The sequence below is a fragment of the Miscanthus floridulus genome, chromosome 16 (genome assembly GCF_019320115.1).
Source record: "Miscanthus floridulus cultivar M001 chromosome 16, ASM1932011v1, whole genome shotgun sequence".
In the NCBI taxonomy this organism is placed as follows: domain Eukaryota; kingdom Viridiplantae; phylum Streptophyta; class Magnoliopsida; order Poales; family Poaceae; genus Miscanthus; species Miscanthus floridulus.
Window position 1 is genome coordinate 147,390 of NC_089595.1, and position 106,579 is coordinate 253,968.

General features: G+C 46.5%; 3 protein-coding genes and 1 pseudogene across 3 annotated transcripts; 3 read left to right on the forward strand and 1 right to left on the reverse strand.

Moving 5' to 3' along the window:
- Positions 1–25,463: 25,463 nt before the first annotated feature.
- On the reverse strand, positions 25,464–29,053 carry LOC136513764 (uncharacterized). The gene is made up of 3 exons (XM_066507735.1): positions 28,632–29,053; positions 27,620–28,526; positions 25,464–26,633 (listed from the first exon to the last, which is right to left on the reverse strand). The coding sequence occupies exons 1-3, from the start codon at positions 28,679–28,681 to the stop codon at positions 25,464–25,466; spliced, it is 2,127 nt and encodes a 708-aa protein (XP_066363832.1). The 5' UTR covers positions 28,682–29,053.
- A 340-nt stretch (positions 29,054–29,393) lies between these two features.
- Positions 29,394–32,464, forward strand: LOC136512153 (serine/threonine protein phosphatase 2A 57 kDa regulatory subunit B' kappa isoform-like). The gene is made up of 2 exons (XM_066506138.1): positions 29,394–30,959; positions 31,912–32,464. The coding sequence occupies exons 1-2, from the start codon at positions 29,880–29,882 to the stop codon at positions 32,278–32,280; spliced, it is 1,449 nt and encodes a 482-aa protein (XP_066362235.1). The 5' UTR covers positions 29,394–29,879; the 3' UTR covers positions 32,281–32,464.
- An 18,684-nt stretch (positions 32,465–51,148) lies between these two features.
- Positions 51,149–57,634, forward strand: LOC136513553 (gibberellin 3-beta-dioxygenase 2-like). The gene is made up of 3 exons (XM_066507533.1): positions 51,149–51,645; positions 56,587–56,641; positions 57,584–57,634. The coding sequence occupies exons 1-3, from the start codon at positions 51,149–51,151 to the stop codon at positions 57,632–57,634; spliced, it is 603 nt and encodes a 200-aa protein (XP_066363630.1).
- Positions 57,635–83,376: 25,742 nt separating this feature from the next.
- Positions 83,377–89,689, forward strand: LOC136513709 (UDP-glycosyltransferase 73E1-like; annotated as a pseudogene).
- Positions 89,690–106,579: the final 16,890 nt, after the last annotated feature.

Consider the following 106,579-nt stretch of genomic DNA (forward strand, 5'->3'; position numbering starts at 1 on the left):
GGGCCGGAGTTGGAAGCGGGTGCCATTCCTCCTCGGCCAGGCCTTTCGGTCGGAGATTGGATCATCCTTCTGGCCTGTCGTCTAGGTATTTGGGCCAGCCCATGAGTAGTGTGTTGCTTGCAACGTTGTCTGTTGGTCCGAGCCTTTGTTGTGAAGCCGGTCCACGAGGGACCCCGGGTTTATGAACCCGACAGGAGCCCCCGAGCCCCCGGGCGATTCGAGTAGAATTGTCTGGGGGATTTTTGTCTTGACGGCAGGTGCGCGTGAGCGCACCCGCGGGTGTTGCCCCCGATCCCCCAGGCGATTTGGGCAGAATTGCCTGGGGGGTTTCGTGTTGCCTACGGGGGAAGTTTTCGTTTTGTCAGCGGGTGTAGCCTCCGAGCCCCCGGGCGATTCAGGCAGAATCGTATGGGGGTTTCGTTAGCGGGCGTGTGCGTGTGTATTTTAGTCGAGATAGAGTCGGTGGTTAGTTTTGGGATCGGGCGAAGTGGAGCTCTTGGATCCTGGCTTCGGTGCGCGCCGTGGGATCGGGCGAGTCAGAGTCATGGATCCTAGCGTCGGTGCAGCCCACGCAGCCGAGACAGTTAGTTTAGGGATCGAATGAGACAGAGCTTGCGGGTCCTGGCATCGGTGCGCGCCGTGGGATCGGGCGAGTCAGAGTCGTGGATCTTGGCCTCGGTGCAGCCCACGTAGCCGAGGTAGTTAGTTAGTTAGTTTAGGGATCGAGCGAGGCGGAGCTCGCGGATCCTGGCCTCGGTGCAGCCGCGCAGCCGAGGCAGTTAGTTTTAGGGATCGGGCGAGACAGAGCTCGTGGATCCTAGCCTCGGTGCAGCCCGCGCAACTGAGGCAATTAGTTTTAGGGATCTTGAGCCCCCGAGCCCCCATTGGGCTTGGTAGGGGTCGGTTTGAGTTTTGTGCGTTACCCCATCCTCGGTTTCTCATAACTGGAGGGGCTGAGCTTTGTCGCTTGCCTCGATCGCTCGAGCTCGAGTGACGCACTTGTTGAGCTCGCTAACAGGTATGATCGAGTGGAATCTGGGTCCGTCTTTCATGACAGGGTCGGCATAGTCCCTCTTGTGATATTCCACTGCTCCTTTACCTATAACCCGGCAGATGTCTGGGTCATTCTGGAGACCGACCCGGGTGGCTTGCTGGCCTCCCCTCGATGGAGATTCTGTGGGTTTGGTGATAGGTTTAGGATCGAACGAGAAGGTTGAGATGACCCTGTCTATTTTGGGGTAGACTGGGTGAGGGCCACACGAGGCTCATCTGCATTTTTCTCCCCTGGCTCTGTTCGATGCGAGGTGGCCTCGAGCCCTTCGTGGGCCGGACCTTTGAACCCCGGTCGGTTGTTGCTCATGTTGAATGAGGCAACTGCCGCTTCGTGACACAACATGAAGCGTTGTGATGCATTTCGCCGCATGTGCGATGCCTTAGTTCCCGAGCCCCCTGGGCAATTCAGGGCCCTGAATCGTCCAGGGGGCACGGGCGTATGGAATGAATGCGTGTACGAATATATGAATGATTATATAAAGAAATAGCGAGGGTCAGGTAGTGTTACCTTGATGACTCGAGTGACTGGGGTTTGAAGAGGCTCCAATCGGAAATGTCCGACCGGGACCCATGCTCGTCGTTCATGACAGAGTTCGGCATGGCCCACATGGGGCAGTCCCTTTGCTCCTTACCTGTCTCTCAGCGTTTTTCCTGAGCCGTTCGATCGACTTAGGATGCCCGATGGTCTCTCCCGATAGAGATCCTTGTTGGTTTGGGATTTTCCAAGTCCCTGCCTAGGGAAGGCAGGAGAGCTGCCTACGCGTGGTGGCGCTTTAGGTTCTTGTGCCCGACGTGCGGTAGTGGTGGGACCATACCCAGGCCACTGTCCCTATCTGATCAAGCATCATTCCATCAGGCTGGGCAGCGTCTCATCGGTTAGGGCACATCCCATCGTATCCCATCTAGCATTAAATGGGGAAGGGAGAGGGTTTTTCGCCCGTCGTTTGCACCTTCGCCGATCGACGTGCCTTCCCCAACTGCTGCGCCCTTTTTCCTTAAGTAGGAGAAGGCTTTTCGCTCCTGTTCCTTTGCCTATTCTCATATGTCTGCCTCTTCTCATCTTCCTTCTTACCGAGAGCGTTTGAGAACCGTGGCTGTTCCTAGGAGAGAAAAGGGAGAGAGCAAGGGAGAGGAGAAAACTTACAAATTCATTCAAGCACCCAGAGTGAAATGTTAGGGCTAGAGGTTATCCACTATGAGGGAGTCGGTGCTGGAGGCCTTCAGCCGTGAAGGGGTTTCTACCGTCGAAGGGGGTGGCGCACTAGAGGGCTCTCGGGAGGGAGGATTTCCCGCAACCTCAGCCCGGCGAGGTGGTTTCCTTCCTCGCCTTCCATAAGCGCGGGTTAGGATACCCATGTACTGGTTCCTAGCACGGGCTCCTCAATGAGTGGGGTCTGGAGCTGCAGCACCTCAATCCGATGGGGGTGCTGCATATCGCCGGCTTAGTCACCGTCTACTGAGGCCTTCCTGGGATGGAAGCGCACGTGACTTCTTCCGATGGCTGTTCTTGGGCGAACTTTGCCGGTGGGCAATCCGCCTGAGGCCACGCCGGTGGGGGGCTTTGCCTTGCAGAGAAAACCAAGCGTGGGAGGCTCATATCCCTCGTACATCCCCTACAACTCAACCAGGGGTGGCATGGGGAGTGGTTCTATATTAGGAACCTGGTGGAGGCACCGTTCCCGATGTTCACCGGTGGAAGTCTGGAGAGGCGGGAAAGTTGGTCGTGGGCCCTTCCTATTGGGAGAAGAAGAAGGTGGAGATCATCGAGGTGGAGCTCCAGAAGCTCGTGCGGCACGACCTTGATGGGGTGCGGGTGTTCCACACCCTCTACCACCATCGGGTTGCTCCATTGGTGGAAAGGGCATGGCCGATGTGGAAGTATGGTGGCCAGTTGGACCCAGATCGTGCGTCGCTGGAGGAGCTATCGAACGACAAGGTCTAGAGTTGCCTCGACCGGGTGCTGCAGTTGAAGCCCAAAGAGAAGGTCGATGGAAAGCCCGGACCTCTTAATGCCTCGGTGGTGTCCAAAATGGTATGCTCTCCTCCCTTTACTCCGTGTTCTTTTCCCCTTTGCTTTCCTGCTTTTTTGATTTTGAGTCGCCTGTTTTGTAGGGACTTGATGCCTACAAGTCCCAGCCGCACCTTCCGAAGGGGATGGAGGGCACGGCTCGGTAGGCCACCTAGAAGGAGGCGGCAGATGCCAAGAAGAAGAAGAAAGCCAAGGTGGCTTGGCGGAAGTATGAGAAGGAGAAGGAGATCGCCCGACGTGTGAAGGCTGGGGAAAATAGGAGCGACGTCGAGTCGGAGGACCCCACAGAAGTGGGGGATGACATGATTTTCTCCAAGGAGGAGGAAAGCCGAGAGGTCATTGTGACCTCGGCGGAGCGTCGTGATCCTACGGTCGTGTCCGTTGGTGGTGAGCTAGACGCGGAGAGGCGTGACGATGTTCCCATGCCAAGGAAGCGTGCTGTGAGCGTGGACGCCGTCGGTGAACGGAAGGCAAAGCGGATGCGGTCACCGCACCCTTCGGTGGCGTCGCTGGTCTCGTCCCCACCTACCGCGGGCATGGCCGAGCAAGCCAGGCGGTCCGAGGAGCGGGCTTGTACCCGTGCATCACCGGGGCCAGTGCCAGCGCGCGACTCACGGTGGGAGGATGCCCCGCCTGCTGGTCCGATCGGAGTGCCCCAAGCCGAAGGCCATGGTGACTCGTGGGCCGGGTAGGAGTCGGTTGGGTCGAATCCGCCCCCGGCTGAAGTGAGGGGGCGCGGGTCATAGCTCAGGAGCGGTCCTCGCCCTGCGGGTCCGTTGATGTCGGGTCTTGGTTTTAGAGTCGTAATGCTTACATCCCGGTACGTCTTTCTTTGTTTCTTTTCGATCTTGCTGTTGAGTCTTTTTGGAGTATGACTGACTTGTGCTTTTTGACAGCGGCCGAACGCTAATGGGGTTGAGCATCGCCCCAACTCCTATACAAGAGGTTTGGAGGCCCACCTTGCAGCGCACCGTGGCGAGTGGGGGGTGAGAGTAGGGTGGTGGCAGTGAGTCCTTCCCATCTGGGGATGGTGCTCCTTGGGTGGTTGCTAGCACGGCAGCAGCGGTGGCGACGGTGTTGGCGGTGATCCTGGTGGTGACGGTGGAGGCTACGTCGGAGGTGTCCCTCATGGCCCCTCCTCCATTGGCTGCGGTGGAAGAGGAGAGGGAGACCGGGCTTCCTGCCTCACCAGGCGGAGGGCTGCACGGCTCACCTTCCTGGTCAGCGCTGGTGGTGTCAGGGGGAGATGCGGTTGGGCCAGAACCAGAACATCTGCCGGTGGCCCACGAAGACGAGGTGGTGGAGATCTCCTCTAATGATGAAGCAGATGACGTTGTGGAACTACCGCACCGTTGTGGGAGCTGGCGGTGGTTCGGTCGGAGGCTGGACCCTCCAGCGGGCTAGAGGAGACTGACCTAGTGTGGCCCTGTCCTGAGGACCCAATGAAGGTCTGGTTCATCCTTCAAGATTCATAGGAGTGCCAGTTCTAGGACATCGTCGGGGGGAGAGGACTTGCCATGGAGTCCAATCTTGCCAAGCTATCGGTGAAGCTTGAGGATGCCTAGGAGCAGGTTAAGTCTGTCCAGTGGTTGGTCAAGGTCGAACTGCAGCACGCCGTGGAGGTGAATTTCCCACGCTTGTCCTTGACCCCTTGGTCTCTCGTTGGTTGCCTCAGCATGTTTGCCTTTTGTTTTTATAGGGTCTGCAGGAGATGTCGTGCCGCAAGTCCCATTTCCTCCAGATGGAGCACGCCTGGATGGCCAAGCTTGAGCGTCAACTAGAGTCCGCCTGCCGTGAGTCCTAGGACCGGGTGGCGGAGGTGACCAAGGCGCGGATGGCAGAGCAGCTTGCGGCGGAGCGAGCGACCGCCGCTGAGCGGTGGCTTGAGGCAGCGAAGGCCCGTCAGGCGGAGACTGAGGCAGAGCTACAGAAGTCCCTGGTAGACACCGAGGTGGCGGTCCAAAAATCCCTAGAGGCCCTAGAGTCAGAGCGGAATGCCTTGGAGTTAGAGCGGAATGCCCTGGCGTCGGAGCAAAAGGCCCAGCCGGAGGTAGACCAGGAAGTGCTCGCGCTTCGGGTCCGGGTGATGTGGACGGATGTGGCGAACGCCCGGCTACGCGAGCAGGTGACCCAGCAGGCGGAGGGGCTCTCTGTCCTTGAGAACACCCACCTTGGTAAGTACCTTTTCTGTTTTCGACATGTTGGTTTCTTCCTTTAGCTTGATTCTGAGCTTGTTGTCCTTTCTCTAGAGCTAGGTGGAAAGGTGGAGTCGTTGGAGCGGGACCTGGAGATGGCCAAGGCGACGACTGGCCAGAATGCAGAGGCGCTGGCCAAGTCCCTTGAAGAGCGACATGCTCTTGAGCGAGAACTTGACCAGATACACAATGTTGCCTAGCTCATTTTCTCGGAGGTCTTGGGGTTGGCGTCAAGTACCAGTGTGCCCGCCATCCGGCTGGCAGAGGTTTTGGATGAGGTCTGGGCCCTCATTACACACGAGCTGTTCTATGGAGTGTCGGGGGTGTTGACTTCGGTGGCAACATACCACCCGGACCTGGACTTCACCACCATCTACAATGGGTATACCGATGGCTTGAGCACGGAGGACATCCAATCACTCGGGGAGAGCTGCTGCCGCATGCAAAGTTGGTGGCAGAGCAAGTCTCCGCGCAGTGGGTGATGGATGCCCACCGTGCGGACCTGGCCGATGGCGTGTGTCAAGAGGACATCGCCCATCCTACAGACAGAGTGGAGCCCGGGTCGGAGATGAACATCGCCCCACTTCCGACGGAGCCGAATGTCATCCCGCCAGAGAGCGAGCAGTCCGTGCCCTTGCCGGTCACGCCGACAGCCGATGTCACTGGGGAGCCACAGTAGAATTTCTAGAGTAGAAGTAGTGTAGTAGATGTAAAAAGTTAAGTTCATGGGGGAGCCTCCGTGCAAACGTTTTTTTGTGTACTTAATGAATCAATTTCATTTTTTGTGATGGAATCACTCCATTTGGGGAAGCTTGTCCCATTCATTCCTTGGTTTTACCTTAACATAATTTTGTTTTTTATTCTTTCTTTTTTGCACTTGCCCATTCATCCCGTAGGCTGTAACTTTAGGAGCCCGGGCGTGGCCTACGAGGCTCAGCTGCTCGTAAGCGTAGGTAGAGGCGGGGGTGTGATCAGTCGGAATATTTGAAGCAAAGCTACGTAAGGTAAATTAAAGGAACGAACTACCCTTTCGTTCGGGTAGGAAGGAGTTTTACCATATGATAATAAACAAAAAGAGAGGTGGTAGTGCACCCTCGTGGGGCCCCTGAGTGACCCAGGCCGAAAGTGTCCGGGTCGGGGCACTTTTATAGGAGCAAACGTTAAGTAAGCAATGGTAAGACTGAATTTTAGGGGAAGAAACGACATAGCTGTTCTAAGTGTTGGTGAGAACATTGTCGTTGTTGTCCTTCAGTCGGTAGGTGTCCGGTCAGATCACCTCAACCTTCAGTCGTCTGGAATCCTTGCCCGCTGCACCCCCTTTCCTAGCCGCTGCTTCTTCGCCTTTTTCTTCCTTTGGCTCGCCGGCCTGTCGCAGAAGGCGCTTGAGGAGCTCGCAGTCCTTGTAGAGGTGTTTGATGGGGTAGGTGTGGTTGGTGCACAGGCTCTCCATGAGCTCATTGAAGTGGTCTGAAAGACCCTGCTGGGGCTACTTGCCCATGAGATCAGTCGTGGTGACCAACGCGGAGTTGGCCGGTCGGCGGCGATCTTTTTTGTTCTTTTTGCCCTCTACGTGGAGGGGCCCTCGTCCTGATCGTCGCGCTTGGCCTTGCCTTTGCCTCGGCCTCCGTTGAGGCATTGCGGGATTAGTGCTCTCTGGATGCGTTGGGCAAAGGCCTGTGGTCCCGGGCTATCCGGGCTGAGACTCCGATCGTCCGGCCAGTGACCGCGCCTAGGGTGTGTTTTACCACTCCTCGTGATGGTCCGACTAGGGTCTGTGTCGCTTGCCATTACTGTCGCTCGATGGATGCCATCATCCTACTAGGACTGACGCCGGTCACTGATGATGCTATGAGCGTCTTGGTTTGACCCGAGCCGCTCGTGTACAGGTGGTCGGTGTGGAGCGAACGCTAGGTCAGACCGGGACACAGATGTAGCCTCCTGTGCCATGGTCGGTGGTTGTAGCAGTGAGCAGGTGGAGTGATTCATTTGGTGTGTCCCCACTCCCCTAGTGGGGAGAGAGGCCGTGAGTCGGTGTTGTGATGCGGAGCTCTCTGCCTATTGAACGGCGATGGTCTCCACCAGTGCCTGGAGGTTCTGGTGGATCGCCTATTCCTAGGGGTCGTTAGGCTCGGGAAGGCCGCGCAAAAGCATTGCCGTAGCGGCGATGTTCTGATCGGCCTAAGCAAACCATGGGGGATTGTCCCCCCCCCCCGTCCATGGTGTTGCGCTGGACCCGACAGGTGTGACCCCGGGCGCCGCTCGCCGGTTTATGCGCACGAGGCGCAGTGTGGTGCGCCGAGCGTGCTGGTGCAGGCGGCGGCTGGTTCAGCCACTGTTGTCGTAGCTCCTCGCCGTGCTCCCGTGTGAGCGTGGGGGTCTCCACATGAGGGTTCGGAGGGGTGTGAGTCTGCAAGGACTCCGCTACCACCGGTGGCTGTCCCGGAGCGTTCGCCATAGTGCACTCCCAGGACGGACGGTGGCTAGGCGCCACATCGCCGATGCTAGAGCTGTCACTCTCAACATCGTCATCCATGAGGTCGAGGAAATAGGTGGGAGCATAGCACACCATCCCCATGAATTCGAACATGAGAGGGGGCGGCACCGGCATCCTTCGGAGCCCCTAGGCATACGCATCCACGGGGGACGTGAGGCCGTAGGGGAACCAGTCGCATGGCGGTCGTGGCGGGGACAACGGGGTTCCTCCAGATAATTGGTGGAAGATAGAGAATAGCAAGTAAATAACAACATTCACATTACTCACAGCGGGGTTTGAGCAGAGAGTTTGCTCGGAATGAAGCACAGATGCCTCGTCGTTGAAGTCGTCGTGCATCCCAGAGCCGATGGAGGGCGCCCCTCCACCGGGCGCTGGAATGAGTGCTTCCTCACGGAGGTGTAGTACACCGAGCCGATCAGCGACGAAGTCTAGGCTTCCAAAGAGGAAGGCCTTGGATGGCTCAAAGATGGGTGGAACCCACATCCCAATAGGTGGGAGTACGGGAAACTCCAGTGAGCCGAAGCGAGTCGTATCGCTTGAGCCCACCATGGCAAAGGTGGTAGAAAAGTGGGTCATCCAATGACCAAAAGTGTTGAACGTACAACGTCTTCCCCACGGACGGCGCCAACTGTCGGTGCAAAAAGTGACCAACACGTAAATATTTATAGTTTTATCGTACATTGTGATCGAAGGTGGCCTAGAACTCAATGACACATGTGAAAGCTCTAGTTTGGTTTTGGTGAATTGATGAAACCCTAAGTGCTAACCTAGTTTATCAAGTGATCATGAGATAGGTAGCACACTCCAAGTGGTGAAGCAAATGAAGATCATAGCATGATAAAGATGATGGCATGGTGATGATCAAGTGCTTCGACTTGGAAAGAAGAAAGAGAAAAACAAAAAGCTCAAGGCAAAGGTATAAATTGTAGGAGCCATTTTATTTTGGTGATCAAGACACTTAGAGAGTGTGATCACATTTAGGTTTGATAGCCGTACTATTAAGAGGGGTGAAACTCATATCGGAATACGGTTATCAAAGTGCCACTAGATGCTCTAACTCATTGCATATGCATTTAGGATCTAGTGGAGAGCTAACATCCTTGAAAATGTTTGTGAAAATACGCTAACACATGTGCACAAGGTGATACACTTTGTGGTTGGCACATTTGATCAAGGGTGGTGAAGTTTATGTGCAAGAGTAAGAAACTCCACCGGCGGAGTGTCCGCCCGTAGAGTGCAGACAGTCCGACGGTGCCACCGGCGCCCTAGACAGAAAAGACGGAGGTCACTATAAGTGACCGGACGCTGGTCTCGATTGGACCGGCACGTCCGGTCAGTGGCAGCAGAGGACGTGCGTTTCGGTCTCATGACCAGACACTGGGTCGCTCAGCAACCGGACACTGGCAGGGTGCATCTGGTCAGTGCTGACGTACGCTGACGTAGGGCGTACAGAGGTAACACTATGTGATCGGACGCTGGCTGTGTCCGGTCAAGCATGACCGGACGCATCCGGTCGAGAAAAATCGTGTTTGGAACCTTACTGGAAACGACCGGACGCTAAGGTCTAGCGTCCGGTCACTTTCTAACTGACGCGTCCGGTCAGCAGACGATCGTTGAAATCTAACGGACAGTATTTGAAGCAGGGGACATGTGGCACGAATCACGTGACCGGACACTGAGGAGCAGCGTCCGGTCAGTTGGACCGGAGCATCCGGTCACCCCGATCAGTACCCAGTGAAGGGGTACAACGGCTCTATTTCATGGGGGCTTCTATTTAAGCCCCATGGCTGGTTTAAGCTCACTCTCTTGGCCATTTGCATTGACATAGCAACCTTGTGAGCTTAGACAAAGCCCTCCCACTCATCTCCATCATTGATTCATCATCATAGTGAGATTGGGAGTGATCCAAGTGCATTGCTTGAGTGATTGCGTCTAGAGGCACTTGGTGTTCGTGTTTCGCTGTGGATTTTGCTTGTTACTCTTGGTGGTTGCCGCCACCTAGATGGCTTGGAGCAGCGAGGATCGTCGAGCGGAGGTGGTGATTGTCTCCGGCTCCGATCGTGGTGATTGTGAGGGGTTCTTGACCTTTCCTCGGCGGAGCGCCAAAAGGTACTCTAGTGGATTGCTCGTGGCTTGTGTGATCCTCATCTTGTGTTGGTTGTGCGGCACTCTATGGAGGGTTTGGCGTGTGAAGCCAATTAGCGCGTGAACCTCTAAGTGAGTGAATCGCCACAACGAGGAGTAGCTTGCCGGCAAGCAAGTGAACCTCAGTAAAAAATCATTGTGTTCATCATTTGATTCCGATGTGATTGGTCTACATTGTAATTCTCTCTTGTGATTGATTGGCTCCTTCCCCTACACGACGGTATAACCTTCTTGATCACTCTCCTTACATCACCGCAAACTAGTTGTCAAGCTCTTTAGTGTAACTAGTTGTGAGAGCTTGTTTGCTTGATTGGTGTAGCTCTTTAGTTAGTCTTTAAGAGCACACTAACATAGGGTAGTGTCTTTGCTATTGTGTGGATAGACACTATCTAAACTAGAATTGTGGTAGGTGTCTTGCATTTTGAGTAGGCTAGCGCAACACTCGCTTCGCCTCATAATTGTCTAACCATTTTGTTAAGTGTTGTTGTAAAAATTTTATTAGGCTATTCACCCCCCTCCTCTAGCCATTAGGACCTTTCAAGTGGTATCAGAGCCGAGGTCACCGTTATTTGAGGCTTAACAACCTTCGGTGTTAAAATGGCTCAAATCAACAACACCAAGAAGCCACCCCAATTTGATGGCTCAAATTATTCTTATTGGAAGTCAAAGATGACCACACATATCAAGTCAATCAATAGAAAGGTGTGAAAGGTGGTAGAAACCAAAATTGAGATTGAGGATCTAGAAAATCCCACCGCCGCCGAAGAAGTGCTTCTCCAAAATAATGATATTGCTCTAAGTGCCATTCATGATGCAATTGATGTGAGAACATTTGAGCAAATCAAGAATATTGAGATGACTCATGAAGCTTGGAAGAAATTGGAAGAATCATTTGAGGGCACTCAAGCCGTGAAGGGTGCAAAGGCATATATTCTCAAAGAGAAGTTTGCAAGCTTCAAGATGAAGGAAGATGAGAGTGTGTCAGACATGTTCCATCGGATGGAAGTGATTGTCAATGATCTCAAAGCACTTGGTGAGAAGATAGAGGACAAGGACTTCTCCAATAAGTTCTTGAGATGTTTGCCCGCAAGATTTGGCATGTTGGTCACCTTACTAGTGAGGACCAGTTTGAACACAATGACACCAAACCAAATCTTGGGAGATATCATGACCGATGATGCTTATAGAGATGATGATGAGAAGGAAGAAAAGAGGGAGAAGAAAGATGAGAAGAAGGATGACAAGAAGAAGAGTATGGCATTCAAAGCCACATCATCAAAGGGCAAAGCTAAGCAAGAGACATCAAGTGAAGAAGATGAATCTTGGGATGATGATGATGATGAGAAGATGGCTCTCTTTGTCAAAAGATTTAGCAAGTTCATGGTGAAGAAGGGCTACCATGCAAGAAGAAAGAAATCTTCATTCAAGAACAAAGAAGAGTCAAGAAGGTGCTTCAAGTGTGGAAGCAAAGATCATCTTGTTGCTCAATGCCCATACAATAGCGACAATGATAATGACAACAAGAAGAACAAGAAGAAGGACAAGAAGGAAAAGAAAGAGAAGAAGGACAAGATGGCATTCAAGAAGAAGAAGGGTGGTTCATATGTAGTCACTTGGGATAGTGATGCTTCCTCAAGTGATGATGATGATGATAGTGATGATAACAAGACCACCAAGAAGAAGGTTCTTGCAAGCATTGCTATCAATGAGAAGCCTTCTCTCTTCGAATCTTCATCATGCTTCATGGCTAAGGCCACTAAGGTACAATCTTATGATGATGAAAGTGATGAAGAACATGTTGATGATAATGAACATGAAAATGAAAATGATAGTGATAGTGATGATGATGAACCTACTAAGGACGAATTATTTGACATGCTAGAAGATGCTAAAGAACACTTTGACATTAAGAGAAGGAAATGCAAGAGCTTGAATAAGGAGGTAAAAGCCCTTAAGCAAGCCCTTGATGAGCTCAAAGCAACTCATGAGAAGCTAGAGGAAGCCCATGAGAAGCTTGGCAAAGCTCACAAAAATCTTGAAAAAGCTCATTCTTCTTTGCTTAGAGAGCAAAATAAAAAGAAGCATGTTGAAACTTGCAATGTAGGTTTAACTTGTGATATAATTGATGAATCACTATCTATGCCTATCATTATTGCTCCTACTAACCCTTCTTGTAGTACATCCACTTCTACCTCATCTAGTAGTGATGGTCTCACTTGTGATGCCTCACTAGTGGTTGAGAATGAGAACCTCAAGAAGGAGGTCACTAAGCTCACTCACACCTTAGCTAAAGCTTATGGTGGTGAGGACCGCTTGCTTATGTGCTTGGGTAGCCAAAGAGCATCTCTCTATAAAGAGGGATTGGGCTATACCCCCAAGAAAGGCAAAGTGGCCTTTGCTCCTCACAAGACTAGTTTTGTGAAGAACAACGGTCAGTTTTGCACTAGTTGCAAGCAAGTGGGCCACAAAGAGCAAGAATGCAAAAACAAGAGCAAAAATGCTAATGTATCCTCCATTAAGCTTGATTCATGCTATATGCTTACTAAGGGTACAAATGGTGTGAAGGCTAAGTTCATTGGCAAATCATAGATGGGCTCAAAGAAGAAAGCCATTTGGGTGCCAAAGAGCTTGGTTACTAACCTTCAAGGACCTAAGCAAGTTTGTGTACCTAAAAAGAATTGATCTTTTTTTGTAGGTCAATTACAAAGCTAGAGGAAGGCATTGGGTTCTTGATAGTGGGTGCACTCAACACATGACCGGTGATGCAAGAATGTTCAACTCAATCAACACCAATGGCAATGATGGTTATGATAGTATCACATTTGGTGACAATGGCAAAGGCAAGGTCAAAGGACTTGGTAAGATTGCAATATCCAATGACATGAGCATATCCAATGTGTTGCTAGTAGAGAGCTTGAACTTCAATTTGCTATTCGTGGCTCAATTGTGTGATCTTGGATTTAAATGCATATTTGGAGTAGATGATGTAGAGATCATAAGTGTAGATGGCTCTAACTTGATCTTCAAAGGTTTTAGATATGAGAATCTATACTTGGTTGATTTCAATGCTAGTGAAGCTAGATTATCTACATGCTTGTTCACTAAGTCTAGTATGGGTTGGTTATGGCATAGAAGGCTTGGTCATGTTGGAATGAAACAATTGAATAGATTGGTTAAGCATGACTTGGTTAGAGGCTTGAAAGATGTTGTGTTTGAAAAGGATAAGCTTTGTAGCTCTTGTCAAGCCGGAAAATAAGTTGGAAACACCCATCCTAAGAAAAGCATGATGAGCACTAGTAATGCATTTGAGTTATTGCACATGGATTTGTTTGGGCCAACACAATACACTAGTATCGGTGGAAATAAATATGGCTTTGTGATAGTGGATGACTACACTAGATACACATGGGTATTCTTTCTAGTGGACAAAAGTGATATGTTTGTAACAATCAAGTCTTTTGTCAAGGGCATTCACAATGAGTTTGAAACAACCATCAAGAGAGTTAGGAGTGACAATGGTAGTGAGTTCAAGAACACTAGAATTGATGAGTTGTGTGATGAATTTGGAATTAGACATCAATTCTCGGCCAAGTACACACCTCAATCAAATGGCCTTGTTGAGAGGAAAAATAGAACACTCATTGATATGGCAAGGTCTATGCTTAGTGAGTACAATGTGAGTCAATCTTTTTGGGCCAAAGCTATCAACACGGCTTGCTATTGTAGCAACCGTCTCTATTGTCACAAATTGAAAGAGAAGACACCATATGAGCTCTTGAATGGTAGAAAGCCCAATATTGCATATTTTCAGGTCTTTGGTTGCAAATGCTATATCTTGAAGAAAGGCATAAGATTGGGCAAGTTTGACAAGAAATGTGATGAAGGATTCCTACTTGGCTATTCCACTACAAGCAAAGCATATAGAGTATGGAATTTGGATAGTGGTACTCTTGAGGAAGTTCATGATGTTGAATTTGATGAAACCAAGGGTTCACAAGTAGAGAATGAAAACTTGGAAGATGTTAGAGGCATTCATCTTTCAAATGCCATGAAGAACATGGATATTGGTGAATTGAGGCCTAGGCAAGTAAATGATGATGAAGATGATCAAGTGCAAGTACTCTCTAACTCAAATGAGCAAGATGATACAAATCAAGCTAGTGCAAGTGACTCTCATGATATTGATCAAGATCAAGTGGCTAGTACATCATCTCAACCCAATGATCTAGCAAGTGCAAGCAATCAAGTTCCATTGCTCCAACAAACAAGTATTGCAAGAGATCATCCTTTGGATACAATCATTGGTGATATTTCAAGAGGTGTGCAAACAAGATCAAGATTGGTATCATTTTGTGAACACTTCTCATTTGTGTCATCAATTGAACCAAAGAAGATAGATGAAGCCTTGAGGGATGTTGATTGGGTGAATGCTATGCATGAAGAATTGAATAACTTCATAAGAAATCAAGTATGGGAATTGGTAGAAAGACCAAAGAGACACAATGTGATTAGAACCAAATGGGTGTTTAGAAACAAGCAAGATCAAGATGGGATAGTTGTAAGGAACAAAGCAAGATTGGTAGCACAAGGCTATACACAAGTTGAGGGTCTTGACTTTGGAGAAACATATGCCCCGGTTGCTAGATTGGAAGCAATTAGAATCTTGCTAGCCTATGCTTGTGCCCACAACATCAAGCTCTATCAAATGGATGTTAAGAGAGCATTTCTCAATGGCTACATCAATGAAGAAGTATATGTTGAGCAACCTCCGGTTTTGAGGATAACAAGAAGCCCAACCATGTGTACAAGTTGAAGAAGGCTTTGTATGGTTTGAAGCAAGCACCTAGAGCATGGTATGAGAGATTGAGGGATTTCCTACTCTCTAAAGGGTTCACAATGGGCAAGGTTGACACCACTCTTTTCATCAAGAAGATTAGAAAAGATCTATTTGTGTTGCAAATCTATATTGATGATATCATATTTGGATCAACCAATCAAGACTTTTGTGATAAGTTTGGAAAGATGATGGCTAATGAGTTTGAGATGTCCATGATTGGAGAATTGAGTTACTTCCTTGGTCTTCAAATCAAGCAATTGAAACATGGTACATTTGTAAGTCAAGGAAAGTACATCAAGGATATGGTCAAGAAGTTTGGCATGAGTGATAGCAAAGTCATTAGCACACCAATAGGAACCAATGGCAACTTGGATAGTGATGCAAGTGGAAATATGGTGGATCAAAAATTGTATCGGTCTATGATTGGAAGCCTACTCTATGTGACCGCATCAAGGCCGGATGTCATGTTTAGTGTATGCATGTGTGCAAGATTTCAAGCCTCACCAAGAGAAAGTCATTTGAAGGCTACTAAGAGAATATTGAGGTACTTGAAGCATACACAAAATGTTGGTTTGTGATATCCCAAAGGAGCAAAGTTTGAGTTAGTTGGTTATTCTAACTCGGATTATGCGGGATGCAAGGTTGAAAGGAAGAGCACCTCGGGCACATGTCAATTGTTGGGAAGATCACTTGTTTCATGGTCATCAAAGAAGCAAAATAGTATTGCATTATCAACCACCGAAGCCGAATACATATCCACCTGTAGTTGTTGTGCACAAGTACTTTGGATGAAGGCCACTTTGAGTGACTTTGGAATCAAGTTTAAGAAAGTGCCATTGCTATGTGACAATGAGAGTGCAATCAAGTTAACCAACAATCCGGTGCAACATGCAAGAACAAAGCACATTGATGTCCGCCACCATTTCATAAGAGATCACCAACAAAAAGGAGACATATGCATTGAGAGTGTGGGCACCGAAGATCAACTTACCAACATATTCACCAAGCCATTGGATGAGAAAAGGTTTTGCAAGCTAAGAAATGAGTTGAACATATTGGACTTCTCAAATATGTGTTGATGCACCCCCACTTATATGACATGCCTCTCCTTCGAGCAATCCAAGGTAAAAGTTGATTGGCATGACATACATCTTTGCTAAGGACATGATTAGTGCATCTAGTCACATTTTCAATTTTATTAGGACCTTTCAAGTGGTTCTATTTTATTAGGCTCATTCATGAAAATCAAATGATTTTGATGTCTATATGGTATCACTATTGCTTCTATGCTTATTTTGATCTAGTGGTAGCATATGACATGTTTGTGGGCTTGTAAACCTAGTGTTTAATCTAGAAAATGAGCTCTAAGTGTTTAAGTCAACATGGTACAAGATAACCCTTATTTGGAGGTGTGAAGAAGCTTGTCCTTGGATCAAACCGAGTTAAATATCTTTGGCAAATGATCTAGTTTGAACCAAATTTGGGAAAATGATCCTCACCCCATTGATTGACATTGATAATCTTAACCTATCTATATTTTGAACCTTTGTGGTCGTTGATGACAAAGGGGGAGAGAAACAAAGATATTAGTACATGGGGAGAAAAACGAAGATATTAGTGTACTAAGATAGTGAAAAGACAACAAAGGGGGAGAACTTCACATAGGGGGAGAGATATGACAAAGAAAAGGAATCAATTAAAATTTTGAGCACACAAGTAGGGGGAGAAAGCTCATGAACTTGTATGGCGCATTTGAATGTGTATTTCATATATTTATTTGCATAACACAAGTTTTGAATTTGCATAACACAAGTAGGACATCTAATGATTTCATTTCCAAAGTGTTGTTTCCAAGTGGTATCAAGCTAACTATGGTGCTAAGGATGGTATAATGGTGCACTCCGATTGGTATCACGCTTCAAAGGTTCATCTTTTATACCTTAGTATCATTTGGTAGACACTGTCTCCTATACTTCCTATCTAATCATATGTGCAAGCTATAATCCAAACTCTTAGCACATATGTAGGGGGAGCAATTGCTACTATTTGGGGTTCATGAAACTTGTCCATATCCTTTTACACATGGTAAATATGCTTGGACAAGCAACATGGATTCAATTAAATTTTAATTCATACCTTTGTATAAGGGTTGTCATCAATTACCAAAAAGGGGGAGATTGAAAGCTCTAGTTTGGTTTTGGTGAATTGATGAAACCCTAAGTGCTAACCTAGTTTATCAAGTGATCATGAGATAAGTAGCACACTCCAAGTGGTGAAGCAAATGAAGATCATAGCATGATAAAGATGATGGCATGGTGATGATCAAGTGCTTTGACTTGGAAAGAAGAAAGAGAAAAACAAAAAGCTCAAGGCAAATGTATAAATTGTAGGAGCCATTTTGTTTTGGTGATCAAGACACTTAGAGAGTGTGATCACATTTAGGTTTGATAGCCGTACTATTAAGAGGGGTGAAACTCGTATCGGAATGCGGTTATCAAAGTGCCACTAGATACTCTAACTCATTGTATATGCATTTAGGATCTAGTGGAGAGCTAACATCCTTGAAAATGTTTGTGAAAATACGCTAACACATGTGCACAAGGTGATACACTTGGTGGTTGGCACATTTGATCAAGGGTGGTGAAGTTTAGGTGCAAGGGTAAGAAACTCCACCGGCGGAGTGTCCACCCGTAGAGTGCAGACAGTCCAACGGTGCCACCGGCGCCCTAGATAGAAAAGACGGAGGTCACTGTAAGTGATCGGACGCTGGTCTTGGTTGGACCGACGCATCTAGTCAATGGCAGCAGAGGACGTGCGTTTCGATCTCATGACCGGATGCTGGGTCGCTCAGTGACCGGACGCTGGCAGGGTGCGTCCGGTCAGTGCTGACATACGTTGACGTAGGGCGTACAAAGGTAACACTGTGTGACCGGACACTGGCTGTGTCCGATCAAGCATGACCGGACGCGTCCGGTCGGGAAAAATCGCGTTTGGAACCTTACTGGAAACGACCGGACGCTAAGGTCCAGCGTCCGGTCACTTTCTAACTGACGCCTCCGGTCAGCAGACGACCGTTGAAATCTGACGAACAGTATTTGAAGCAGGGGACACGTGGCGCGAATCACTTGACCGGACGCTGAGGAGCAGCGTCCGGTCAGTTGGACCGAAGCGTCCGGTCACCCCGATCAGTACCCAGTGAAGGGGTACAATGGCTCTATTTCGTGGGGGCTTCTATTTAAACCCCATGGCTGGTTCAAGCTCACTCTCTTGGCCATTTGCATTGACATAGCAACCTTGTGAGCTTAGCCAAAGCCCTCCCACTCATCTCCATCATTGATTAATCATCATAGTGAGATTGGGAGTGATCCAAGTGCATTGCTTGAGTGATTGCATCTAGAGGCACTTGGTGTTCGTGTTTCGCTGTGGATTTTGCTTGTTACTCTTGGTGGTTGCCGCCACCTAGACAACTTGGAGCAGCAAGGATCGTCGAGCAGAGGTGGTGATTGTCTCCGGCTCCGATCGTGGTGATTGTGAGGGGTTCTTGACCTTTCCTCGGCGGAGCGCCAAAAGGTACTCTAGTGGATTGCTCATGGCTTGTGTGATCCTCATCTTGTATTGGTTGTGTGGCACCCTATTGAGGGTTTGGCGTGTGAAGCCAATTAGTGCGTGAACCTCTAAGTGAGTGAATCACCACAACGAGGAGTAGCTTGCTGGCAAGCAAGTAAACCTCGGTAAAAAATCATTGTGTTCATCATTTGATTCCGATGTGATTGGTCTACATTGTAATTCTCTCTTGTGATTGATTGGCTCCTTCCTCTACACGACGGTATAACCTTCTTGATCACTCTCCTTACATCATCGCAAACTAGTTGTCAAGCTCTTTAGTGTAACTAGTTGTGAGAGCTTGTTTGCTTGGTTGGTATAGCTCTTTAGTTAGTCTTTGAGAGCACACTAACATAGGGTAGTGTCTTTGCTATTGTGTGGATAGACACTTTCTAAACTAGAATTGTGGTAGGTGGCTTGCATTTTGAGTAGACTAGCGCAACACTCGCTTCGCCTCATAATTGTCTAACCGTTTTGTTAAGTGTTGTTGTAGAAATTTTATTAGGCTATTCACCCCCCCTCTAGCCATTAGGACCTTTCAACATGGTTTATACTGGTTCAGGCAACGTGCCCTACGTCCAGTTTGAGTCGGTCGATGACTTTATTCCTGAGCCTAGGTGCTCGAAGTTTGCAGTGGGGTTACAAACGAGAAGGAGAAAGATGGGGTGTACAAGAGGTCCGGTCGGACTCCGGTCGAAAGGGCTGAGAGTGACAGGAGCCCCGCTATGAGCGAAGTGTTCGAGTGTGTGCTTATGGTTTGAACCTAGCGGTTCTGTTGTTGTGTACTAGAGAACTTGATCGATCTAAATGAACTTATCTGTTGGAAGAGAGCGCATCCCCTTTTATAGATGAAGGGAATGGCCTTACAAGTGAGAGGGAGAGAGTATGTTCGCTGCTAAGTCTTGCTGCCCATGCGGCGGGTACAAGATGATGGTAGGCACCCACAATATTGTTGAATGTCAGATGCACGTGAGAGGTTGCTTCATTTTCATCAGGTATGATAGATCTCGGTACCTGCTATACTGTTGATGCCTAGAGGCATGCAGGGGGTTTTACCATGTTCGCCTGGCATGGTAAATGCCAGTGCCCACAACACTATCGATGCCTTAGAGGCACGTGGGGGGAGCCTTACCGTATTTGTCTGGTATGGGAGTTGATGGTGTCCACAACACTGTAGTGAAAATATTGGCGCCTACAACACTGGTTGTGTTCTGTCATGCTAGGGAGGTCGCATGGTACTATCCTACAGGTGTACAGGGTACGGTCTTTGGTATTGCGGTTGACTTGAATGTGCTGCCTTACTTTCTCCGTATGTTTCCTGGTCCTTACCGAGCGGGCATCCCCTGTCGGTTGGTTCCAGTCGGCTCTGATTGCGCTAGTTGGAGAGGAGCCGTAGGCAGGGGTCCGATGCATTTCTGGTCGGAGTCGGAAGTGGCGTTTTGGCCAGGCCCTCCGGTCGGAGAGATCGTCTGGAGGCGGGCTGGAGACCGAAGAGAGTGCTCCAGTCGGAGAGGTGGTGAAAGGTCCTTGTTTGGTTTTGGTAATTGAGTGACAACTTAGGTGGACTAATTGTGTTTATGTGAGATACACAGGTGATTAGTCCACAGGTACATGTGTGTGAGCAACATATGCCATGAAGGTGAAAATGGTTTAGAGATGTTGCAAAGCTCACACATGTGATGATGAAGGAGCTTAATGCACATGAGACATGACATTGAGTCATGTGATCAAGGTGGAGAAGATCAAGACAAGACTTGGCTTGATGGACCGGTTGCAAGCGTGAAGGGCAAGTCAAAGGCTTTGGAGTGATGGACCGCGTGGCGGTGAAGCTTGAGCAAGACTTGGCGCCGATGGACAATGGCAACGGTGAAGGGCAAGTGAAGTCAAGATCGATGAACCAATATGATCACGTGATGATATGAAGTGGATCATATCATTGTTGATCGTGTTGGTGCATGTGTTGCATCGACGTTGGAGGAGATGGAATGGAATGCGCAAGGCAAAGGTATAACCTAGGGCATTTCATTTCACCGGTCATAGGTGTGTAGAGAAGTTTATGACCGGGTTTAGGATAGATGGCCGTACTATCAAGAGGAGCAAACTTGTTTGCATATCGGTCATCTAGTGCCACTCGAGTGATCTAACTTTGCATCGTCGCTAGGATCGAGTGGCGTGGCAAGTTGAGAGGCTAACATCCTTTGGGAAATGATTGTGAAAAGCTAACACACATACACATGGTGGTGTACACTTGGTGGTGTTGGCACATTTACAAAGGAGGTGGTGTTTGCAGGGTTGAGATGGGTTCGGCACTTTCAAGAAAATGGAATGCCTATTTTCTATTGCGCCGGATGCAAATTCTTGGGGTTGGCACATTGGAGCAAGGGTGAAGAAGTTAGAAGTGAAAACGAGTTGATAGCGAAGACGCTGGCGTCGGTCAACTGACCGGACGCTGGGTCTGAAAGCACCGGACCCTGGCAGCGTGCGTCCGGTCAAACTAACGGGTCTACTCAGTACCGAGGGTATTGCACCGGACGCTGGTCTGTGTCTAGTCAAGGTGGACCGGACGCGTCCGGTCGGCAAAAATAGGATTTGGACCCTTACTGGAAACGATCGGACGCTGAGGATCCAGCGTCCGGTCAACTCTGTCGGAGCGTCCGGTCAAGGCAAATGACCGTTGGGATCGGGACACGTGGTCGTCTGTGGACGACCGGACGCTGAGGTCCAGCTTTCGGTCAACACGACCGGAGCGTCCGGTCAGCCTGACTTTTGCCCAGTGAAGGGGTAACGGCTAGTTTAGCCCTTGAGGCTATAAATAGAAGTGGCCTTCGGCCATGGCTGGTGTTGAGCACCTTGGGGGACTTTATGTCCATGCTTGAGAGTGCTTAGGAGCCCTCCATCTCACACATACTTGATAGTGATCATCCGATTGTGTGAGTGAGTGATTCTAGTGCGATTGCATCATGAGGTTGCATCGAGTGGCACTAGGTGATCGAGTTGCAAGCTGGTGGTGCTTGTTACTCTTGGAGGTTGCCACCTCCTAGATGGCTTGGTGGTGGTCTCCGTCGAAGCCCGCAAGAAGCTTGTGCGGTGCTCCGGAGAAGTGCTTGTGAGGGGCATTGTGCTCGCCCCGTGGGAGCCACGAAGAGCAACTCTAGTAAAGCGTGTCATTGAGCTACCCTCACTCAAGGGGTAGGTTCTTGCGGCGCCTGACGTGCGAGCTTAGCGGGTGATGCTAATTAGCCGTCGAACCACCAAGTGAGAGGTCGACACAACGGGGACTAGCGTGTTGGCAAACACATGAACCTCGGGAGAAAAATCATCGTGTCAACCTTGTTCTTCCCGTTGGTTTGCATCCCCATTACACAAGCTTGCAATTACTTTTATACATATTAAGCTTGTGAAGTTGCTCTTGTATTTAGATAGCTTGTGTAGCTTGCTAATTATCTTCTCGCTTGTGTAGCATAGAAGTAGCTCCCTTGCGTGGCTAATTTGGTTTTAGTAACCTTGTTAGTCACATTGCTTAGTTTGTGTAGCTAAGTATTTGCGCTCTCTAATTAGGCATTGGTTGCCTTGTTATTGAGCATTGCTAGTGAGCTTAGTTAGCTTTGTGCTTTTGCTTACTAGCATGTGTAGGAGCTCTCTTGTTGCATGAAGTACTAGTGGCATAGGTTTGTGTGACCTTGCCTCTAGAATTGGTTAGGTGAGCTCTAGCTAGCCCGGCACTTTAGTTGCATAATTAGTATCTTTGCAAGGTGCTAGTGAACATATATAGAGGGGTGTAGTCTTGGCTAGTCCGATTGTTTTAATTCCGCATTTATATCGGTTAGCCGACATGATTAAGTTTTAGAAAAGACTATTCACCCCCCTCTAGTCCGCCATCTCAACCCTTTCAGGTGGGCCAGAGTCAGAAGCGGGTGCCGTTCCTCCTCAGCCAGGCCTTTCGGTCGGAGATTGGATCGTCCTTCTGGCCTGTCGTCTAGGTATTTGGGTCGGCCCATGAGTAGCGCATTGTTTACAACGTTGTTTGTTGGGCCGAGCCTTTGTTGGGAACCCGGTCCACGAGGGACCCCGGTCCACGAGGGACCCCGGGTTTATGAACCCGACATAAACTTACTAGAGAATTTTGACATAAATCTACATACATGTGACTTTTATATTTTCATGCTAAGTGCTTCAAAAGTTGCTGAGAAAAGTTACAATTGCATCAAGTAATCAAAATGAAAAGGCCTAACTTATCAACTTTTCTTCTTCTTTTTTTTGAAAGAAGCGTCTGGAGAGGTGCCTACTGTATTAAAAAGCAGGAGAAACCGAAAAGGACAATGTACAAAGTTATCTGTACAAGGTGAACATAAGCTGAGGAAAACAAACCCATTAGCACGAGAAGAAAACACACAAAGCTTACACCCTCTCTACCAGCTTGGATAGATGCTTGGTGCCTGCCACAATCCAAATCAAAGTGACTCCTCTCTTTGATTTTTTTGGAGCAACACAAAACTTGGACAACCCGTGTAGTAAAAAAATCCTCATGTTCCTCTCTTTTTACAACTCCCAACACTAGAATGGGTAGTAATCATAGTCGTCGTTAGCTGAACAAGGGACGGTCCCCATGGCAAGCCACCATTGTTAGATTGACTCAGCCCGTCCCTATCTTATTGGGTGTGCGAAATCAAGTCTTCTTCTTAGCTGAACAAGGAAAGTTCTCAATGCCTAACTACAAGGCCACTCACTCCCCATATGCATGCGAAATCAACTCTTCGTTTGATGTGCAAGAAGGTAAAAGAGGATGGAAGATATGTGCCACGACAGGAATGACCGAAGCTAATTGTTTTATCTTTGTGGAATGGGAACTCTCTAAAGCAACTTCAACAATTTGTGAACAAATGTCATGACATTTTTAATTTTGGTTGAACCGCATGATTGTTCGTCAACCTGTTATGCTCTTAATTGTTGGCTGCAATTTTAAACATCACTTTAGATAGTGGTATAGATTTTCTATGGCGCTCTTGTTCTGTTATATATGGCTTTGGGCTGTTTGGTTGTGTGGAAGCAAACTAGCATGGCTCGAGACATGCAAATATTTAGGGATGACAAAAACAAATTTCATTTCTCGCGGACATGCCTTGTGTGGGACAAAAGGTATGCTTGGATTCTTTGCGAGCACTACGTAGCGTAGCTGAGCTAGGAACCGGAGTGAACAAGGTGTTTGGATGCCGGACTAGTTGGCCTTGATTTTTGTGCAGACAAGATTTTTTTGGGGTTTTTTTGGAAAGGTGCCGTTACAATTCTTGAAGATTGGAAATATACCATTACAATTCGTCTAATCGCAAGCGTGCCATTATAATTTTGCGATACTTCGAAATCTGCCATTGTGTATGCCCGACGAACACTTGGGCCCGCTTGCAGGTCCGCGTGGCATATGGCGGACCGTATTCGTCCATTGGCCGTCTTCATGTAAACGGCGCTGTGAACATCGCCGTCTCAACCCCTCTCTCTCTCTCACGTGCTCCCTGTCTCTTTCCTCGGCCAAGAACCCTAGGGTGCGCTCCCGGCGGCGACTTCGGTGGCGGCAGCGGCGACCACCCGATGGCGACGTAGCAGGCCAAGCCGACGGCGTAAGGGGGCGACTCGACCGCAGGCAAGGATGAGCTCGAGCTCCACCGCTGCTGGCACTCGAAGGATGCAGTACCCCCTACTGGACTGTCCCAAATGCCATATTCCTCTAATCAGAATCGTGAGCAAGCAAGAGTGCTCGAAGGATGTCCCATTTGTCAAGTGTCCGAACAACATAAAGGTAGGCTTTGTTGTGTTAATTGAATCTTCATTGTTTGGTTTCTATTTGACTGATTTAGGGTGTGCAGGGTGATCCAACAACTTGTGTCTGGATCCGTTCGGAGGAGCAATACGAGGCCTGGTTTCTGAATCAACAAAAGGAGCAGCAGATGCAGGTCTAGTTGCCCCTTCGTCATCAAGTTGGGGATGGTATTGGTGATTTCAAGCAACAGCTCCGTGAGATGAGGCAAACACTGGACATTGTTGTTCAAGACATTTGGAAACTGAAAGCGCAAATTGGAGACATGCATTCTGTTGTTCCTAGTCCAGTTAGTAATGCAACACAGGACATGGGTAATAAGAAAATGTAGATTGTGTTAGATGTATCTGTTGTAGTAGGTGTCCTTGTTGGTGTACTGGTAGGTGTAGTTGTTGCCCAGATGATGAAGTGTCTGTAATGAAATTGATCAGCATTGTGCTATGTTTTTTATGAAATTATGTAAGAATTCCAGCAGCATCTTGTCTTGATTTTGGATGAGGAGAACAAGGGCTAGCAACATTCAGAGTAAAGTAGATCAAAGCACACAGACCACAGCCACATGACAGTAGTGAAAATACAATAGAGTTCAAACATCATTTCATAACCAAGTTGGCACTAAATATCCATACGCAGTACAATAACAACAGCAACTTAGAAAGTTGGCAAGTTCAAATGCCTCAATACATAGTAGAGTTTACTAGCTAAGCAACATAAGTGCCACATTACATATTAGTAGTTCATAATCATTACAGAATGATCATAAGATGGCTATAGAGTTCACAAAAGATGTCCCATGCTGTCCATCAAGCATTGCAGATTGTGGCTACTTAGTACCACTTGCTTGTGGAGCAATAAAGACCAGCTGCCTAATGCTGCTAACAACAGTTGTTGGTGGTGCAGCTGTTGCCTTCTGTAGCTTTTTTTGATAGGTGTCTTCTTCTTCTTCTTAGGATTAGTCTTCTTCTGAGTCTTCTTCTTCTTCACCTGGGAAGGTCCAGCGACATCTTTAGTTGTCCTCTTCCTGCAGTGGAATCACATGAGTAGATTGGTAATAGGAAAAGATAATTTGGAGCAAAATGGCAACACACAAGTAGTTTGAATACCTTTTTAAAGACCCTTGTCCTATTTCTCCATCCTCCCCTAGTTTTGGAAACTTGCAGGTCTTGGGAAAGTGCCCAAAACCACCACATCTCTTGCACCTGACCTTCTTTTGAGTGGCCCTCTTCTCCAAACTCCCTCTAATTACAGTTCTGTAGGCCCACAGTCACCTGCCATTCCCTGCAAGAACAATTACGGTTCTATAGGTCCATAGTGTGCCTCTTCTGATTATTCCAGTCATCCAAGAGAGTCACTTCAGCAATGTCATCATCACTGACTTTGACCTTGACCACTTTGAGATGATTGCTGATCAGGTTAAGATCCTTTATCACACCTGGTAGGATTCCATCCTCCCACTGCCTAGCAATCTTCTTCCTCAAATATCTCTTCTCCATTATTAGCTCTCTAATTCTATCTACCAGCTCATGTACAAATAAACCTTTGAGGTGCTTCACCTGTGCATTGAAGCTTTCTGACACATTGTTGGTCAAATAATCACACTTGCTATTTTCTGAGAACCCACACCTATACCATATCCTGCTGTGGTGAGTCTGAAGATACTCTATACTTTGAGGAGCAAACTCAGCAATCTTGTGCATGTGGAACTTGAATAGGCCTTCAGTGTAGCCTCTAGCAGCAGGATATAGGTGGTCTATGATTACATCATCAGAATAGTGCTTCAAAAAGTTTTGGTACAAATGTCTCATGCATTCCCTATTCTCAGCATTTGGAAACACTGCACCCACTGCTTTCTCTAGGCCTTTGCATGCATCTGAACAAATTACAAGATTTGGTACATCACCAATTGCTCTGGAAAGTTGTTGCAAGAACCACTTCCAGTTATCTTCAGTTTCTGAGTAAAAAATGCCATAAGCTATATGATACAACCAGTTATGTCCATCTACACTGGTTGCTGAAGCTAGCTGACCTCTATACTTACCATGCAGACTAGATGCATTTATACCCACAAATGGTCTGCATCTAGCTAGAAAACCATCCACACAAGGCTTAAGAGCAACAAACATTCTCCTAAATCTTTGCTTTTTACCAATCTTATCAAGCTCTATCTCTATTAGGCTACCAGGAGAGACCTGTTCAATCTGAGCAGCCCAATTGAATAGCAACTGAAAACTTTCCTCATATCTACCATGGATTTGATCTATTGCTAACTTCATACCTGACCAAGCCTTTGAATACTTCAGCTTGATGCCATAATCATCTTCCAACTTCTCCTTGCAATCCTTTGCACGTTTTGTTGGATTTTTCTTGAGCCAATCTCCCAACCTGTCTGCACACCAATCCTGTGATGCCATCTTTCCTACTACCAGTTTTGTAGTTGGATAGTCGTGATCTGATGGAAGTACTTTGATCTGTGATGAGGACATGACACCCATGCATATGACCATGTTTGGTGCATGGCATGGAGGGGTAGGAGGCCAGCAAGGGTGTCCAAGTCAAGAAGGAGGTCCGAGGCTAATTCGGTTCGAGTCCCTGAGGTGGAGGCCCAAAGTAACTCAAGTTCGAGTCTGCCTCGGCCTCCAGGACCAGTCTGCCTTAAACTGGTCACCCAGGACGCATCCGGACTCCGTTTTCGATGATCCATATATGGATGGAAAGCTAATTGGATAAGGAAGGCAACTCAATTGGTTTCACGTCAAAAGACCTTCGGAATCAATGGTAATCATTGAAACAAGTCAGCATCCAGAATCTGTCAGGGTGCTGCGACACCGTCTTTTGGTCCGTTGGACCGTGTATCGTGTTTGGGCCCATTAGGGGGCGCGTCCAGGGGGGTGATGCCCAAGACTCTATAAATACCAGCCGTTGCTCTCCTTAGGGTTTGGGTTTTGTTTAGTTCTTGATTTCCTCATGAAACAGACGTCGTTTTGCTGCAACTGTCGCCGCCAAGGCCGCTTGCTGTGAACCAGGGCCCCAGTTCTTGATCTTGTTCGCCTGTGGCGATTAGTCCTTTCGAATAAAGACTTGAACTCTTTTTCATTATCATAAGCCTCATATTTATTTGTAATTTTAGATTGCGTTTATCTCGTTCTTGCTTGTGTTCTCGATTCGCTTGCAGGAAAGCCTTCTCGGCGAGGTCAATCGCGTTCGCGTGGTTGATAACCAACGGAGCAGTGGTGTAACGGTTGCGGGGGTCCGAATCAGTCTTAGTTCAAAGCCTAGATCGTGAATGTCGAGTCTCCACCAATCGACGTTATCATACCTTTCGGAAGATCGGGCCTAGTCTACATCAATCTGCACATAGAAAACAAGTCAGGTCAAGCAAATAGAAATGTACATAGAAAACAAGTCAGGTCAAGCAAATAGAAATGCACAAATGAACTAGTGCATGGTCAGTTACCTGTATTGTCTTTTTATCATGTAGCCTAGATGCATGTATGCGCCAAGGACATCGCTCAGCCTTGCACCTTGCAATATACCTTGTTGGGTCTGTTTTGATACCAGCTAACTCAAAGCCTTTAGTCACAGCGTAATGCCTGATAGCTTTCCTGAATGAAACAATATCAGGAAATAACTCCCCCTTCTCAATCTTGGGGTGCTCTGGGTCATGGATCACATGGATCTCTTCAGGGTCTGCATCATTGACCTCTGTCTCAGTAGGAAAAGCATGAGCATCATCATTAACAGCATCATGAGAAACATGTGGAGGTGAATTACTATGAGGTTGTGAACTGCTATGTGGCTGTGTTGGTGGTATTGGCATATACATTCCCTCATCATCATAACCCACATACTCTTCATCATTATCAAACATATCGGGCTCCCTGTCAGGCTCAAGTTCAGGCTCAACTTCAGCCTCCATGGGAACCTTTGGTGCATCATCTGCCTTAGATGATGGCTGGTTAACATTACTGTCAGTAGGGATTGCATTGCCAATGTCGGGAGGAATCACACATAAAGGTTCTAATGCATCAAACTGATCAACAGAGGCAACATATTGATCAAACACTGCTACAACAATCTGGCAACGCATCTGGTCCTTATACATCTCAAATATGTCATTCATCTGGAACTGGTTTTCTAGTCTGACATCTTCACACACCCTTTTGTCATAGTACCAAGCAGTTGGGCACTGAGTACGAGACCATTTGACAGCATTGCGCAAGCTGGTCATCAGTAACTCAAATGAAAACGAGCCTATCTCCACATCCCACTTAATCACAGAGCCCTTTGTGTAAGCTTTCCTACCCAAAGAGTCTACCGTACAGAATGCTTCCACTTTAATCTCTAGGGAAAATAGTGGAACCCTAGCATCAACCAAATCACATCAAAATGTGCACATCTCCAACGACAATGCATAAATCGAGGCCTAATCTACTCATCTCTGTGCTCAGCAAGGAGAGAAAAAGTACCTTTCGTCGCCGTCCACCATCGGCGACCCGCGCGGGGGCGCGTCCGCCATTGACGCGCACGCTACTCCATTGCTTTCCTTCGACTGGCCCCCTTGCGCCGTCTCCTTGGCCTGCTACGCCGCCATCGGGATCGTCGCCGTCACCACCGCCGAAATCGCCGCCGCCACCACAACCTAGGGTTCTTGCTCGGGGAGAGAGACAGGGAAAGTGAGAGTGAGAGAGAGGTGGAGACGGTGGCGTTCACCGCGCCGTTTAGATGAAGACGGGCGACAAACGGATACGGTCGACCGTATGCCACGGATGCCTGCAAGCGGGCCCAAGCGTTCGTCGGGCGTATACGATGGCATATTTCAAAGTATCGTAAAATTATAATGGCACACTTGCGATTAGACGAATTGTAATAGTATATTTCCAATCTTCAAGAATTGTAATGGCATCTTTCCAAAAAAAAACCCATTTTTTTTGCTGGCTTAGGTGAGCGAATTAGCTCTCCTAGCTCGGTGGGAATCTCGTTGCTTATGCTAGGTGAGACGAGGACAGGCTTTGCACACGACCAAGCACCGCCCAAAAAATGAGCAGAGGGAGGATGTGTGTCCAAACCGGTGCTGAGCTGAGCTCATGCATATGTTTAGTCTCGTCCTGTTTTAGCGAACGAATATTATTTTTCTATCGTAACAAATCAATAAACAATACTTTCACTTTTCAGCAAAGCAAACATGGCCTCACTTTTGTCTGGTTTGATGTGAACCAAATGTTTGGCAATTGGCAGTACTCCGTAAGAAATTTCTGCGTGAAATTCAAACATAAGTAGACACATGGCAACGGTCGATACATCACGGTCCATGGAGATTGACGCCTGAGAATGAGATTGGGTGGAGCAGGCCACCCTCGTCGCCTTCCGTACGCCGACCCGACACCGAGCTGTAAACTCGAGCTCCCCCACGCTGCGAGTCCGCCCAAAACTCCAAAAGCTCTGCGCTTTCTGTCCCCGTCCTCCTCCTCTCCCCGAGATCCCATCCATGGTGGCGGCCGCCGCGCCGCGCCTCCGGATCTGAGCCCCTTCCAGCCACCGCGGGATATTTTCCCCAGCGCTCCCGCTTCGCTGGTCCGACCGCCGCACGGTTCTTTGCCGTGCAAGATTCGCCGCTCAGTAGCGGGTGGTCGGTAGTTGTCCGTGGCTCGGCCGGCCATGGGTTCCTGAAACGGGTCTTTGATGCCAGCTGTGGGCGCCCACGGTCTCCTGCCGCCATGTGGAAGCAGTTTCTTGGCAAGATCTCGCGGAAGTCCCCCAAATCCGGCGGGGGCGGGGGCTCGCCGCCGGCGAAGTCCCCGTCGTCGCGTGGCGCTGCCAATGGGGCGGAGGCGGAGCTGAGCGCTTCGTCGCCGGCGGCCTTCCCCGCGCCGTCCGGGGCGGAGACCAGGGAGGACGTGTTCCTCCGCAAGCTCAACGTCTGCTGCGTGGTGTTCGACTTCGCCGCCGAGCGGGGGAGGGACTCGCCGGAGGTGGAGAGGAAGCGGCAGGTGCTCGTGTCCCTCGTCGACTGCGTCTCTGCGGCCGAGGAGCCCCTCACGGAGGCGATGCTCTCGGCCTGCGTCCGCATGTTCGCCATCAACCTCTTCAGGGTCTTCCCGCCCAAGCTCCGCTCTGGCGCCAGTGCCGCCACCGACGAGGACGAGCCGTTCTTTGACCCCTCGTGGTACCACCTCCAGGTCGTGTATGAATTGCTCCTACGGTTCGTCATGTCCCCGGCCGTCGATGTCAAGGTTGCTAGGAAGTACATGGACAACTCCTTCATCTCTAGGCTTCTTGACCTGTTCGATTCTGATGATCCTAGGGAGAGGGAATGCTTGAAGACAGTGCTGCACAGGATATATGGGAAATTTATGGGCAATCGCCCGTTCATTCGCAAGGCTGTGAGCAACATCTTCTATAGGTTTGTGTTCGAGACAGATCGCCACAATGGGATTGCGGAGCTACTGGAGGTGTTTGGGAGTGTGATTAGTGGCTTTGCAAAGCCATTAAAGGAGGAGCATAAGTTGTTTCTATGGAAGGCATTGATTCCACTTCACAAGCCGAAGACGGTTGGAGTATATTTGCCACAGTTGACATACTGCATTACACAGTTTATCGAGAAGGAACCAAAGCTCACAGGGACTGTTATCAGAGGCCTCCTGAAGTATTGGCCAGTGACGAACAGTCAGAAGGAGATGATGTTCTTAGGTGAGTTGGAGGAGGTCCTAGAGTTGACAGAAATGGCAGATTTCCAGAAGTGTGCGGTTCCTTTGTTTCGCAGGATCGCACAGTGCCTGAATAGCTCTCATTTTCAGGTAAAGTTTCTTCCTTGAATACTGATCTGAGACTGTCCTTTGAACACTGGATATTGTTTGTATACGTTTATTTAGTGTATCTTGTTGACAAGTATGTCCACTATTGCTAGCCTTAGGTAGAAAAAGGCAGTAGCCATGGGGTTGTGAGTTGTGACATCTCATCTCTGTCTGTTTTCCTTCAGAAGACTAGAAATTGTGAAGTATTTTGATAGTTAGGTTTAAACAAGACTTGACTTACTGTTTTGCCTACATGTGTGGAAAATCTTATCAAGAAACAAAAACAGGACAACATGGCTGAATTAGCCATTTAGAATTTATGAAGCATCAAGCTGTGGTGAGGAAAATTTCGTAGTCATTTCAATCCACAAGGTTTATTTATATTTGGGCCACACCTAACTTGCAAGGGAAAATGCTACATAATAGCAGTACATCCCATATTGGGAATGCAACATAGATATATTCTACCCTCTAGTGGACAACTAGGAAGCCCAAAGCGCAAAGCTTCCTAGTTGGTTCACTAGAGGGTAAAACATTCAAGAGGAATTTTATGAGAAAGAAGGACATTATGATCCAACTTGTAAGATTAGCATTACAGAACCTTTTTACTTTTTAAAATTTATGATGTGATTAATGTGCAGGTTCAGGAACAGATCTTTCTTATTTTGTAGGAAATGAATTTTTCTATTTTGATCACATATAGCCTTATGGGTGTAGCTATGATATACTAGGCTCAAAATCAAATACTAATAATCCCAAGTAAATTCCCCAGAAAGTTTAATCTATAAGCAATTTTGATTTTCTAGCTATCCATTGGAGAAGAGCTTTACAGGATGCTTTGCACAGCATGACATCTCTAAACACTATGAAACAATATGGCAAAACCAGTCGCTACTTTTATAATTTGAACACTAAAGTCTAGCAGAAACTTAGGAATGTTCTTTGTTTGTAACAGGTTGCTGAAAGGGCCTTATTCCTGTGGAATAATGAACATTTGTTCGACCTAATCTCCCAAAACCGTCAAGTTATCCTGCCAATCATCTATCCAGCTCTGGAGAGGAATGCCCGTTGGCACTGGAACCAGTCAGTTCTAAATGTTACAATGAATGTCAGGAAAATGTTCTTTGACATGGATGAGAGATTGCTGTTGGCTTGTCAAACCAATTTCCAAGAGGAGGAAAAGAAGCGAGCTGCATCTGAGGAGCGAAGAAGGCTTGTATGGGAGCACCTTGAGAGGAATGCTGCATTTCATCCAGTAACCGGAGACATTGGCTTTGCAGTTCCTCCTACATCTGCTCCTCTGGTAGCTCCCACTATGACATGATTAATCATGGTATCAGATGTAATTCATACTGCTTGATTGTTAGCTAGGTATGGGTGTTTGGTGTTGCGCAAGGAATTTTGTTGCCTTTGTAAGCCCCTTGTGCCAAGTCTGTAATTATTAGTTGCTGGTTTGACAATGAATGCTTGATTCTTTGGTGTACTCTCAACATATGGTCGTATCTTTCTATCCCAAGATAATGCCCAGTTCTACTTGGCCGGAGGGGGTGAAAAAGTGTTTCCTTGGAAAATTTCTACTGGAGCTGAATAGCTGATAACGATATATTGATGTATTTTTTTTTAATCTTTTGGGTTCTGATGGATCTACAAAAATGTCAGGTTTGTTGGGTGAACATGAAACTGAGGTAAGTTCATACCACTTTTCACGATTTGATAAGTCAAGTGTGTTTTTTCCTTTTCTACTTGTAAGGGATCAGAAATCTGTATTTCACAACTAGAATTGTTCTTGGAAATTGTAAGTCATGTCAATTCATGACATGAAACAGTTCTTCCTAATTAATATTTCCACCTTCACTTCTTTGCCCTTGGTCCATGACACGAGGAAGTCACTATGCAATTTTTGGGTACAAAATAGCAGTGGACAGTGATAAAGCCTAAAGGGATTCAACATGGTAAATGTCATCCAAATTCTGTCATACAAGATTTGGGGCCTACCAAGCTAAAAAGCTAGTTTAGTTAGGATGTAAAACTAGGCTAACGAAACATCAATGCTCAAATTACGGACTTTCCACTCCAGACTTGTTTTTCATGAAACTAGAAAAGTAAACAGTAGAGTAAATGAGTATTAGTTTTAGCTCAAAATATGGTGGCTTCACTAGATTTAACTGAAAAAATAAACATTTATGTCACTAAAAGTTTACCGAGCCCTAGTTTAATAACTTTTATCTAATTAAGTTATGAAATATGAAATCATGAATTTTCTAACTCAAGCATGTTTTAGGTTGGGACTTGGGAGTACTCAAATTTCACTCTCCAGGCTCATATCAAGATCCATTCTCCAGCTTCATCTTCAGCGAAGGTGAGTTACCAGAAAAGCACCAGTTAATAATGGATGGGCAAATCTGCATTAAGTAAAAAAAAACATCGAGTTAATTATTGTATAGAGATAGGTTTTAATACTAGGTGTCAGAAATCTTTGATCTTGATCTAATTTTAGGTTCATACATATTAGCTCACCCATAAAAAGTAACTCTTTGGTTCAAGATTCCTAAAACTGAACTTTCAAAAAAAAGATTCCTAAAACTTTTCAAGAAGATGTATACTGAAGAATGTCCTGTAATTATCCCCCCTCGTCAGCGCGACTTTCATCCTTCCTTCGTCATTGCAGATCAGTGGATGTTGCACTCTTAAATGATGGCAGTTGGTCCAGATAACAAGCATGGTCCCTCATGTAACCACCTGCCAGTGAGGGACCTAGCTTCACTAGAGATCATATCATCATTTTCCATCCAGCTATGAGCCTAGTGCAGACTTTCAGCCAGATGGATATACTCACGAGGAAAAGGCTGTTCGTCCTTGCATCTGTGTGGATTTGTTTCCATCCAATTCTGATGTGATCTGTCTGGCTATCGACAGAAGAGATTTAGCTGTTCGTGCAGGGTTTTCTTGGAAATTTAGGTTTAATAGTTACTACTTCAATTAAAGTATTTCCAGTCCTAAAGAAAAGTATCTCTAAGCATCTGAAAAATTAAAATTCTGAATCCTGAAATAGTTACGCTGGTTATAATGTGCTTTAGATATTCTATAAACAATAAACAATCATGTTTCGTACCATTAGTTGATTTTTTTTTCTTGTAAAAATAACAAAGCATGGTTGATTAATATAAGCAATTGGCACAAAATATTGCTTTCATGGTCAAGTTTTCCTTACCCCGCAGGGCACTGGGATGGTGCCTGGAACCAGCGTCATATGCTAGCTGGAGCTGAAAACCCTATAAAGAAGGCTGAAGGTTCCACACAGACAACTAACAGACCCTCTGTGCAGCTCCCTGCTTTGTTCAGGGCACTTCTCTTCTATCCTTGCAAATTGGAGATACTTGAACAGAGATCTCCATATAGTGAGCAAGATGTATAATCCTCCCAGTGCCCAGGACATGTCCTACTACGATCATGTTCAGAAGCGCCATGAGGAGAAGGGCTGCCTATATGCATGGTACCCGCTAACCTTTCTGTTGTTTCTGTTCTTCTCGATTACACTCACTCTGTTATATATGTTTTTTTTTTCTTGTAGTGTTTTTGTTAATATATTTTTCATGATACCCATGATGAAAATTTAAAACGCTTTGAACTCTGAAACTTGTCTTCATTCCTTTGGGAAACAAAAGGAAGAATGTTGTATTGTGACTTGATATTAAAGGGTCATCGGACTGAAGTTTCACAATATTGGTTGGTTTAGTTGGGTAAAAAAAGTGTGGAGAATAATTCACAAGTATATGGATTCAACCAGTCGCCAATATTTCTCAGAATCTGAATACTATAAAGAAGATTTCTGTGTCACAAGATCAGCCTAACATGCACAAGTATACATTGGAAAGATCAAACTAGGAAGCCATATGCAAATTACACCTTACTCTTCATAGAAATCAAATATTCGCAGTGTCTAGTTTTCTATTTTGATATTGACTTGGGAATACCTGCTTAGGAATTGGTAACTGGTATCCAGCAACAATTTTACAGAAAACAACGCTCATGTTTTTGAAAAGTGGCTTGAGTTTTCAAAAGAGAACCATGTATGGTTTGGGGTTTCCAGAACAATTGAGTAAACATGAACTGGGAAGATATCCCTTGGAAAGCAAACCTGGATGGAAGGGAACATACAGTTCCCCTAAGAAAACCACTTCAAATCTTCTTCCTGAGGGAGGGAATAAGCTCAATTCGTCGAATACTTTTAAATTTTTGTCATGACATGCTAGCTTTCCTCTTGTTCAAAACAAAAATCTCTGTCTCCAGTTAGGCGCTACACTCCTTTTCGATCATGTGAGTCCATGGCATGCTAGCTTTCTTCTTCTTTAAAGTCTTTATTTCGACACATCGATTCATCCCTTTGTTTAGCATCTGGCCTAGCCTATCATGATCCAAACAGAGGAAGGGTCCATCGGCTATCATTTTCAAGGTCCCTACTGGGCTATAAATCGATGACAGCGAGGTCCAACCCACAAGTCACCCTACACCCTAGTGCCTTTGGCTCATGTGATCAAATGGGAAATGTCAATTTGGTGGTTGCTGGTCATTTTCATGTGATGTTTGCCTTCATCTAGATGCGATGTTGTCCTTCATTCACATCGCTTCTATTGGAACAATTATCCTCTCGACTTTCAGTTTCATTAGAGCTAATGATTTAGGTTTTAATTCAGACTGTGACTAAGTTCTTGGCTAATTAACTTCAGTTAACAATGGAAGCTTTGTTCTTCTTTTCAGCCTGTTCACTGCGTTCTGCTGCTTCTGCTGCTACGAGACCTGTGAGTGCTGCCTCGAGGCCATCTGCTGCTGCTGCTAGTTCAGCTTAAAGGGCATGCATGGGCATCCATCATCGTGGAGATGAGGCCAAGCGGGACACTCACAGCTAGCTGTCCCGTACACAAATAAAATGCTGTACTTATATGCACGTACACTAAAAATGCATTAGTGTCTGTATAATGTGTAATTGTGTTGTGTGTGCATCTTTATTTGAATTTGAGAATGCTTTGTGAAATGCTGTAAATCTGTTGTATATGTATCTTTGTCAGATGAATGCATTATTGTGATGCAGCCATGCAGGAGTATCAAACTGAAATTACCGCACACTTAATTAAGTCTGGATGATGCAGATTTACCCTAGCTTTTTGGTCTTTCTTTAGGATGCAGGAACAAGAAAAAAAGGGAACAACGAAAAACATGTGATTCACAAGCCTAGAGGCGTAAAGAAGCAGGACACCAGTTATGCCTTTAGCTTAGTTGTAATAGCTGTATACATGGTCCAACGGGCCGTCCAGGCAAGGCACGGCACTGGCACGACCAGACACGGCAGCGGCGTGCCGCCGAGTCGGCATCCCGGCCCAGGCACGGCACTATAGGCTATTAGCCGTGCCGTGCTGTGCAGTTGGGCACGGCACCCCGTGCCGCTCCTGGCCCGACGCGGCGAGGCCATCGCGCCGCCACTTCCTTGCCGAGGCCGTCGCGTCGCACGTCGAGGCCGCTCACGCTCTCCAGCTAGTCAACACAGAGGCCATTGCGCTGCCGCGACGCCACACTGAGGTCGCCTTGCAGCTCCCCCATGTCGCTGCAGACCTCGCGCCGCCGTCGTCTTCCACTCCGCCGTCGACCTGGGGATCAGAGGAGCCGCCGCTGGAGCTGCTGCGTCTCGCCGCCGCCCCTGGAGCCGCTGCAGTGAAGGAGGCCGTGAGGCTGCTGCGGGAGGGAATGGAGAACGGGGAGCGGCGGCCTGGGAGGGAAGACGCAGGGAGCGGCGGCCTGGAGTGAAGTCACGTCCCGCGTGCGTGACGGGGTCGGAGGAAGCGGCGGGGTGAGGAACTGAGGATGTGAACTCAGAGGTGTGGGAGATTAGTTTTAAACCTAGGGTTTCATCCAACGGCTGATATTCATCAAAAGAGGATCCAACGATTGAAAATAGCCGTGCCGCATCGTGCCGGCCCAAAAACCGTGCCGTGCCCAGGCCGGCACTACGGGCCGGTGAGGCGGCCCAGGCACGGGCACGAGGCAGGCCGTGCCACACCAGGCCAATGTCGTGCTTTTTTGGACCAGGCCCGTGCTGGCCCTGCCGGCCTGGCCCATCTGGACATATATAAATAGCTGTCTGTCACTTCTTATTTGCTATAAGAGGAGGAAGTGGGGTCCAATGGGCAGAGTAAGCCAGCAAGACACTGGGGAAAGAGACGAGGACATGTTTTCTGGAAGTAAATCGACAGGGAACTAGAGCTTCATGCTCTTCCCAAGTTATCCACCTGCGTTTTTAGCGGGGATTCTCGCGGCTCCGGCTCCTGCTACAAATTATACAACAATATTCATAGAAGCCCGTTTTTCTTCCTCCTAACAAAATAAACATGGAGCTGATAAGCCATGATTTATGGCTCCTCTTGCACTGTGGTGCGAAGTTGGAGCCCGAAGGAACCTGGCCAAACGGGGCAATAGTTGTTGTTCGGATATGGACCTTTGCACACTCAATTATGCCATATATCTCACATGGACAAATTCGAAACAGTTTTCTCTTATCCTTGTTTATCGATTATCCATTGCAAGTTGGGAAAACAAAAGCATTTATGACTGTTCTTATCGGATGCGAGAAAACTACGGGAACTTATGTAATTCCGGCTGTCACCAGCCATATACAAACTCAGACAGATTTATAGAACTAATTATTCTATGTTTTTGACAGATTAGCATAATCTTAACTATGCGTTAATATGATATAATTGTGAATAGACTAGGTGTCCAGCTGTCCCTCTAATCTCCATGCCTGCAATGTGAATCAATTGATGGTGGAATTCTTCAATTATTCTCCTTTCTACGATTGAAGTGGGACAATGGCAAAGGATTACGTTAACATTCTCCAATTCTTCTCCTTTCTAGACTTTGAAATTAAGAGGCTCTCCAGGAGTCAATTTTCTAGAATCTTCTTTTCTTCATGGGAAAGGCCTTAAGGAACTTCTCTCGAACTGTCAAACAAGGTGGCTTCAGGAGTCAATTCCTTTGAAATTTTATTATCCCTTGGTGGAAAATTAAGGTCGAAACATTATAGAATAGCACTTTTGATGAGACATGTGATGAGCTAGGGAGGACACTCCTAATGCAGAAACCATCATAGTTTCTATGGATATTAATTGTACTGTCATTTAAGCGTTTTGCTGATGTGGCAAGGTAGTTATTGAACAGAGAGAGAAAAAATCATAGAAACCGGGTCTAAGTTAGAAACCATGTCCACACGAGAACCAATACATGAAGGGATGTGATTGGTAGAGAATGGAGAGAGAATGTATGTGATTGGATAAAAAATTATTCTGTAGAAACTATCCACTGGGACCATGATTTCTATACATAGTGTTTATGAAAATTAATAGGTATAGAAACGCATTGGGACTGCCCTGAGGCGTGCACATTTGTAGCCCACAAAAAAGAGTCTCTGAGCTAGGCGTGCACATTATTTTCTCTCATCCTGGTCCACATTGATTACTATTAAGAGTACGGTTTTCTAAAAGAAAGTAAATTTATTTTTTGCCCTTTGAACTCGATCATTACATAGTATATGATTTGACCCCAAATATAAAACTGAAAATTTTTCTCATTTCTAGAAGCTCTAAAAATTAACCGTTGTTCATATCTCTTATTCTGGTCCACATAGGTTATTTTCCTCGCCTTCTCCCTCCTGTGATCCTCTCCTCTGTTTTTAAGAGCATAGCTAATAACACGGCCGATTGCTGGCCATGTATTATTCATATCATTACAACCTCTAATAATCCACTAAAAATAGTTGGCTGCTGATCTATACTACACACCATTAATATCAGACCTACTTTACACTTTGACAAAGATTCTTAAAGCCCGTGCATAAGCTGGCTGGCACTTCACTTCTTTCTCCTTTATTTTCTCTCTCCCCCATTTCAAGGTATTCCTCCGTTCCAATTATAAAACATGCATCTAGATATACACTATATTTTTTTAGAACGAATTAGGCAAGAGAGCTGCCGAATATATTAAAAAGCAGATAAAGTCCAGACTAGACAAAATAAAAAACGGTACAACTACGGTCGGTTGGATTGGGCCATCAACACGTACCGAACTCGAACTCAAACTCATCAGAAAAGAAAAACAACTCTAGCCAGTCGGAATAGGACGTCAACACGAGCCACATAGACCAAAACTCAGCTCGGACACACGCTCAACCGCCTCCGAACCACCACAAACCAGGTCACCACACTGCACCGCCAACAACTGGACGATAGAGTCATCAGGACGAAAGCGCCGCCAGCACCACTTGCGCCATCGTTGCCGACGCTGTCCCACACCGAGGTAACTCACTGCCGAGCAAGTATACCCGCCGTAGTTCACTGCAAGCCATAGCTGCTTTTGGCGCTCGCCAAGCCGACCCTGTCTACCAAGATCCAAGCGCGCACACCATAGCTTCCGGGACCTAGTTTCCTCATCGAAGGTAGAAGTGTCACGCACGTCCTCCAGCTGCCAGTCAGAGCTCCTCCTTACACCGAAAATAGCCCCCGTTGAGCGGGACCGCCTACCGCCTCACCACGCAGGTCACCTCGGCAACGCAAAGCTGCTGGCCACCACTCCCATGTCGGCCTCATCGCCAACTCCGTGGGCGCCTCCCACGCCAGCCTCCTCGCCAACTTTGTGGTCACAACTGGCGTATAGTCCCCAGGCTGCTGCTCGTTGGTGGCCAATTCGCTGTCGACGAAGTAGTAGCACCAGGCTGCCGTCCAGCCCCAATGATGCCGGTATCCTCTGCACCCATGCCTGTGGTTTGCGTAGTCTCGAGCCGCCTCCGTCTCCGCCGCACATCCACGGCCTCCAGCCGCGCCGCGTCGCGCCGTCCACGGCCTCCAGCGATGCCACGCCGCACCGTCCATGGCCTCCCATGGCCCTGCTGCATGTCATCTCTGCCACCATCGCGCGCCGTCGCCCACGTCGGCTGCTCCCCGACCACATCCGAGCGGGGGCTGAAAGCTCTAGTTTGATTTTGATGAATTGATGAAACCCTAAGTGCTAACCTAGTTTATCAAAGTAATTATGAGATAGGTAGCACTACTCCAAGTGATGAAGCAATGGTGAAAATCATGATGATGGTGATGGCATGGTGATGATCAAATGCTTGGACTTGGAAAAGAAGAAAAAGAAAAAGAAAAAGAAAAAGCTCAAGGTAAAGGTGAAACTTGATAGGTGCTTTTTTGTTTTGGTGGTCGAGACACTTAGTGAGTGTGATCACATTTAGGATCGATAGCCGTACTATTAAGAGGGGTGAAACTGGTATCGAAATGCGGTTATCAAAGTGCCACTAGATGCTCTAACTCATTGCATATGCATTTAGAATCTAGTGGAGTGCTAACACCTTTGAAAACATTTGTGAAAATATGCTAACACATGTACACAAGGTGATACACATGGTGGTTGGCACATTTGAGCAAGGGTGGAGAAGTTGGTGAAATAAAGGAGGTGCTAGTCACTAAAAAAACAGTGACCGGACGCTGGTCACGTGGTGATCGGACTCGGGGGAGCAGCGTCCGGTCACTTATAAAAACAGTGGAGTGCTCGGGCTACTCTATGCCTGAGACCAGACATAGGTGACCAGACTCTGGCTGAACACTATTCAGCGTCCGGTCCTGCTGATGTGGGCATAGAGAAAAGGGTGAGTGACCGGACGCTGGGCGAGTCCGGTTGGGCATGACCGGACATGTCCTGTCACGAAAAACCATCTCTAGAACCTTACTAGAAACTATCGGACTCCAGTGATGGAACGTCCGGTCACTTTGAGCAGCGCATCCGGTCGCAACTTAACACGTGGCGCGAAGCAGACTTGCCATTGAGATCGCATGGATGAGGTTAAACCGAGGGGCCACGTGGCGTGCATCGCGCGACCGTACGCTGGGTGGCGTGCGTCCGATCGCCTCGACCTACGCGTCTGGTCGGTGCACAGTAGGGTGCTCTGTGAGCCCAACAGCTCTATTTCGTTGGGGGCTCTATATAAAGGCATGTGGCCGGCTCTAGCTCACTCTCTTGGCCATTTGCATTGACATAGCAACCTTGTGAGCTTAGCCAAAGCTCTCCCACTCATATCCTTCATTAATTCATCATCTTTTGTGAGATTGGGAGTGAATCCAACTGCATTGCTTGAGTGTTTGCATCTAGAGGCACTTGGTGTTCGTATTTCGCTGTGGGATTCTCTTGTTATTCTTGGTGGTTGCCGCCACCTAGATGGCTTGGAGCAGCGAGGATCGTCGAGTGGAGGTTGGTGATTGTCTCCGGCTTTGATCGTGGTGATTGTGAGGGGTTCTTAACCTTTTCCCGGCGGAGAGCCAAAAGGTACTCTAGTAAATTGCTCGTGGCTTGTGTGATCCTCATCTTGTGTTGGTTGTGCGGCACCCTATTAAGGGTTTAGCGTGTGGTGCCAATTAGCGCATGAACCTCCAAGTGAGTGAATCGCCACAACAAGGACTAGCTTACCGGCAAGCAAGTGAACCTCGGTAAAAATCATTGTGTCATCAATTGATTCTGAGGTGATTGGTCTTCATTGGTATTCGTTCTTGTGATTGATTGGTTCATTCCATGACTCGGCGGTATAACCATCTTGCTCTCTCTCTTTACATTACCGCAAACTAGTTGTCAAGCTCTTTAGTGTAGCTAGTCGTGAGAGCTTGTTAGTTTGGTTAGTGTGGCTCTTTAGTTATCCTTTGAGAGCACACTAACTTAGTGTAGTGACATAGCCATTATGTGGATAGAGACTATAGAAACTAGAATTGTGGTAGGTGGCTTGCATTTTTAGTAGGCTAGCGCAACACTCGCTTCGCCTCATATTTGTTTAACCGGTTTGCTAAGTGTTGTTGTAGAAATTTTAATAGGTTATTCACCCCCCTCTAGCCATTAGGACCTTTCAAGTGGTATTGGAGTGGGTTACCGTGATTTGAGGCTTAACAACCTTCGATGTCAAAATGGCTCAAATCAACAACACCAAGAAACCACCCCAATTTGATGGCTCCAACTATCCCTATTAGAAGGCTAAGATGACAATATATATAAAGTTAATCAATTGGAAGGTTTGGAAGGTGGTGGAGACTAAGATTGAGATTGATGATGAAGAGGCTCCCACCGCCGTCGAAGAGGTGCTACTCCAAAATAATGACATTGCTCTTAGTGCCATCCATGATGCTTTGGATGAGAGAACATTTGAGCAAATCAAGAATATTGAGAGAGCTCATGAAGAATGAAAGAAGTTGGAGGAATCATTTGAGGGCACTCAAGCCGTGAAGGGTGCAAAGGCATATATTCTCATGGAGAAGTTTGCAAGCTTCAAGATGAAGGAGGATGAGAGTATGCCAGAGATGTTCCATAGGCTTCAATGCTTGTCAATGATCTCAAAGCACTTGGAGAAGAGGTGAAGGACAAGGACTTCTCCCATAAGTTCTTGAGATGCTTACCCACAAGATTTGGCACATTGGTCACTATTCTAGTGAGGAATGGTTTGGACACCAAGACACCAAACCAAGTGTTGGGAGATATAATGACCGATGATACATATAGAGATGATGATGAGAAGGAAGAAAAGAAGGAGAAGAGTGTGGCATTCAAGGCCACATCATCCAAGGGCAAGGCAAAGCAAGAATCATCAAGTGAAGATGAAGACTTGAGCTTTGATGAGATGGATGATGAGAAGATGGTTCTCTTTGTTAAGAGATTTGGCAAGTTCATGATGAAGAAGGGCTACCGTGCTAAAAGAAAGAAGTCTTCATCCAAGAACAAGGAAGAGTCAAGAAGATGCTTCAATTGCGGAAGCAAAGATCATCTTGTTGCTCAATGCCCATACAATAGTAATAATGATGATGACAAGAAGAACAAGAAGAAGGACAAGATGACCTTCAAGAAGAAGAAGGGTGGTTCATATGTAGTCACTTGGGATAGTGATGCTTCCTCAAGTGATGACGATGATAGTGAAGATGACAAGACCACCAAGAAGAAGGCACTTGCAAGCATTGCTATCAATAAGAAGTCTTCTCTCTTCGACATTCCATCATGCTTCATGTCTAAGGCCACTAAGGTACAAACTTGTGATGAGGGAATTGATGAGGAACATGATAATGAAAATGAAAATGAAAATGAAAGTGATACTGATGATGATAAACCAACTAAGGATGAATTACTTGACATGCTAGATGATGCTAAAGAACACTTTGACATTAAGAGAAGGGAATGCAAAAGCTTGCGTAAGGAACTAAAAGCCCTTAAGCAAGCCTTTGATGAGCTCAATGCATCTCATGAGAGGCTAGAGGAAGCCCATGAGAAGCTTGGCAAGGCTCACAAGAAGCTTGAAAAAGCTCATTCCTCTTTGCTTGATGAGCAAAATAAGAAGAAGCATGTTGAGACATGTAATGTAGGCTTAACTTGTGACTTAATTGATGAATCATTCTATAAGCCTATCATGGTTGTTCCCACTAACCCTTCTTGTAGCACTTCTACTTCCACCTCATCTAGTAGTGATAGGTTCACTTGTGATGCCTCACTAATAGTTGAGAATGAGACCCTCAAGAAGGAGGTCAATGAACTCACTCTCACTTTGGCTAAGGCCTATGGTGGTGAGGACCGCTTGCTTATGTGCTTGGGTAGCCAAAGAGCTTCTCTCTACAAAGAGGGATTGTGCTATACCCCTAAGAAAGGCAAGGCAACTTTTGCTTCTCACAAGACTAGTTTTGTGAAGAGCAATGATCGGTTTTGCACTAGTTGCAAGCAAGTTGGTCATAAAGAGCATGAGCGCAAGAACAAGAGCAAGAATGCTAATATATCCTCAATTAAGATTAATTCTTTCTATGTGCTTACCAAGGGTACAAATGGTGTGAAAGCTAAGTTCATTGGTACACCATGGATGGGCTCAAAGAAGAAAGCCATTTGGGTGCCAAAGAGCTTGGTCACTAACCTTCAAGAACCCAAGCAAGTTTGGGTAACTAAAAGGAATTGATCTTTTTTGTAGGTCAATTACAAAGCCGGAGGAAGGCATTGGGTTCTTGATAGTGGGTGCACTCAATACGTGACCGGTGATGCAAGAATATTCAACTCAATCAATACCAATGACAATGATAGTTATGATAGTATCACATTTGGTGATAATGGCAAAGGCAAGGTCAAAGGGCTTGGTAAGATTGTAATATCCAATGACATGAGCATATCCAATGTGTTGCTAGTAGAGAGCTTGAACTTCAATTTGCTATCCGTAGCTTAATTGTGTGATCTTGGATTCAAATGCATATTTGGGGTAGATGATGTAGAGATTTATAAGTATAGATGGCTCTAACTTGATCTTCAAAGGCTTTAGATATGAGAATCTATACTTGGTTGATTTCAATGCTAGTGAAGCCCAACTATCTACATGTTTGTTCACTAAGTCTAGCATGGGTTGGTTATGGCATAGAAGGCTTGGTCATATTGGAATGAAACAATTGAATAGATTGGTTAAGCATGACTTGGTTATAGGCTTGAAAGATGTTGTGTTTGATAAGGATAAGCTTTGTAGCACTTGTCAAGCCGTCAAACAAATTGAAAACACCCATCCTAACAAAAGCATGATGAGCACTAGTAAAGCATTTGAGTTATTGCACATGCATTTGTTTGGGCCAACACAATACACTAGCATCGGTGGAAACAAATATGGCTTTGTGATAGTGGATGATTATACTAGATACACTTGGGTATTCTTTCTAGTGGACAAAAGTGATGTGTTTGCAACATTCAAATCATTTGTCAAGGGCATTCACAATGAGTTTGAAACAACCATCAAGAGAGTTAGAAGTGACAATGGTAGTGAGTTCAAGAACACTAGAATTGATGAGTTGTGTGATGAATTTGGAATTAGACATCAATTCTCGGCCAAGTACACTCCACAATCAAATAGTCTTGTTGAGAGGAAGAATAGAACATTCATTAATATGGCAAGGTCTATGCTTAGTGAGTACAATGTGAGTTAATCTTTTTGGGCCGAAGCTATCAACATGGCTTGCTATTGTAGCAACCGCCTCTATTGTCACCCATTGAAAGAAAAGACACCATATGAGCTCTTGAATGGTAGAAAGCCCAACATTGCATATTTTCGGGTCTTTGATTGCAAATGCTATATCTTGAAGAAAGGCACTAGATTGGACAAGTTTGACAAGAAATGTGATGAAGGATTCCTACTTGGATATTCAACTACTAGTAAAGCATAGAGAGTTTGAAATTTAGTTAGTGGTACTCTTGAGGAAGTTCATGATGTTGAATTTGATGAAACCAAGGGTTCCCAAGATGAGAGTGAGAACTTGAAAGATGTTAGAAGCATTCAACTCTCAAATGCCATAAAGAACATGGATGTTGGTGAATTAAGACCTAGGCAAGTGAATGATGATGAAGATGAACAAGTGCAAGTGCTCTCTAACACAAATATGCAAGATGATACAAATCAAGCTAGTACAAATGGCTCTCATGACAATGATCAAAATCAAGTGGCTAGTATATCATCTCAACCCAATGATCAAGCAAGTGCAAGCAATCAAGTTCCAATCCTTCAACCAACCAATATTGCAAGGGATCATCCATTGGACACTATTATTGGTGATATTTTAAGAGGTGTGCAAACTAGATCAAGATTGGCCTCATTTTGTGAGCATTTCTCATTTGTGTCATCCATTGAACCAAAGAAGATAGATGAAGCATTGAAGGATGTTGATTAGGTGAATGCTTTGCATGAAGAATTGAATAACTTCACAAGAAATCAAGTATGAGAATTGGTAGAGAGACCAAAAGGACACAATGTGATTGGAACAAAATGGGTCTTTAGAAACAAGCAAGATCAAGATGGGATAGTAGTAAGGAACAAAGTAAGATTGGTAGCACAAGGATATACATAAGTTGAAGGTCTTGACTTTGGAGAAATATATGCCCCAGTTGCTAGATTGGAAGCAATTAGAATCTTATTAGCCTATGCTTGTGCCCACAACATCAAACTCTATCAAATGGATGTCAAGAGTGCATTTCTCAATGGTTACATCAATGAACAATTATATGTTGAGCAACCTCCCGGTTTTGAAGATGACAAGAAGCCCGACCATGTGTACAAGTTAAGATTGCTAAGCAAGCACCTAGAGCATGGTATGAGAGATTGAGGGACTTCCTACTCTCTAAAGGGTTCATTATGGGCAAGGTTGACACCACTCTTTTCACCAAGAAGATTGGCAAAGACTTATTTGTGTTGCAAATCTATGTTGATGACATCATATTTGGATCAACCAATCAAGACTTTTGTGAAGAGTTTGGAAAGATGATGGCTAATGAGTTTGAAATGTCCATGATTAGAGAGTTAAGTTACTTCCTTGGTCTTCAAATCAAGCAATTGAAGAATGGTACATTTGTGAGTCAAGGCAAGTACATCAAAGACATGCTCAACAAGTTTGGCATGACTGATAGCAAAGCCATTAGTACACCAATGGGAACAAATGGCAACTTGGATAGTGATGCAAGTGGAAATATGGTGGATCAAAAATTGTATCAGTCTATGATTGGAAGCCTACTCTATATGACCGCATCAGGGCCGGATGTCATGTTTAGTGTATGCATGTGTGCAAGATTTTAAGCCTCACCAAGAGAAAGTCATTTGAAGGCTATAAAGAGAATATTAAGATACTTGAATCATACACAAAATATTGGTTTATGGTATCCCAAAGGACCGAAGTTTGAGCTAGTTGGTTACTCTGACTCAGATTATGCGGGATGCAAGGTTGAAAGTAAGAGCACCTCGGGCACATGTCAATTGTTGGGAAGATCACTTGTTTCATGGTCATCAAAGAAGCAAAATAGTGTTGCATTATCAACCGTCGAAGCCGAATACATATCCTCCGGTAGTTGTTGTGCACAAATACTTTGGATAAAGGCCACCTTGAGTGACTTTGAAATCAAGTTCAAGAAAGTGCCATTGCTCTGTGACAATGAGATTGCAATCAAGTTAACCAACAATCCGGTTCAACATGCAAGAATAAAGCACATTGAAGTCCGCCACCATTTCATAAGAGATCACCAACAAAAAGGGGACATTTGCATTGAGAGTGTAGGCACCGAAGATCAACTTGTGGATATATTCACCAAGCCATTGGATGAGAAAAGGTTTTGGAAGCTAAGGAATGAGTTGAACATATTGGATTTCTCAAATATGTGTTGATGCACCTCCCCACTTATATGACATGCCTCTCATTCGAGCAATCCAAGGTAAAAGTTGATTGACATGGCATACATCCTTGCTAAGGACAAGTTTAGTGCATCTAGTCATTTTTCACATTTAATAGGCTCATTCATGAAAATCAAATGATTTTGATGTTTGTATGGTACCACTATTGCTTTATGCTTAATTTGGTCTAGTGGTAGCATATGACATATTTGTGGGCTTATAAACCTAGTGTTTGATCTAGAAAATGAGCTATAAGTGTTTAACTCAACATGGTACAAGGTAACCCTTATTTGAAGATGTGAAGAAGCTTGTCCTTGGATTAAACCGATTTAAATATCTTTGGCAAATGATCTAGATTGGACCAAATTTGAGAAAATGATCCCCACCTCATTGATTGACATTGATAATCTCAACCTATTTAAAATTAAACCTTTGTGGTCGTTGAAGACAAAGGGGGAGAGATAGTGTACAAAGATAATACAAAGATAGTGAGAGAAAAACAAAGGGGGAGAAATTGACATAGGGGTAGATATATGACAAAGTAAGGGATCAATTAAAATTTTGAGCACACAAGTAGGGGGAGAAAGCTCATAAACTTGGTGGATGCATTTGAATGTGCATTTCGTATGTTTGCTTGCATGGCACAAGTTTTTAATATCAATAACCATGCTTGTGTGGTGTATGCTAGTTGTAGGTTTGAATGATAAAATGAAAAACTAGCATGCATAGGTTAACTAACTAGACTCATGCTCATATTATGAAAACTAGACCCTTGCTTCTAATGTTGATCTCATGGGGTATTCTAGTTTTTTGTGTATGTCTAGTTACTCATGGTGCTAAGGATGGTATATTGGTGCACTCTGATTGGTATCATGCTTCAAATGTCCATCTTTTATACCTTATTATCATTTGGTAGACATTGTCTCCTATATTTCCTATCTAAGCATATGTGCAAGCTACAATCCAAACTCTTAGTACATATGTAGGGGGAGCAATTGCTACCATTTGGGATTCATGAAACTTGTCCATATCCTTTTACACATGGTAAATATGCTTGGGCAAGCAACATGGATTCAAATGAATTTCAATTCATATCTTTGTAAAATGGTTGTCATCAATTACCAAAAAGGGGGAGATTGAAAGCTCTAGTTTGGTTTTGGTGAATTGATGAAACCCTAAGTGCTAACCTAGTTTATTAAAGTGATTATGAGATAGGTAGTACTACTCCAAGTGATGAAGCAATGGTGAAAATCATGATGATGGTGATGGCATGGTGATGATCAAATGCTTGGACTTGGAAAAGAAGAAAGAGAAAAACAAAAAGCTCAAGGCAAAGGTAAAACTTGATAGGAGCTTTTTCGTTTTGGTGGTCGAGACACTTAGTGAGTGTGATCACATTTAGGATCGATAGCCGTACTATTAAGAGGGGTGAAACTGGTATCGAAATGCGGTTATCAAAGTGCCACTAGATGCTCTAACTCATTGCATATGCATTTAGGATCTAGTGGAGTGCTAACACCCTTGAAAATATTTGTGAAAATATGCTAACACATGTGCACAAGGTGATACACTTGGTGGTTGGCACATTTGAGCAAGGGTGGAGAAGTTGGTGAAATGAAGGAGGTGATAGTCACTGAAAAAACAGTGATCGGATGCTGGTCATGTGGTGATCGGACTTAGGGGAGCAGCATCCGGTCACTCATAAACATCAGTGGAGTGCTCGAGCTAGTCTCGGCCTGAGACCGGACGCAAGTGACCGGACTCTGGCTGAACACTGTTCAGCGTCCGGTCCTGCTGGCATGGTGGCACACAAGAAAAGGGTGAGTGACCGGATGCTGGGCGAGTCTGATTGGGCATGATTAGACGCGTTCGGTCGCAAAAAACCGTCTCTGGAACCTTACTCGAAATGACCGGACTCCAGTGATGGAGCGTCTGGTCACTTTGAGCAGCGCGTCCGGTCGCATCTTAACACATGGCACGAAGCAGACTAGCTGTTGAGATCACGTGGATAAGGTTAAACCGAGGGGCCATGTGGCACGCATCGTGGGACCGGACGCTGGGTGGCGTGCGTCCGGTCGCCTCGACCTGCGCATCCGGTTGGTGCGCAGTAGGGTGCTCTGTGAGCCCAACGGCTCTATTTCGTTGGGGGCTCTATTTAAAGGCGTGTGGCCGGCTCTAGCTCGCTCTCTTGGCCATTTACATTGACATAGCAACCTTGTGAGCTTAGTCAAAGCCCTCCCACTCATCTCCTTCATTGGTTCATTATCTTTGTGAGATTGTGAGTGAATCCAAGTGTATTGCTTGAGTGTTTGCATTTAGAGGCACTTGATGTTCGTATTTTGCTATGGGATTCTCTTGTTCCCCTTGGTGGTTGCTGCCACCTAGACGGCTTGGAGCAGCGAGGATCGTCGAGAGGAGGTTGGTGATTGTCTCCGGCTCCGATCGTGGTGATTGTGAGAGGTTCTTAACCTTTCCCCGGCTAAGAGCCAAAAGACACTCTAGTAAATTGCTCGTGGCTTGTGTGATCCTCATCTTGTGTTAGTTGTGCGGCACCCTATTGAGGGTTTGGCGTGTGGTGCCAATTAGCGCATGAACCTCCAAGTGAGTGAATCGCCATAACGAGGACTAGCTTGCCGGCAAGCAAGTGAACCTCGGTAAAAAATCATTGTGTCATTATTTGATTCCGAGGTAATTGGTCTTCATTGGTGTTTATTTTTGTGATTGATTGGTTCATTCCTCGACTCGGTGGTATAACCATCTTGCTCTCTCTCTCTCTTTACATTACCGTAAACTAATTGTCAAGCTCTTTAGTGTAGCTAGTCGTGAGAGCTTGTTAGTTTGGTTAGTGTGGCTCTTTAGTTAGCCTTTGAGAGCACACTAACTTAGTGTAGTGACATAGCCATTGCGTGGATAGAGACTATAGAAACTAGAATTGTGGTAGGTGGCTTGCATTTTTAGTAGGCTAGTGCAACACTCGCTTCGCCTTATATTTGTCTAACCGGTTTGCTAAGTGTTGTTGTAGAAATTTTAATAGGCTATTCACCTCCCTCTAACCATTAGGACCTTTCAAGGGCGCCGGATCTGATCGATGCAGTGCCGGATCCGCTGCGTGGCACAGGAGCTCGACGCCGGTGGGTACCCCACTGCTCGGCTCTCCTGGCTCCGACCACTCTCCATTACGGTCCCTCGCAGATCCAGGTGAGGGATGAGATCCCTGCCGCTCCCGTCTATGGGAGCCGCACGGGCGTCCGGCCGGTGGCTGCCTCCAGCGGCGGCGAGGCGTAGGGGGATGTAGGGAGGGGCGGTGCTAGCGGCTGCGAGTTGGTCGCCGCCCGTGTCGCTCGGGCGGAGCGACGTGGGAACCTGGGTGGTGTGCAACCGTATACACTATGTTAGATACATTGTAAAGATAACGTATTTAGAAAAGTTAAAACGTCTTGTAATTTAAAGCAGAGGGAGTAAATATGATTTGGCACCTTATACAGCTTGAATATATTATTATCTTATCATCCTTGGTCTAAGATGGGGTAAGCCGAACACTCCACGCGATGCCCGGCCACCTCTTTTCATGCACTCACCGGCCGCTGATCACTTGTTCGTGGTTTTCATCGCCCTCAGCTGAAGCTGCACCTCACAAAAAGGTTGAAGAAATTAAACTGAAGTCTGCCAGTGCGCCCAAACAAGTGTCAACCGTTCTTGTCTTTTGCATGCCACGCGTGCTGCACGCTTACGTGGCAGAAACGCTGCTCGTACACTCCACGGACATGCTGGCACAGTTGTCAGTCGCCCCATGAATTGCTTGCCTAGTTGCCTTGCGTTGCATGCATGATCGCTCACACATGAATGATCTCATGTTATTCGTCTTGTGCGTATACTATAACTGCAGTTTGTGGTAATCTCCATTTTGATCTATATCCTGTACGTGCCGAGTTCTTGTCCTTGAAAGCCGACGACGATGCCGTCGTCCTCAGCGTCGACGCCGACCGCCGCATCCGGCCTCTTTGAGTTGGGGTCCGCGGCGGGCGTGCCGGAGACGCACGCGTGGCCGGGGGTGAACGAGCACCCGTCGGTGGAGTCCGCTGGCCGCGACGCGGTCCCGGTGGTGGACATGGGCACGGGCGGCCCGCCGGAAGACGACGTGGCACGGGCGGTGGCGCGCGCCGCCGAGGAGTGGGGCGTGTTCCTGCTCGTCGGCCACGGCGTGCCGCGGGGCGTGGCGGCGCACGCCGAGGAGCAGGTCGCACGTCTGTTCGCGCTCCCGGCCCCCGACAAGGCCTGCGCAGGGCGCCGCCTCGGTGAGGAGGCCGCGGCCGCCGGCTACGGCAGGCTGCCCCTGGCGTTCCGCTTCTCCAAGCTCATGTGGTCCGAGGGGTACACGTTCCCCGCCGCCGCCGTCCGCGACGAGTTCCGCCGCGTCTGGCCCGACGGCGGCGGCGACTACCTCCGCTTCTGGTACGTACGTGTGCGCCATGTCGTCGTGCGCAGTACGTGTTGTGTTAATGCTCCAGAGCGGGCGAGCATCCCGCATTCGTCTAGCTAGGCCTGCAGACCAGCCCACGGTCCTTCTACCTTCACAGCATATACACGGTTTCTAAAAAAAGAAAAGAGAGCAATACTTCCCCCACCTAGCACCGGCTGCCGCAGGTGCCTCCACCGCATCCTCGCCCTTCGCTCGCCGCTGGTAGCAACCCCGCCAATGGACCGGTGCTGCTGCCCGACCGCTGCTTGCCCGTGGAGAGGGAGACCGCAGCCATCTGACTGCCGCTCCTTTCTCAACCACGGGGTCCGGATGCCTGGTCGTCGGCTAGGAAGACCTTTGCCTCCGACGCGTCGGGGCCCAGCATCCACCTCCTGCTCACGGCCATCGTCGGGAGCACCCCAGGAGAGGGGTCATCGCTGGCCGGGCCCAGGCCAGGCGCAGGCATAGCTGGCCGCTACCGGGCCGCGCCACCATCCTCAACCGCCGGTTAGCCGGAACCATCCGTTCCCGTCTGCTCTGCGTCGCACGGAAAAAGGGTGAAAACGCATGTTGCAAGCTCACACTTCAAATGTTTTAGATGTTTTAGAGGTATGTTGTAAACATTTTATACGATGTTGCAAAAGTAGATCGAGATGTTACATATGTTGTAATAGTTGTAGATGTATGTTGCACAAGTCTGTCTCTAATGTTTCAAGCATGTTTATTAAAACGTATGTTGCAAGCGTGTATATTTGGATGTTGCATATGTTTTCACACATATGTTGAAAGTATTTTATCTAGATGTTGCGTATGTTTGTAATGGTTTTCAATTGTTTTTGCAAGTGTTTTAGACACATGTTTCAAGTGTTTCATCGTCCTTTTTTTATATGTTGCAAATGTTATATCTGAATGTCTCAAAAGTAGATCGGGTATTGTACATGGGATGCGCGTGGGAAGCGAGAGGGGCACGAATGGTCCCGCGCGGATGACGTTCGGCGGCGTGGCCCCCGCGTGGCTGCACGAGACGCACGCGCGGGCGAGCAACGTACGGCCAGCGCGGGCCCATGAGTGGACGCACGAAAACGCATTGCAACCGCGGGTATCCATACGTCCGGGCGCTAACCATGCTCATATGTTAATGTGCTTGTTTTAGCCCATTTAAACGTATGTATACACTACGTCAGATTCTTACACTAGGAACGAGGGAATTTTTACTGTAGGGGCGGCTGGGGTTGGAGGCGCCCCTATAGTGGGCGTCCTCGGGCCCCAACAGCCCAGCCGCCCCTACAGATGGCACTGTAGGGGCGGCTGGTAACCTGAGTCGCCCCTACAGTTGGGGTTCATCTGTAGGGGCGGCTCAATCACCAGCCGCCCCTGCAGTGCCCATTTGTCTTTTTTCAAATTTCAAAATTTAAAAGGTTCAAATTTTGTCAAATGATAAGATGACCAAAATAAAAGTTGTAGATCTTGATGAGTTGAACAACTTTTGTATTCATCACTTCTACATCTGAAATCATTTATGGTTTTAAAATTTGGTTTGAACTTATCAAATTTCAAATTTTAAAATATGTAAAACATTGTCACATCCAAGTTTGATCAAACTTAAATGCTGAAGCATGATTTTAGAAATTTTTAGGAAAAAACCATCACATTTGGAGTTAGTATGAGATAGAACAACTAGTTACAAAGTTTACCCACAGATTAAAAATAGAAATCACACTGTTCTAGATGATCCTTACATGATCATAGTGAACAGTGTGATTTCTGTTTTTAATCTGTGGGTTAACTTTGTAACTAGTTTTTCTTCCTCATACTAACTACAAATCTGATGATTTTTTTTCTAAAATTTTCTAAAATCATTCTCTATCAATTTATTTTGTTGGTTTTGTCAATATATACATATGAAAAGTTTGAGCAATTTAAATTTTGAATTTCAAAAAAATGCAACTTCAGACAAGATTTTGGTACCCCAAATGATTTCAGTTGAAAAAGTGATAAATATCAAAGTTGAATAACTCATCAAGATATACAATTTTTGTATTAGTCATTTCTTCATATGACAAAGTGGTAATGACATTGTTCATAAATGTGACACATCTCTCGTAAGGTTTTATAAACTATATGAGACATGTGTAAGATTAGTGAACAATGTGTGCTAAGAATTTGTCAAATGAAGAAATGACCAAAATAAAAGTTGTAGATATTCATGAGTTGAACAACTTTGGTATTCATCACTTTTTATGTTCAAATCAATTTGGGTCTCAAATTTTGGTTTGAACTTGTCATTTTTTAAAATTTCAAATTTGAAAGGTTCAAATTTTGTCAAATGACAAGATGACTAAAATAAAAGTTGTAGATATTAATGAGTTGAACACCTTTGGTATTCATCACTTTTTATGTTGAAATCATTTTGGGTCTTAAATTTTGGTTCGAACTTATCATTTTTTAAAATTTCAAATTTGAAAGATTCTAGTTTTATCAAATGACAAGATGACCAAAATAAAAGTTATAGATCTTGATGAGTTGAACAACTTTTGTATTCATCATTTTTACATCTGAAATCATTTAGGGTTTTAAAATTTGGTTTGAACTTGTCAAATTTCAAATTTTAAATTTTAAAATATGTAAAACATTGTCACATCCAAGTTTGATCAAACTTAAATGCTGAAGCATGATTTTAGAAATTTTTAGGAAAAAAAACCATCACATTTGGAGTTAGTATGAGGGAGAACAACTAGTTACAAAATTTACCCACAGATTAAAAAGAGAAATCACACTGTTCTAGATGATTCTTACATGATCATAGTGAACAGTGTGATTTCTTTTTTTAATCTGTGGGTCAACTTTGTAACTAGTTTTTCTTCTTCATACTGACTCCAAATCTGATGATTTTTTTCCTAAAATTTTCTAAAATCATTCTCTGTCAATTTATTTTGTTGGTTTTGTCAATATATACATAAGAAAAGTTTGAGCAATTTAAATTTTGAATTTCAAAAAAATGCAACTTCAGACAAGATTTTGGTACCCCAAATGATTTCAGCTGAAAAAGTGATAAATACCAAAGTTGAATAACTCATCAAGATCTACAACTTTTGTATTGGTCATTTCTTCATATGACAAAGTGGTAATGACATTGTTCACAAATGTGACACATCTCTCATAAGGTTTTATAAACTATATGAGACATGTGTAAGATTAGTGAACAATGTGTGTTAAGAATTTATCAAATGAAGAAATGATCAAAATAAAAGTTGTAGATATTCATGAGTTGAACAACTTTGGTATTCATCACTTTTTATGTTGAAATCAATTTGGGTCTCAAATTTTGGTTCGAACTTGTCGTTTTTCAAAATTTCAAATTTGAAAGGTTCAAATTTTGTCAAATGACAAGACGACTAAAATAAAAGTTGTAGATATTCATGAGTTGAACAACTTTGGTATTCATCACTTTTTATGTTGAAATCAATTTGGGTCTCAAATTTTTGTTCGAACTTATCGTTTTTCAAAATTTCAAATTTGAAAGGTTCAAATTTTGTCAAATGACAAGATGACAAATAAAAGTTGTAGATATTGATGAGTTGAACAACTTTGGTATTCATCACTTTTTATGTTGAAATCATTTTGGGTCTCAAATTTTGGTTCGAACTTGTCATTTTTTTTAATTTCAAATTTGAAAGGTTCAAATTTTGTCAAATGACAAGATGACCCGTAGCAGTTGTCAAAAACTACGTATATATCATTATATCAGGGCGTGTTCAGTTAAACTTATGCAGGACAAGCACTGCAATAAATACATTTGGATAAAAAAAGTTAATCTGCATACACTCTCAGAACTTCACGTCAGTAGTTAAAGCATATATATAATTAATTAATTAATCTATAAATAATAAATAATAATAATATTTATTTGTATAGTATGATATTATTATAAAAAGACCGACCTCTAATCCTGGTGACTGCGCACTATTCATCTCCCGTTTTGCACACCCAGATTCCTATTCATCCACAGTGCACCTCCCATTACCGTCCGATCGTCCCTCCAGGCATCTGATGCTCGCCACGCCTGCTCCACGCTGCCCACTGCGGCAGCCCCTCCCCCGCATTGCCGCCGCACCTAAAGAAGTAGAGACGCCACGACAACGCAGCATGAGAAAAAAAATACATGCCTCACCGCGACGACGCCACCGAGAAACTCCGCCGCTGCTCCGAATCCGGTCGGCGCACGCCGTGGCCGCACCACCCCGCAGCAGCGCCGCCGCACCCCTCCCCTCCCCCTAGGTTGCTGTGGCACCGGCGCTGGTCGCCACGACACCGGGATGCCGCTGCTCCGCCCTCTCCGCCCGCCTCGACTTGCCAACGCGCTTCGCCTCTCCCAGTAGGTTCGCTCCACTGCTCCCTCTTCCCAGCTCTAGCGGCCCGATGCTGTGCCGCGCCAGCACGGGAGGCCCGATGCGGGCAAACCCTAACGGCGCAGCCCGGGCGTCGACGCGCATGATGCCTCCGATGCGACCAGATGCAGGTATTGTTTACCTTAGATGAAGTTATGGTCTACAGTTCCCCTCATGTTGTACATTCTTCTTCAATTTTTCCTCTCGCTTTCATTAAATTATATGTGCTCATTTCCTGATGAAGAACACAAAAGGGAGATGATGCGTGTGTGCAAGCTGCTACCATGGTTGCCAAAAAAACAGTGTTAGGCTTTTCGGTTTTGCTTCTTTGATCTATTCCATAATATTTGTTTCCACTTTGCCACAGCCAAACATGTTTCGATGAATATGTTACTTTTAAGGTTAAAAGATGCACATATATCAGAGTCAAATTAGTTCTCTTCATTGATTGCATATGGTGTGTCTATGTACATGTCCTCCAACAAGGATCACATGATTCAGTTTTACACGTTCTTAAACAAATTAACTTTATCGTAATGCTTACAGTTTTGCTTCATTTTCAGAGGTGTATGATCATCTAATAGCGTTGCAACTTGCCAAGGTAAATTATCTAGGTGCATTACAGATTCAATGTACTGCCATAATTTTGCTTACTGTTAATAAAAGTTGTTGCTCATTTCATGTGATTCCTGTTGGTGTTAGCTTGAGTGCATCCCACATAATTCTGATAGGGTGTGCACTATATCATCCACCATGACTTCTTACCTTCTGCCAACATCTTCCTACACGAGTTGTCTTACATTGGGTTCACAGTTATGAGAACCTTCCTATATTGATGATACAAATTATGAGTTTAGGATACTTTGCTCGATTGTGTTCACTTGCTTAATACCAGTAAGTGGAATTCAGTATGATGAAAATTAGATTCTATCCCAGACGAGATGAGATTGTAGTGGCGTTGTTGTTGCCTTTATTGATGCTTCCATTTCTAGTTATGCCGGAAAATATGTCATCAGAAAATAATTCATCATTACATCATATTGGGGTCTCAATTATCTGATTCTCAAGTTATATTCAGTCCATCTTATGAAGTATGCCAAAATTTACAGAGTGACTTTAATTTGGACTCATTAGTTTGGATAGGATTCTTCTATTTTTTAAGTACACTGCTGCTGCAAGAAAGTAAAATTCCTTTTCTTTTACTGAACATCATGTAGCCCTGCCATACATTGGGACACTGATAAGAGAAAGGTGCTACTACAGCTGGGTACACCTATGTTTCAGAGCAAATCCTTTTGTTTTATTTTGCCGATTCGCCACTATTCGTGCACTACTACTTTGCACTTCTTTGTCAGATAATGTCACTATATGTGAATATCTGTCCACAATTCCTATGGACTCTGTGATGAGTTCAGTGCTTTGCACCATATCCACAGTGCCTATGGAACAATTATTAGTCAATACTGCTAAACATTTCAGGAGGCTTGTCTTTTTGTTTTCCCTTTCTGATTCTGATTTTTTTTCTGGTTTTACTTTATGTTAGGCACCATATATGAGGAGCCACAAGCTGGGGGACAAGATCGCGACACTTTAGTAGCTAGTCTCGCCATATGGCAAGGTAAGGACCAGCATCTATTTGCTTTGGGTGCTGATTATTATCTGTCATTATAGGAAGTACATTCCATCGTTGAAAACTGAAATCCGGCGTAGTATACTTTTCTGAAAGCATGTGTAGTAGTACTGTATGCTTTGGTTCAGATCTCAATAGCCCAAGTATAGATATTTTGACCAGACATGCACTAGTGTAAACAAAAGTGATTCCTAGTGATTCCTTCTATTACAGAATGCCACAAAACTTTAGATTTCAAACTCTTATTATCTGTTCTGAACATGAATCATTTTCAGGGGACAAACAATCTATATCTTTTCATTTGTCAGCATATTTTAATTTATAGCTACAGGTGTATATATGTTTTCACTACTAGGAACTTCTATGTTTGCTAATTATTGTCTCACTATTCCATGGCCCAACAGCAGACATCAGACATGTTGATTTGTAGGAAAGTTTGTATCCAAAATATTTGACAATGTTAAGTACAAATCCTCAAGGTGAGGGCTTTCATATGTAATGAATCTATCTCTGTTGAAATTGGTTTTCCCTGTAGCTGTCCTTGCATGATTGTTCTTAACAATTATTTGTCTCCATAGAGATTTCTTAGCAGTAGCAATATCTGCATGTGTAGTTGTGACTGCATCAAATGTACAGAATTTTCGGTATTGGCTAGAGCAAATGTTTGAACTTTATTATTCTAGTTGTATTTACTTGCTGTGATTTTGTGAAACCAGTGTCAAAACGTTTAGTGTGAATTGGTGTACTTCCTGGAAATGCTTAAATATATGTCAGAGTTGAGAAAAGATTGTTGTTACTTGATTTGAATTATATATATATATATATGTGTGGTCAGATTTAAATTTGAATTATTTATGTTTTTTGCTGGAAAATCCACTGTAGGGGCGGTTCTTGATTGAACCGCCCTTACAAATACACACAGCAGGGGCGGCTGGTGATACAGCCGTCCTTACAGAAGTCCACTACATGGCGGCTGATATTACCAGCCACCCCTACAGAGGGCACTGTAGGGGCGGCTGAAAACACCAGCCACCCCTACAGAGGGCACTGTAGGGCTGGCTGAAAACTCCAGCCGCCCCTACAGAGGGCACTGCAGGGACGGTCAGGAAACCGCCCCTACAGAGGCACCCTCTGTAGGAACACCCTGGGAAGGGTGGCTGGCGCAGCCGCTCCTACAGAGGCTCTAGAGTCGCCCCTACAGTTAAATTCTGTAGTAGTGATAAACGCTATATATTGTTTTATGCCATTTCAGTTTAATCTATTTAATTTAAACATTGTATAAACACTATATTGTTGTATGACATTTCTATTTAATCGATTGTTTATTCTATTTGATAATTTATTCTGTTTAAATGTTTGTGTAATCTGAATAATGGCTACTCCCTCGGTCCTGTAATATAGTGTATTCTAGCATTCAAAATTTATTCTCAAATATAGGCCATGTTCGTTTCGCTGAAAAAACAAGCCAAAACACTGTTTCAGCTGATTTGTTGTAAGAAAAAATATTGTTCTAGCTGAAAAAACAGGCTGAAAAGAATGGATTATAGACAAGCGAATAGGGCCATAATGCATTTTAATAAGGACAAAAACCAATTTTACATTAAATAATTTCTATTTATCAACCGATCACCATTAATCACATAGATGATAGCGTCTAATTAGATAATAAAATAAGGGTACATGGACCTTTTATGTTCTCTTAATTTGTCTTAAAATTTATAGAATGAACTATATTACATGAAAGAGGAAGTAAATGATATCTTAGAGCATTTCTGGTAGTCTACATAGTCCGGAGAAGTTTAACGGCTCCATGCCCCACGCGTCATACGGAAACTTTTTATTTAGGAGTCACTCTACAGTAATGTGGTATTATCTTTTCACCCCTGTTTGTCTACACGGTTGTTTAAACATCGTGCATTTTCATTTAATTAATGGTTTATTATATTCAGCCATTTAGCCTATTTAAATGGCTGCTTTGGATCCTTGGAATTGAATTCATTCTATTAATTACAATTTATGCATAGATTAATTAAGTTATTCTAAAAATTATAATTTATGCATAGATTAATTAAAACAATATAGTTATATATAGAATATACTCCCTCCATCCCAAATTGTAAGTCATTCCAAGAATCTTGGAGAGTCAAAGCATCTCAAGTTTGACCAAGTTTATATAATAAGATAATAACATTTATGATACCAACTAAGTACCAATAGATTCTTTGTTAATTATATTTTTCTAGTATACCTATTTGATGTCATAAATCTTTGTAATTTTTTTTATAATTTTGGTCAAACTTGAGAAGCTTTGACTCTCCAAGATTCTTGGAATGACTTACAATTTGGGATGGAGGGAGTATTTGTATATTTATTGTTAGGCATACCAGGGACATACTTATATGTTGCATTTTTATTGTAGGGAAGTGAGTTGAAGATTATGCTATAAGTTGAAGAATAGAATTATAGCAAGTGATCTATAGAATCAATTTCCATCTCCCACCCTATGAATTTGAGATAGGCTTATTTGTGAGCTTGGGAATTTTATGGAATGTCAAATTCCAAACCAAATGGCCTAATTCATTATGTAGATTTCAATTTCTTCAAAATAAAAGGATCCAAACGGTCACTTAACATTTAGAAAAAAAATCTTTTAATGTTTTTTTTCTTCAATGAATGAAGCTACATGTAGGATTTGTTTGATACACCATTCAGAAGTTATTTTGGTTTTTTTTATGCATCAGCGTTGACGTCACAGCATGAAAAAGCCCGAGGAGAGGAGAGCATCGTTCACCAAATTCCTATTGAGCGAACGCTCGTCAGAATGGAATTGGGAGTACCACACAGGAAACAGCATATTGCTAGTACTTTCTGGTTGACCGTGCACTAGTGTTGTAACCGCCATAGCACGCTGAAAAGGTTGCAACAATTTCCTTTCTCTTACCACGGCGTGAAACACTGATGATGAGCTGGACCTGATGAAGTGACGAATGCAGGTTGCTCCGAACTACCTCCGTCCACACAAAAATACAATTCTCATTTTTTAAAAAGTCAAACTTTAACTAAATTTATATAAAAAACTATTAACAATCATGGTATAAAACAAGTATCATTAGATTAGTTATAGAATATATTTTTATAATAAATTTATTTAAAGACATAAATAATAATACTATTTACTATAAATTTGGTTAAATTTAAGCTAACTTGACTTGCACGCATCCTATAATTATAATTTTTTATGGACGAAGGAATATATATATAGTTAGCTATAGTTCACTGGTCCAACCGGAGATGATGGGCACGGCCGAACCGAGCGGTCGGCCGGCGATGGCACGCAAAGTCGTCGCCGGTGCGTACTGCCACTGTTCCCACGGCTGCTCTTTGTGTTTTTTTCACTGCGGCTAAAGGTCTCCTTTGTCCTCTAGGGCTGCGATTCCACATTTCCACTAGGGCGTGTTCTTTTAATTAGATAGAAAACTGCAGAACAATTTTCATCCACCACTCCTCGACCCCGAGTAAAAATACTTCCTTTTGATTTCTTATTAGAAAGAAGGATAACAACATCTATGATACTAAATAAATAATAATAATAAATTATTTCATGATATATCTAATGATCCTAATTTGATGTCATGAATATTATAATATTTTCTATAAATCTGATCAAACTTAAAATAGTTTAACTTAAGATAACTCTAAAAATTGATTTAATTTGAAACGGATGGAGTATGAACCAGGTACGGGTGTCTTTTAAGAAAAGAGCATTTTTATTTTGGTGAGTTTTGCACGTAGCCAATCCGTTACTACAGTTCCAAGGCAGTTTTAAGAAAAGCTTTGGAAGAGATTGTCAAACAAACTTGAGTTCCTCGCACAAGATTTATATATTTATTTGTACTCACATAGTTCATCATTTCATCACGGAAAGATGGTGACACTACAAGTTGATTAGTACCAGGTCTGGCCATCTGGCTGCCACAAGAAACGTCAAAAGGCATGTGGCGTGTCCATCGCCCGATCCCCTCTACTCTGCATGCATGCATGCCATTTCTGCACCAGATATGGGACGCGTTGAGTCCGCCCGAATCGGCGTCGTCCGATTTACTGTAGTTACATTGCAGCTACAGTAGCGTTTTGTTTTTATTTGGTAATAATTGTTCCATCGTTGACTAATTAGACTTAAAACGTTCGTCTCGTAAAGTACAACTAAACTGTGCAATTAATTTTTGATTTCGTCAACATTTAGTACTCTATGCATGTACCACAAGTTTGATGTGATGGAGAATCTTCTTTTTATATAGTATCAAAGTTGGGAATTTAATGGAACTCAACATGGCCATGTTACGCATTGCACGGCCAAGACTGTACCAAAGCGCAGGCCGGCGGCAGTGTCTGTGTTCTCCAATGGCACTGACACGATAAATTGGACCAAAAGCCGAGATATCTTTTCCGATAGGTAAATCTGGTCAGGTACCCTTGATGTGGCTGTTCCTCTTGTTTGGTCACTGGCTTTGTCACCTTTTCACAGGGTTTGCTTTCTCGAGTACTGTGCAGTACTCCGTATAGGATTTCCCATCAGGCTCAACCACGAGGACATGCGGGCCGGTTTAGGCCCCGTTTAGTTCCCAAAAAATTTTGCATAGTAACCGTCACATCAAATCTTGCGGCACATGCATGGAGTACTAAATGTAGACGAAAAAAAAAACTAATTACACAGTTGGTCAAGAAATCGCGAGACGAAACTTTTGAACCTAATTAGTCCATAATTAGACACTAATTACCAAATACAAACGAAATGCTACAGTGAGCCAAAATCCAAAAATTTTTGGATCTAAACGCACCCTTAGATTCCAAAAAATTTTGCGCAGTACTCGTCACATCGAATTTTGTGGTACATGTATAGAGTACTAAATGTAGACGAAAAAAAAACTAATTGTACAGTTGGGTGAGAAATCGCGAGACGAAACTTTTGAACCTAATTAGTCCATAATTAGACACTAATTGCCAAATACAAACGAAAGTGCTACGGTAGCTAAAAATCCAAAAAATTTTGGATCTAAACGGGGCCTTAAAGTCTGAGGCCGTCAGCAGTCAGTTAACCCCAACATACAAAGGGATCACTTATTATTACTATCAAATCAGCTGCTAACAAATCGCAAGCATCCAATAAAAACGCAAACAAACAGCAGCAGGAGTAGGAGGTGAGGTCCCGGTCCCCTGCTCTGCTGGTGTTGCCCCCGCAGCAACCCAAAGGCTGCTGCTTCGTGTCACGGTCCCTCACCCGGCATCCCTTCCACAGAAAGATGCTGATCAGCCTAGAAGGGGAAAGAGGGCCCGTACGCCTGTATCTAAACACTTTACTTTTCCGTCAAGAAGAACTCGTCGTCCGTACGCCTCTGTTCTTCGTTGGGTTTGCGGTTGATCCGGCGTCCAAAGAAGGTCGCTGACAATTCTGGTATCAGAGCCTCGTCGATTCAGGTGCGTGAGTCCTAGATCTCATTCCCGAGCATCCCCACTTCACCAGGCTTCAGCGTCACCGGGGATTCATGGAGCCCAACATCAAGTCCGCCTTCGAGGAGGTGTTCCGCCGCCTCGACGCCATGGAGGTCAAGTGGGAGAGCAAGCTAGATGAGGTGAAGAGCTCTCGCCAGGCCCGCGACGCGGAGGTGGATCGGCGCATCACCGCGCTGGAGGACGCGGGCGCGCGGTCTCCGGCTGCTCCGGTCGAGCTGGAGCGTCGTGTGGCGGCTCTGGAGGGCGTCTGCAACGTCTCCGTCAACACACCGGAGCGGATCTCGACGCTGGAGCGCTACTGCATCGCGCTGTCCCAGTCGGCGGTGGCGGCCGACAACTGGGGCCATAACCTGGATGCGCACGTTGGAGAGATGGAACGGCGCGTCGACGACCTCGAGCTGATCCACTTGTCCGAGATCCGCGACGAACGTGACGACCGTGTTGCTTCTCTGGAGGATGCGGTGGCAGAGTTCGAAGAGTGGCGGCCTTGGATCGAGGCCTACGGTCGACGATACCCGCTTCGAGCTTCGTCGAGCGGCTCGCTTCTGGTGCCACAATGACAAGGATCCACCAAGCGAATAAATAGCGTATAGCGGGTTGGCAGCAGATTGGTATTGAGGTAGCGTATTATGGATAGCGGCCGATATTGTGGACGATAAGTTTCAATAGCGGCACCCGATAGTCCAATATAATTTTAAGTACATATATCCTGAATAATAAGTATAAATAATTTTAAGTGCATATATCATGAATAGTTTTAAGTTCCACAGCCGATGCGTGAGTATTTGAATTTGGGGAGTGAGTCATAGTGGGTTGGACTAATTATGGTTATTTGCTTCCATGCTATTGTGGCCTGCTACGCGCAATTACGTCCGCAATATCGGCTCGCTATTCAGAATTGCGGCCGCAAAAGTTCCAGGATGTAAAGTTCAGAGCGCTACCTCATAGCGGTATTGCGGGTGCAATTGTGGCCGCTACCACCGCTATTTATTACCTTGGGATCCATAGCGCGGTGCGCAAGGGTCCCTGCGCCACGTCGGAGTTGGTCGCCGGCGACGTTCCTACCGGGGAAACGACCGACTGGCTCAGCCAGATCATCGCTGTCGCGGTGGCCTTGCTCCGGGGTCTTTCGGAGCCAGCGACACCAGAGGATCGTCGGGCCCATCGCGAGATTCACACGCTACTCGAGCGTGCGGCGGCGCAGCAGACCAAGAGCTCGTTGTCCGGACGACGCGACCTCGACGCCAGCCAGTGAGCGCCCTCAGAGTGACCCGACAGGGACGTGTCAGTCCACCAGGCGCAGTGAGGCGGCAGGCCGTGCACCGCGGCCCTAGTGCATGAGCGTCTCGGCCTCCACCGTGACGCGCGCAACACTATGGATGCCCGTAGGTGTGCCCGCGGCAATGAGAGGGAGGAGGCTAGCCATGGCTACCACCCTCGTCGTGGCGGATGCTACGACAACGGTGAGGACCGAAGCCCGAGCTCCGACTTGCCGGGACCTCAGGCCTTTGGCCGACACATCCTCAATGTCGTCTTCCCACTGTGGTACCGACCACCGACCAACATCCCAAAATACTATAGAGAAAGAAACCCCGGACTATGACTCGAGGATTATCGGCTTGCTTGCCAAGACGATGGACCGGATAGTGACAATTTCATTATCCGCAACCTTCCATTGTTTCTGGCCGATTCGGCACGAACGTGGTTGGAACACCTTCCGCTCAACCGAATTCAAAGTTGGGCGGACCTAAAAGAGATCTTCGTGGGAAATTTTCAAGGCACATACGTGTGTCCTAGGAACCCATAGGATCTCAAAAATTGCCGACAGAACTCCAGGGAAACTCTTTGTGGATACATCCAGCGCTTCTCCCAGTAGTGCAACGAGCTGCCCGACATCGCCGACACCGACGTCATAGGAGCTTTCCTATCTGGGACCACCTGTGAGTCCCTAGTTCACAAGCTAGGACATAAGGGCCCACGAACCACCAAGGAGCTCCTCGACATCACCACCAGCCACGCCTTAGGCGAGGAGGCGGTCGGGGCGATTTTTGACCGCCCTAAGGGCAAGGCAAAGTAGGACAAGGACGTCGACGAAGGCGCCTCCAACCGCCCAACAAGGAGAAGAACAAGCAACGGCGCGAGGGATCGCTCGTGGCCACTGCCGACCACAAGGGGGCTCAGAAGCCCGTCGAGGATACCTCGGACCACTTTGAGAAGCTGCTCGAAGGATCATGCCCGAACCATGCTTTCCCCGTTAGGCACCTATACAAGGACTACATCCTCATGAAGAGGTTCTTGTCCAGAGGCTCCAACAAGGGGGAGCATAGGAAGGAGCCCAAGCCAGCCACAGACGATGCCGAGGGGAAGGACGACGGATTTCTGATGCTGGTTGGCTACCTCATGATCTTCGGAGGGTCAGCGGCCTACGACTCCAAGCGCCACCAGATGCTTATGTGCCGCGAGGTCTATACGGTCGAGCCGGCCACGCCTTCCTTCCTCCGATGGTCGGAGTCCACCATAACCTTTGATTGGACCGACCACCCGGAAAGCGTCATGCAGCCAGGAAGATACCCGCTCGTGGTCGACCTAATCATCGGCATGAAGTGGCTCACCAAGGTGCCGATGGATGGAGGCAGCGGCCCCAACATCATGTATGCTGAAATGCTCGACGCCATGGGCTTCGACCGATCGCGCATCTGGCCGACCGGGGAGCCTTTCCAAGGTATTGTGCCTAGAAAGCAGGCCATGCCACTTGGGCAGATCGATCTACCCATCACCTTTGGGAATCCGACCAATTATAGGATGGAGACCCTTACCTTCAAGGTGGTCGGGTTCCACGTGACCTACCACGCCATCTTGGGATATCCATGCTACGTGAAGTTCATGGCCATCCCCAACTACACCTATCTGAAGTTGAAGATGCTAGGTCCATGTGGGGTCATCACCATCGGCACCTCCTTCCAGCATGCCTACGAGTGCGAGGTCGAGGGCTACGAACACGCTGCGGCAATTGTCGCTTCCAAAGAGCTTACGGCCATTAGGGAGGAGGTCGTCGAAGAAGCGCTCGACCCCAAACGATCGGCTGGGTCTTTCGAGCCTGTAGAGGGCGCCAAGGAGATCCTCATAGACCCAAGTGGCTCTGAGGGGCAAAGTGGTGCGCATCGGCACCACACTTCCTCCAAATAGGAAAGTGCGCTTGCCAACTTCCTCCGCGCCAACAGAGATATCTTTGTGTGGACACCCTCGGACATGACAGGCATTCCGAAAGAAGTCGTTGAGCATGCCTTGAAGATCAGACCAGGCTCCAAGCCAATGAAGCAGCGCCTGCGTCGCTTCGACAAGGAGAAACACAGGGCCATTGGCGAGGAGATTATGAAGCTTTTGGCGGCCGGGTTCATCAAGGAAGTATACCACCCTGAGTAGTTAGCCAATCCCGTTCTTGTATGAAAAAAGAGTGAGAAATAGAGAATGTGTATTGACTACACAGGTCTCAACAAAGCATGTCCAAAGGATCTGTTTCATTTGCCATGCATAGACCAAGTAGTCGACTCGACCTTAGGGTGTGAAACCCTTTGCTTCCTTGATGCGTACTCCGGGTACCATCAAATCATGATGAAAGAGTCTGACCAGCTCGTGACATCTTTCATCACCCCATTCAGATCATTCTGCTATGTCACAGTTCCGTTCGGCCTAAAGAACGCGGGGGCTACATACCAACGCTGCATGCTCAAGTGTTTTGGGGATCTAAAAGGTCCTAATATGGCTAGAGGGGGGTGAATAGCCTATTTAAAATTCTACAAATCAACTAGAGCAATTTGATTAGTAAGATAAATAGCGTAATGCAAACTTGCTCTAGCTCTACGAGGGTTGCAAGCCACCTATCCAATAATTCTAGTTGCAATGATCAATTGGCACACAATCTACTTGACCACTACTCACTAAGAGCTCTCACAAATGCTACACTAAAGAGCTCTACTAGATATGTTTAAAGCACAAGGCAAGCTCTCAATTCTAATTACACTAAAAAGCTTGCTATATCTAGTTTGCGGAAATGTAAACGAGTAAGTGATATGATTATACCGCCGGGTCGTGGAGTGAACCAATCACAAGATGAAGATTAAGCCAATCACCGAGAGAATACAAGTAGCAAGCGACAACCGATTTTCTCCCGAGGTTCACGTGCTTGCCAACACGCTACGTCCCCGTTGTGTCGACCAACACTTGGTGGTTCGGCGGCTAAGAGGTGTTTCACAAACCTCGTCCACACGATTGGACACCGCAAGAACCTACCCACAAGTGAGGTAACTCAATGACACGAGCAATTTACTAGAGTTACCTTTTGGCACTCCGCCGGGGAAGGTACAACTCCCCTCACAATCACCGGAGACGGCCACGAACAATCACCAACTCGTGCCGATCCTCCACCGCTGCACCAAGCCATCTAGGTGGTGGCAACCACCAAGAGTAACAAGCGAAATCCACAGCGCAACACGAATACCAAGTGCCTCTAGATGCAATCACTCAAGCAATGCACTTGAATTCTCTCCCAATCTCATAAAGATGATGAATCAATGATGGAGATGAGTGGGAGGGCTTTGGCTAAGCTCACAAGGTTGCTATATCAATAAAAATATGTAAGAGTTAGAGCTACAACTGGCCATGGGGCTTAAATAGAAGCCCCCATGGAATAGAGCCGTTATACCCCTTCACTGGGCAAAACGCGCTCTGATCGGACGCTCCGGTCATACTGACCGGACCCTGGACTCAGCGTCCGGTCCACTGATTTTTGCCACGTGTCACTTTGAGTTAAAACTGAACCGTCAGATCTCAACGGCTAAGTGCCGACCGGACGCTCCGGTATTACTGACCGGACCCTGGAGCCTCAGCGTCCGGTCGAGTACAGTAAGGGTCGAAATCTGTTTTTCTTCGACCGGACGCGTCCGGTCCACCTCGACCGGACATAGCCTAGTGTTCGGTGGTATACCCTAGCTACTGTACCACCAAGTCAGCACGACCGGATGCAAGCAGTCAGCGTCCGGTGCATTCAGATCCAGCGTCCGGTCACTTGATCGATGCTGGTATCTCCTCTGTCTTCTTCACCCTTGCTCGAATGTGCTAACCACCAAGTGTATCACCTTGTGCACATGTGTTAGCATATTTTTACAAACATTTTCAAGGGTGTTAGTGATCCACTAGATTCTAAATGCATATGCAATGAGTTAGAGCATCTAGTGGCACTTTGACAACCGCATTTCGATACGAGTTTCACTCCTCTTAATAGTATGGTTATCTATCCTAAATGTGATCACACTCACTAAGTGTCTTGATCACTAAAACAAAATGGCTTCTATATTTTATACCTTTGCCTTGAGCCTTTTGTTTTTCTCTTTCTTCTTTTCCAAGTTCAAGCATTTGATCATCACCATGTCATGATCTTCGTCATTGCTTCATCACTTGGAGTAGTGCTACCTATCTCATGATCATCTTAATAAACTAGGTTAGCACTTTAGGGTTTCATCAATTAACCAAAACCAAACTAGAGCTTTCAGGATCTCATTGGGCATACCGTCGAGGCCTACGTCGACGACATCATGGTCAAATCCAAAGCGACTGACCAGGTCATAGCTGACCTAGAGCAGACCTTCATGAAACTCAGAGCAAACGGTATCAAACTCAACCCCGAGAAGTGTGTTTTCGGGGTCCCAAGGGGTATGCTGCTGGGTTTTATCATCTCCAAGCGTGGCATCGAAACCAACCCGGAGAAGATCTCGGCCATCACGAGGTTGGGCCCAATTCAGAACATAAAGGGGGTACAACGAGTTACAGGGTGCCTCACCGTTCTCAGCCGCTTTATCTCACGCCTCGGCGAATGAGGCCTCGCCCTCTATCGGCCTCTCAAGAAGGCCGACCGCTTTGATTGGACGGCCGAGGCCCAGGAGGCACTTGACAAGGTCAAGTAACTTTTGATGAAGGCCCTGATCCTGGTCCCCCCAACCGATGGGGAACTGCTTCTGCTCTACATTGCGGCCACCACGTAAGTGGTCAGCGCCGCCCTGGTGGTAGAGCGAGAAGAAGAGGGACACGCCCTCAAAGTGCAGCGTCCCGTGTACTTCATTAGTGAGGTCTTGTCCAATTCTAAGACTCGCTACCCCCAAATCCAGAAACTCTTGTACGTCATCCTTATCGCCAAGAGGAAGTTGCGTCACTACTTTGAGTTGCATCCGATGATGGTCGTGATGTCCTTCCCTCTCGATGAGGTTGTCCAAAACCGGGATGCCACAGGAAGAATCACGAAGTGGGCACTCGAGCTGATGGGTCAAGGCATTTCACATGCCCCTTGGACGGCCATCAAGTCCTAAGTGCTAGCTAATTTCATTATAGAGTGGACCTAGATCCAAATGCCGCCAGCAGTCATTGACCAAGAGTACTAGACGATGTACTTCGATAGATCGCTGATGAAGAAAGGCGTCGACGTGGGGCTGGTATTTGTTTTGCCCCTCAGGGTACGCATGAGGTACATGGTTTGCATCCATTTCCCCTCCTCCAACAATGTGGCTTAGTATGAGGCACTCATCAACGACCTACACATTGCCATTGAGTTGGGTATCCGATGGCTGGACGTCTAGGGCGACTCCTAGCTGGTTATCGACCAAGTCATGAAGGAATCAAGCTACCACAATGCCAAGATGGTTGCGTATTGCCGAGAAGTCCACCAGCTGGAGGACAAGTTCGATGTTCTTACCTCGTGAAGGGACCGTGACTCCTAAGAGGGGGGGTGAATTAGGTAACTTAAAATTCTAACTCAAAACTATGGCCTCTTTTTGTAACCCTAGCAAAACCTATGCAATAGATAAACTATCTAGATGTGCAACTATGGTTTTGCTAGTGTGTTGCTATCTCTACCGCAAACGTAGTAAAGTAATCAATGTAAATGCAGAAGCTAAAGAGCAAGGTCGAGATATGCAAACCCCCATCGATGACTCTGGTATTTTTACCGAGGTATCGAGAAGTGCGTAAGCTTCCCCCTAGTCCTCATTGGAGCCCCTTGCAAGGAATCCCTCTCAAGGGCCAAGCTCCTGGTCGGGTAACTCCGTAGATAGCCTCGGGCCTTCCCCTTACGCAAGTGGGTCTCCGATGTGCCTTCCGACAAGCCTCTCTCGGATGCTCCCTGCCGTCTTCACTATCAAGCTTCCGGCCAAAACGCTGCGGGCCTTGTTCCCTCCGGTACACGGTGGCGGCCACACCACAAACATGGTTGGTGTGATCTCGCAAGACTTCAAGCCCCTCCGATGTACAACAATGGTGCGCGCAAGCACCGAGTGGTAAGAGGTATGCTAACCTCACTAAACACTAGGTCTAAACCTAGAGCAGGCGCATGAGCGATGGTCTAATCAACCTAAGCACTTCGCAAAGCACCTACGCTAATCACCTAATGAATCACTAAGCTCTATGCAAGTGGAGATCACTAAAATGGTGTATCAACACCCTTGGTATATTTCCTCAGCTCCACTTCCCTCAAATGGCCGGTTGGGGTTGTATTTATAAGCCCCACTGAGAAAGTAGCCGTTGGGGTCGAATTCCTGCGAAACTGCTACTGACCGGACGCTGAATCGTCCTGACCGGACGTGTCCGGTTGTCCCGACCGTTGAGCCGGCAATATACTGATCGGACGCTGGCCAGCGTCCGGTCGCCTGCCACCGGACGCGTCCGGTCACAGATTTGCCGCTCTGGAACCTTACTGTACTCGATCGGACGCTGTTGTCCTACGTCCGGTCGGTTGCTGCCAGCGTCCGGTCCAGTGTCCGGTCGCCTATCTGCCGAGTCCTCTGCCCAGCGTCTGGTCGCTTGTCCAGCATTCGGTCACCTCAGTGAGCTCGTTTCTTCGCGATCTTACGTACGGCTTGGTTCCAATTTTCATCCTTGGACTTTGCTTGATATCTTGGGTCTTCTCTTGTGCTTCTAAGGTCTTTCTTAAGGTGTTGATCATCAGATCACCACGTCACCTTCGTCCAAGTCACGTCTTGCACCCTATTGAACTACAAAATAAACACTTGCAAATTCATTAGTCCAATTTGGTCGTGTTGGTCATCAAACACCAAAATCCAAAGTAAATGGGCCAAGGGTCCATTTTCCTTACAATCTCCCCCTTTTTGGTGATTGATGACATCATGACCAAAGCAAGCAAATGATAAGAATTTGGAGATTAAAAACTACCTACTTGCTAGGATACAATGCAAAGGGCAAGGTTATATGATACTAATTGACGGATACCAATAAAAACTTTACTTAAAAGCTTGTCTTGTCCTTGCAAATGTCCCCATGTGATATTATGGATTAAAGCCTAGCTTTCTAAAAAAAATTCTCCCATTACTTAGACTAATCCATAATTCACTTTCCTCCCTTTCTCGGACCATTACTACTTGTAACTAAATGCTTGTCTTTGGTCCTTCAAATTCTCCCCCTTTGGCATCAAACACCCAAAAAGGAATACATTAGTAGCACAAGGGAGGGTCAAACTTTGTGAACCAAATGAAGGATTTGATTAGCATGGAATAGGTCACACAACTTGACTATCACATTATATAGACTAAGCTCCCCCTAAATTTATGCATACATATGATAAAAAGCAAAGCATATGCATAATTAGCAATTTATTGCACAAGAGAGGTTAATCTATATAATGCATGGAGAAAGCAAATAAATATCAAAGTGAGATCAACATGGTGATATCGGTTTAGAAATACCACATATGACAATCAATTTGATTTCTACCAATTGAAGTATAATGCTTTCCTCCGGGGACTCCATTTTCCTTGCAATGAGACTACTACACACAAGATAAGCTTGAAAAGGTGTTAGTCTCAAAGCATCCAACTTGTAGATTAAGCTCCCCTTAAATTTGTGCACATTGATTTAAGTATCAAAATACCACTTGAAAGATGATATTTGGGAGAGATTATCTATAATTTGGACTTTGGCGCATATTAGATAAATAATTATAAAACAAGCTATGTGTCGTGCTCCTAAACAATTTTAAACCATGTAGGTTTGCTCCAAGGGTTGATAATGAAACCGAGCAAGCCTACCATATGATATACCTATTGAATGCATGACAAAAGATTTAAGCATGTAGATGCAAACATAGGCATGAAAGATAACTAGATGCTTTAAGAGTATATCAATTGAAAAACAATACCAATTGAAATGAATACTAATTGAAAGTAATGACATCTAGTTACCTAACATGGGAAGGGGAATTTGGGTCCATAGTATTCACTAACCTACTTGGCAATGACTTTGTCCATCATGATGCACCCCATGAAGTGCACCCATACTTTGCCAAGTCTCCAAATTCCCCGAAGTCCGACGGACTTCTCACTTCCCTTTCGGGATCCAAACCTTCTTGGTGCTCTTCATGTTTGAAATGATTTCCTTTGGCACCCAAAAGCGTTTGACCCCATTGTTGGCTTGCTTGTTCACCTTGATGGCCACCACCTTGTCATTTTTCTTCTTCTTCAAGAGATAAGGTGTGGAGGCCTTCTTGTCCACCTTGTTGGTGTAGGTGTTGGAGAGCTTGCTTGTTTGCTTTTTCTCATTCTTCTTTGTTCCTCCCCCATTCTTCACTTTGCACTCATAGGACTTGTGACCTTCCTTGTGGCACACGTAACAAACCACGGTTTGTCCTTCATCAAGCTTCTTCACTCCCTTGACGGTGTTATCTTGATGAAGTTGGGTTTGCTTCGCCTTGCCTTTCACTTGAGTCAAGTCCTTGGTGAGGCAAGCTACTTCTTGCTTGAGTTGCTCATTCTCCTTTGCAATCTCTTGTGTGCATGTATCTACAACAACTTTCTCAACACAAACTTGGTTGCACAAAGGTGAGTCTAAACATAAATCATTACAAGAAGTAGAGCCATCCTTTTTAGACATGTTAAAGATAGAACTTTTCTTTTTAGATGCCTTGGTGGGGGTTGTGCTAACGGCTTCAAGATTAGCAACTTTATTAGTTAGCTCATCACAATGTTTGCACATGGTTTCCATTTTAGCAAGCAAACTATTATATGCTTCTTGTGAGCTAGCTAACTTTTCTCTTAATTTTTCATTTTTCTTTAAGAGTTGCTCATCATTGATTGTGCATGCATTTGTTGTTGCACTAGTCTCAAGTTTCTCAATTTTAGTAGATAGTTCAACATTGAGATTAGCAAAGTTCTCATATTGTTCAAGCAAGGTTTTGTATGCTTTTTGTGAACTATCTAGCTTTTCTTTTAAACTTTTGACCTTCTTTTGTTGACTAGTGCAAGCTTTAGCATAATTAAGATTTTCTTACACAAGTTCATGATAAGAAGGCATATCATCATCACTATCACTCTCACAAGAGGAAGAGCTTTCGTTACCTCATGCCATAAGGCACACACGAGAAGAGCTTGATGATGAGTGCTTGTGGCCTCACCTCTTGTGATGGGGTTCTTCTTCACTTGAAGAATCATCCTATGATCTTATTGATGTGAGGGTTTGGTTCTTGCATGCCTTCTTCTTTGTCTTGGGTGTGGGCTTGTTTAGACAAACTTCCACAAAGTGCCCCAACTCACCACATCCATAGCATCCTCTCTTTCTTTGCTCTTTTCTTTGATTTGTGAAAATGAAATCTTGAATTTGGATGGGCACACCCTTGACATTGAGCCTTTGGATCATCTTCTCCACTTTGTTGATCACTTTGATTGATTCTTCATCAAGATCGGAGGTGGAGGAGGAAGATTGATCATCACTTGAATCATCATCGTCCTCATCTTCTTCTTCATCTTCACTTGAGGAACTTGAGCTTGAGCTTGTCTCAACTTGCTTGCCCTTCATCTTCTTTTTCTCGCTACAAGCGAGAGCTTTGCCTTTGCTTGATGAAGAAGCTTCTTCTTGACCCATCTTACGTGGCATTTCAAATGCCACTAACTTGCCAATGGCTATGCCTGGGGTCATGTTGCTCAAGTCCTCCATGTTGTGAAAGATGGTGATGATGCTTGCTTATTTCTTTTGTGGTAGCACGAAGATGATCTTCCTCACGATGTCCGCATCATCTAGCTTTAATAATCCTATAGAATGGAGCTCATTGATAATTAGATTCAAACGAGAATACATATCATGAACAAGCTCATCATCATTCATAGTAAAGGAATCATAGTTTTGCTTTGCTAGACAATGTTTTTGCTCACGGACATTGCTTGTGCCGTCATAGAGCTCTTGGAGTTTTAACCAAATTTCATGTGCCGTATTTAAAGTGAATACTTGGTTAAAAACATCCATACTAAGTGATTCAAACAAGCAATTTTTAGCTCTAGCATTGAAGTGCATTTCTTTTTCATCACTCTTTGTGGGTTTTTTGGGATTCTTGATGGGTTTCATCCCGTCACGAGTGACTCTCCATACACCCAAATCAACCGCCTCAAGGTAGCAAGCCATTCTAGCTTTATAGTATGGGAAGTTAGTGTCGTCAAAGTGCGGAGGCCTAGCGGTATCCATCCCAACCACTCTAAATAGCGTCGGCTCAACGGCGGTTAAGTCAAAGGTCCAAAATGAGCCAACTTGCTCTAATACCAATTGAAGGGACCATGACGCCTAAGAGGGCGGGTGAATTAGGTAACTTAAAATTCTAACTCAAAACTATGGCCTCTTTTTATAACCCTAGCAAAACCTGTGCAATAGATAAACTATCTAGATGTGCAACTATGGTTTTGCTAGTGTGTTGCTATCTCTACCGCAAATGTAGTAAAGTAATCAATGTAAATGCAGAAGCTAAAGAGCAAGGTAGAGATATGCAAACTCCCGTCGATGACTCCGGTATTTTTACCGAGGTATCGAGAAGCGCGCAAGCTTCCCCCTAGTCCTCGTTGGAGCCCCTCGCAAGGAATCCCTCGCAAGGGCCAAGCTCCTGGTCGAGTAACTCCATGGATAGCCTCGGGCCTTCCCCACACGCAAGTGGGTCTCCGACGTGCCTTTCGACAAGCCTCTCCCGGATGCTCCCCGCCGTCTTCACTATCAAGCTTCCGACTGAAACACCGCGGGCCTTGTTCCCTCCGGTACACGGTGGTGGCCACACCACAAACACGTTTGGTGTGATCTCACAAGACTTCAAGCCCCTCCGATGTACAACAATGGTACACGCAAGCACCGAGTGGTAGGAGGTATGCTAACCTCACTAAACACTGGGCCTAAACCTAGAGCAAGCGCATGAGCGATGGTCTAATCAACCTAAGCACTTCGCAAAGCACCTACGCTAATCACCTAATGAATCACTAAGCTCTATGCAAGTGGAGATCACTAAAATGGTGTATCAACACCCTTGGTATGTTTCCTCAGCTCCACTTCCCTCAAATGGCTGGTTGGGGTTGTATTTATAAGCCCCACTAAGAAAGTAGCTGTTGGGGTCGAATTCCCACGAAACTGCTACTGACCGGACACTGAATCGTCCCGACCGGACGCGTCTGGTCGTCCTGGCCGTTGAGCCAGCAATATACTGATCGGATGCTGGCCAGCGTCCGGTCGCCTGCCACCGGACGCGTCCGGTCGTAGATTTGCCGCTCTGGAACCTTACTGTACTCGATCGGACGCTGTTGTCCTGCGTCCAGTCGGTTGCCGCCAGCGTTCGGTCCAGTGTCCGGTCGCCTATCTGCCGAGTCCTCTACCCAGCGTCCGGTCGCTTGTCCAGCGTTCGGTCACCTCAGTGAGCTCATTTCTTCACGATCTTGCGTACGGCTTGGTTCCAATTTTCATCATTGGACTTTGCTTGATATTTTGGGTCTTCTCTTGTGCTTCTAAGGTCTTTCTTAAGGTGTTGATCATCGGATCACCACGTCGCCTTTGTCCAAGTCATGTCTTGCACCCTATTGAACTACAAAATAAACACTTGCAAATTTATTAGTCCAATTTGGTCGTGTTGGTCATCAAACACCAAAATCCAAAGTAAATGGGCCAAGGGCCCATTTTCCTTACACCTCGACTACCTCTTCCGTGAGGCGTTGTCAACAAACAAAATGAAGGCTCAGCGGCTCACGCATCGTGCTGAGTCCTTTATCGTTATTGAAGGCGAGCTCTATAGGCAAAGCCACACCGGGATCCTATAGCGCTACATCCCTATCGAACAAGGGAAGTAGTTGCTGAGTGATATCCACGGTGGGGTCTACGGACACCATGCCGCACCTAGGACCTTGGTCAGAAACGTGTTCCGATAAGGCTTCTACTGGCCGATCGCAGTAGCCGACGCTGAACAGATTGTGTGCACCTATGAAGGGTGTCAATACTACGCTCGGTAGACCCACCTGTAGGCCCAAGCACTCCAAACGATGCCCATCATGTGGCCGTTCATGGTCTGGGGGCTCGATCTGGTCGAACCTCTCAAGAGGGCGCCCAGGGGCTATACGCACTTGCTTGTCGCCGTAGACAAGTTTACAAAGTGGATAGAGGCTCGATCAATCTCCACGATCAAGTCCGAGCAAGCCGTGGTGTTCTTCCTTGATATCGTCCATTGCTTTGGAGTCTCGACCTCCATTATCACGGACAACGACATGCAATTTACCGGGAAAAAGTTCCTCCGATTCTACGATGAATACCACATCCGCGTCGATTGGGCCACCGTGGCGCACCCCCGCATGAACGGGCAGGTAAATCACGCGAACAACATGGTCCTACAAGGCCTCAAGACTAGGATCTTCAACCGGTTGAACAAGTTTGGCAGACGATGGGTTGCGGAGCTTCCCATGGTGCTCTAAAGCCTAAGGACAACCCTCAATCGGGCCACCAGCAACACGCCATTCTTCATGGTCTACGGTTCTGAGGCTATCCTCTTGACCGACCTCCCTCGGGGATGCCACGGACCATCGGAGCCGAGACGTCCCTCGGGGATGCCACGGACCAGCTAGATGAAGCACGTGATGTTGCCCTCCTCCGCTTGGCCAAGTACCAGCATGCGTTGCGCCGGTACCACAGCCATCGAGTGTGGGGTCAGGCCTTCAACATCGGGGACATGGTGCTTTGCCTTGTCCAGAGCAACAAGAACCGCCATAAGCTCTCTCCGCTGTGGGAGGGACCGTACGTCGTCGCGGAGATGCTCTGACCAGGCACCTATAAGCTCAAGACCATTGACGGTAAATTCTTTATCAACGCCTGGAACATTGAATAGCTACGTCGCTTTTACCCTTAATCTATGCACGCTTTCTCTTTTCGGTTTCGCTATCAACTCGATCTTTTGTGACACCCGACCCCAGCAATGGCAAGGGGTCGAACCTCACTCGGGGGCTGATAAGAGCATATCTATCTGGTAGACATTCTCTATGCCTGACCCTTTCTCACGTTAAGATCTTGAAGCAAGGGTTGTGGAAACAAACGCTGAGTAAAACTGGTCAGACCGCAAAAACCTACGCCACAGCGGCTACGGCATTTTTGCTCACCAGCGTGACCAGAGTTTTTTGCCCACACCTCGAGCTTTTTAGCCTTAACTACGAAAAGAGTCAAAACGCATTAAAGAGTATATCTACCCGGCAAACATTCTCTGTGCCCAACCCTTTCTCACGTTAAGATCTAGAAGCAAGGGTTGCGGAAATGAACGCTGAGTAAAACTGGTCGGACTGCAAGAAACCTACGTCCCAGCGGCTACGGCGTTTTTGCTCACCAGCGTGTTCAAAGTTTTTTCACCTGCACCCCGAGCTTTACAGCCTTAATGACAAAAAGGGTCGGAACGCATTAACTTTTTTATACAAAAAGGGAAGAGGAGCTAAAAATCTGTTTGGCCATAACAAAATTTAAGAGTTTGTCTACTTATTACAAGTTCACCGCCTGGCTTATCTACCTAACTAATTTCTTGGGGGATGATCTCATCCTCTATCTCGGCAGGTAAGTCCTATGCCAGAGGGGCCATGTCCTTCTCAATGTCATCCAGCTCAGCGTCGGTGTAGACAGACGCGAGAATCGTCACAGGTATGGAGGGATACGAAGCTAAAAACGCTCCTACGGCCCATTCAGGCCTAGAAGTTCAAAGGCTAGCCTTCTGATAGGTTCACAGCCGCTCTAGGGCGCCCTTAGAGTGAGGGGTGGAAAGGGATGAGCCCACTAGCGGCCAGTACCCGGGCGCACGAGCGCCACAGGCATCCCGACCCACGTTTGAGTCTTGGTCGGTTCCCAGTTCAAGGTTTTTCCTCAAAGAAAGGCAATGAGCCCTTGGGACCAGTCGAATGGATCCGAGAACTATATGGATTGGCTACTGAGAATCTAGAGTCAGTCACCAGCTGACCCATGCCGGACCCCCACGAACGGGAAGCCAGGGCCCCTCTCAGACTAGCCCATTAACAGCTCACCGAGCACCATATTTTGTCCATCGAGGAAAAACATGGCATGGCTCAGCCCCTCCATTTTATTGAAAAAACGCTTGAGGGATGACGATCACAAAGACGAGCCGACCCTCAACTAGACCCCTACTATGCGTGGGGGCTCAAGGGAAGTTGGACTCGCAAGAAGACCGAACGCGCGATGGCCGGACGATGGCAGACCGATCAGATCCTAGGGGACCGGAATCAAGAAAAATCTTTTTGACATCCCAAATCCTACGGTTACATACCCCCAAGAAGACCGACCACGACAAAAGGGAATCGCCATCCTACCAGGACACGTCATGGCTACAAAAAGAAGGCCAAGGCCCTTAGAGTCCTCCTGTCTGGAAAAGCCTCCAAAGGAGTAGTCTACTCCTCCGTAGGCTCAGGGGCTACTGTCGGGTATCGATATTAGGGATACCCAAAGCAAGGAAGTTAGCACCCACACGGACTTCCCCCGATGGCTCGAGACACATTAAAAGGTCTCGCCCGACCCCAAGGTTGCGGGCTCCGTCTCGCCCGACCTCGAGGCCGCGGGCTCCATCTCGCCCGACCCCTTGGGTGCAGGCTCCGTCTCGCTCGACCCCAAGGACGTGGGTTCTCTCTCGCCTAAGGTCGTGGGCTCCGTCTTGCCCGACCCTAAGGACGCGGGTTCCATCTCGTCCGACAGGGACCCATACTACCGCCAACCACTCCAGGTCCAAGCGTTTGGGCCTAGATCAAAACTCTGACGCCAGGGAAGAGGCTGGCATGCCTCAATGTAACATGTGGCCATGACGGGCTATGGGGGTATGGCCCCCAAGATATGGGCCTCACCATCAGAGGTGGCCCAGCCCACAAGATCAAGGCGTGCACGGCGCTGCTCGGCGTGCACCACAAGCTATTGTATAGTATCAAATAGGATACTTTCCTTGTAACCCTATCTCCTCCAGAGTATATAAGGTGAGGTAGGGGTCCCCTAGCAGACAAGATCCATCTACTACATCTCAATACAATACTCCAAAGACACAGGACGTAGAGTATTACGTCGATTAGACGGCCTGAACCTATCTAAATCGTTGTCTCTGCGCCTTGTGTCACCATCCGGTTCCTGATCATGCGTATCCCCACTGACAAATCTACCATCGCGGGATGCCCCTCAGTGGACTGCCGATGATATTCTATCGACAGTTGGCACGCCAGGTAGGGGTGTGTGCTTGATCCATGGTGAGCCAGATGGACCTCAAATCAAAAGCGCGTTCTTGTCATCAATCTCGTGGAGATCCATGCCAGTCCACGACGACGTTTCATCGCTGGCTACACCAGCCCCCGCGACAGCAGATCTGATCTCGGAACCACCTCCGAGGTCGTCTTCACCAACAACTCACTGCCCGCCAGGTGCTCGCCGTCAATGCCGACCAGATAACGCCATACGTCACCGACTAGACTTTCTGTCTAAAGCTAAGTCATGCTTTAATATTCTTTTAAATATTCTCCAATTTCCGTATATCGCCATAATGTTTCTCCGAACTATTTTCTCCATATTTGCTCTCCAAATGATTTTCCGAACCCTTGAACAGTCATGTTGATGCTCGGATGCCTCCAGAGATGGCCCTGTCTCCGGCTCCTCCCTACACGTGCTACGGGCTCCGCACTCTGCGTTATGGGTGGTCGGCAGCGGCTCCTTGGTCACGCCTGCTCCTCCTACATGTGCACGGGCTCTGCGCTCCGTGTTGTGGTTAACAGGCTAGCTAGGGCTAGAGACTCAGCTACACACTAAATGTTCAGGCGGTTTATATCAAATGCATCTTCGCTCCAACTGATCGCCGAGCTACATACGGTATTTTTTTCTCTCTGGAGTTCATATATTTTTACATCATGTACTACCCATTCTACATATTTGTATTGCAGGATCATCGTCCAGGTAATCGGATCACCTGGTGCTTGGACTTCTCCACCTATCAATGGGTCGGACAACTAGGTTCATCGACTTCGTCACCGACCAGTTGATCAGACTGTTCACCTGTCGCTTCTACTCAATGCTAACTTCGCCGCCGACCAGTTGGCCGGACTGTTCATCGCTCGTGCTTCATCGCCAGCTATGCCGGTTACTCCTCGGTGCCTAGATTCTTCGTGCTTGAGGACTAAGTGGGACAAGTTCACCGCACGGACATCGCCAACTATGCCGGGGATTCCTCGGCGCTCGGACATCGCCAGCTACGCCGGGAACTCCTCGCTGCTCGGACATCACCGCCTACGCCGGGGACTCCTCGCTCCTCGGTGCTCAGACATCGCCAGCGATGCCGAGGACTCCTCGCACCTTGGTGCTCGGACATCACCAGCGATGCCGGGGACTCCTCGCTCTTCGGTGCTCGGACATCGCTAGCGATGCCGGGGACTCCTCACTCCTCGGTGCTCGGACATTGCCACCTACGCTAGGGACTACTCGGTGCTCGGTCATCACCGGTGACGTCGGGGACTCCTCACTCCTCGGTGCTCGGACATCCCCAACGACGCCTGCTCGACATCGTCAGCGACGCTTGCTCGACATCGCCAGCAACACCGGGGACTCCTCACTCCTCGGTGCTTGGACATCGCCAGCGACGCCGGGGACTCCTTGCTCCTCGGTGCTCGGACATCGCCAGCGACACTGGGGACTCCTCGCTCCTTGGTGCTCGGACATCGCCAGCGATGCCTGCTCGACATTGTCAGCGACGCCTGCTCGACATCGCCAGCGATGCCGAGGACTCCTCGCTCCTCGATGCTTGGACATCACCGCCTACGCCGGAGACTCCTCGCTCCTCGGTGCTCGGACATCGCCAGCGACGCCAGGGACTCCTCGCTTCTCGGTGCTCAGACATCGCTAGTGACGCTGAGGACTGCTCACTCCTTGGTGCTCGAACATCACTAGCGACGCCGGGGACTCCTCGCTCCTTGTTGCTCAGGCATCGCCAGCGACGCCGGGGACTCCTCGCTCCTCGGTGCTCGGACATCGCCAGCGACGTCGGGGACTCCTCGCTCCTCGGTGTTCGAACATCGCCAGCAACGTCGGGGACTCCTCGCTCCTCGGTGCTCGGACATCGCCAGCGACGCCGGGGACTCCTCGCTCCTCGGTGCTCGAACATCGCCAGCGACACCGGGGACTCCTCGCTCCTCAGTGGTTGACATCACCAGCGACACCGGGGGCTCCTCGCTCCTCGGTGCTCGGGCGTCGCCAGCTACGCCAAGGACTTCCTTACTGCTCGGATCTTGCTACGTCTCATCGGTGTGCTATCAAGCTACTCCATGCTATTTGGATCAGGGTGCTGATCTTGGGCAGCACGTCTGGGGTCTTGATACGCGCATGTCAGACAACGTCGGCAAGCTTTCAGACTTCTTTTTCTTTGACCCTGCTACAAGATTCATTCTTCATCTTCCAGCAGGCTCAGGGACTAAGTGGGCACACTTCACCTTACGGTGAATGTGCTTGTTCTCATCTCGAGGCTACGCCCGGGTACTGGTTGTCTGCTCAGCTGGTCTTCTACTTTATGACCCTGGCACCACGTGACTGCGTCACCTACTATCAGGCTCGGGGACTAGTTGTGGGGGTATGGCCCCCAAGACATGGGCCGCACCATCAGAGGTGGCCCAGCCCACAAGATCAAGGCGTGCACGACACTGCTCGGCGTGCACCGCAAGCTATTGTATAGTACCAAATATGATACTTTCCTTATAACCCTACCTTCTCTAGAGTATATAAGGAGAGGTAGGAGTGCCCTAGTAGACAAGATCTATCTACTACATCTCAATACAATACACCAAAGACACATAACGTAGGGTATTACGTCGATCAGACGGCCTGAACCTGTCTAAATCGCTGTCTCTGCGCTTTGTGTCACCATCCGGTTCCTGATCACGCGCATCCCCACCGACAAATCTACCATCGCGGGATACCCCTCGGTGGACTACCGACGATATTCTATCGACATACCTGGGGATTCACATCAAGAATAATATCGAGCGTGCCGACGCTGTTCTGTCTAATCCTCGTACAGACGCTGACAGGCGCGTCAGTTCACCACGACGTCCGTCGGGACGGAGTGGAACGCCATGACCGGTAGATGACGCCTACGCATGGCGCTAGTGACGAACAGGGCCACGACATGGAGCCGTCCCTGTTAACATCTACAGGATCGATGGGACCCGCATGAAGGAGAAGAGGGACCCGACAACCCTGGAAGCCTTCTTCTCTCTCGTTCTTCTCATTTTCCTCCTCTATAACCTGCGCTTTTCCTTCGCCTGTAAAAGAGGAAGCAGGGTGCCTCATGAAAGGGGATCTTGACACAAGAGCACGATACGAGCACATGGCTGAGCGGCAAGCGAACTCTCAGCACCAGTTCACTCCTTCCACCAGTGACTTGGGATCCTCTCCCTCTCGCCTATTTGTAACCTCTATTGCAAACCAAGTGCCGGTAACACGAGCAGCAGTGAACTGGATGTAGGGACGTTCCGTCCGAACCAGTATAAACCCTTGTGTACTTCGAGCACATCATCCGATCCAGTCACGCAAATACAAATTTACTCGTCGATGGTCCGAAAACACCGACAATACTAATATATTTTTCCTAAAAACTCAGCTATAATTAAAGTCTACTCTAATTTGAAATTCAGGATTATATATACAATAATAAAACTAAGCTAAAGTTTACTATTCAATTATTGATTGCTTAAGATATTCACTTAGGGTCAAATCAAAAATCAAAAATCAAAAGTACAAAATACTGCACATTGAAAAGTATGCCCACGCCCACGTTAGATCAAATCAGATTGTAGAAAAGCTTGGGTATTTAGCATGAACTTGTCTCGCTGCTGGATACTGGTGGATGAGTGTCGTCTACCCCACACACGACGCACGCATAGCAATAGAGCAGCAGTCCTGACACGACAACGACAGCTAATACGACAGCAATGGCGGCGGAGCTCCACTTCGTGCTGGTGCCGGTCATGGCGCAGGGCCACTTGCTCCCTATGCTCGGCCTGGCGCGCCTCATCGCAGGTCACGGCGCGCGCGTCACCGTCGTGCTGACGCCCGTGAACGCCGCGCGCAACAGGCCCTTCCTGGAGCACGCCGCGCGGGCGGGACTTGCCGTCGAGTTCGCCTTCCCGGGACCCGCGCTGGGCCTGCCCGAGGGCTGCGAGAGCGTCGACATGGTGACGGACCTGTCCCTCATCGTCCGGTTCTACGACGCCATGTGGCTTCTCGCCGCGCCGCTCGAGGCGTTCCTCCGGTCGCTGCCCCGGCGCCCCGACTGCCTCGTCGCCGACTCGTTGGCCCCCTGGACGGCGGGCGTCGCGTGGCGCGTCGGTGTCCCGCGGTTGGTGCTCCACGGGCCGTCCGCGTTCTACCTCCTCGCCGTGCACAACCTCGCCAAGCACGGCGCGTACGACCGCGCCGCCGGCGACTTGGAGCCGTTCGAGGTGCCGGACTTCCCGGTGCGCGCGGTTGTCAACAGGGCGACTTCGCTCGGGTTCTTTCAGTGGCCAGGGATGGAGAGGTTCCGGCGGGAGACGCTGGAAGCCAAGGCTACCGCTGACGGCCTGCTCGTCAACATGTGCTCGGCCTTGGAGGGCGCGTTCGTCGAGGGCTACGCGGCGGCGCTCGGCCGGAAGGTATGGGCTGTCGGGCCGCTCTGCCTCACCGACACCGACGCGGCCACGATGGCGGGTAGAGGCAACCGCGCGGCGATGGACGCCGAGCACATCGTGTCCTGGCTCGACGCGCGGCCGGCGGCGTCTGTGCTCTACGTCAACTTCGGCAGCATCGCCTGCGCTGTTCCCAACGCAGGTCGCCGAGCTCGCCGCCGGCCTGGAGGCGTCGCGCCGGCCGTTCATCTGGTCGACTAAAGAGACCGCCGGACTGGACGCGGAGTTCGAGGCCCGCGTCAAGGACTACGACCTCGTCATCCGCGGGTGGGCGCCGCAGATGACCATCCTGTCGCACCCCACCGTCGGCGGCTTCTTGACGCACTGCGGGTGGAACTCGACGCTCGAGGCCATCTCCAACGGCGTGCCGCTGCTGACCTGGCCGCAGTTCGCCGACCAGTTCCTGAACAAGGCGCTGGTCGTGGACGTGCTCGGCGTCGGCGTCCGCGCCGCCGGCCACGCACGTGATGCTCCTGAATCCCGGGGACCCGCTGGTGGTGCAGGTCGGGAGGGACGATGTGGAGAGGGTGGTGGCCGAGCTGATGGACGACGGGGCCAGCCGGCGCGGCGCGGCGGGCCAAGGCGAAGGAGCTCGCCCACAGTACGGTGGCCGCGGTGACCAAGGGCGTTTCGTCGGACATGGACGTGAAGAACATGCTCCGGCATGTCGTGGAGCTGTCGCCAAAGGATAACACTTGGTCCTCGGTGCGGCGGAGGCTGGAGCGCCCGTCCTGCCTCGTACCGGCCCGTCCTGTCCGGTCGCCTCGACGCCGCTGGAGCGCCCGTCGCCTCGCCACCCTGCTCGCTGACGCTGGCGTGCGCCCCTGCCAGCGTACCTGTCACGACGCCGAGCTAGCGACGAGCACCCACCAGGTACGTCAGCAGGATCCTATATCCCCATCTGTCTTCCCTTCCTACAGTGCCAAACGGAACACCTAAACCCAAATCCTAACGGCAGCACTTGGGCAAAGACGACCACGGCTAATCCTAGCAGAAGCACACGGACGACGACAACCAGCGGAGCCGTCACCGAATCGCCCCGCCCTCCCCACTGACGCTGCTGCTTTGCGCCGCCGCCGCCGCCGCCTTAGGTCTCCACTGCCACTGACACACGCCAGGCACGCGGAATCAGGACGCTGTTCCGACGTCCGTTGCAACAGATCGCTGATCTCACCACCTGCAATCCGCGGAGCCTGCAACAGATCGGCGATCATGGCGAGCGTCCGAGCTCCTTAGCATGAACCACCAGCCCACCACTACCAGCTGGGCAGCACAAGCATCACGCCCGTGAACTCCTGCGCCGCACCGCCATTGCCAGGCATGAGCTCGCTCTGGTGAACAACCAGTCCCGGGCTTGCTCCTCCGCCCTTGGTAAGCCGCAGGTGAGCTTCCCCGCACCCCTGCGCTCCTTCTCCACGCACGCGCACACTGTGCAACCACGAGCTCACTTTGCTGGGAAATGGCCGCCGAGCATCGGTCGTGCTCTTTTCCGTGCTCTGCTTTGCACGAGCTTTCCTAGCTTGTTAGCTTGATGACATCAAGATGACTTGTCCATGCTTTCTTGCCGTTTTCCTTCAGAAGAATAAAAGAGAAAATACACTGGATATACTAAGGACCCGTACCCTTCAGCATGGACTTGGTCCATGGTGGACCGCTCACACGCCACACCGCCGGTCCATGGTTCATGGACCCAGTCTGCAGCATAGTCAATGCGCGCTTTGCAAACTAGCCCCTCTGTTTTTGTCGAATCCAGTCAGTATTCCCTGTCTCTTGGAAAACTCACTAGCTACCCCTGCCATCTCCACTTAATCCTAGAAATAGACCCTGCAAGCCATACATACACCTTAGTTTGCAGGTATATATGGGTCTTTGTTTTTAGAAGCAACTTGTTTTGGTTCATGACCTGTGTAATTTGTGGTCACAATGTGATGTCCTGTTCTGCATCCTGCTGCAAATTTTACAAATGAATTAGAAAAGTTGCTTCTAAAAAAGTCCTGCAAGTAACATCTCATTACCACGATTACCATGACTAAAAAAAACAAAACAAAGACCACAGAATGGTGCGACAATTGTTGGGGTCGTCGCTCTGCCTCTCCCCGTGCGACAAAATGTCGCTACGTCGCTTTGCCCAGCATCGTGCGATCGGCGAAAAAGAAAACTCCCCCTCACGCAAACGCTGCCATCGCTCGTGCACGCAAAAGGAAACCTCGTGCGGTAGTCATCGCGCACGCAAAAGGAAACCTCGTCATCGATCTCGGGCGGCAGTCATCACCATCACGCGGCCTCCCTCATCCTCACTCATCGCCATCTCGGGCGGCAGTCAGAGCCCAACGAAGACGGGGAGACGCCACTCGTCGTCGCTCATCGCCGCATCAGGTTAGTCGAGATCCACGATGAACATTCTCCCACTTGCACGTACTTCGCTGCCCTCGCGACCCTCGCCCAGCCTCCTCCCGTCGTGCCTGCCCTAGCCCGTCGCCCGGAGGACTTGCGCCTGTGCTGTGCCCACCCTAGCCCGTCACACGTCACTGGTAAGTCATCCGCTGTTCCTAATTTGTGGGGATGCAGACAGCCCTAAACCCGGAACTGGAGCCCCCACAGCCAACGTGCCTGCCGTCCTTCCCCACAGCCGACGTGCCTGCCGTCGTTCCCCGCAGCCGACGTCACCGACCCGTAGCCGGAGCCGACGTCGCCGAGGTGGACCTAAGAACACCCGCTGCTCAAGCATCGCAGCCCATCGCGAACACCCACTGCCCATTCCAGTTGCTGCTGATTGCTCTACTGTTCATGAACCGATAATAGCTTCCATGTGTCGAAGCGCTGTTTGTGTAAATTATGTCATGCTCTAATCGTTGTGTTGGTGCAGCCTTTGACAAAATTTTGCTTCAGATCAGCTTGATTTCTTTGGATTCACTACGCATTACATCCCTGTCACAGTTACCATTATATGTGTATGGAATGGACATAATAATTGTTTATGCACCCACAGTAACCGATGGCTTACTTTCGGTTTTTATGCAGAGAGTTGTAAAGATTTTTGGTAAGGAGAAGAAGAAAGAACTAGACACAATAGATAGCTTCGCCTATGAGAATTGAACCTTAACTCTTGTCACAGTTGGGCGATTTAAGCATCACTATTCCCCATCTGCACGGATACTTTCAGGTATGTATATGCAGTCCAGTTACTGAATATGAACTATCAATTTGGGATGAAAAACTGAAGCCACTTATCTTGCCCATCCGCAAGAAATGAAAGATTTTGATATGAACTGATTTCAGTGGAAACACGCTTCGAAATTCATTCTAAGTTGACATCATCAAGAGCTGCTGAAGTGTTCCTGGTTCAGGTGAACTATTCTGATTTTCATAGGAAGTATGCTCTAAGGAATAAAATGCGCATTGCTAGCTAAAGTTTCAATCCCTTAATAGAATTCAGAGGTAACAAATTTCGAGCTAACAATGTCTTAATAGGAAATTCACATAACTGCCCTCAATCCAAAATACTGGTTCATACTTGCGGCCAAGCCTTTGGCCTGTGGATTAATCACTCTATAATTTGGTGATTTATATATGCAAAATATATTCTATTGTCACTGCTTTTCATAAGGTCTTCCCCATGTTCAATAACCATAGTTTTAAATAGCGGGCTATAGCAAATAGCGGCATCTTTTTTCCAGAGGCTATACAGCTATAGCGCCGCTATAGCGGGGCTATGCCAGATAGCGGTTTATAAGAAAATCATAAAAAATATGAGTAATTGATTCATAAAAACATGACTGAAATTTGATGAACACAAATATATTTTCAAGGTTCTAGGGATATAGAAAACAATACTTAATATGATATTAGAGCATGATACATTAAGCGTTCAATTTTGCTAAATACCAACTTTAAAACAAAATATAAGTAGATAATAATTAGATTGTCACTATTATAGCTGAAATTGAAATAGCGGCGCTATTTTAAAGCTACATCTAATCAATTTAGCGGCGCTATAGTACAATATAGCGGTCATAGTTGACATAGCGGCAAAAGTGAGAATAGCTTAGCGTGGTCTCTCTCCAGTAGCCATAGCGTCGTTATAGCCCGCTATTTAAAACCAGACCAATAACACAAATGGATGTACTAGTTGCACAGAATTCTTGAACATACAGCAAATAGAAGAACAACACTATAAAATTTTGTCTGAAACCTTCTCTAAACCTGTCACTTGCCTTGCTATCATGATGAGGTTTAGATTGGAAGTTGTATAATCTGTTTCTTCAGCTGCAGTAAGTACGTTTTCAAGTAAGTTAGTGTTGTAATTTTGTACAAGTTGGCTTGGAAGAACTTTCTGGCTACATTTTGGGTACTCTGTAATTTTGTGCCACCAACATTGGCTTATTTAGTCATTTCTGACGTTAGAGACCATGGTCAGAATTTGACTTGTGATCTACTAGGTTATAGACCATATTTAGAAATTCAAGGATCTGAGATTTCGAAAAAGAAATTAAAGGATATGCAGAATTCTTGTGTGATTATCTGAGAATATCATTATAAAGTTATAATGATTCTTATGGTCTGCTATTATTAAGTCTACTGATAGGCTAGCTGAAAATAATTGTAGTTGCTTTTGACCAAGTCATTCTGGGATCTAAATTTATTTTTTTTCTAATAATTACTGAAAATGACTGAAGCTAAGCTAAGTGCTAATAAATCATTTTATAATCAATTGCTTAGCTGAGGAAAACATTTACTTACATAAATCTGAGCTAAAGCTGGAGATTCATGATTTTTGTAGTAGCTTTTGACCAAGTCATTCTAGGATCTAAATTTATTTTTTTCTTAATAATTACTGAAAATGACTGAAGCTAAGTGCTAATAAATCGTTTTATAATCAATTGCTTAGCCGAGTACTTACATAAACCTGAGCTAAAGCTAGGCATTCGTCATTTTAGTGATCCTTTCAAACCATCGTATACTTTATCTTAATAACTGAAGTCAAACCGTGTTGCAGCTCCTTCGAATTGGGCACCAACAGTAAGGAGCTACAACATCGATAGATCATTCTTGTGACTCCGAAGGTGATCTCTGGTTTCAAATTCAAATTTACATATATCTTATCCCCTAATTTAATTACTTTTTGAGAAACAAATGGATTTGGAAATGTGGCAGCACATAAAAGTCATTGCTAAAAGAAATTTTATATGGCCAATCACACATGGTTTAGATTAATCAGCATGGCCTTTTTTTACTTGACATTGATCTATGCAATAGTGATGGATGCAGCAGGTTCATATTAGGCCAGCTATGTTTACCATGCTTACAGACCTCAGCTATGGAGATTTTTCAAGACACGTAGTATTACTCACGTGGCAGACATTAATATTTACATATATACTCGAACCTGTGTACAGGATGGTAAGGAGATACGGTGGAACTTATTCGTGGATTTATTGGCGCACGAAAGAAATGGATATCGGAGATTTCTTTCGGCCGATATAAAACATTATCTTAGCTGCATCACAGAAAGGTCTATAAAGTAGAGTTTGTGAGCCGCGACGCCGCGCTCTCCGTGACTGTGTTAATTTCACAAACTTTGTTTTTTTATTAAATATCATTTTAACATTGGTATTTAATTTTTATAGTATTGTTTTTTTATCATGCGATTCGTGTGTGAAAGTATCTAGGCCCCTAGTTGGGTTTCAGTGATTAATGACAATACAAGATTACTATGACTAACGTATGTTTTGCAGAGGCAATTAAGTTAGGTCATGGTAATGGAGATCAATTGGGCAATCAAGGTGGTCATGCCCCTACGATGGAAATCGTTTCGGTTTTCAAAGGATGGACGATAAGGTTAAGGATGACTAGTTCTAAGTGTCGATTGGAGTTGGAGAGACACTTAGAGTAGTTTAGAACTTTGTTTTTTCCTTTGGCCGTACTATTAAGGGGGTATGGACGGGTAGCTTGACCTAGATGAGTCTAGTGAGTTAGGTGTGGTGCACACTTGTTAAAACTAGCACTAGGTAGCTCCACACCAGCCCTATGATCCTATGGAGCAAACTTCATTCATATATGATCGAGAGTTGAAAGTGAATGGAGGGTCAAATACTGATCGGACGCTGGCTCCGGTGCGACCGGACGCTGGCTCCGGTGCGACCGGACGCTGGCCGCAGGGTCCGGTCAGTTCATTTGATCAAGAGACTGCGTTCGGTGCGACCGGACGCTGAGTGGTCAAGTGATCGGACGCTGAGAGGCAGCATCCGATCGACTCCAGTAAGGTTCCAGAGAAGGAATTCTGCGACCGGACGTGTCCGGTCAGTATTGACCGGACCCAGAGGATCCAGCGTCCGGTCGAGTACAGTAAGCATCCAGTGAGGGTTTAATGCGATCGGACGCGTCCGGTCAGTGGTGACCGGACCCTGCCAGCGTCCGGTCAACACTTCAACACTGGTGTGCGGGTTGAATCGACCGGAGCGTCCAGTCAACATGATCGGAGCTTCCGATCACCCCACAGAAGCTCATAACGATTCGTTTTTCAGGCTGTCTTATAAATAGAAGCTCCACTCGTGTGTGGAGTCACTTTTGCTCATTCCAACAGCTGAGAAACACGTTTGTGAGTGCCAAGAAGAGCAAGGTCCTAGTGAGGTGATTGAGATTTGAGAATCCTAGGGAGTAGCCTCATTAGTGAATCAAGAGTAGCAAAGTGTGCATCCACCGTTCTCATTAGGCTTCGCGTGGTCAAGTGAGAGTTCATGCTTGTTACTCTTGGTGATCGCCATCACTTAGACGGCTTGGTGGTGATTGGGAGCTTGGTGATCACCCGGCGGAGCTTGTGGGTGACCCAACTCAAGTTGTGAGCGGTTTTGGGTGATTCGCCACGACGGAGTGTCGAAGAATCAACCCGTAGAGAGCACTTGATCCTTGCGCGGATCAAGGGGGAGCTACACCCTTGCGCGGGTGCTCCAACGAGGACTAGTAGAGAGTGGCGACTCTCTGATACCTCGACAAAACATCGCCGCGTTCCTCTCTGTCTCTATTTACATTGTGCATTTACTTCGAGCAATTCAATACTTGTTGTTACATTCATAGAATTGTCATGTTAGAGTAAGTTTGGAACATAGGTTGAAAGTCCTTTGTGCGTTAGATTAATAGAAACATTTTTCTAGGCACAAGGGGTTAATTGGGCTAACCATAGGCTTTAATTATTGCAAGAAAATTTAGAATTAGCCCAATTCACCCCCTCTTGGGCATCTTGATCCTTTCAATTGGTATCAGAGCCTCGTGCTCACGTTTTTAAGCTTAATCGCTTAGAGCAAGATGTCTCACGGGGATGGACCTCCTCCTATCTTTGAGGGAGATGACTTTCCATATTGAAAAATCCGCATGGAGGCGTACTTAGAAGCTCTAGACATTGGTATACTAAGAGCCGCCTCACAAGGCTTCCCAAAACCTCAGGATGCTACTAACCTACAAGGCGATGAGGTTAATTATGAAAACTGAAATGCAAAGGCTCAAAACACCATCTTTAGAGGCCTTTGCAAAGATGTGTTCAACCGCATAAGGAACCACAAAGACGCCCATGCTCTATGGTCGGACGTTTGTGCGCTCCATGAGGGAACCAAGAGTGAGCGTGAGGAACGCTATCATCTTGTGATTAAAAAGCTAAATTCATTTGAGATGCTTCCCAAAGAATGTGCTAATGAGATGTATTCACGTTTGAATGTTCTTGTAGAGGAAGTCAATGGGCTTGGACTTACTCAAATGTCACCATCCGACGTTGCGAGAAAGATCTTGAGTGTCCTCCCCATTGACAAATATGGGCATATTGTGACCGTGCTACACCAAGGTGATCTTTCCACCGCTACATCGACACAAATCTTGGGAAAGATCAATGCTCATGAGATGTACATGCACATCACGCCACAAGATGGCTCATCCTCTACCAAGAAGAAAGAGAAGGACTTAGCATTCAAAGCTAGCCAAGATAAGGGCAAAGCAAGACTTGAGTATGAGAGCTCAAGTGATGAAGAAGATAAAGATGAAAATCTTGCTCTCATGGTGAAGAAGGCCACCAAGATGCTAAAGAAGCTAAACAAGAGTGGCATCAAGTTTGACGGCAAGAAGAAGAAGTTCTTCACAAGCTCTAGAAGGAAGCCAATCTCCAAAATGGATTGCTTCAATTGTGGTGAACTTGGTCATCTAGCACATCAATGCACCAAGCCCAAGAAAGACAAGTTCAAGAACAAGAACAAGGGCAAGAAAGATGACTCAAGTAACGAAGATGAAGATGAAAAGAAGAAGAACAAGCCATACAAGAAGAGAGATGGCAAGAAGAGAGACTTCCACAAGAAGAAGAAGAGTGGAAATGCCTACATTATCAGTGATTGGCTCATGGATATTGATTCATCTAGTGGATCATCCGATGATGATAGTGACAATAAGAAGGTGGTTGCCATTGCTATTGATCTTTCATCTTCATCGCCACCATCGCCATCATCCTCTACACACCTATGCCTTATAGCCAAGGGTGAACACAAGGTAACTAATAATGATGATAGTAATGATGATGAGCAAGCTAGTGATGATGATAGCGATAGCGATGATGATGATTCACCTTCATATGATGATCTTGTCAAAATACTAAGAAAATACACTAAGATCATTAGAAAGAGTAGAGCTAAAAATGAAAAGCTTGATGCTAAAAATGATTCACTCTTAGCTAAATGTGATACATTGGAAAAGGCAAATGTTGAGCTTAAACAAACAAATGATGCTATATCATCCAAACTCAAGGAGCTAAAATCTTCTAAGAAAGAGCTTAAAGATAAACATGATAAACTTGAGTGGGTGCACAATGAGCTCATCACTAGCCACAACAAGCTAAAAGATGAATACACTACTCTTAAGATCAATCATGATACTCTTGTTATTGCTCAAAAATTTCTACCAAATGACCCACATGATGCTACTAACCATGTTGTTAAGATTGATATAGCTACACCATGTGATGATTTATTTGATGAGAGCATTGAGCAAGGATCTAGTGGCAAAGGCAAGAAAGTGGTTGAGTGCAATGACTATGATGAATATGTCAAGCTCAAGAATGCAAATGAAAAGCTCATGAAAGATCTTGAAGAGATGAAAAGCCACAACACCATTGTGCTAGAAAATCTTGATCATGATGAAGAGTTGATCCTTGAGAATGAGAAGCTCAAAGAAGAGAACAAGAAGCTCAAGGAAGAGAAGAACAATGATGTTCTCAAGGAAGAGAACAAGAAGCTCAAGATGGAGAAAGAGCATCTCAAGATGGGATTGAGCAAGTTTGCAAGAGGCAAGCATCTCCAAAGTGAGCTACTCATGAACACCGTCATGAAGATGGATAGAAGTAGCATTGGATATGTGGCAAGTGTAGAGAAGAAGAAGGCTCAAGTTCAACAACAACAATCAAAGCCAAAGCCAAAGCCAAAGCCAAAGCCAAAGAGATGTTTTGAGTGTGGACAAAAAGGCCACTTTGCTCATGAGTGCCAAACTCCACCGCCACAACCCTTGCCCAAGCATGCTAGACCCTTTGCCTTCAATGCTTGCTACATGCTTAGAAAGGATTCTAGTGGAAAGATGAAAGTCATGTTCTTAGGACCCCCTAACAAGAATAGGTCTAAGAAGATTTGGGTGGCTAAGTCACTTGTTGAGAAGGTGAAGGGCCCTCAACAAGTTTGGATTCCTAAAGCTTGAATCTCTTGTGTGTAGGTGAACTACAAGACCGGTGGAAGTCATTGGGTTATTGATAGTGGTTGCACTCAACATATGACCGGTGATCCTCATATGTTCACCTCACTAGATGAAGAGGTAGATGGACAAGAGAAAATAACATTTGGAGATAACTCAAAGGGCAAGGTTAAAGGATTGGGCAAAGTGGCAATATCAAATGATCATTCCATCTCCAATGTGCTATATGTTGTTTCATTGAGTTTCAACTTGCTATCCATTAGACAATTGTGTGATCTTGGCTTTCAATGCTTGTTCACCGAGAAGGAGGTTGTTGTATCCAAGGTAGATGATAATCAAGTGATATTCAATGGATTTAGATACAACAACTTATATCTAGTGGACTTCACCTCCGAAGATGCAAATTTGAAGACTTGCCTATTCACCAAAACAACACTTGGGTGGCTATGGCATAGAAGACTTGCTTATGTTGGTATGAGTTCACTCAAGAAGCTAATGAAGAATGATTTGGTGAGAGGGTTGAAGGATGTGAAGTTTGAGAAGGACAAGCTTTGTAGTGCATGTCAAACCGGCAAGCAAGTTGCAAATACCCATCCAACAAAAGCTTTCATGTCAACCACAAGAGTGCTAGAACTCCTACACATGGATTTATTTGGTCCAACAACATACAAGAGTTTAGGAGGGAATCTCTATTGTCTTGTGATTGTTGATGACTATTCAAGGTATATATGGGTATTCTTCCTTCATGACAAATCCGAAGTTGCATCTTGCTTCAAGAAGTTTGCCAAGAGAGCTCAAAATGAATTTGAAGTGAAGCTCAAGAAGATAAAAAGTGACAATGGAAAAGAATTTGACAACACAAATATTGAAGCTTATTGTGATGAAGTTGGGATCAAACATGAAGTCTCTGTAACTTATACTCCACAACAAAATGGTGTAGTTGAGAGAAAGAACCAGACTTTGATCACTCTTGCAAGGACAATGCTAGATGAGTACAATACCCCCGAAGCTCTATAGGTGGAAGCAATCAACACCGCATGCTATGCATCAAACCGCCTATTCCTTCAAAAGTTCCTTGGCAAGACACCTTATGAGTTGCTCAATGGAAAGAAGCCAGACGTCTCCTTCTTTAAGGTGTTTGGTTGCAAATGCTACATCTACAAGAAGCGGCAACACCTAGGGAAGTTCCAAAGACATTGTGATATTGGTTTTCTTGTTGGTTACTCATCAAAGTCCAAAGTATATAGAGTATTTAATCATGCCACCGGCTTGGTTGAAGAAACATATGATGTGGAATTTGATGAATCTAATGGCTCCCAAGGAGCATATGAGAATCTTGATGATGTAGGTGATGAACCATTGAGGGAGGCTATGAAGAATATTCTGGTGGGAGACATTAAGCCAAAAAGATGATGAAGATGATGTACAAATCATTAATCAACCCTCTTCATCAAGTGTGCCACAAGATGGTGAAAAAGATGGGAGAGTAGAAAATGAAGATACTCATGTCTCCCATGAGCAAATTGTGGTACAAGCACAAGATGTTGATGCTCCACAACCTCCTCCTCAAGTGGTCAATAGAAGAAATACACCTCTCCTACAAGATCATCACAAGATCTCATCATAGGGAGTCCATCAAAGGGTGTAATGACTCAATCTCAAAAACTTGCTTCATTTATTGCTCATCACTCTTTTGTCTCTTGCTATGAGCCTACCAAGGTAGAAGAAGCTCTTAAAGATCTAGATTGGATCAATGCCATGCATGAAGAGTTGAACAACTTCACTCGCAATGAAGTTTGGACTCTTGAAGAGTGACCAAACGGTGCAAGAGTCATTGGAACAAAGTGGGTGTTCCGCAACAAGCAAGATGATCAAGGTGTCGTTGTGAGGAACAAGGTAAGACTAGTTGCAAAGGGATTCTCTCAAGTTGAAGGTTTAGATTTTGGAGAGACCTTTGCACCGGTTGCAAGATTAGAAGCCATCCGTATCCTACTTCCATATGAATCACATCATGAAATGAAACTATATCAAATAGATGTGAAAAATGCATTTTTAAATGGCTTTATTAATGAACTAGTCTATGTTGATCAACCTCCCAGGTTTGAAGACACTAGATATCCTAATCATGTTTATAGGTTGTCCAAGGCACTATATGGGCTTAAGCAAGCCCCAAGAGCTTGGTATGAGCGCCTTCGGGACTTCCTCATTGAGAAAGGCTTCACCATTGGGAAGGTCGACACCACACTATTCACCAAGAAGCTTGATGGGCATATCTTCATTTGTCAAGTATATGTTGATGATATCATCTTTGGATCATCAAATGAAGACTCATGCAAAGAATTTGGTGAATTGATATCAAAGGAGTTCAAGATGTCAATGATTGGTGAGCTTACATTCTTTCTTGGTTTTCAAGTCAAGCAAATGAAAGAAGGCATCTTCATCTCTCAAGAGAAATACACAAAAGATCTTCTCAAGAGATTCAAGATGGATGAATGTAAGCTAATCAAGACACCAATGCCTACCAATGGACATCTCGACCTAGATGAGGGAGGTAACCCGGTTGATCAAACTCTCTACCGTTCCATGATTGGTAGCTTGTTATATTTAACCGCATCTAGGCCCGACATCATGTTTAGTGTGTGTATGTGTGCTAGATTTCAAGCTAATCCTAAGGAAACACATTTAATTGCCGTAAAAAGAATCCTTAGGTATCTTAAGCACACACCAAGCATTGGCCTTTGGTATCCTAAAGGAGATATATTTGAATTAGTTGGCTATTCCGATTCAGATTATGCCGGTTGCAAAGTTGATAGAAAAAACACATCCGAAGGGTGTCATTTGCTTGGTAGATCACTTGTGCCTTGGTCCTCCAAGAAGCAAAATAGTGTGGCTTTGTCCACCGCTGAAGCGGAATACATTGCCGCGGGTGCTTGTTGTGCACAAATATTATACATGAAACAAACTTTGCTAGACTATGGTGTAGTTCTAGAAAAGGTACCTCTTTTGTGCGACAATGAAAGTGCGGTAAAACTTGCAAATAATCCGGTTCAACACTCTTGCACCAAGCACATAGATATCCGCCATCATTTTCTAAGAGATCATGTTGCTAAAAATGATATATCACTAGAAGGTGTAAGAACCGAAGATCAATTAGCGGGTATCTTCACTAAACCGCTAGACGAGGCTACATTTTATAGATTGCGGAATGAGCTCAATGTACTTGATTTTAGTAACTTTACTAAAAATTGAGCTTGTGTTGTCCCTTGCATTCATTGTATTATACAACATGTTTAATTTTTGGTAATACATATAGGGCTTGTCTAACATGGTTAAGATAACCGCCGAAAAGCGTGTGAAGAAGTTTAACCTTGGATCAAACTTGACAAGCAACTAGATTTACTTACAAGTATTGCATATGCATGATTGTTGTTTGTCTTTTTGTTCCATTTGCCCTTTTATTGTCTATTTTCATAAAAAGAATTATAGCCTAAGGCAAAATATTTTGAAAATATGAGGGTTTGAGAGAGGTCACTCACATCAGTCCCAATTGATGCTTATTTGGATCTTATTCAAGTTGGGACTTGATTGGGAACAGGCAGCGCAAAGGAACTTTGAAGATTTGATGGAAAAGAGTGACCGGACGCTGCACTGGACTTTGATGTCTAGCGTCCGGTCAGTTCACAGGAGGTGAACAGCTGCTGAAGGAGTGACTGGACACTACGGTTCAGCGTCCGGTCAGAAGGTGTTCAGCGTCCGGAAGCTGAAGGCGTTAGGCAACACAGCACCGGACTCTGGTTGCGTCCGGTCATGGACCACCGAACGCGTCCGGTCATGATTCCAGAGGTTTTGGACCTCTCTGGAATCGACCGGACGCTGGGTGGTAGCGTCCAGTCGCTTCCACCGGAGCGTCCGATCAGTAGGAATCATGCGGACTTCGATCTCTGTTTTCGTTTCCTATTCTGTCTCGCTGGGATCCCTTTATAATCAATTTGGCCGTACCTAGCACCGCATCCGCCTTTGCCCTAGCCTGCTTCCCCGCACCGACGCTGCCGCAGCTTCTCCGCGCCAGCACCATCATGCAGCTCGCCACGCCAGCGCCACCGCTAGCCCACACGCACGCTGTAGCCTACCCGCGCGCACGCTGTCGACTACTCCTACGCCGCCAGCGCCCTATCCACAGCACCGTCGAGCCAAGTCCCGGTGCCCTAGCGCCACCGTCAGTCCACATCGCCGATTCATAGCCGTAGTGTGATTCTCACCCTTTGCTTCGCCCCGAGCTATCCATTCACCGCTCAACCCTAACCCTAGCCGGTTCCGAAGGTTCCCCGCGTGACGTCTCTTCTCTTCTCTTCTCGGATCGTCAGTTCGTCAGGTAGCAAGCCACTCACTTCTATTTTGTATCTAAATTGCTTGCTCTCATAGGGTTTCACATCTATTAGATATATCGTATTTACTTGTATATCCATCTATTCCATCGTGCAGCGAGTCGGTGTCGTTGAGGTGACAGGTGCTGTTGTTAGTCAACTCGGAGTCAAGCTCACGAGTACGGATCGAGGCCAAGCCTCGAAAGTGTTAGTGGACAGTTGATCTTGTTAGCGGCAGTTTCTCTTGTCAGATCAGATGGCTCGCACCAAGAACATTGGTGGTGGTCTAGGAGATGACGATCGGAGGCCCCCGCCTCGTCAGCCTGCAGGACCTAAAGGCAATGCAACAAAGCATGTTGTATCCAAGAAGCACAAGTACCCTAATGCAGAGACAACTCATGTAGCAGCAGTTGCAGAGGCCGCAGAGCGTGCCGAGAGAGGAGGTGCCCGCAGTGGAGTTGTCATTACATATCAGCAGCTTACACCTGCACAGAGGGTAGCAGTTGAAGAGGCTGAGCGTCTTTATGGTAGTCCACCTGGGACTGTCATGATGGCAGGACGACATCTTTCCATTGTGGATCCTCAGCCTCAGGGGGAGTCACAGCAGCAGCCCCCACCAGTAGAGCCTCAGCCAGCTCAGGAGACTCAGGAGGGCCAGTAGGCCGAGGAGGCTGAGGAGACAGAGCAGGCACCACAGCCCCAGCTTCGCCGCTCTAGTCGTACCCATGTTCCAGTCTCACCAAGGTCACCGACACAGCGGAGGGGTTCGCGTCCACCACCTAGACCACAGGGCCCGCCTCCAGTGGTACATCTTGACTTGAGGGCCGCCACGGCCAAGCAGGTTCTACAGCTGAGGTTTGTAGAGTTTGAGGTGTGGTTTTCTCCGAGGAGGGATGAGAGAGCAGCAGAGGGTTTCTACACGCCACTGTAGGAGGATTTCTATAATGCTTATCTCAATAGTGGGGCAGTGTTCAGATCTCAGCGGGTATGCAGTATAGAGTCTATTGTGGCAGCAGCCGGAGAGCATATCCGCCCATACTTATCATATCTGCCGGGGCTGACAGATTTGATTGGACGGATAGGATTATATGTTCCATCTTGGGTCCATCAGTTCTATGCTTTGCTCTACGTTGACCCGCATCATAACTATATACACTTTGCATTCAGAGGCAGAGACTACAGGGTGATGAGTATTAGGGCCAGGGAGATACTGAGGCTACAGGAGCAGCCTGTCAGGTTACATGAGGTATGTTATGGACAGCAAGAGCCCCCTAGGCTCCTCATGGAGGTTTGGTGCCCCCTACAGATCTTGTGAGTCATTACTTCAAGGAACCCTTTGGTGAGGGGTCGAGGAGGAACCCCAGTGACCTTACTCCTACAGCTAGAGTGCTAGAGGCTATCATATGGAGGACACTACTTCCTAGGTTGGGATATAGAGAGGGCTTGACTCGCCTCTAGCTTTGTCTTCTCAATGCCCTAATGCAGCAGATAGTGTTCGATATTTGGGATCTTCTTCTGTCTGAGATGGAGGACACGATAGCTGAGGGCTTCAAGGGTCGCAGGCAGCTTCCATATGCACATTGGATCACATTCCTGATGCTCAAGGCTGTGCAAGTTAGGACCCCTGAGATGGTTGTAGAGTACAGAGGTGCCACCACAGAGTTTCCAGCTTATAACATGGCACAGAGGATCAGGCATAGCACACCATAGGCATCCACTCAGCCTCACCGTTGTCTAGATGTACCAGAGTCCGCAGCTCAGCAGGACGGGATTATCAAAGGCATAGCCGCTACTGAGGAGGAGCAGCTTGAGGCTCAGCAGGAGAGGAGTGAGTCTAGTGACAGTTCTAATGACGACTACCTACCTATTCCTCATATGCCTCCACGTAGACACGATGCAGAGGCCGGCAGTTCTAGCTCAGCTCCACCTGCACCGCAGATGGACCCCGCTTTGATTGCTATTCTTGAGCGGATGCAGCAGGATCAGGCACGACAGGCTCAGGAGACCGCTGCCAACTTTGCACAGTTTCAGGCTCGTTAGGACGAGTTCCAGCAACAGCAGCATGTCCTCTAGCAGCAGCAGCAGCTTATGGGATTCATGCAGCATGTAGTGACAGCTCTTGGGGCCCCACAGCCACAGCCTTCGCCCTAGCTTGCTCAGCCTGCCACCACTATGACGACTCCAGCAGTACAGCCCAGCGGGCTTCAGAGTTAGGGACAGCCTCTAGCTCAGTTTGCTTCCCCCCTAGTACAGGTGTCCCAGTGGTTAGCTTCACCCGTGGTAGCCCTGTAGTTCACACCACTCTAGATAGGCTTCACACCGGATCAGTCATCTTCGCTATTTGTGCCTGACACGTCAGTCTCTAGGAGTCTTGGAGCATCTTTCAGCGAGTTGACAGGGATGCCTACACCGCCACATATGCATACTGCCAGTCCTTCTACAGCCGCTCTAGTCGTCGTGACTACTCAGATGCTCCCTTCGTCTGTCGCATCTTCAGATCCTACGACAGATATACTAGCAGCATCATAGGCAGCACCTACCCCAGCTCAGACCCAGACCGCTTCAGCGACGCTTCTAGCCACAGAGGGTTAGTCAGCACAGAGCTCAGGGTCAGATGATGATGGTGCCCAGTTCTAGCTTGCTCCTCGTACTTTAGCGCCCGACTCGTCCGTTGCAGCCCCGTTGACCGACCCTTAGGTTTTGGTATTTGACGCCAAAGGGGGAGAGGGTTCGAGTATGTAGACTCAGGGGGAGCGACTTATAGGGGGAGCCTAGTTAGCTACTTGTAGGGGGAGCCTAGTTAGCTATTAGTCTATTATATACATTTGGAGTTTTATTTGTGTGATACACTATTACTATTATGCATTCGTGTGTTTACTTGCATGCATGCTATTATATCTACATAATAGTGATATCTACGTGATTGTGATATATGACATGTGTGCTCTCTACTTTGAATTCATTGATATGTCATATCACTTGTGTTATGCTCATTTGCTTTGCTTCCGCGTTTATACTCCGATGCAAATGAGCTTTATTACTTGTACTCATGCTTATTTCATATCCTTTGAGTACATTGTGTTAACTTGGGTCATATAAGCTTGCCTAACTATTTTGTTCTTATTGACAAAAGCTTATATGAACCAAGCATGTCAATAACCTCACTCTTTCACATACTCGAGGTGGTATTGTCATCAATCACCAAAAAGGGGAGATTGAAAGTATCTAGGCCCCTAGTTGGGTTTCGGTGATTAATGACAATACAAGATTACTATGACTAACGTGTGTTTTGCAGAGGCAATTAAGTTAGGTCATGGTAATGGAGATCAATTGGGCAATCAAGGTGGTCATGCCCCTACGATGGAAATCGTTTCGGTTTTCAAAGGATGGATGACAAGGTTAAGGATGACTAGTTCTAAGTGTCGATTGGAGTTGGAGAGACACTGAGAGTAGTTTAGGACTTTGTTTTTTCCTTTGGCCATACTATTAAGGGGGGTATGGATGGGTAGCTTGACTTAGATGAGTCTAGTGAGTTAGGTGTGGTGCACACTTGTTAAAACTAGCACTAGGTAGCTCCACAACAGCCCTATGATCCTATGGAGCAAACTTCATTCACATATGATTAAGAGTTAGAAGTGAATGGAGGGTCAAATACTGACCGGACGCTGGCTCCGGTGCGACTAGACGCTGGCCGCAGGGTCCGGTCAGTTCATTTGATCAAGAGACTGCATTCGGTGCGACCGGACGCTAAGCGATCAAGTGACCGGACGTTGAGAGGCAGTGTCTGGTCAACTCCAGTAAGGTTCTAGAGAAGGAATTCTGCGACCGGACGTGTCCGGTCAGTACTGACCGGACCCTGAGGATCCAGCGTCCGGTCGAGTACAGTAAGCATCCAGTGAGGGTTTAATGCGATCGGACGCGTCCGGTCAGTGGTGACCGGACCCTGCCAGCGTCCGGTCAACACTTCAACACTGGTGTGCAGGTTGAACTGACTGGAGCATCCAGTCAACATGACCGGAGCGTCCGGTCACCCCGCAGAAGCTCATAACGGTTCGTTTTTCAGGCTGTCTTATAAATAGAAGCTCCACTCGTGTGTGGAGTCACTTTTGCTCATTCCAACAGCTGAGAAACACGTTTGTGAGTGCCAAGAAGAGCAAGGTCCTAGTGAGGTGATTGAGATTTGAGAATCCTAGAGAGTAGCCTCATTAGTGAATCAAGAGTAGCAAAGTGTGCATCCACCGTTCTCATTAGGCTTCGCGTGGTCAAGTGAGAGTTCATGCTTGTTACTCTTGGTGATTGCCAACACCTAGACGGCTTGGTGGTGATTGAGAGCTTGGTGATCACCTGGCGGAGCTTGTGGGTGACCCAACTCAAGTTGTGAGCGGTTTTGGGTGATTCGCCGCGACGGAGTGTCGAAGAATCAACCCATAGAGAGCACTTGATCCTTGCGCGGATCAAGGGGGAGCTACACCCTTGCGCGGGTGCTCCAACAAGGACTAGTGGGGAGTGGCGATTCTCCGATACCTCAGCAAAACATCGCCGCGTTCCTCTCTCTTTCTATTTACTTTGAGCATTTACTTTGAGCAATTCAATACTTGTTGTTACATTCATAGAATTGCCATGTTAGAGTAAGTTTGGAACATAGGTTACAAGTCCTTTGTGCGTTAGATTAATAGAAACACTTTTCTAGGCACAAGGGGTTAATTGGGCTAACCATAGGCTTTAATTATTGCAAGAAAATTTAGAATTAGCCCAATTCACCCCTCTCTTGGGCATCTTGATCCTTTCAGTGTGTTTTAAGTATAAAATGTTAACTATCCCATAGCAGCGCACAGGCACGCTACCTAGTCTTTATATAAAACTAAGAGCTTTGTTACTGTGCTTGGTTCCTACCTAAAAAAATATTGCCAGCAGTTAATTGTACTTAAGGTTACTTTAGTACTTTTAGCCAGTCATTAACTTTAATTGACATTCCTTTTTCTTTAGCGCATGAAACTTACGATATCAAGACCACGCCGCCGCCGCTGTCCGCGTCGCCGGCGCTTGCCTCCCTGAGCCGTCGTTGCTCCCGCCTGCTGTTCGACTTTAAACCTGCCACGGACATGCCTACCACCGCAAGGTGAACCTGAGGGCTCGGTACTTTTGCCTATCAAAGCCAAAGCGCATGGAGCGGTGGGGCTCCTAGGAGGAGGCTGCCGAGGTGATGGGGATCACCATGGATGGCAGCATGGCGCAGACCGGGCTGTGACTGACAAAATGAACCACCAGCACCCAACCATCCTGGAGAGGCAGCGAGCTCAATTGCAAGGCAGATTACGATCAATCCCAACTCAGCAAATCGAGGTTCTTGGGGTTGTGTCTGGCAAGGCATTTGATGGCATCACCTCCTCGTAGTTCCACATGAGCCCGTGGCGATGAAGTCATACGTGTCCAGCAGCACGGGCCAGTGCCCAGGCCATGGCGGAAATCATGTACGCGCGCCGGCGACACCGACGGTAATCAAGATGGAGAATCCCAAATACTATTATGTCCTTCCTATTAAATTAGAAACAGGTTCCGGGTCCACTTATTTCAGGTTCCGCCACTTAAGTTCCGTCTAATTGGTTCTTCTTATTTTAAAACCCTTAGATCTTACTAGATAAAGGGCTCTTTTATTTTCAAGCACTATAAAATTTCACTAAAACTAATAAATATGTCTCCTTTGAACCATTTGCCATCATGAAGAATACACTCCTGAGGCCATTTAAGTTGTCCCCCACTATATGAGGATTGATTGATTCTTCTAAGATCTATAAAGTTGGTTCGAGAGTCCGGGGGCCCAATGGCAATTCCATCCTTGAGCACTCTAAACTTCAACAAGCATTTGTTTTGTTACTCATGGAGGTGAAATCTCCTAGACGGCTAAGCTTTGTTTATCGAACTCTTAAGAAAATTTGTGAAGTTTCGATTTCACCTCCACAAGGGAAAGTGGAGCCAAGATACTTTGGGATCCTTTAGCAAGGCTAAGTGACTTAAGAGAAACACGGCTCCCTTATGAGTTCTTCAACAGAAGTAGTCAAAGAGGTGAGTTGAACTTCGATAAACGAATCATGCATCATTTTTCTTGTTTTTTTGTGTTCTTATTGCTGAATTTGACTTTTGGGTTATTCACATTTATTTACTTGTTATTGTGTTTTTGGTTGTAGGTTTTGTGACAAACCAACTCACTACATGTCCAACAACCTTAGTAACAAGTAGAATCGATTAAATAGCCATAATCTTTATTGATTTGTGATTTTGCATTACCCAGTTCAGGAAATTCTGACCCAGTGTGAAATTCCTAAACTTTCGAACTTGGCCAGATATTCTGGTCCTATAATCCGTGGGGTTTTATGCTTTTTAGGAACACCACCCTACTCTAGGTGACATCTCGATGCTTTCGTTAGCTCAAACAAATAACGAAGAGAATGGAAATGGTAGGAGATGGACGTGCACCCTGTAGGAAATAACAAAGGACGACTATGAGTTAGGGCTTGTTTGGATCCCGTAGACTAATGGTTAGCCGCTAATTTTTAATCCAGAGGGATCCAGACGGACTAGCTAAAAGAGGAGCTAATTTTTTGCGCACACCACAACTAGTATTTAGTTCACTAGTCGAGAGAAGGGAGCTAACGAGAGCAAAAAGGGGCTAACAAGTGGAGAATGACTCTTTTATCCTGCTCACACTCTCTCCTCCCCCCCATCCGGTCTCCCTTGTCGACACCTTGCTACAGTGCCACCAATGGACCTCGACTAGTTGGCCTATGAGCTCGGAATCAATCAACTCGCCGGCCAGGCATCGATCCGCCACGTCATCCTCAATCTGTTGTGCCAGCAATGATCTGCATGCCCCATCGTTGAGCAGTCGCGTCAGCCTCAATCCGTCGAGCCTCAATCATCTGTCATATCACCGTTGTTCCTGCCCCCACCCATGGGTGCTGTCGCCACCGGGAGAAGCTTCGTGACTAGGACATTGCAAGCAGTCGTGGGATGGAGGCGCCTACTGGGAGAGAGACACGCACGAGGAGCTCGACCTTGCCTCTGTTCGGCCACCGCCTCCGATCTTGCCTCTTCGTGAGCTCTGGCTTTGTGTGGCTGCGTGATGGAGAATAGAGATGACAACGGAGAGGATTCAGGTCGGGTGGAGTCTCCACGAAAAACCACGAAACCCTAACTCAAAACCTAGAACCGCACCGAACACTGTTTTGGTGATAATCCAAACCCGAAACAAAACCCAATGGATCACCGAACCCGAACCCACCACTATATGGTAATATAAAAAATAATAAGGATTTTCTAACAACACATGCATGATATATACATTACATATTCACATGTATAAACAAGAGGCAATAAACAACACATAATTTCATGACTCAACTTAGAGCAAACTTAATAGCTTACATAAAATAGTTTATGAATAAAACACATGAGTTTTTCTTCAAAATATATATTTCGGACCTCCATGGGCATCCGCGGGTGGAAACTGAACCCGATGAGCTTCCTTGTGCCAGTCTTAGTAGGGTTTTACCGGTATAAATAAACTGATATAACATAGTATAGATGAAGAGAGAAACAATGGAAATTTCATGGGATGAAATAAGTTTCATAAAAATAAAACTTGTCTGTATTGTTTCCAACACATGAAAATCTTAAAAATTAGGACAGTCTTCACCGAGACTGGCCTTAGGACCAACATGTATATGATTTCTTCCTTAGTTACACCTCGAAAACAACCGTATATTTTACACGATTCGTTAGCTCCTGCTAGATATATTTCGATACTTATGGATGGCCATATGGCTCGAGGCCCATATCCACGGCCTATGGCCTGCTATTTTGGCTCAGTCCAGGCACGGTCCGACCCGATGACCACTATGCCCATATCGTCCCAGCCCGATGAGAAGACCGTGCCTGGGCTGCTCCCACGACCCAGCATGTCCCGATTAGTCTATCCTAATACTACCGAGTTAAAATCACTTATACTCCCATCCACCGTCACCCTCACACGCATATCCGGTTCGCGACTTCTCTTCCCTCCTTGCGACTTTCTTCTCCTCCTCCTCCTACCTTCCCTCCTGACGACGGTGCATGAAGCCCTCGAGGCCTCGACCAGCGTGAGAACAGCTCGTTAGCTGGCACGACATGACGCAAAGGGTTGAGCAAGTCGTGCCGACCCAACCTTAATCGGGCCATGCCTTCAGCGGGCCCAGGCCATGTGGGCGGTGGGCTGTCCCATTTGATCGTCTATACCCATCCTCGGCCACTACATGGACGTCGTCAAAAAGACATGTGCA

Coding starts and splice junctions, on each gene's coding strand:
- LOC136513764 (XM_066507735.1), bottom strand. CDS start 28,681: ATGGCGGACGCGCCCCCGCGCGGGTCGCCGATGGTGGACGGCGACGAA. Junction 28,527..28,631: donor ATGGTGGACGGCGACGAAAG/GTACTTTTTCTC, acceptor GGTTGATGCTAG/GGTTCCACTATTTTCCCTAG. Junction 26,634..27,619: donor ATGATAAAAAGACAATACAG/GTAACTGACCAT, acceptor TCCTCATCACAG/ATCAAAGTACTTCCATCAGA.
- LOC136513553 (XM_066507533.1), top strand. CDS start 51,149: ATGCCGTCGTCCTCAGCGTCGACGCCGACCGCCGCATCCGGCCTCTTT. Junction 51,646..56,586: donor GGCGACTACCTCCGCTTCTG/GTACGTACGTGT, acceptor TAATGCTTACAG/TTTTGCTTCATTTTCAGAGG. Junction 56,642..57,583: donor TAGCGTTGCAACTTGCCAAG/GTAAATTATCTA, acceptor ACTTTATGTTAG/GCACCATATATGAGGAGCCA.
- LOC136512153 (XM_066506138.1), top strand. CDS start 29,880: ATGTGGAAGCAGTTTCTTGGCAAGATCTCGCGGAAGTCCCCCAAATCC. Junction 30,960..31,911: donor TGAATAGCTCTCATTTTCAG/GTAAAGTTTCTT, acceptor TGTTTGTAACAG/GTTGCTGAAAGGGCCTTATT.